General features: G+C 42.9%; 8 protein-coding genes across 26 annotated transcripts; 4 read left to right on the top strand and 4 right to left on the bottom strand.

Annotated features, from left to right (window-relative positions):
* Positions 1-3,665: 3,665 nt before the first annotated feature.
* On the bottom strand, positions 3,666-17,555 carry LOC109869169 (periphilin-1). 4 transcript variants are annotated; one of them, XM_020459103.2, is made up of 7 exons: positions 16,941-17,555; positions 16,431-16,514; positions 16,100-16,197; positions 15,729-15,952; positions 13,409-13,467; positions 10,138-10,269; positions 3,666-4,593 (listed from the first exon to the last, which is right to left on the bottom strand). In XM_020459103.2, the coding sequence occupies exons 1-7, from the start codon at positions 16,974-16,976 to the stop codon at positions 4,384-4,386; spliced, it is 843 nt and encodes a 280-aa protein (XP_020314692.1). In that variant the 5' UTR covers positions 16,977-17,555; the 3' UTR covers positions 3,666-4,383. The 4 variants fall into 4 exon arrangements, with proteins under 4 accessions (XP_020314692.1, XP_020314694.1, XP_031659265.1 ...); XM_020459105.2 differs by having other exon boundaries at positions 16,387-16,514; positions 16,941-17,439; XM_031803405.1 differs by having other exon boundaries at positions 16,387-16,514; positions 17,101-17,439.
* Positions 17,556-34,059: 16,504 nt separating this feature from the next.
* LOC109869558 (receptor-type tyrosine-protein phosphatase V) lies at positions 34,060-39,256 on the top strand. Of its 4 annotated transcripts, none has more exons than XM_031803403.1 (11): positions 34,060-34,128; positions 34,795-34,964; positions 35,242-35,341; positions 35,646-35,736; positions 35,920-35,996; positions 36,083-36,217; positions 36,493-36,615; positions 36,810-36,970; positions 37,386-37,521; positions 37,953-38,020; positions 38,166-39,256. In XM_031803403.1, the coding sequence occupies exons 2-11, from the start codon at positions 34,960-34,962 to the stop codon at positions 38,416-38,418; spliced, it is 1,149 nt and encodes a 382-aa protein (XP_031659263.1). In that variant the 5' UTR covers positions 34,060-34,128; positions 34,795-34,959; the 3' UTR covers positions 38,419-39,256. The 4 variants fall into 4 exon arrangements, 3 of the variants coding, with proteins under 3 accessions (XP_031659263.1, XP_020315368.1, XP_020315367.1); XM_020459779.2 differs by having other exon boundaries at positions 34,072-34,216; positions 38,169-39,256; XM_020459778.2 differs by having other exon boundaries at positions 34,073-34,216.
* Positions 39,257-41,405: 2,149 nt separating this feature from the next.
* On the bottom strand, positions 41,406-49,590 carry LOC109869111 (glutamine-rich protein 1). 5 transcript variants are annotated; one of them, XM_020458967.2, is made up of 12 exons: positions 49,312-49,590; positions 47,848-48,148; positions 47,640-47,741; positions 47,361-47,510; positions 46,567-47,289; positions 46,229-46,394; positions 45,976-46,130; positions 45,758-45,872; positions 45,516-45,630; positions 45,260-45,411; positions 45,061-45,151; positions 41,406-44,197 (listed from the first exon to the last, which is right to left on the bottom strand). In XM_020458967.2, the coding sequence occupies exons 2-12, from the start codon at positions 48,103-48,105 to the stop codon at positions 44,020-44,022; spliced, it is 2,205 nt and encodes a 734-aa protein (XP_020314556.1). In that variant the 5' UTR covers positions 48,106-48,148; positions 49,312-49,590; the 3' UTR covers positions 41,406-44,019. The 5 variants fall into 5 exon arrangements, with proteins under 5 accessions (XP_020314556.1, XP_020314559.1, XP_020314558.1 ...); XM_020458970.2 differs by having other exon boundaries at positions 45,516-45,624; XM_020458969.2 differs by having other exon boundaries at positions 47,848-48,125.
* A 685-nt stretch (positions 49,591-50,275) lies between these two features.
* On the bottom strand, positions 50,276-56,593 carry qars1 (glutaminyl-tRNA synthetase 1). Its single transcript, XM_020459138.2, has 23 exons — positions 56,431-56,593; positions 55,711-55,861; positions 55,459-55,568; positions 55,191-55,266; positions 55,007-55,071; positions 54,844-54,897; positions 54,635-54,689; positions 54,486-54,557; positions 54,320-54,405; positions 54,096-54,182; positions 53,810-53,909; positions 53,592-53,670; positions 53,266-53,505; positions 53,086-53,178; positions 52,847-52,984; positions 52,401-52,488; positions 52,182-52,328; positions 52,002-52,103; positions 51,795-51,887; positions 51,471-51,601; positions 51,283-51,349; positions 51,024-51,149; positions 50,276-50,852 (listed from the first exon to the last, which is right to left on the bottom strand). The coding sequence occupies exons 1-23, from the start codon at positions 56,539-56,541 to the stop codon at positions 50,802-50,804; spliced, it is 2,322 nt and encodes a 773-aa protein (XP_020314727.1). The 5' UTR covers positions 56,542-56,593; the 3' UTR covers positions 50,276-50,801.
* Positions 56,594-56,780: 187 nt separating this feature from the next.
* On the top strand, positions 56,781-65,992 carry ogg1 (8-oxoguanine DNA glycosylase). Of its 4 annotated transcripts, none has more exons than XM_020459100.2 (9): positions 56,781-57,059; positions 62,017-62,149; positions 62,327-62,688; positions 62,796-62,975; positions 63,102-63,283; positions 63,951-64,098; positions 64,195-64,244; positions 64,410-64,550; positions 64,713-65,992. In XM_020459100.2, exons 2-9 carry the CDS (start codon positions 62,040-62,042, stop codon positions 64,782-64,784), a joined length of 1,245 nt encoding a protein of 414 aa, XP_020314689.1. In that variant the 5' UTR covers positions 56,781-57,059; positions 62,017-62,039; the 3' UTR covers positions 64,785-65,992. The 4 variants fall into 4 exon arrangements, with proteins under 4 accessions (XP_020314689.1, XP_020314687.1, XP_020314688.1 ...); XM_020459098.2 differs by having other exon boundaries at positions 61,999-62,149; XM_020459099.2 differs by having other exon boundaries at positions 61,973-62,149.
* Positions 65,993-71,701: 5,709 nt separating this feature from the next.
* LOC109869037 (proline-rich transmembrane protein 3) lies at positions 71,702-101,431 on the top strand. Of its 3 annotated transcripts, none has more exons than XM_020458858.2 (4): positions 71,702-71,990; positions 90,260-91,151; positions 91,369-91,662; positions 96,845-101,431. In XM_020458858.2, exons 2-4 carry the CDS (start codon positions 90,335-90,337, stop codon positions 98,860-98,862), a joined length of 3,129 nt encoding a protein of 1,042 aa, XP_020314447.1. In that variant the 5' UTR covers positions 71,702-71,990; positions 90,260-90,334; the 3' UTR covers positions 98,863-101,431. The 3 variants fall into 3 exon arrangements, with proteins under 3 accessions (XP_020314447.1, XP_031659753.1, XP_020314448.1); XM_031803893.1 differs by lacking the exon at positions 71,702-71,990 and adding an exon at positions 72,298-73,156; XM_020458859.2 differs by lacking the exon at positions 71,702-71,990 and adding an exon at positions 88,938-89,277.
* A 2-nt stretch (positions 101,432-101,433) lies between these two features.
* LOC109869040 (cytosolic sulfotransferase 3-like) lies at positions 101,434-104,568 on the bottom strand. Of its 2 annotated transcripts, none has more exons than XM_020458866.2 (8): positions 104,411-104,568; positions 103,139-103,277; positions 102,922-103,044; positions 102,643-102,743; positions 102,432-102,558; positions 102,241-102,338; positions 101,918-102,092; positions 101,434-101,686 (listed from the first exon to the last, which is right to left on the bottom strand). In XM_020458866.2, exons 2-8 carry the CDS (start codon positions 103,275-103,277, stop codon positions 101,574-101,576), a joined length of 876 nt encoding a protein of 291 aa, XP_020314455.1. In that variant the 5' UTR covers positions 104,411-104,568; the 3' UTR covers positions 101,434-101,573. The 2 variants fall into 2 exon arrangements, with proteins under 2 accessions (XP_020314455.1, XP_020314456.1); XM_020458867.2 differs by lacking the exon at positions 104,411-104,568 and adding an exon at positions 103,518-104,305.
* A 13,201-nt stretch (positions 104,569-117,769) lies between these two features.
* Positions 117,770-124,447, top strand: LOC109869039 (cytosolic sulfotransferase 3-like). 3 transcript variants are annotated; one of them, XM_020458865.2, is made up of 10 exons: positions 117,771-117,945; positions 118,456-118,592; positions 119,224-119,284; positions 120,297-120,435; positions 120,570-120,698; positions 121,088-121,188; positions 121,547-121,673; positions 121,820-121,917; positions 122,081-122,255; positions 122,350-124,447. In XM_020458865.2, exons 4-10 carry the CDS (start codon positions 120,297-120,299, stop codon positions 122,457-122,459), a joined length of 879 nt encoding a protein of 292 aa, XP_020314454.1. In that variant the 5' UTR covers positions 117,771-117,945; positions 118,456-118,592; positions 119,224-119,284; the 3' UTR covers positions 122,460-124,447. The 3 variants fall into 3 exon arrangements, with proteins under 3 accessions (XP_020314450.1, XP_020314454.1, XP_020314453.1); XM_020458864.2 differs by lacking the exon at positions 118,456-118,592; XM_020458861.2 differs by lacking the exons at positions 118,456-118,592; positions 119,224-119,284 and having other exon boundaries at positions 117,770-117,945; positions 122,350-122,999.
* The last annotated feature ends 448 nt before the right edge of the window (positions 124,448-124,895 follow it).

The raw sequence follows: 124,895 nt of genomic DNA, 5'->3' as shown, positions 1-124,895 counted from the left end.
ATATGAGAAACATTTTAATACCATGGATAGACATATTTCTGAAAATATGGGCACAATCAGAATGTGGGGAAGATCAGGACAAAGGACGCATGTTATCGACAAGTATAAAATAGGCTTTGACTGACTAACTGGTTGGCTACTTAGTGATCAAACATCCATCAACATCAGGGTTCCCAAACTGGTGGCCGCTGGCTGAATTTAATGTATTTGGTCCACCAAGTGATAACATGTTTTTAGAGATTTTAGCAAATAAAAGTCTTATTGTATCTCTAAGAGCTTTGCACACCTGGATTGTACAATATGTGCCCATTATTATAAAAAATAAATAATTCAAGCCCTGTCAAGTTGATTGTTGATCATTGCTAGACAGCCATTTTCAAGTCTTGCTATAGATTTTCAAACCTATTTCTGTCAAAAGTGTAAGTAGGCCACTCAGGAACATTCAATGTTGTCTGGGGAAGCAACTCCAGTGTAGATTTGGCCTTGTGTTTTAGGTTATTGTTGAAAAGTGAATTCGTCTCCCCATGTCTGTTGGAAAGCACACTGAACCAGGTTAAGCTCTAGGATTTTGCCTGTGCTTATAGCTGTATTCTGTTTATTTTTATCCTAAGAAACTCCCTATTCTTTGCCAATAATAAGCATACCCATAACATGATGCAGCCACCAACATGCTTTAAATATGAAGAGTGGTACTCAGTGATGTGTTGTGTTGGATTTGCACTAAACACAACACTTCGTATTGAGGACAAAAATAACATTTATTTGCCTCAGTTTTTTGCCTTTTTTCAAACAAGATGCATGTTTTGGAATATTTGTATTCTGTACAGGCTTCCTTCTTTTCAGTCTGTCATTTAGATTAGAGATGTAACGACAATGTTGTTGATCCATCCTCAGTTTTATCATATCACAACCAAGCTGTAACTGTTTTAAAATCACAATTGGCTTCATGGTGAAATCCCCGAGTGGTTTCCTTCCTCTCCGGCAACTGTTAGGAAGGACGCCAGTATCTTTGTAGTGACTGCGTGTACTGATACACCATCTAAAGTCTAATAAATTCACCATGCTCAAAGGGATATTCAGGGACTGCTTTTATTATTATTGTTTTTTTCCTTATCTACCAATCGGTGCCCTTCTTTGCAACCTCCGTGGTCTTTGCGGTTCAATCTGTGTTTGAAATTCATTACTTAGTTGAGAGACCTTACAGATACAGTGGCTTGCGAAAGTATTCACCCCCTTGGCATTTTTCCTATTTTGTTACCTTACAGCCTGAAATTAAAATAGATTTTTTTTTGGGGGGGGGGGGGGTTGTATCATTTGATTTACACAACATGCCTACAACTTTGAAGATGCAAAATATTTTTTATAGTGAAACAAACAAACAATAAATATTTTTCTAAATGAAAACTTGAGCGTGCATAACTGTTCACCCCACATTTTGCAGCAATTACAGCTGCAAGTCTCTTGGGGAATGTCTCTATAAGCTTGGCAAATCTAGCCACTGGGATTTTTGCTCATTCCTCAAGGCAAAACTGCTCCAGCTCCTTCAAGTTGGATGGGTTCTGCTGGTGTACAGCAACCTTTAAGTCATACCATAGATTATGAATTGGATTGAGGTCTGGGCTTTGACTAGGCCATTCCAAGACATTTAAATGTTTCGCCTTAAACCACTCGAGTGTTTCTTTAGCAGTATGCTTAGGGTCATTGTCCTGCTGGAAGGTGAATCTCCGTCCCATTCTCAAATCTCTGGAAGAATTTAAACAAATTGATCCCTGATCTACATTTTCAACTCTATCAGCCTGAGCTGACTTCTGCACACATTGACCATCTTTACTGGGTAGTAAAGGGAATATTTGTACACCAGGGTGATTTGATGTTTAAACAGTGCCTTCAGAAAGTATTCAGACCCCTTGACTTTTTCCACATTTTGTTGCATTACAGCCTTATTCTAAAACTGATTAAATATTGTTTATTGAGCAGCAATCTACACACAATAGCCCATAACGAAGAAAATCATTTTTCTAGTTTTTATTTTAGCAAATGTATTTAAAACCAAAAAACAGAAATTCTTTATTTACACAAGTATTCAGACCCTTTGCTGTGAGACTCGAAATTGAGGTCAGGTGCATCCTGTGTCCATGAATCATCCTTGAGATGTTTCTACATCTTGATCCACCTGTGGTAAAATGCAATTGATTGGACATGATTTGGAAAGGCATACATCTGTATATATAAGGTCCCGACAGTTGGCACACCATGTCAGAACAAAAACCAAGCCATGAGGTTGAAGGAATTGTCCGTAGAGCTCCGAGACAGGATTGTGTCGTGGGACAGATATGGGGAAGGGTGCCAAAACATTTTTGAAGCATTGAAGGTTCCCAAGAACACAGTGGCCTCCATCATTCTTAAGTGGAAGAAGTTTGAACCACGAAGAATCTTCCTAGAGCTGACCGCCCAGCCAAACTGAACAATTAGTGGAGAAGGGCCTTGGTCAGGGAGGTGACCAAGAACCCAGTGGTCACTTTGACAGAGCTCAGAATTTATTTGTGGAGATGGGAGAACCTTCCAGAAGGACAACCATATCTGCAGCACTCCACCAATCAGGCATTTATGGTAGGGTGGCCAGACGGAAGCCACTCCTCAGTAAAAGGCACATGACAGCCCACCTTCCCAAAAGGCACCTAAAGACTCTCTGACCATCACAAACAAGATTCTCTGGTCTGATGAAACCCAGATTGAACTCTTTGGCTTGACCAAGCGTCACGTTTGGAGGAAACCTGATACCATCCTTACGGTCAAGCATGTTGGTGGTAGTATCATGCTATTGGGATGTTTTTCACCGGCAGGGACTGGGAGACTAGTCAGGATTGAGGGAAAGATTAACAGAGCAAAGTACAGAGAGATCCTTGATGAAAACCTGATCCAGAGCGCTCAGGACCTCAGACTGAGGCAAAGGTTAATATACCAACAAGACAACGACAGTAGTGGCTTCGGCACAAGTCTCTGAATGTCCTTGAGTGGCCCAGCCAGAGCCCGGACTTAAACCCGATCAAACATCTCTGGAGAGACCTGAAAATAGCTGTGCAGCAACGCTACCAATCCAACCTGACAGAGCTTGAGAGTATCTGCAGAGAAGAATGGGAGAAACTCCCCCAATACAGGTGTACCTAGCTTGTAGAGTCATACCCAAGAAAACTCAAGGCTGTAATCGCTGCCAAAGTTGCTTCAACAAAGTACTGCGTAAAGGGTCTGAATACTTATGTAAATGTCATATTTCAGTTTTTATTTTTAAATAAATTAGCAAATATTTCTAAAAAAATACTTTTGTTTTGTCATTATGGGGTATTGTGTGTAGATTGAGGAGGAAAATAATGTCACAGGAAGGCCAAAAAGATCAAGGACATCAATCACCCCAGCCACGGCCTGTTCACCCCGATATGTATCGCGTTGTAAATATAAAAACCCTTGAATGGGTCGGTGTGTCCTAACTTTTGACCGGTACTGCATATATGCACACATATTTTTATACTCCGGACTCCGACATTGTTCGTCCTAATATTTCTATATATCTTAATTCCATTTTTTTCTTTCAGATTTATGTATTTTTCTGAATTCTTAGATATCACTGCACTGCTGGAGCTAGGAACACACACAAAATAACATCTGCATAATATGTGTATGCGACCAATATTTGATTTGATCAGGGTGATTTGTAGATCAGGGTGTTAGTAGATTAGGGTGATTTGTGTAGAAGGGTGATTTGTAGATCAGGGTGTTTTGTAGGTCAGTGGGATTTGTGTATTAGGGTGTTTTGTAGATCAAGGTGATTTGTGTATACGGGTGATTTGTGTACAAGCGTGATTTGTAGATCAGGGAGTGTAGGGAGCAGCAGCATGAGACATTACAAGACTGAATCAAACACAGAGAGACCTAATTTTCAAGAACAGATTTTTATGCTGCGAGAATATCCAAAGGTTGTGTAAATAGAAACTGTATTGAAAGAAATCCCCCTTGTATATCAACATAGTATATAAAAAATATTCTAGCTCATGTATTAATCATGTCATAAATACATTTTCAATAAAAAGGACAACATTTCAATATAATACAGGGCTTGGAATTCATGAACTACACTTTGGTAGGAAGCACAAGTGCAATAGCTATATCTTACATCATCACGAGCAATATTGAAAGTTGACAAACATAAATTATTGAGTTTCAGCAGCAGACACAGAGCTTCCAGAAGGCTGAGCACCAGGAGTGACTTTGGCCTGACTGATCAAGGACAGACCAGCTCACAAGTTTACATACCCAATATTACATACCCAATCGGCATGAAAACACCACAATCGGTGTTTTGGTAGAGAAGCCAGCCACTTACACAGGTTAAGACAAAGGTGCATGTGTGCGTATCACTGTGGATGGTTCCCTGGTGTCATACTCCTCAATAAACTCTTGCATGGCCTCTACACAGCGCAGGCCAATCTCCCTGAGGTTCTCCTGTAGAGACAACTGGATGGGCCGCTCCAGGGAGGGGTCTTTGGCTATCAGCATCTTCACCACCACACCAAACGTGTCACAGTCCTGACGGTACACCTGTATAGCACACAGACAGTCAGCTTTTTCACCATCACATTTAAACTGTGCATCACAGTCCTAAAACACAAACCTGTACACGCATCTTCTAAACCACATTAAGCTGTGTCACAATCCTAATTGTACACCAGCACGACAAACACAAACATATTTTCATTGCACATGAGAGTTCTCTTTGCATTGTGGCTCCTGTTCCAGTGAGGAGCATAGCACAGATTGGTCTAAAGACACCTCAGCTCACTCTAATACCAGAGGAATGCTGCAGACATGAGCCTTCAGACACAGGAGGAGCAAGGCAAACAAAATATGGAGAGAGAGCGAAAGAGAGGGAGTGAAAGAGAGAGAGAGAGAGAAGCTGGGCTGAAGAGAAAGGAAAATCACAAGAGATAGAGGATGGAGAGAGAGCGGGTGTGAAGAGAGGATGAAAGAGAGGATGGAAAGACAGGGATTGAGAGAGTTCTGGGAGAGATGCTTGGGGCGAGAGGTCTCGTCATGTGTATGCCATTACCACTGAGTGGATTAGCAGTCCAGGGCAGCAGCACACACACACACACACACACACAGACAGCTGTTCACACGACAGTACACACCATGAAAGGGCACTGTGTGGATCTTTGAAGGATGGGTGTATCAGCTACCTGCTTTGAGACTACTCTCTCACGGAGCCTACCATCTCCAGTAACCATGGAGATGTGAAGAGCGAGAGATACCTTCTCATCAGTCGAGTGGATGGAGACAACACACCTCCCACTGGCAACGCTTCATGTGATGTTCTGTCACATTGACTGTGACGTATCTATTAAAGCACGTGTATTAAATGCTATTCAAAGAAAACAGCACCGTGCGCATGTGATGACTCATTATGATTTATGATTAAAAAACCTGGACAAACAACCTGACAATAACAGAAGTTCCATCTGCGAGTGATTGCAGGTAAACTACCCAGGGATGTACAAGCAGATTATAACCTCACCATGTATTGGCTCTAATCATGAATGATAACCGATTCAACTGATTCAGCTGCTACAATGAAGAAAAAAATTATAATAAATTAGACATGTCTCTGGCGCAATGTTACTCAATTAGTTTTGGCACTGCAGTTATCAAATCTCCCTTTCCACAACCCCCCGCTCTCTTTCTTTCTCTCTCTCTCTCTCTCTCTCTCCTTTCCCTCCCTCTCCATTTCCCCTCACTCTCATAATCCTACCTCCTCGTCTCTGTTCTTTCTTTCTTTCTCTCTCTCAAATTCAAATAGCTTTATTGGCATGAAATACAATTTGTAGCTATTGCCAAAGCGGTATAGTGGTACAGCATTTCAGTAAATACAGTACAATGCAATGAAGATAGTGAAATACAGTTAATTTCAGTAGTAATAATAGTACATATATAATCATGTGTACATGTACAACACTACTGCAGTTGTATTGTGTAATCTTCAGTCATAAATGTAATTAAATAACAATATGATTATAAAAATAAACAACGGCTAATAAATAAACAAACATGAATGATGGTTACACTATGTATTGCTGGTAAGTTATATACAATGTAAATACTTCAGGGAATGAATTGTTGTGGGATGTCCCTCAGGCCATGGCAATCATATAGGGCAGTAATATTTGTGGTTTCACCCTCACCCAGAATAATTCACAGCTTTATGTCATTAGTAAATGCAGAGAAGTTAGGATTTGATTGAGAATTTTCTTGAAAAAGATATTCTTATTTTGGAGTATTTCTTACAGAAGAGGAAAAAGTTTCTCTGTCTCTACCTCCCCTGTTGTGCAGTGACCACAGACACACCCACTTTGGGTAGCCATGTTTTTTGTGTCCCCTTCTCTATAGCCAATTGGTGGTTTTTGGTCAGGATCTGTCTCTGTTTTGTATTTCTGACAGAAGAGAGACAGTCTGCCAATTTCTATTCTCTTTTGAGGGCCAAATAGTGATTTTGTTTTTTCTGTTTGTTACATTTTTCCAATTTGTCAAATAGTTTTATTTCTGTAACAATTTGATAGATTTCCCTGTGTGTTTGGATAATAGGGTTGTTTGGTGTTTTTTAATAGCTGACACAGGGGTCTCTGTTCAGGGTTCCGCTCTTGGATTTTCAGTGCTTTGAATTATAAGGATGTTTTGGGGCTTAATTTCAAACGGTCATTTTCTTTATATTTACAATTAAAAAGGTAATCTGAGTTCCACTCTGCATGCATTATTTGTTATTTTTGATAATTCTGTATTAAGATTTTTTTCCCAATGCGTTTAATCGTAATTACAGGTTAGACCCCAAACCTCACATCCATATAGTGCAATTGGTAAAATTACCCTATTCAATATCTTGCACAAAAATTATATATACAGTTAAAGTCAGAAGTTTACATACACCTTAGCCAAATACATTTAAACTTAGTTTTTCACAATTCCCACCATTTAATCCTAGTAAAAATTCTGTCTTAGGATCACTACTTTATTTTAAGAATGTAAAATGTCAGAATAATAGTAGAGAGAATAGTTTATTTCAGCTTTTATTTCTTTCATCACATTCCCAGTGGGTCAGAAGTTTACATACACTCAATTAGTATTTGGTAGCATTGCCTTTAAATTGGTTAACTTGAGTCAAACATTTCGGTTAGCCTTCCACAAGCATCCCACAATAAGTTTGGCCCATTCTTCCTGACAGAGCTGGTGTAACTGAGTCAGGTTTGTAGGCCTCCTTGCTCACACACTCTTTTTCAGTTCTGCCCACAAATGTTCTATGGGATTGAGGTCAGGGCAATGTGATGTCCACTCCAATACCTTGACTTTGTTGTCCTTAAGCCATTTTACCATAACTTTGGAAGTATGCTTGGGGTCAATTTCAATTTGGAAGAGCCATTTGAGACCAAGCTTTAACTTCCTGACTGATGTCTTGAGATGTTACTTCAATATATCCACATAAATTTCCTATCTCATGATGCCATCTATTTCGTGAAGTGCACCAGTCCCTCCTGCAGCGAAGCACCCCCACAACATGATGCTGCCACCCCTGTGCTTCATGGTTGAGATGGTGTTCTTTGGCTTGCAAGCATCCCCCTTTTTCCTCACAACATAATGATGGTCATTATGCCAAACAGTCCTTTTTTTTTTTTTTTATCAGACCAGAAGACATTTCTCCAAAAAGTACGATCTTTGTCGCCATGTGCAGTTGAAAAAGGCCTTTCAGGTTATGTCGATATAGGACTCATTTTACTGTGGATATAGATACTTTTGTACCCTTTTCCTCCAGCATCTTCACAAGGTCCTTTTCTGTTGTTCTGGGATTGATTTGCACTTTCCGCACCAAAGTACGTTCATCTCGAAGAGACAGAACACGTCTCCTTCCTGAGCGGTATGACGGCTGCGTGTTCCCATGGTGTTTATACTCACGCACTATTGTTTGTACAGATGAATGTGGTACCTTCAGGCGTTTGAAAATTGCTCCCAAGGATGAACCAGACTTGTGGAGGACTTCGCTGATTTCTTTTGATTTTCCCATGATGTCAAGCAAAGAGGCACTGAGTTTGAAGGTAGGCCTTGAAATACATCCACAGGTACACCTCAAATGGACTCAAATTATGTCAATTAGCCTATCAAAATCTTCTTCAGCCATGACATAATTTTCTGGAATTTTCCAAGCTGTTTAAAGGCACAGTCAACTTAGTGTATGTAAACTTCTGACCCACTGGAATTGTGAAACAGTGAATTTAGTGAAATAATCTGTCTGTAAACAATGTTGGAAAAATTACGTGTCATGCACAAAGTAGATGTTCTAACCGACTTGCCAAAACTGTAGTTTGTTAACAAGAAATTTGTGGAGTGGTTGAAAAACAAGTTTTAATGACTCCAACCTAAGTGTATGTAAACCTCCGACTTCAACTGTATATATTAATATCAAATCTTGGGGTTGTCTTGTTTCCAGACATTTTAAGATGTTTGTTTGTCAAGTATTTGGATGTTCTGTGAAAAAAAGAAGCTCCACATTGATATCTTTGTAGCATAGAGTCTGCTCTCAGGGTGCTCTTTTAAAACCTTTGCTTTATATTTTTTTCCTCCCTCCTTCACTGGCAATACCTTCTGCATATTTGATGCAAGGTTGCTGAGCTGGGTAAATGTGACTGACCGACTCAATTAGGTCTTATGGGGCAACATTTGAAATTGTGTTTTTCACAATGGATAATAACATGGTACATCATACACTGCAGTTGAGTAACAAATGTGAAGTAATTCTGCTTTGAAAGTTGACAAACTTGTAACCCCACTTTTGAGAAAATTGTAATTGTGAAAAAGTATAAACACAAAAATGACAGGCTGCATGACATCAGTTACTACCCTGCATGAATCTAGAGGTAGCTAAAGCTAATAGCTAGGTTCAATGTTAGCTACCTAGCTAACACTATGCTATAACTAGCAATGCAAATGGCTCTGAGACACGAATAACATTACTACAAAGATCAGACACGTAACATTAGCTAGCGAGCCAATTAGAAACGTATAATATCTGAAAATGTAGCTAGCTAGACTCTCTTACATGAATGTTTGCTTCTGTCACTGATGCCATGGTTGCCCTTAGTTTGAAGATGTAATCCAGACAGGTGTTTTATACAACAGCCTTCTCTGTTCTCTCTTTAGTCAGACAGGACAGCCTAAGTAAAGCCGAAACAAAAGATCTACATACTCTGCTTCTCCCGGAGATTCCACTGATTTCATAACTCGGTCCTCCAGAAAGTGGAGAGCCGTAGCAACATTTGCGTGGTTCTCTATGATATCTTTCAAAAAAGCTGCTTTAGAAAGGATCACCTACACATACTAAGCTCATGTTATAGACAGAAGCGTGCTACATGGCAAGCGCAATCCGAACTCATCTCTTGGCATATCCAGCCCATCCATTATCCCAGCTAGTGAGAAGGTTCATGTTTTTATCCATGGCTAAACCAATTAGGCTCGTAATTTACCAATTTTATTTGTATTTACAGATGTCATACACTTTTGTATTTAAGGCACATGAAAGTTCACATTCCAGAAGGCATTTGTGCCAAAAGATGCATTCAAATGCCTCGCCTGTGGAGTAGTGACACACGACATACATCTAGTTTCCTGAAACGAGTCACAAATGTATCCATCTTAGTTAATTACAGCTGGATACAGTAGATGTTTTCACTTTGCTAGTTGTAGCTAGGCATTTCTCAATGTAAACAAAGCCCACCTTTCTTGTTTTATGTCTGAATTGTTTTCTCGTGCTTGTGTAAGTTTAGGTACTTATTTTGCTGTCTTTTGTCCTGTCCTTTGCGGTTTTTTATTGTCATTTTTGTTAGCTAACAGCAGGTAGCTAGTAGCTAGAAACTCTCTTAGCGTGTTAGTATCCAGTTGAGTAATCAGGATGAAAGTTGTTTTCTGATGTACTTTATTGTATTCTTCTGATGTTATATTCTTAGTCCTTCATCTTTCACTCATTTGTTTTTCTCAAATGTACTCTTCCTCCAAATCATTTGAAACATGATATACAATACTAGATATTAAGAGCTCACTGTACTATACCTGTTCTATTTCTTTCCTCTTCTGTTGGATGGTTCTGTTTCGTGCTGCGGCCCTGCTCACGGTGGAGGGGAGCTCTCTATCCCTCTCTCTTTCTCCCTCTCTGCTGTGGGATCTCTCCTTCTTTTGAGCCACCTACAGACACAGGGGAGAGAGAGTTACAAGCAGTTATAAGCAAAGCACTACTTCTGAACAGTAAAATTGTTTCAAATCAAAAAATTCTGCAATTGAGGTAATATTTACATGTAGGTAGAGTTAAAGTGACTATGCATAAATAATATTTACAGTTTAAAAGAGGGGGGGGTAATGCAAATAGTCTGGGTAGCCATTTTATTAGCAGTCCGGGGTAGAAGCTGTTGAGAAGCCTTTTGGACCTAGACTTGGGAGCTCTGGTACCACTTGCCATATGGTAGCAGAGAGAAAAGTCTATGACTAGGGTGGCGGGAGTCTTTGACAATTTTTAGGGCCTTCCTCTGACACCACCTGGAATAGAAGTCCTGGATGGCAGGAAGGTTGGTCCCAGTGATGTACTGGGTCGTATGCACTATCATCTGTAGTGCCATGCGGTCAGAGGCCGAGCAGTTGCCATACCAAGCAGTCATGCAACCAGTCAGGATGCTCTCGATGGTGCAGCTGTAGAACTTTGAGGATCTGAGAACCCATACCAAAAAAACAGCCATGTCTCTGACCTCCTCCCTATAGGCTTTCTTATTGTTGTCGGTGATCAGGCCTACCACTGTTGTGTCATCAGCAAACTTAATGATGGTGTTGGAGTTGTGCCTGGCCATATAGTCATGAGTGAACAGGGTGTACAGGAGGGGACTGAGCACACACCCGAGGGGCACCCGTGTCGCGTATCAGCATGGCGGATGTGTTGTTACCTACCCTTACCACCTGGGGGCGGCCCATCAGGAAGTCCATGTTCCCTTTGTATTCCTTAAGACCTTAGCACATTTGCCATTCAGAGCCCACCTGATTGTTGTTGAGTTCATTACAAGCCTCTCTCTCCCCCTCTACTGTATCTTCTCAAGGTTAGCAGGCAGCAAGCCTCCGTTTGAATCATCAGCATGGTAAAACGGAAGGAGACAACCTTGTGCTTCGCTCTGCTCCTTTCTCTCTAAGTCAGACCATCCAACTTTCAATTCCATTCTTTATGCTGCACCTGTGCTCTCTGTCCTTCCAATTCCCATCATAGCCAAGAGCGCAGAGGACACACACACACATATAAATAATCTTACCGAGCAGACTAGCCAAGATTACTCAAATGTTTGAGGTTTTCTTTTTTTATATCTTTGATTTGAAGGACCTTGAAAGACACTGTGTGTGTGTGTGTAATAAACATTTTGACAGCGAGCATCATGGGCAAAGAGATGCACTCAGACTTAAATTCAATATAAGTACATTTGTTGCAGTGCATACCTCCCAGTGTGGTACATGTGACTTCTGAGAAATTGAAGCAGCAGTCAAGCAAGGGGTGGAGGGGTCATGGATTATATGTAATCAGTTACATATAAGGGACTACTCAGTTTGATTCCGTTTATTTTTCAACTCGAAGAAATGAGCCCAATCAGTCCTCCATGACAAAATAAATTAAGCTAATTAGTCCTTAGTTTTTGGGATATGTGGTCTGGATATGTGATATGTGGTCTGTGGAATGTTGTTCCACTCCTCTTCAATGGCTGTAAGAAGTTACTGGATATTGGAACACGCTGTTGTACACGTCGATCTAGACCATCCCAAACATGCTCAATGGATGACATGTCTGTGAGAATGCAGACCATGGAAGAACAAGGACATATTCAGCTTCCAGGAATTGTGTATAGATCTTTGTGTCATGGGGCCGTGCATTATCATGCTGAAACGTGAGGTGACGGCGGCGGGTAAATGGTACAGCAATGGGCCTCAGGATCTCATCATGGTATCTCTGTGCATTCAAATTGCCATCAATAAAATGCAATTGTGTTTGTTGTCCGTAGCTTATGTCTGACCATACCATAACCCAACCACCACAATAGGGCACTCTGTTCACAACATTGACATCAGCAAACCGCTCACCTGCACGATGCCATACACATGGTCTGCGGTTTTGAGGCTGGTTGGAGGTACTGCCAAATTCTCTAAAACAATGTTGGAGGCAGTGTATGGTAGAGAAATGAACATTCAATTCTCTGGCAAGAGCTCTGGTGGACATTCCTGCAGTCAGCATGCCAATTGCATGGCATTGTGTTGTGTAACAAAGCTGCACATTTTAGAGTGGCCTTTTATTGTCCCCAGCACAAGGTGCACCTGTGTAATGATCATGCTGTTCAATCAGCTTCTTGATCTGCCACACCTGTCAGGTGGATGGATTATCTTGGCAGAGAAGTAATGGGGATGTAAACACATCTCCGCACATAAGCTTTATATGCACATGAAAGATCCCAGAAATGTTCTATTTCAGAGCATGAAACATGGGACCAACACTTTACATTTTGCATTTATATTTTTGATCAGTATACATTTCCAAGTCCTATTCTTGAGGATCAAGGAGTATTTAATGAATTGGAATGACTGGAAATGTACAGTTTTTTTAATGTGAAGATATAGCCTAATCGTATTATTATATGTAGTAAAAAGCAATGGGTTAGGGGAAACCTTCATAACCAACTCATAAAGTAAAATGCAACATCCATTTATGGCGAACTATGTAAACTATAAGATTGAATTAACCTGCTATTGATGTCGTTCAAATGGTAATTTTGTCTTCAAAATTGTAACGCCCAGGTTAGTGGCTGGCACAGCCACAAAGTTATTAAAATCTGTTTTTAAACATAACCTTAACTACACTGCTAACACTAATGCCTAACCATAACCTCAAAATTGACTATATTGTAAAAACTTATGAAAACAAAAAGTTAAGGTTAGGCATTAGGGTTAGCACTGTGCTTAAGGTTAGGTTTAAAATCAGATGTTATGACTTTGTGGCTGTGACAGCCACGAACCCGCACCTCTTAAGGGGAAAGTAATCAGATAACATTACTGAGTTTTGGTAATCCAAAAGCTACATTGTTGATTACAATTTGACAGGTAACTGTAACAGATTACATTTAGAAAGGAACCTACTCAAACCCTGCTGGCTAAACTTTTTTTATAAATTTTATGAAGGAGGCCTACCTACACGTAGTTTTGAAAGAGAAAGGGGATGATTTACAAGTTCAGTCACCGCAATACACTAGCGGAGCATGACAACAAATACAGAATGTGTGCCCTCCCTACTTTTGGAATGTGGACTTACTGTGAACGACACAAGCTGCTTCTCCTCTCTGCTGGCACCTGCAGAAGACCTGAGAGCACCTGCAACATCACACAGACAAATCACATCTTCAAACAACAATACAACACAAGCCCCCACTCAACATAACACACACCTACAACTCAGAACAGATGGGAGATAACTTAGAGCTAAACTACAGCAGCTGACATCTGTGATGAACTCTAATATCCTTGATTGGCCCAGTTGATATCTCTCAATTAACTCGAATATCTGTGATTGATGCTGGGACTACTCAATCTACCCAGTGTCCTCAGGGCCAAACTAACATCCCATTAGCGCCTCTAGCTGAAGGTATAATTCAGGACTAAGCATCCCCATCTCCATCTCTCTGGCTGCAATCTGCCATCAGCGGGAGAGTTATTGTTTATAGGCAGCACGCAGGGGCTAAAATTAATGTTTCGTTAAGCATTCTTTCAGCATTGGGTGTGATTTGCGAAGTCTGCCTCGCAACGTTTGACTGCAGTGTGGGTATGTGAGGCGATAGCTTTGTTATGGTTCATTACCTGTATACAGAGCTGGCTGTCTGCCTGGTACCTCACTCCCTCTTTCTCCTTGTTTTCTTTAGCTATATCTCTCTCCTTTTCCATCTCTAACACACACACTATAGAAATGAGTCACCATCATAGCAGATCTCTCAGGCACATAGAGCAACCTGTTCCTCACACACTCACACTCACCCACACCCACACACCTCCACAGTACTGCAGTCTGCACAGAGACATAGCAGCTGATTAAAATAGGAGAAAAAGCAAGCACCACCACTACCACGGTTGAGAATAGCGATACAGCTAATTTAAACAAAAGCAAGGAGATGAAATGATGGTTTCTATTGCAGATATGACCTGGGTCGTCTTCAGGCAATACAAAGTTATTCAAGAATACACTTTCAAACATGAGAGATTGAGGCTTAAGCATAAGAACTAATTGATGACTTACAGGCACACCGATTGCGGTCTTACTAAACCACTTTTATTCTTCATGATACTAATGCTAACGTGATGAGGCGAAATATTTACAGTACAGTACTTAAAGGGATACTTCGGGGTTTTGGCAATGAGGAAGTTAGATGTAGTTTCACGAGTCAATGCTAACTCACATTAGAACAATGACTGGAAGTCTATGTGTATCTACTACCATACTAGCAGATAGCGCATTGACAGGAAGTCTAACACTAGTTGGCATTAGCTCTCAAAACTTCCTCTAACTTCCTTCATACTGGACACAGAGAGATAAAAATGGTATCCACGAGTTTATCTGGCTCCTGGGAAGTAGATAAAGGGCCTCTTTGCCAAAACCCCAAAGTATTCCATTAAATATATGCCCAATAGAGTACTGTATTTAATAAATGATATTATAATTTGATGCTCAGCAGCTGTTATCTTATGTATTCTACATAAGAGGTGACATAAATACACTGGTGTTTAATGAAGGTTGGAATGATTGGCACTTTTTCAGTAGGATACTATTCTTTGCCATTTCATTGTATACATAATACTGTCATTATAATATCTACCAATGCTGTGTGCAGACAGTATTATACAACATTGTCAGGTTGTTGCTTGGTGACTATCAACCACCAGGAATACTGATGAGCAAAACACATTCCAAATGTAGCTAATATATTCACTGTCTGAGTTGACATGAACACTGTTTGCTCATACTGCACTCTAGTGTTCACACAAGTAAAGTGATAGAGGTATTTTAGGAATATATATATATTTTTGCATGTACTAGGGCTGCCCGATAAGGGTAAGATCTGATTTTTAAAAAACAAAATGTTAGATTTTTCATGCGATATAGATCAAAACACTTGGGTGAACTGTTGGAATCCTAGAAATAGGATGACATATTGAGAAGCTAAGTAGAAAGCAGCATCGTTCTTGTTTTGAACAATCGGTTGACTGCATTTGATCTAAGAGAACAGCACACAAACTTTTAATGATCTAACAGCGAGGAAGAGGAACTGCCCTGCTTGATTGACGGGGGCGGTCTTGGTGCGGGAAACAGCCACAAGAGAACCAAAAAATTGAAAAAAAAAAAAAAAGGGGCCATTACGCGGCTGAGATGCGTTTCAAAATATTTATTGCGATATGAATATTTCACATGTCAATATTGACATTTCGATGTGAATCTGATTAATTGTGCAGCCCTAGCCCCTACTATGAACTCTGCCAAGAGATCTGGTTCATGTTGGCATAGACGGTAATACACTTACCCTGTAGCCACAGGTTAATTAATTTGGTCAAAACTCCCCTCAAACACAACATGAGTGTAAACCTACTGGTGTGTCCTTTAGGTGAGGACTTGGCAGGGGAGTTCCTGTCCATGTTCCTCTGGTCACTGTACTGGCTGTTGGGGCCTGATGGGTCTTGTGGTGGGCCTAGGGGCCCAGGGGGGCCGGACTGGTCTCTCCAGTGAAACCGTGGGCGGGGGGTAAAGGAGTGGTATCTCTGGAACCCAAAACTGAAGCGGGGCTTCCGGAATGAATGATCGTCCCTTATGAATCTGTACAGTAAGGAAAACAGCAGAAAATAAAAAGCGTGAATGAGTGAGTGAGAGTATTGTGAGTCGGTGAATGTGTGGAAATGTTGAAATGACCAAGAACAAACCTTAGGCTACACAAGGTTGCTCTGAAATGTCCTTAAGTCTTACCGTGGTCTGTTGAATCTCCCTCCAAACCTCTGCCTAAACGAACCAGTTATTCTGTGTCTAGGCGGACTTCTCATTCTTCTCAAAGGTCGTTTCTCCTCCTGAAAATGTTAGAGTAAGCTAATTAGTGCTCATGATGAGAAATTGTATCCACTCGCTGTAGTCTGGTATCCAGATCTGTATGCAGCAAATGCCATAGAATGAATATGGCAGAAGTGTTGGCTAAAGCAAACAACTACAAATCTGGGACTGGGACCATGCTGAACCTGGCATTACACAAAATGACTCACATGTAACTTCAGTTAAATTGATTGAGTGATTATATATCTGATACCGCAGTGACATGTTTGATAGGTCCCTCGCGTGGCCTCTTGTCACGTGACTCTTCATTGCATTCTCTGTGTGGCATGGTGGAGCTCTGGAAAGTGAAAGTTGAATCATACTTCAGACTTTAGTGTTTTAGTGGAGGTTTAACTCATGCATTTGTGTCTGGATTGGGACTGCTAGTACAAAGAGAATGTGCAATGTTTGATTGTGCTATGATGACCAATTATTTAGTAATATGTCATATAGTTTTAGCCGAGCCACAACTATGCCTTTTTGTTTCAGTTGTAAACAACACAGTGCATTGGTTGGACACTTCCTTCACAATGAAACAATCAGGAAGTGGATTTGAGTAGGGGATTACATAATTACATGATCATGGTGCACTTCTTTGATAAAACACATCGTTGACAAAATAAGCTAGCTGACAGCTTGGCGGATGTTTTTCCTTCAATGAGACAAACCAGAGTAGGAATGATCACACAGGTCAGTCGGTCTTAAGAATAGCGGGTATATTTACCTTGCCCTGCGTTGTCTCGTATGGCCGTGTATCCATTTATTTTATTTAGAAGTTCCAGTGAAATTGTTGTTTTCATTCAGTCGTTACCAGCAACACACGTCTGATTAGGTGTGGGCTTCTTGTGTTGCTCTGTCAGGTTCGTTTCATTATCACCACCTACCTTATGTATTTCGTGACAGCGTCATTTAACTTTCGATTCCTATGCGAACAATGCAGAAAGCCGTCCGTCCGGGGCATTCAACTTCTTGTTGTAAAAGTCTATGTAGGAACACTTTCAAGAGAGACAGCACACAAAGGCCTATGTACAAATGAGCCTGTCCTATCACCAGGTTCCCTTAAAAACTCATTTGAAAAAAACAATAAACAAATGAATGCCCATAAAGGTCTGTCTCAGCCGCGTGGCGTTGTCACCTGTGACTTGCGTTGCCGTCAAACCTGCCTGCGACTTGTGAGGTTTCCGGTGTTGTGGCGAAAATCTCCCCCCTCCCTTCGCGTGAACGCGCACGCACTCAATACTTCATTGCTGCGACTTACTTGCTAGTTGAGATTTCTGATCACGTTAGACTGCATTTAATTTGTTCTATGTCGGTTTGGTGCAGGGGAGGCACTAGTAATGTCTGCAGTTTTCGGTTTGGCTATTTGTGTATTAGTCTATAAATAAATATATTTGCCCAAATTCGTCATCTCTCCCATGTCTTATTAGACTAGTAATTATTCTGAAATGTTTATTGCTTGCCTAAATTTGACTCCCTTCTCTATGTTTAATGTAACACACAGATTAATTATTAATGTTGAAGTTTGTTCTATAGAAAGTATTTGACTCTGATGTGTGCCACAGAAAGTATTTGACTTTAGCCACAGAATTAAGGAAATTAGAAAGAAGGGGGGTGGGGGATTTCGGCAAGGCCATTTTTTTGCCTGCCGAAATCCCCCCCCCCCCCCCCCCCCCCCTTCTAATTTCTTTAATACCTTAATACGTTCTATAGAACAAACTTCACTTCAGGATAGGCAACCGAAATTAATCATTAATGTATGTGTGTTATATTAAACATAGAGGGAGTCAAATGTAGGCAAGCAATAAACATTTCAGAACAACTACTAGATGAATAGGACATGGGAAAACTACAGATATTAGTGTTTCCCCCACGATCAAACCGAAAAAAGACAAAAAAATGAAACGCAGCCTAACGTGATCAGAAATCTCAACTAGCAAGCAAATCGCAGCAGTGAAGATTTGATTGCGTGCGCGTTCAAGCGAAGGGGGGAATTCTGTCGGGGGGAGATTTTTGGCACAACGCCTGTAAACGCGGTCACCACTAGTTACAACAGTCACAAAGTCATAAACCCTGTCTATTTCAAATTATCTTATTAATGTCTGATTTTAAACCTAACATTAACCACACTGCTATACTTATGCCTAACCCTAAACTTAAATTAAGACCTCCAAAAAATAAATCATACACTCATACTTTGTGGCTGTGGTAACTAGTGGAAACCAGCAAACACTGTCCAATGATGGACACAAGATGGCGATATTTGATTTCACACTCGTCTTCTGGACAAGACACGCCTCCGCTGAAGTGTTGCAATTGGCTGCTGGTCGTTAGGTTCGAGTCTTGTGAGCGGTTTTGACTACGGTGCCGAGCCATATTTTACCTCGAGCGCTTTGTTTTGACTAAGGTGAAGCGAAATAAAAGAGCAAAACTGCGACAGTTACGCCAGATTGTATCCCGGGCAGCTGTTGAAGATGGCGAACTCAGATAGGATCAAGAAAAGGTAATAATTGATGATGTATCCTCAGATATACAGTGCCAGTCAAACGTTTGCACACACCTACTCATTCAAGAGTTTTTCTTTATTTTTACTATTTCCTACATTGTAGAAAAATCGTGAATACATCAAAGCAATGAAATAACACATGGATTCGTGTAGTAGCCAAAAAAGTGTTAAACAAATCAAAATATATTTTATATTTGAAATTCTTCAAAGTAGCCACCCTTTGCATTGATGACAGCTTTGCACACTTGGCATTCTCTCAACCAGCTTTGAGGTAGTCACCTGGAATGTATTTCAATTAACAGGTGTGCCTTGGTTAAAAGTTCATTTGTGGAATTTCTTTCCTTCTTAATGTGTTTGAGCCAATCAGTTGTGTTGTGACAAGGTAGGAGTGGTATACAGAAGATATCCCTATTTGGTAAAAGACCAAGTCCATATTATGGCAAGAACAGCTCAAATAAGCAAAGAGAAACGACAGTCCATCATTACTTTAAGGCATGAAGCACAGTCAATCTAGAACATTTCAAGAACTTTGAAAGTTTCTTCATGTGCAGTCGAAAAAACCATCAAGCGCTATGATGAAACTGGCTCTCATGAGGACTGCCACAGGAAAGGTTGTACTACTGTTTTTTACTCATTGGACCACACGTGCACAGTACTTCAGTTTAGCATATGCCTTATGGGTTACAAAAGATGTTTGAATGCAAATACAATTCATTTAATTTTGGTTCATTTCCTGACAGGGGTTTGGGCATTATCTTGGTATGTGTATATTATAATAATAATAATAATAATTCATTATGTATTCATTTTATACATCAAATTATCCTTTAATTTAATCTTGTGTTCAACTTTGCAGGTATCAGCACCTCAAGAACGACCTGGAAAAGCTCTACTACCGCAGAGAATATTGTGCCCTGTGCTACTGAAAAACCATGCCAGTGAGAGGAAATGGCACTAACAACTTTGCAGAATCGGCCAAGAGGATCTAAAAGGATAAAATTCTGCCTGGAACAAATGCTTATAACGTCCCCCAGCTCTTTGACTTCTTGACCACTCGTCTGTCAGCTTACTATGAAGCCAAAGCGGCTTAGACATGCGTGCATACATTTTATGTATGGGTGGTCTATTCACAGATCAATGACATGCACTTTGAAGTGAAGCGCTCGTCCTCACCTGGCCAGATCTACATAGTGGACATGTATATGGAGATGTGCAATTGTCCAGTGGGATGAAAAGGTGATCCATGCAAGCACCAGACTGCCATTATCATCCATCACCAGTGCCAGAGCAGCAGCTTCTTGCCACTAACATCTGAAATGAGAGCAAAAATGTTGCATATAGGCACAAATTAAAATGTTGTAAATCGAAAATATATATATTTTTAATAAGTTTAGTTTTATTGTGTAAGACATCCCTTAAAAAATGTGATGCATGTTTGGCCGATGTGGCAGGGTGAACTGCGCTAAGAGATCCAGTGCCATCCAGTGAGCCTCCAGGCACACAGTGCCTCAAATCTCAGCGCAACCAAACATCGGTCGCACACAGGAAGGACAGGTTGGGTGGACGACAAATCCGGCTGCAGGACGAACCACAAAAACATCAGGGCCTGACCTGTTGAGATTACATACACTTTTTTAATGTAATCGTTGTTCAGGAGTTGTCTGTACTGTCAAACTTGTTTTCACAAGGTGAAAGACAACCCCGACTCCACAGAAAAGACCCGTTGCAACTGACCAATGCTACACATCTACCAGAAGCTCACAGAATGGTTTATTTAGGGACAGAAATGAGCCAGGGATTCCAGACCCTGGTGAAAGCAGAGTTTTGGTGTAAATATTTCACTTCACAGCCTTAAGTATTTATTTTATTATTAATGTAACATTGTACAGTTGATTGATCCAAATAATGAATGTACAGTATTTATTTAATTATTATTGTGTGATTACAGTTGATTGATCCAAATAATGAATGTACAGTATTTATTTAATTATTATTGTGTGATTACAGTTGATTGATCCAAATAATGAATGTACAGTATTTATTTAATTATTAATGTAACATTGTACAGTTGATTGATCCAAATAATGAATGTACAGTATTTATTTAATTATTATTGTGTGATTACAGTTGATTGATCCAATTACTATTTTGAATGTCAATATTTTGTCAGAGTTTGATGGAATAAAATAATTTATTTTAATGCTAAATCTGTTTGTTTCATGAGTGCCATTGATCTTTCAGATACGTCAATAAATGGCTATGGTATGCTTATTATAAGACGCAGACATTGAGTCTGTCGGTGGTGATAAAAATAAATTAGTCTGCCTGTCCCCTCAGTTCATTAGTAGTCTGTCTCTCTACTAGCTAGCAAGCTATCACGGTGTGCGTGGAACCCTGCCTGGTGCGCCCTTCAGCTGACAAATCAGGAGGATTCTTGAGACTAAGGACCTTAAGAAGCCAATCGCAGCACTTCAGTGTCTTTGCCCAGAAGATGAGTGTGAAATCAAATCACATCACGGCGTGGTGAAATCACATTTTGATGTTACCCCCTTGTTTTATAGTGGTGCACCCCAGATAAGCCACAAATCAGACAAATGGAAAAAACCAAAGCTTGTTTAAAACTTTATTTTTTCATCAATGAATGCATGTCAGTTTTAGCAGCAGCCATTGGCGAAACCTGTGATTTAAAATACAGTAAGTTACATAGTGTAGAAATCATTAGGAACACCTTCCTAATGTTGAGTCACACCCCCTTTTGCCCTCCATGGGGGGTGATAAGGGACATATATAAGCCTAGGCAACCGTACCACCTGACATGACATGATACCAACGCCTTACTAACGTCTGCGTGACGCCTGCATCGCGTGTTAATGAAAGTCATAATGTGCATAGTTTATATTTATATTAATTCAATCTCAACCATAAATGTTAGAAACGTACAATAGTTCCCGTGTAAGCAGACATTCCAACGTAGCCACCTTGAACTATAGTGTAGCGTACGGCTTGTGTATTTCCTGTTATCGCTAAAGGCCTAGAAAAGATTATGCCCAATCTATAGATAATCAGTCTTTCCCTCAACACCTCATGGCATGGTATGTTTATTTTATCTCGCTGTATACAGATCTAAATGTTGTTAGCCAATCACAGACTGTTTTATCAGTTCACATCAGACAACCAATAAGAGTTGTGTCCACGGCTTTCAGAGGAGTTCATAGGTGCTATTTCAGAATTCTTGGGATGTCCCTTAAGTCAATAGAGCAGTTCATAGACTTTCCCAGAGGGTATGTGCTATTTGGAATCCTTGGGATGTCCATACCTCTATCAAGTAGTGTTAGTTGGTTAAAGTTAGTGTTAGTTTAGGGTAAGGACGTCCCAAGGAATCCGGATTGGAGTGACCATTCATAGAGTGAGAGACTGGCACGGTATTTGAGAGCTCGGCAGCAAGACAGACATTCATTTGTTCTTTTTTTTAATTTTTTTTTACAAGTGGCAGAAGCAATTTTCGAGTGTCTGCCCCAGATAGTTTCATTAGAGACGATGAAAATAATTACCAAGATGTACTTGATCCAATTGAGGAGTAAGTAGGCTATATTTAAGTTGTGATATCGTTAGGAAATATTTAGGTATACCGTGTTAAGGCAAATGTGGTTTATTTGAAAATAATACTTTTTTGTTGATAACGTATTTTCAAAAGCACATAGGAAATCTTATTTACTGTGTCGATAGAGGAGTAGGCTAGTGTACAATAACGTAATTTGATGTGCTAGTATTATTTATTTAATGGATTAATTAAATTGTAAATGAAATAACTACTTTTCACTGAAGAAGAGAAACAAGGTATAACATGCTACTTCGATCGAAGTCTTAAAATCAGGCCTGACAATATCACAACGGTATCCTAATATAGTGTGGATACAGTAGTAGCCTATTTTACAACAATGTAACTGTGTGTGCTATGATTATTTATCTAATTGATCAATTCAATTGTAAATGTGGATGGGTACTCTATTTCATTCAATGATTACGTTATTGTACCAAGTAGATACAGGAGTAGTCTACATTAATAATTTAATTGAATGTGTTATAGTATCATTTATTTCACTGATGAATACAATTGTAAATGGGGATGGGTAGGCTACTTCATTCAGTGAATACTGAATGTCTTGCTATCTCTGGGAGTATGTTAATGATGGCTTTTCAGCTGTTGAAATATGGCAATGTCAAACTAATTTGTGAGAAATGTAAGCAAGATGCTATAGTATGTGTGTGTGTGTATGGATAGAGTTCCAAGTAAAGACTTGAGAAGATGGCAAAGGAGACAGTAATGAGAGTGAGAGCATACAGTATGAAAATAAAGACCCATTGGGATCTAAAATGAGTGTGTGGTGCCTCGTGTCTCCTTTTTGACCGTTTGAGGATACTACAGGATACTACCCTGGTGGAGGTTCTCGGAGCACTGTGATTTAAGTAGAGCAGAGGTTGACAAAAACCTTCAAAGGTGGTGGTGCTATGTTGCATGTTATCTTGAATACCAGGCAGATGTTTGAGTACAGAATCAAATGGTGTGAACTTTACAGTGCCTTGCGAAAGTATTCGGCCCCCTTGAACTTTGCGACCTTTTGCCACATTTCAGGCTTCAAACATAAAGATATAAAACTGTATTTTTTTGTGAAGAATCAACAACAAGTGGGACACAATCATGAAGTGGAACGACATTTATTAGATATTTCAAACTTTTTTAACAAATCAAAAACTGAAAAATTGGGCGTGCAAAATTATTCAGCCCCTTTACTTTCAGTGCAGCAAACTCTCTCCAGAAGTTCAGTGAGGATCTCTGAATGATCCAATGTTGACCTAAATGACTAATGATGATAAATACAATCCACCTGTGTGTAATCAAGTCTCAGTATAAATGCACCTGCACTGGGATAGTCTCAGAGGTCCGTTAAAAGCGCAGAGAGCATCATGAAGAACAAGGAACACACCAGTCAGGTCCGAGATACTGTTGTGAAGAAGTTTAAAGCCGGATTTGGATACAAAAAGATTTCCCAAGCTTTAAACATCCCAAGGAGCACTGTGCAAGCGATAATATTGAAATGGAAGGAGTATCAGACCACTGCAAATCTACCAAGACCTGGCCGTCCCTCTAAACTTTCAGCTCATACAAGGAGAAGACTGATCAGAGATGCAGCCAAGAGGCCCATGATCACTCTGGATGAACTGCAGAGATCTACAGCTGAGGTGGGAGACTCTGTCCATAGGACAACAATCAGTCGTATATTGCACAAATCTGGCCTTTATGGAAGTGGCAAGAAGAAAGACATTTCTTGAAGATATCCATAAAAAGTGTTGTTTAAAGTTTGCCACAAGCCACCTGGGAGACACACCAACATGTGGAAGAAGGTGCTCTGGTCAGATGAAACCAAAATTGAACTTTTTGGCAACAATGCAAAACGTTATGTTTGGCGTAAAAGCAACACAGCTCATCACCCTGAACACACCATCCCCACTGTCAAACATGGTGGAGGCAGCATCATGGTTTGGGCCTGCTTTTCTTCAGCAGGGACAGGGAAGATGGTTCAAATTGATGGGAAGATGGATGGAGCCAAATACAGGACCATTCTGGAAGAAAACCTGATGGAGTCTGCAAAAGACCTGAGACTGGGACGGAGATTTGTTTTTCCAACAAGACAATGATCCAAAATATAAAGCAAAATCTACAATGGAATGGTTCAAAATAAACATATCCAGGTGTTAGAATGGCCAAGTCAAAGTCCAGACCTGAATCCAATCGAGAATCTGTGGAAAGAACTGAAAACTGCTGTTCACAAATGCTCTCCATCCAACCTCACTGAGCTCAAGCTGTTTTGCAAGGAGGAATGGGAAAAAAATTCAGTCTCTCAATGTGCAAAACTGATAGAGACATACCCCAAGCGACTTACAGCTGTAATCGCAGCAAAAGGTGGCGCTACAAAGTATTAACTTAAGGGGGCTGAATAATTTTGCACGCCCAATTTTTCAGTTTTTGATTTGTTAAAAAAGTTTGAAATATCCAATAAATGTCGTTCCACTTCATGATTGTGTCCCACTTGTTGTTGATTCTTCACAAAAAAATACAGTTTTATATCTTTATGTTTGAAGCCTGAAATGTGGCAAAAGGTCGCAATGTTCAAGGGGGCCGAGGCACTGTAACAGGCTAAAATTGTTGAGTATACTCTTTGAGAAAAGGGTTCCAACAGGGTCCTTTGGCTGTCACCAAAGGAGAAAACTTTCTGGTTCCAGGTAGAACCTTCTGTGGAATGGAGCCCAAAAGGGTTCTACTTAGAGACAGAAGGGGTTCTACCAGGAACCAAAAAGGGTTCTCCCATGGGGACAGTGGAAGAATCCTGTTCGTTTGTAGATAGCACCTTTTTATCTGAGTGTAGGCCTATATTGCAGTCGTGGTTCCATGGATATCTGTGAAAAATAAAATTAATTGATGGTGGTGAGTTAAGATAATCAGAAATACTATGAAGCATCCCCACTTTTAGCACACATTTGCAAGCAGGCAAAGTAACCTATGCGTGCTGAGGCATGTGTGATCACTCAACATTGACAGGACCAACAAAAAATACATTTAACCCAACCTCTCTTAATTGAAATCCAATATTCGGCGCCTGGGGAATAGTTGGTTAACTGCCTTGCTCAGGCAAAATGACAAAAAAAAGTCTACCTTGTCAGCTTTGATCTTGTATTGATGCAAGAAATAGGCATATCTACACAGTAATGGTGGCTGCCATATCAACTAGCCTAATCATTTTAGCATTGCGGTGATAGGCCTATTTTAGCTAAATTGACAAATGAAATGTATGAACTAAACAGACACTTAAACTAACACGTAACACATGTAGACATAACATCATAATAAACTTACACGCAAACACACATTAGCAATGTGAACACCACATGAACACTACGTTTACATGACATGTACGTGTCGTGAACGAGTCGGCAGTTTGACTCCTTTGAAACAAACTTGTCTCCTTTGACAATCCATGTTAAGTCATGGCGTTATTTTATGGAGCTAGGAAGACGCTAGGTGACTAGGTGAGGTATCAGTAGCATCACGTGGCTTAATTCTGGCATGAATCACCCCCCATAGAGCCCTGAGATACTAGCCCATGTTGAAGCCATTGCCACCCTCAGATGTGTCAAGTTGGCTGGATGTCCTTTGTGTGGTGGACTATTCTTGATACACACGGTATGGCTGCGGGGAAATGTTCTAGGTTGGGCGTGCTGACGAGTATTTTTGTTTGCTCATACAGCTCCAAGGAGGGAAAAGAGAATATAGTGAAAAGAATATTGATTACTTGGCTAAGTTCATTTTTTGTTATGAGTCGCTAATGCCGCAGAGGATCATCGGAGTAAACGTGAATGAACGGTTGTCTTAGGGACAAAATTTCACCTACTCATTTGAGCAGCCACAAAGCAATTGCCTAAGCCTACTGTATGATTGCGGTAGAACTTCATTGCCCCTAGCAGTCATACCACGCAATATGATTTTCACATGGATTTTTATGATAAAAATGTTATACCGATAAATGGCAGTTTAAACACTAAAACATTTTTTTCAATTTGTCACATAATTACTAACCTCTCTTTCCTTCTCTCTCAGTCCACTGAGTGCTAAAAGTCGTAATGACGCCTTCTACCTGAACCCGTGGTGGCCCCCAACAGCCCCATTGTACTCCACCCAGCCAATCAACAGAGAGTAGATCCTCGCTCGCTACCTCATGGTGAGAGAGAGATCCAGGAAGTTGTTGCCAACCGCCAACGTACACTAGTAGGACTGGAAGAGGTGGGGAAAGACCATTAACTTAGACATCGTATCATTACGGCGTCGGTGAGAGCATGGGCAGGGCCATTGAGGCTATATCTATATTGAGGTAGTACATTTTCTATTTCTATGAATTGGCAAAAAACAGAAAGGGTTCACACTGGTGTTTGAACAGTATAAAGCCAAGGATGGCGATTTACTGCCACCTGCAGTTATGGAATGTTTATTCATGAGTAGGCCTATAATTCATTGGCCCATCTCTCCTGACAGCTAACCATTTTTTGAAATTTGACAAATTATCCAATGGATTATGAAAATTTGCTAGTAAAAACATTTGTTTGCTCCCCCTATTTTAATTTGCTCCATGGCCAGGTGTAGGGTTGTCACTAGTTAACACAGCCACAAAGTCAAACCTTTCTATTTCAACATGATCTTAAAATCTGTTGTAATCATTTAATAGAAAAGGCACGTAAGCCTCACGGAAACATCCAAAGTCATACAGTGCATTCGGAAAGTATTGAGACCACTTAACCTTTTCCACATTTCGTTACAGCCTTATTCTAAAATTGATAAATAAATACAAATCTCAGCAATCTACACACAATAACCCATAATGACAAAGCAAATACAGTTTTTTTGAAATGTTTGCAAATGTATTCAAAAATAAAAAAAACAGATACCTTATTTACATAATTATTCAGGCCCTTTGCTATGAGACTCAAAATTGAGCTCAGGTGCATCCTGTTTCCATTGATCATCCATGAGATGTTTCTACAACTTGAATCCACTTGTGGTAAATTCAATTGATTGGACATGATTTGGAAAGGCACACACCTTTGTATATAAGGTCTCGCAGCTGACAGTGCATGTCAGAGCAAAAACCATGCCATGAGGTCGAAGAAATTGTCCGTAGAGCTCTGAGACAGGATTTTGTCAAGGCACAGATCTGGGGAAGGGTACCAAAAAATGTCTGCAGGATTGAAGGTCCCCAAGAACACAGTGGCCTCCATCATTCTTAAATGGAAGAAGTTTGGAACCACCAAGACTCAACCTAGAGCTGGCTGCCCGTCCAAACTGAGCAATTGGGAAGAAGGGCCTTGGTCAGGGAGGTGACCCGATGGTCACTCTGACAGAGCTCCAGAGTTCCTCAGTGGAGACGGGAGAACCTTCCAGAAGGACAACCATCTCTGCAGCTTTCCACCATTCAGGACTTTATGGTAGACTGGCCAGACGGAAGCCACTCCTCAGAAAAAAAGCACATGACAGTCCGCTTGAAATTTGCCAAAAGGCACCTAAAGGACTCTCAGACCATGAGAAACAAGATTCTCTGGTCTGATAAAACCAAGTTGAACTCTTTGGTCTGAATGCCAAGCGTCACGTCTCGAGGAAACCTGGCACCATCCCTACGGTGAAAGCATGGTGGTGGGAGCATCATGCACAGTCAGGATCTGAGGAAAGATAAATGGAGCAAAGTACAGAGAGATCCTTGATGAAAACCTGCTCCAGAGCGCTCAGGACCTCAGACTGGGGTGAAGGTTCACCTTCCAAAAGGACAACCACCCTAAGCACACAGCCAAGACAACCCATGATGGGCTTCCGGACAAGTCTCAATGTCCTTGAACGTCCCAGACAGATGTCGGACTTGAACCCGATTGAACATCTCTGGAAAGAACTGAAAACAGCTGTGAAGCGACGCTAACCCAAGAATACTCAAGGCTGTAATCACTGCTATTTTTCAGATTCATCAGGGGGTCCTGCAGCACCCCTACGTCCCGTGGCTATGCACATGGGAAACTGTTGAGCATGAAAACCCCAGCAGCCTAGCAGATTAGCTGTTCAGGAGTCTTATGGATTGGGGGTAGAAGCTGTTAAGAAGCCGTTTGGACCTAGAGTTGGTGCTCCGGTATCGCTTGCTGTGCGGTAGCAGAGAATCTATGACTAGGGTGGCTGGAATCTTTGACCATTTTTAGGGCCTTCCTCTGACATCTCCTAGTATATAAGACCTGGATGGCAGGAAGGTTGGCCCCAGTGATGTACTGGGCTGTGTGCACTACCCTCTGTAGTGCCTTGTGGTCGGAGGCTGAGCAGTTGCCATACCAGGCGGTGATTCAGCTCGATGGTGCAGCTGTAGAACTTGAGGATCTGAGGAACAATGCCAAATCTCTTCAGTCTCCTGAGGGGGAATAGGCTTTGTCGTGCCATTTTCACAACTGTCTTGGTGTGTTTGGATCATGATAGTTCATTGGTGATGTGGACACCAAGGAACTTGAAGCTCTAAACCAGCTCCACTACAGCCCAGTCGATGTGAATGAGGGCGAGCTCGGCCCTCCTTTTCCTGTAGTCCACAATCATCTCCTTTGTCTTGATCACGTTGAGGGCGAGGTTGTTATCCTGGCACCACAGCTACAGAAGGAGGTGAAGATGCAGATGTGCTTGATGATGGCTGATATTGAGCGAGATATGAAGAACGACTTTGAGCAGAACAGGAATAGGGAAGCCCAGGACCAGAAGATGTTTAGGGCCTGCTTTAAGGCTTGGAGTTGGTCTATCAGAGACATATTGAGGAGATACTGGACAAGATAGGGATTCTGTGGGACATCATGATCAACAACATTCTCCAGGACCTCCATGGAAGGAGAACAGTCCAGATGTCACTGTCTGCCCGGACCGGCCTTTCTCCGCTGGTTAGTACAGCATCACAGCCAGAGTACCTCCATTTCCGCCACAGCTCCCGTCTGGCCCCCATCACCCACCTGACAGCAGCCGGCAGGAAGCTCCTCCAGGGAGAGGCAGGAGAGGCCCAACAGGTGGGTGATGATGCGGACTTGATGATAAATAGAGTTGAGTTATGTAAAGGGAATATGTTTGTGAAACTATAACTGAAACGTAGTTAGGAAACAAGATTATGTTTACAAGGCGGAAGTATAAGAGACCGTATGTACACCTTTAACAACCTGGACATCTAGATATCAGACACTACAATAATCAAGGGAAGGAGGAGAAAGACAGTGAGGTGCAGCAGAAGGAGGAAATGGTGGAAAGTAAGCCAGAAAACAATAAAAAGTCAGGGTAAGTGCGCAGTAATAAAAGAGGTTGTGTGTGTTCACAGATTGAGAGAACGATAACTACTTACAGTTGAAGTCGGAAGTTTACATACACCTTAGCCAATTACATTTCACAATTCCTGACATTTAATCCTAGTAAAAGTTCCCTGTTTTAGGTCAGTTAGGATCACCACTTTATTTTAAGAATGTGACATGTCAGAATAATAGTAGAGAGAATTATTGTTTTATTTCAGCTTTAATTTCTTTCATCACATTCCCAGTGGGTCAGAAGTTTACATACACTCAATTAGTATTTGGTAGCATTGCCTTTAAATTGTTTAACTTGGGTCAAACGTTTCGGGTAGCCTTCCACAAGCTTCCTACAATAAGTTGGGTGAATTTTGGCACATTCCTCCTGACAGAGCTGGTGTAACTGAGTCAGGTTTGTAGGCCTCCTTGCTCGAACATGCTTTTTCAGTTCTGCCCACAAATGTTCTATGGGATTGAGGTCAGGGCGTTGTGATGGCCACTCCAATACCTTGACTTTGTTGTCCTTAAACCATTTTGCCACAACTTTGGCAGTGTGCTTGGGGTCATTGTCCATATGGAAGAACCATTTGCGACCAAGCTTTAACTTCCTGACTGATGTCTTGAGATGTTGCTTCAATATATCTACATAATATTCCTATCTCATGATGCCATCTATTTTGTGAAGTGCACCAGTCCCTCTTGCAGCGAAGCACCCCCACAACATGATGCTGCCACCCCCGTGCATCACGGTTGGGATGGTGTTCTTCGGCTTGCAAGCCTCCCCCTTTTTCCTCCAAACATAACGATGGTCATTATGGCCAAACAGTTCTATATTTGTTTAATCAGAACAAAGGATATTTCTCCTAGAAGTACGATCTTCGTCCTCATGTGCATTTGCAAACCATAGTCTGGCTTTTTTATGGCGGTTTTGGAGTAGTGGCTTCTTCTTTGCTGATCGGCCTGTCAGGTTATGTCGATATAGGACTCGTTTTACTGTGGATATAGATACTTTGTACTTGTTTCCTCCAGCATCTTCACAAGGTCCTTTGTTGTTGTTCTGGGATTGATTTGCACTTTTCGCACCAAAGTACGTTCATCTCTAGGAGACAGAAAGCGTCTCCTTCCTGAGCGGTATGATGGCTGTGTGGTCCCATGGTGTTTATACTTGCGTACAATTGTTTGTACAGATGAATGTGATACCTTCAGGCGTTTGGAAATTGCTCCCAAGGATGAAGTAGACTTGTGGAGGTCTACACAATTTTTTCCGAAGTCTTGGCTGATTTCTTTTCATTTTCCCATGATGTCAAGCAAAGAGGCAGTTTGAAGGTAGGCCTTGAAATACATCCACAGGTACACCTCCAATTGACACAAATTATGTCAATTAGCCTATCAGAAGCTTCTAAAGCCATGACATAATTTTCTGTTTAAAGGCACAGTCAACTTTGTGTATGTACATTTCTGACCCACTGGAATTGTGAGACAGTGAAGTAATCTGTCTGTAAACAGTTGTTGGATTAATTACTAGTGTCATGCACAAAGTAGATGTCCTAACCGACTTGCCAAAACTATAGTTTGATATCTAGAAATGTGTGGAGTGGTTGAAAAACAAGTTGTAATGACTCCAACCTAAGTGTATGTAAACTTCCGGCTTCAACTGTATATGCATGCGTGACTGTAAATCGCTTTGGATAAAAACATCTGCAAAATTACATATATTATCTTCTGGGCAGGTTGGGAGGATGGCCCCTTCCCCAGGACCTCTACTTTTCCTCACTGCCCTTAATGCTCTCTAGGCAGTGGAACACAAGTGTTGTTATGAGTCAACCTGTTGCAACATGTAACACACTGTGAGCTCTTACTGTAGATCATTTGTCTGATGATGCAATGTTGAGTGTAATAAATGGTTATTAATCTGATTATTAATCAGTGTGTTTCTTTGACATTGTTGGCACTGTTGAATCTACCTATTTGACTTAATTTGTAACTGAGGCTGGAAGAACATAGGCATTCACAGGTCACAGTTGTAAATGAGAACTTGTTCACAACTGGCCTACCTGGTTAAATAAAGGTGAAGAAAAAAAAACACCTCACAAAGTCTAGATTTTTGTGCACAGCACTTACTATACTATGATGCAATAGGGGAGATACACTATATATACAAAAGTATGTGGACACCCCTTCAAATGAGTGGATTTGGCTATTTTAGCCACACCTAATGCTGACAGGTGTATATAAATCGAGGACACGGTCATGCAATCTCCATAGACAAACATTGGCAATGGAATGGCCTTACTGAAGAGCTCAGTGACTTTCAATGTGGCACCATCCTAGGATGCCACCTTTCCAACAAGTCAGTTTGTCACATTTCTGCACTGCTAGAGCTGCCCCGGTCAACTGTAAGTGCTGTTATTGTGAAGTGGAAAGTCTAGGAGCAACAACAGCTCAGCTGCGAAGTGATAGGCCAAGCTCACAGAACGGGACCGCCGAGTACTGAAGCACGTAACGCATAAAACTTGTCTGTCCTCGGTTGTAACACTCACTGCCGAGTTCCAAACTGCCTCTGGAGGCAAAATCAGCACAATAACTGTTCGTCAGGAGCTTCATTAAATGTGTTTCCATGGCCGAGCAGCTGCACACAAGCCTAAGATCACAATGCACAATGCCAAGTGTTGACTGGAGTGGTGTAAAGCTCGCTGCTATTGGACCCTGGAGCAGTGGAAACACGTTCTCTAGTGTGATGAACCACTCTTCACCATCTGGCAGTCTGACAGATGAATCTCGGTTTGGTGGATGCCAGGAGAACACTACCTGCCCCAATGCATAGTGCCAACTGTAAAGTTTGGTGGAGGAGGAATAATGGTATGGGGCTGTGTTTCATGGTTCGGGGCTAGGCCACTTAGTTCCAGTGAAAGGAAATCTTAACGCTACACCATACATTTTAGATGATTCTGTGTTTCCAACTTTGTGGCAATAGTTTGGGAAAGGACCTTTCCTGTTTAAGCATGATAATGCCCCTGTGAACAAAGCGAGGTCCAAACAGAAAAGGATTGTCAAAATCGGTGTGGAAGAACTTGACTGGCCTGCACAGAGCCCTGACCTCAACCTCATCGAACACCTTTGGGATAAATTGGAATGCCGACTGCGAGCCAGGCCTAATTGTCCAACATCAGTTCCCGACCTCACTAATGCTCTTGTGGTTGAATGGAAGCAAGTCCCCGCAGCAATGTTCCAATATCTAGTGGAAAGCCTTCCCAGAAGAGTGGAGGCTGTTATAGCAGCAAAGGGGGGACCAACTCCATATTAATGCCCATGATTTTGGAATGAGATGTTCGACAAGCAGTTGTTCCATATACTTTTGGTAATGCAGTGTACCTGCTGACATTCACCACTGACATTTTACCATCTTCAGTTTGTTCAATTTGCGACATTCAAGATTCCTGTTAACACTGGTAACTACTGACATATCAAACACAAATCAATAACATTTATCTTGAATGCTTTTGATTGTATTGGACATCCTTGTCAAACCATGAGGAAATAGGTCATTGCAATAATCCTAGGTATATCGGTAACTCAATACCTCCGCAAGGCTGTGGCTTGTATGACCTTTTGCTCTTTTTCTCGTGATCCATTATGAGCTCGAGGTTGGAAGAGCACGGGTTATAAGCAGAAACCACCAACAAACCTTGAGGAAATTATCATTAGGCACTCATTGGGGTGGCAGCGTAGCCTAGTGGTTAGAGTGTTGGACTAGTAATCGAAAGGTTGCACGATCGAATCCCTGAGCTGACAAGGTACAAATCTGTCCTTCTACCCCCTGTTCCTAGGCCGTCATTGTAAATAAGAATTTGTTCTTAACTGACTTGCCTAGTTAAATAAATATACAATTTTAAATGTCTTAATTGTATCTAGTCATGCCATGGTCACTTATCCTGCTAGAATGAGATGCACAATTGAAAATCATTGGGATGCTGTAACCTTGACTACCTAGAATTTGGATTTCTAGAATGAATGCTAATTCTATGGACTAATGACCCTCTCCTTCTATTCATGGTCTCAATAAACAATGTTCCCCATATGAAACTAAAATTAACTGCATTTCACAGCAGCAATACATAATGTATTTCTTGTAATAATTCTTAAAAGTTGTTTTAGTATTTGTATAAGTGATATAAGTATATAATTAATAAGAATATTGCTAAGACCAGTGGTATCTGTTTTTCAAGTCTACTGTGTAGGAGTGGTAAAGACAGGTTACCTAGCAGGATTTGAAGTATTATTACATTTTATAGGTATCATTCATGAGCAACGAGTGGGATTAAATGTGGCAGTATTACAATACATCGTCTTAAAGAATATCAAATAAACACATTATCCACAGCCACGTACCTTCCCTAAGTATTTGTTTCTTTCTCTCCGCCCCTTTAGTCTCTGTCTCAACCCAACCCTCTCTCCCTGCCACTTTCAGAGAGAGAGCGAGAGAGAAAGAAAATGTGGTGGTTTGGATAACTGGGGCAAGGTAAATTGACAAGATAGAACACATCGAAGGGAAGGGAGCCCCTGGTTGCTCTCTAAACTCTTTCTCACTTAAAGGAACACTTACAAAGGTAATAGTAAAATAAGAAATAATACGCTGGTGTTGCTCACCCCTTCTGGGTTGTACACTTGTTTTGTGTTGTAGACCTGTTGGTGTAGGTTTTTCTAGTGTTCTCAGGTTGGTGATGAATGCGTCTTTTGTTTGTGTCAGACAGTGGTCAACAGAAAATGTTTTGGGTGCTAGCAGTTGATTCTGCAACCTTATTCTGTAGGCTATATTTGACTTTGTTCTATAGTGTTAATTATATATATATATATAATATTTTTTTTAAATGGTGTAATATGAGACTTTCTTACTGCCTTTGAGCTCCTTGAACAAATTCAAACCATCTTGTGTAAGAATGTTAGGCTTCCGGTGCCGCCCAACATTTGTTTTCTATATTAATGCACATCTGTATATTTGTATGTTTTTATGAAAGTATTTGTTGTGTGTTTGTGTTTGGTGTGACATGGTCTTTTTGGTGAGCCAAATTCCTCTAACTAGCGAGGGAAGGGTCAGTAACTTCAGTTTAGTTCTACATTCAAGTTACACTTTTTTGACCAAGGCATAGTAATCACAGAGGCTTTGCTATTTCTTCCACATGATCAGTGATACAGAAGCCTCTCATCCAGGATTGGGCACTGCAATCATCTGGTCTGTTGTTCTACAACTACCCAACAAAACCCCACAAGTCTGAACCCCTCTACGCTACATACTCCTGTTATTGGTTACCAGAGGAAGCTTAAAGCCTAATCTCTGCACCTGTAACAAAACATGAGGTGAGGAAGTTTGAATGTCATTGAGCGACTGGATTGAATAACTTGAGTCTTTGTTGAAATGGATTAAAGAGAAAAGTAACTATTGATTGGTTGATTGAATGCTGTTAGAACTGTTTTAGCCTATTGTTGCTTCCTCAAGTCTAATGGAATGATGGCATTAAGAACATTCTGGGTGTAGTCAGTTGGAAAAATGCCACTGAGTAAAATTGGAGCTCAATTTAAAGAGTTGTTTAAAGAGTGTTGATTGACTGAGTATTGTTGCTATATTTCCATATAGGGTACGGGTGTTCTCACGGGCACATATACTACAGGAATTCCATCTGCACTGTCAATCACTCGCTGCCAAGGACAACAGTGGTTTCTGGCAGAAGTTTGAGGTAAACCAATCTCAACCACTCTTCTATTGAGTAATACCCTGGCTCTGTAATCCAGAAGTGTATCCCCAACACACATTTTTGTTGTAGCCCCAGACAAGCACACCTGATTCAACTTGTTAACTAATCATCAAGCCCTCAATGAGTTGAATCAGGTGAGTTTGTCCAAGGTTACAACAAAAATGTGTACTGTTGGGGCTCCTGGAGGACTGGAGTTGAGAAACATCAGACTTTGTGCAGTGTCTGCTGTGGCAGTAAAGTCCCACTTTCATAGTGTCCCTTCAGTTGCTGTTTTTTCATTGTTCAGGAGCTGAATGATGTTGGTAAAGAGTTCACTACCAGGGCTGGAAACCTGGAGGCCAACAGAGAGAAGAACAGATACCCCTACATACTGCCTTGTGAGTATTATGGTACATACCATATCAGGGCACCACCACATGCTACCTCTGAGTAATAGTTTATTACCATGATAATATGACCTGCAGTATCTAAGCACATAAACACTATCTTCACATCTATCCCATGTGTGGTAATGCTTCCCATTTTCTGATCACTTTGATTAATGGTCCCTGTGGTTTCAGATGACCACAGTCGAGTGAGGCTGTCCCTGCTAGACTCCCAGCTACACTCAGATTATATCAACGCTAGTTATGTCCCTGTGAGTACTCTGTCTGTCCATCTGTCGCTGTATGTCTGTCTGTCTATTCATTCATCAAGTCTGCGGTCTGTCTGTCTGCTCCTCAGGGTGGATGTACGGAGCGAGATTTCATTTGTACCCAGGGTCCTTTGCGCAGCACTATCGCTGACTTCTGGAGGATGGTATGGGAGCAGAACGTTAAGATCATCGTCATGGTGACCGCCCTGAAACAGAAGGACATGGTGAGTGAGGGATTTGATGGTGATGGGTTGTATTAAACGTTCATGTGTAACATGTTGACCACATTCACAGCATCAAGTTTGACCCGTAAACTTGCATAGTTCTTCTGGTTTTATATTGCCCTCGTTGCCACCCATGAAGTTATGGAAAAGTCTTCGTAAGCATATTCCTGCCCATTTGATGTGGGTGCTGCACAGAGTTGGTGTATTTACTATGAATTTGTCATAGTGTCTATACTTTTTATTAGTTAGACAATGTGTTGACCGTGTTTCTCCAGGTGCTGTGTGATGAGTACTGGCCAATGGAGCAAGGGACAGTGTCGTACGGAGCGGTCCAGGTTACCACAGTGTCTCGTAAACGGCGTCCAAATTATTTCATCACCACCATTCACTTACGACAGGTGAGGCCTAGGTCCTGTCATTTCCTAATTGTCCTATTTTATTGTAACAAAGACTATTAGTTTCAGCCACTGGTCAACAGATGTAGTCTATTTCCAAGATGAATTGTGTGTCTGAGTGGTACAGATAGTGAGTTTGTCTGGTGTGTGTGGTTGTTCTGGTAGTATGGTTGTGCTGATAGTGTGTGTCGTTTCAGCACGGTTTTCCCGTAGAGAGGACAGTAACACACTACTACTACGCTGCCTGGCCAGACCAGGGTGTACCCAACGACCTCTCCTCTCTCTGTGCTTTCACTGAGTATGTGAGGCAGCATCTGGACACTCTACCCCTTCTGGGGCCTGCAGTGGTGCACTGCAGGTATGACCTCTCACCTCTGACCCAAACTCACCTAGCTTGCAAACTGTCTCACACTTTTTGTTTTCTGTGTCATTATTTATTAACCTCTACTTAGATTTTTGGCCTTGAAATTTCTGTGACAGAAACATTAATAAAATGTTACATTTGCAAGTATACAGTGTGCAGCACTGTCTTTTTTTGTTTATTAACTGAAAATAGCTGAATGCCAGTCACATTTTCATCACTGTAAAACATTTAAATCATAGTCATTGTGTTGGTGGTGGTTCCTTAATATTTGCAGATATCTATGTGTATGAATCTCAGTTGAGACAATATCTCTATATAAAGTATGTCTGCCGATTACACCTCTTTTAAATGCTGTTTGTATCTCTCTGTGCCGATTACACCTCTTAAATGCTGCTGGCATCTCTCTCAGTGCAGGTGTGGGGCGGTCTGGGACGTTTGTCGCTCTGCTATGGCTGATGCAGCTGTGTGTGCGTGGCATCATGCCTGATGTTAGAGCCGCCGTGGAGGACCTGAGACGGCACAGAGTCACGATGGTCCAGAACCTGGTCAGTCCACAACTACTGAGAATATTGATGATTAGCTGAATCAGTTGTGTTGGGATATAAACACAAATGTGCACCCCCATAGATAGAAACCCTGCCCCAGGACAGTGATTCATTAGGATCCTAGTTACACATCATCATCAATAGATAACTGAAGGCCTGGAGACAAACTTCTTTTGATGCTGCATTGAAAGTAGTTTGTCTCTAGCCTCCCCATTTATTAAGTTGTGATAATGGTTCCTGATGACCTACTAGTACAATGTGAAGCTATATAACCCTTCAGAAAAGGATAGGGCAGCTGAAGGCTTCTCTCTGCTGGCAAGTTAGTCTAAGACCCCCCCCAGGTCAAGAGCTCAGCTTGTCACAATGTTCATGTCATCTTCATTAGCTGCAGAATGTTCTCAGTGTTGTGTTCCCTCACTGCATGTACCCAGGAGCAGTATATACTGGTTCATCAGTGTCTAATGCACTGGCTGAGTGGAGGGAGTGTGGGACCTCTAAGGTGAGAACACAAAGCAAACACTCAAGTATTATCTTTTTTGCAAATGTTAATGTTTCAGATGGTAACAATGTCTATTGAAACCGACAGTATCATATTACACTGTGCTATTTGATTCAGCTGGCTATCAAAACTCTCAATATCTCAGCAGAGTACAGAGTCATGCTGGCCCTGCTCATGTTGATCGGGGGAAGGATCACCCCCTTACCACCTCAGGGCGATCAGGTCAGGGAAACTCATCGAGGGGGAGGAGCAGGCGGCAACAGGAACAGCACACACCCCATCCAGTCCAAACCCAACCACAAACCCAGAGCTCCGTGCAACATCTGCTCAACCCTAGGAACTTGCTAAGAAGACTGCTGCCCCCCTCTATGCATATTAATCCACAAAAACACACTTGAGGACTAATCGCACAAATGCACACACCCAACACCTTAATCCGCATTTACACACCAATCTATAGCCACACCCTCATCTTCACTCAGTCACACACCTGGAGGGGCTAACTCCGTCTGAACAAACAATAGTACACACAAACATGTATCTACAAGTGAAACCACACATCCGAACTTTGCCAAGTGGGAATGGGCTGATTTATTCCTCTCCAACACACCTGGGGTTGAGGGAAGATGTCCCGACCTAGGGACTACTGTAACGTTGTGTGATTACATATAACAAGGCCTTTGACTGAGTGGGAAGGGGATTTGCCCTATGAGATGACTGTGTGTGTGTGTGTGTGTGTGTGAGACAAAACACACAAAGGAGGCAGCCGCAACAACGGATCCATCTACTTCCTGGATCAGTCCGACAGACATACGGAGGAACATGCCTCTCCGGTTGAACCTGTTCCTCAAGACTGGATTACCAACCATGAAGAACTAAGGCCTGAGGTAATGGGGGAGATATGTACTTGATCACAAATGGTGCTGAGACGCATCTATTCTCATGAATGCCTGACTGCAAAACCAAGATTGTCCCTATGTATAAGGTTGTAGCAATGTTGAAATGCATTTAAAAAGCATAGTAGTGTGCTGGAACAAGATTTGTACGTTGTATGACGTAGTACAACATTGTTACACGTGTCTCTCACTGCTTGTTTATCTTCTCGGTAAAAAACAACCTCTACCACAATTTAGACCCTTGATTTACAGTGCCTTGCGAAAGTATTCGGCCCCCTTGAACTTTGCGACCTTTTGCCACATTTCAGGCTTCAAACATAAAGATATAAAACTGTATTTTTTTGTGAAGAATCAACAACAAGTGGGACACAATCATGAAGTGGAACGACATTTATTGGATATTTCTAACTTTAACAAATCAAAAACTGAAAAATTGGGCGTGCAAAATTATTCAGCCCCCTTAAGTTAATACTTTGTAGCGCCACCTTTTGCTGCGATTACAGCTGTAAGTCGCTTGGGGTATGTCTCTATCAGTTTTGCACATCGAGAGACTGACATTTTTTCCCATTCCTCCTTGCAAAACAGCTCGAGCTCAGTGAGGTTGGATGGAGAGCATTTGTGAACAGCAGTTTTCAGTTCTTTCCACAGATTCTCGATTGGATTCAGGTCTGGACTTTGACTTGGCCATTCTAACACCTGGATATGTTTATTTTTGAACCATTCCATTGTAGATTTTGCTTTGTTTTGGATCACTGTCTTGTTGGAAAACAAATCTCCGTCCCAGTCTCAGGTCTTTTGCAGACTCCATCAGGTTTTCTTCCAGAATGGTCCTGTATTTGGCTCCATCTATCTTCCCATCAATTTTAACCATCTTCCCTGTCCCTGCTGAAGAAAAGCAGGCCCAAACCATGATGCTGCCACCACCATGTTTGACAGTGGGGATGGTGTGCAGGGTGATGAGCTGTGTTGCTTTCACACCAAACATAACGTTTTGCATTGTTGCCAAAAAGTTCAATTTTGGTTTCATCTGACCAGAGCACCTTCTTCCACATGTTTGGTGTGTCTCCCAGGTGGCTTGTGACAAACTTTAAATGACACTTTTTATTGATATCTTTAAGAAATGGCTTTCTTCTTGCCACTCTTCCATAAAGGCCAGATTTGTGCAATATACGACTGATTGTTGTCCTATGGACAGAGTCTCCCACCTCAGCTGTAGATCTCTGCAGTTCATCCAGAGTGATCATGGGCCTCTTGGCTGCATCTCTGATCAGTCTTCTCCTTGTATGAGCTGAAAGTTTAGAGGGACGGCCAGGTCTTGGTAGATTTGCAGTGGTCTGATACTCCTTCCATTTCAATATTATCGCTTGCACAGTGCTCCTTGGGATGTTTAAAGCTTGGGAAATCTTTTTGTATCCAAATCCGGCTTTAAACTTCTTCACAACAGTATCTCGGACCTGCCTGGTGTGTTCCTTGTTCTTCATGATGCTCTCTGCGCTTTTAACGGACCTCTGAGACTATCCCAGTGCAGGTGCATTTATACGGAGACTTGATTACACACAGGTGGATTGTATTTATCATCATTAGTCATTTCGGTCAACATTGGATCATTCAAAGATCCTCACTGAACTTCTGGAGAGAGTTTTCTGCACTGAAAGTACAGGGGCTGAATAATTTTGCACGCCCAATTTCAGTTTTTGATTTGTTAAAAAAGTTTGAAATATCCAATAAATGTCATTCCACTTCATGATTGTGTCCCACTTGTTGTTGATTCTTCACAAAAAAAATACAGTTTTATCTTTATGTTTGAAGATTGAAATGTGGCAAAAGGTCGCAAAGTTCAAGGGGGCCGAATACTTTCGCAAGGCACTGTATATTAGAAAAATTATATGAAAAACATTAAACTACTTTGTGCAGAAACTAAGCACTATTGTTCATGTTATCTCCAGAGAAAAACACAAACACGTGGTGAATCACTGCACAAAAGGTAATGTTTGACAATCGCAGAGGCACTGTCATAACATAAAGTAGACCTTGAAATATAGAAAATAAACAGAACAGTGGATGAAAACCCACATCTGTTTCATTCATCATGAACAGTACACCGGGGCCACTAATTAGAGCCAGGAGTTATCAGACCCTATATCCTGGCCAGGGAAAACTCCTGGTTCTATGATGCTACCAAGTGTACTACTTTATCAAGTACTATTAATGCTGTTAGACTCCCTCATACGGTAGCTGCAGGCTGTAATGCACTGTATTGAGGTCAGAGAATAACAAAGACCTCTAGGGGCTAACAGGCTGTATTAGCATAGGCAGAATCATTGAGAGCTTCCACCACTTTAATGTAGTCAACTGGGTGGGACCTCCAACTTCATTGGCTGTTGACTCTGTTAGAGTCATGTCCTAGCCAGTCATCAGGAGGGATCAGTAAAGAAGAAAATGAACTATTTCAAAATGGAGATTGTCATAATGGCACAGATGCAAAGAGGAGTCCTCCATCTTGCTCTATGGATGAGGTCCATATAAGAAAGTGTTTTAATAGTCAACAATGACTGTAAGCCTGGGTCGCATTCAGAAGCTCACAACGTAGCAAAACATTTAACAGAAAGAAAAAGTCTGTTCTTATGACAAGTTTATGTGGAACACTTTCATTCACTGCCTGCCATAATCCATTAGGGGCCACAACAGCCCGAGCACCATTCAGTCAGTTCACTGTGCCTCCAGACAGTTCAATAAGGTCATCACAGGTCTGTTCAGTCCAGTATCACACAGAGAAGGAGAGGAAAACAAAAGAGTAAAGGTTGTGAACTTGCAGGTGAGTCCATATATACACACACCTGTTCACAGCTGGGCAACAATGAGATCAGGAAAACTATTAAGAAAGAGGAAATGCAACAGAGGTGTACTCATGACAATGACAAAGAAGCAGCAGTGTCTATTTAACAGCAGCAACATAAAAAAACATGTATTTTACAGAATAAAACAGGAGAAATGCATATCCCTCAGTCTGTTGGTGAACAGAAAAGAATTACAACAGTAATGCTTAAATGGAGAAAAATAAAAATGGGGAAAAAATTCACAGGTTAGTTTTTCATAATGAATCTTGTTCTGGATGCAGCTCTGTAGTGGTTACTTGCTGGCACAACCACAAAGGCATAACATCTGATTTTAAACCTAACCAACACTCAAATTAGACCAAAAAAATTCTACAATTATGACAATATAGCCAATTTTGACTGTAGCTGGCATATCTAAGGGGAAAACAAAGTTAGCCTACAGGACAAGACTCATGACGCATTAACCTGCAACTACTTCCTTTGGCAAAACTATTTGATGGAAAGGTTGTATCTAAGGCTGAGTTTACAAAGGCAGCCCTATTCTGATGTTCTGCCCAATAATTGGCAAAAGAGCTACTTAAGGCTCGCAAGCGGTATTCTCTGTATGGATGAAAGTTAGGTATGCATCTTGGGATGTGCAGTGTACAAAACTTTAGGAACACCCGCCCTTTTCATGACAGAGTGACCAGGTGAATCCAGGTGACAGCTAGGATCCCTTATTGATGTCACCTGTTACGTCCACTTCAAATCAGTGTAGAAACAGACAGGTTAAAGAAGGATTTATAAGCCTTAAAACATGGATTGTGTGCCATTCAGAGGGTCATTGGGCAAAACAGATTTTAGTGCCTTTGAACAGTATAGGGCAGTATGGTGCCAGGCACATGAGTTTGAATATGTCAAGATCTGCAACGCTGCTGGGTTTTTCCATGCTCAACAGTTTCCCATGTGTATCAAGAAAATCTAGCCAACTTGACAAAATAATGGGAAGCATTGGAGTCAACATGGGCCAGCATCCCTGTGGAATGCCACTCAATATTAGGAAGGTGTTGCTAATGTTTTGTACACTGCATGCGCTATACACTAGTACTTCCCGACCCTCTTCTCAGGGACCACCAGAAGTTTCAACTTTTGATTTTAGCCAGAAACTTGTACAACTGATTCAATTAGTCAAGGAGTTGATGATTAGCAGACTAATTTAATCGGGTTGCCAGTTTAAGGCTACAACAAAAATCTGAAACATTTGTTCGTCCCCAAGGAGAGGGTTGGGAAATCCTGCTATACACAGACAATTAACATATACATACATTTAAAACGCCCACACCAATAGAAATCCCCTTTTTCGGGGTGAAAGACAATTACCAGAGCTTACCCATGACGTTGCACAACGATGTCAATCAATAAATCATCGTTTTAGTCAAAGTTTGATATTTGGGCTTGAAGTGACAAATCCAAATGTGTAACTTCGGACGTTTCCATGAGGCTTACATGCCCTTTTCTGCAAATTATTTTCACCCTGTTTCGTTCGGTTCTGGGCTTTATTTAAATGTTATCACCCACCAACATGGCAATATTTATTAAATCAGAAACACCTGCTGCAAAGTTCTTCCTAATCGAGTGTCATCTGAGAAACAAACCGCTTTTCTCTGTAGCCTACACTTGAGTTTCCACTAGATAAAAACAGTCACAAAGTCAACATTGGCTATATCATACATACAAATTCATGAAAACAAAAAGTAGCTTATTTATTTTACCGTAAGGATAGGCTAAGGTTAGCAGTGTGGTTAAGGTGAGAGTTGGGTTTAAAATCAGATTTTAAGATCATGTTGAAATAAACCCTTTCTATGACTTTGTGGCTGTGTTAACTAGTGACGACCCTACACTTGGCCACCTTGCCACGGAGCAAATTAAGATAAGGGGAGCAAACTAATGTTTTTACCAGAAAATTATCACAATCCCTTGGATAATGTGTGAAGTTATAATTATTTTTGAGCCGTCAGGAGGGATGGACCAATGAATTATAGGCCTACTCGTGAATAAACATTCCATAACTGCAGTTGGCAGTAAATCGCCAACCTTGGCTTTATACTGTTCAAACACCACACTCCGGGTGGCAGTAGGAACCCTTTCAGTTTGTTTGCCAACTCAGAAGTAGAAGAAGGAAATGTACTACTTCAAAATAGAGATGGTCTCAATGGCCCTGCCCATGCTCTCACCGACGCCATAATGATGCGATGTCTAAGTCAATGGTCATTCCCCTCCAGTCCTGCTAGTGCATGTTGGCAACAGCTTCCTGGATCTCTCTCACGATAAGGCAGCGAGCGAGGATGTGCTCCATCTGCTCTCTGTTGATTGGCTGGGTGGAGTACCACAGGGGGCTGTTGGGCGCCACCACGGGTTCAGGGTTCAGGTAGAAGGCGTCGTTGCGGCCTTTAGCACTCTGTGGACTGAGAGAAGGAAGGAGAGAGAGAGGTTAGTATTATGTGACAAATGGGAAAAAAAGTCCATGTTAACTGCCATTTATCAGTTTTCCATTATAAAATATAATGCGAAATCCTACTGCATGGTATGACTGCTAGGGGCAATGAAGTTCTACCGCAGTAGTCCGGGTAGCTATTTGGTTAACTATTTAGCAGTCTTATGGCTTGGGGATAGACGCTGTTCACTGTCCTGTTGCATCAGAATTGGTGCATCAAGCACTGTTTGCCGTGCGGTAGCAGAGAGAATAGTCTGACTTGCGTGGCTGGAATTTTGACAATTTTTAGGGCCTTCCATTTACTGATTAAAAGGAGAAGAATTTTAGCATTCTAATGCTGCTAAATGTATGCCCCAACTCCCATTATAAAGTAAATAACACCATGTTGAAATGGGAGTAAATGTCGAACAGTGATATTGATGAGAAAGAGGCACCTGTTTCAGCAGTGCGAGTCATGGCTCAAATGGTGCTTGCATTTAGCTAAATTACCTCAACTCAAATAGGTCATTGGCAATGGCTGCAATCATTTCTGTAATCAGCACTTTCTTTTCCAACTGTTAAGGACGATTACGTGCGGAGCACTTTATATCTGTCACAAATAATTTGAAAGACGCATATCCCCTTTTAACGTCACAGCATTGTTGCGTTAGGTAGGCCAATTTGTAAATTTCATTCGTTAGGGATTTTCTTAATGTTAATGATAAAATTGAGTTTAAAAAAAATGTAACGTTCACACCCCTAGTTGTATATTAGTGTTCTACAAATATCCGGCTAGATTCAGAGGCATTATGTACCCTTCAACTGTTTCCTTCACACCCTTACTCCTCAACTCACCATTTGAAGAGGTAGAAGTCGTAGAGTTTGATGGGGCAGCGCAGAGGGTTCTCTGGGTGCTCCAACTGCTCTGCATACATGTCATCTGTCACTACGGGAGAGGGGTTAGAGGTTACCACCAAGTTTCTGCATGTCACAAAGAGCCATGTACGGTATTTGACCCCTGGCTCTCCTGTCCTGGGGCTGGGTGACCGCTCACCTTTCTGTCCTATCTGGTGCTGGCCAACAGGCTTCAGGTAGCGGATGCTGGTGCACTTGTCTTTGGGGTTGTTGGGGCTCTTCCTGGTGTGTCTCAGGACCTTGGAGAAGGCCAGCTTCAGATGCTGCTCCACAGTCTTCAGCTGGAAGTACCTAGGGGGGACAAAGCGGTGTTAGATACACGCATTTTGTGTGTGTGTGTGTGTGTGTGTGTGTGTGTGTGTGTGTGTGTGTGTGTATGTGTGTAACTTACTCACTTGGTGTTGAAGAACATCAGCGTAGTCAGTAGCGTTGCAGGGGAATGGGCACCCAGCTGTTTACACTCCCACAGCATCTCCTCTGTCACCTGACTGGCGATGAGGTAACCTGGGCCAGGAAGTCATAAAACAGCAAAAAACATGAAACACCTGACATATTTTATTCATCACTAATTCATACAGGTGATATGTACAATGTGTATGGTTGGGCTCTAATGGACTATACCGATTTCTGTTCTTACCTAGTGGATGGACGCTTGGCCTCCAAGGCTCCAGTATCCGATGCAGACACTGGGAGAAGCGCCCGTAGTATGGGTCTGAAAACACGTCATCCACACGACCATTATCAACCAGATACTACAGAGAAAGACAGGAAAGACGAGAGTAAAAAGATAGTTAGAGAATATGCAGTAGCTTCCATTATAGTTACTATATTCCTGTGTGTGTGTGTGTGGGGCACCTTCTGTATGCAGAGGAAGACGTAATAGAGAACGTCAGCCCCATAAGTCTCTCCCTCCAGCCCTCGGGCCTCCTGGCACATGTGAGACAGCCCCACACTGAGCTCAGCAACCGCACACGACACCAGGTCCTCCTGGAACCTCAGTGCCTGCCGGCCTACACACACACACAAGTATAAACAGTCAATGGGGCGCTGGCTAGCGAGGGGGTAGACATACTGTCCGACAAAAAAAGGTGAGTGTGAGTGTACTTACGGCCAATGGGAGCTAGTTTGTTGATCTCGTCCTTGTCCAGCTCGGCGTTCTTCCTCTGGGCCCAGAGCTTCCACACGTCAAGCCCCTCCTCAGGCTTCAGAGAACAGGGAAGCATCATCTCTGTATGCCCCTGGCCCTCCATCTCTGCTACTGCCATGGTCTGACCCTGCGCAGACACACCAGGGCTATCAGTATGCAAAACAAATGCAGCAAGAGACCAGGCCATTCGAGTTAAGACCTCTAAACAGAAATTAAATCAGGATTATAAATTATATCAATCTTGATATAGATATTTGGGGTTTGTAGAATTATAATCTGTAGCTGCTGAATAAAGTGACCTGTAGTTGCTGTGTGTCCTGGACCTGCACCCCTCCCTGTGTGTGCAGCACCTGCTGCTGGGGGTCCCAGATGAGCGACTGCGTGGTGTTGCCGTACCCTTGCACCGCCACAGGGATGTGGATGTTCCCGTGCATGAACTGGGCCGGGAATAGAGAGTTGGCCGCCACTGTCTGGTATTGCACTTCTTCATGACCCACCGACGACCCGGTCATCGTGGAAACTGCATGACTCGAGCCGATCGTAACTTGCGTTGGCGTAGTGTGTGCCATTGTCGTTGTAGTCCCCCCACCAACCTGCACAGCGCTGTATGCTTCCTGGGGGATGGCGATGTGTGTGACACCACCCTGATCACGTGACCCTGGCGGGGCAGAGTAGACTGGGATGGTCCAGGTCTCTCCAGTGGGGCTGGTGATGGTACCTGTAGCACTGTACAGGTGGCTGCTATCTACAGTCAACACGTCTGGCCTCAGAGATACATAGCTCTGCTGCTGTCCCTGACCCTGGGGGATTGCTAGCACAGTGGCCAGCTGCTGACCAGGCAGGGCGTAGGACACTGTGATGGGCATGTCCACCTTACGCTTCTTGGCTGGCTGGAGGGGGGAGGTGGTCTGGATGGTGTTTCCCCGGGGAGAGCCCTGCTGCTGGGAGGGGGAGAGAGCTCCCACCGTCTGTATCTGGATCTGTTGACCACCCGCCACCGCTGCCATCAACTGGGCCTGCAGCTTTGAGGGAGAGATGTTAAAATACATTATCCGTAAAGTATATGTGTACACCAACTGGAATGTGTGTTTACCTGTTGGTGCTGTTCTTCTGTGAGGTCCCCGGACTGTATTAGCTGGGCTGTGGTGACCCCCTGTAGCTGTTGATTGGAGGAGGAGGGCAGCTGCAGCACCTGGCCCCCCACCCCAACCACCTGGCCCTGATTTTGCCCCCCGATCTGCACCTACAGGAGACATATACATTTCAGTTAACCAGGATAGTCATAGGCTCACAGCAATAATTGGCACTCATTTTTAGGAGAGTGGCAGGGACAGAGCGAGAGAGAAAGACAGAAAGGGGTAGATGATTATACCTGTATTATGTCTTGGCCTTGGTGCATGGCTGTGGTCAGATTTGGTGAGAGCTGCTGCTGTGCTGCCATCCCCTGTTGCTGGGACACCTGTACTTGCTGTTGCTGAAGGTAGAGCACAGGGTGGTTTTATTATAATATGGATCATGTCACCAAATCCATCTCGTTTTTCACAAACTAGACATTCTCTTTTCCTCACTCTGTCTCTTACCGGACAGGCCAGTTCCAGCAGTGACCCAGCCACCTCGGTGTTGTCTGTGTATATGCAGTTTGCTCCCTGCTGGTACACCGTAGTGGTGGTAGTGGTTGTGGCGGTAGCACCGCTCTGATGATTGAACTCCTGCAGTGCCTCGGGGCCCTTGTTGGCCAGGGACTCCAGGAACTCCTTCATCCGATGCTGGGGGACACTGCGGGCCTTCAGCCTCACCAGATCCTCAAACGAGCCCCCCGAACCCTCCATGTTATTCATCACAGCCCAACGCTACTCTTCTACAGGGGATAGAATGGGGTGCCTGTGTTTGTCATAGACAAGACATGTCAGTTATTTACCTTAAAACTGCAGTAATCTACTTACTGTCATGAAGGCTTAAAGGGCAACTCCAAAATATGCGAAAAGCACATTTCTACATATTATAGAAATAAATCAAGTTAAAAAGTTCTACCCGAAAACATCAAATGCCAAAACATTTTAAAAAACAACTGATTTTCAAACTGAGATATAAGGTGATGTGGGGATGTTTGAGTTTCTTACAGGGTAGGATTAAAAGTGATGTCAGAGAAGCATTTTTTAGGACCCTATGTTGGTATCACAGATCATAGAAACGTGCCGTTTTCACATATTTAGACAAAGGTTACAATGAATATGTAAATAGGGTTGTGGTACACTACAGTTGTCTGTCACAAAAAAAAAAAGCTTTAATTTTTGACGGAATTTAACGTTTTAGGACAAGAATATTTGCTGACAGACAAGGGGGTAACTTTTGTGGCCGTTCAATCACTACCAATCGGTATTAGGCGGCCTTACACTCCGTTCTGTCCGGACAGGACTATGACAGAGGTAAACATTCCTGCCTTCAACATCTGACAGAAGCTAAATGTTAATTCTGCTAGCATGGGGTATCGGGATTCGGGGGGTGCTGCAAAAGCGTTGTATCAACTCAGAGGAATTAAATAATCCACTCGGAAGTCGGAACAATGAAAACTGTTCAGTGACAGTCGAGGTCAGGGCGAGCGCTCACCAGGTAGGTCTTGTCCTGGTTCTTCGCTCGAGCAGGTCGGTTGCGAGAACACCGAACGAAGATGAAACAATCTCACATTTGACTGGGTGTGAATTAAGTAATTGTTCATATTGTCATTGATACTGAACAAATGCCAAGTGTACATTAGCTACTGTTGCTAAGGCGAAATGCGGGTGCTGTAAATCTACTCTAACTAGTTAACGTTACAAGCTAACTGACGTTAGCGGACTACGGTATTTTGCTCGTTCCCGTGGAGTCCCCTCCTCCCTACCCGCCTACTAAACAAACAGAATATGCAGGTCTTGAGCAAATCAAATACGCCATGTTAATGAAAGCACAAAATAGATAATGTGGCGAATAGAACGTCAGTATAAAACGTGTTAAATTCAGTAACAGTATAGCTCGCTCCTCTCCTCCCTGCCTGGCTTTACTGTTACCTCTCTTCTCCCAGGCCGACCAAATCCACTCTCTATCCGCCCAGAAATGCAGCTCCACAAGCCAGTAGCAGCGTTTTTCTTGTGCATAAGAAAGATGCAAATGGTCTCAGTGATCTTTTAGACTTGGATTTTTCACGTTTTCTTGCTATTTTGTATATTATTTTCCCTTTTATTTTGCAGTCAGATTTCACTGGGCGCCATCTTACAACTACACCCCTTTCGTCCAATCAGATGGCGTTCTACTGCGGCGTGTTGCTAACGCGAGATTACCCTTTTCAGATGCCGCGATAAATTTATGTGACGGTCATTTTAAAGGGAACATGCAGTGCAACATGCTACACGTATCACAACCTCGTGACAAAAACGCTTCCAGATGAAGCATAACTCAAGATTAAATAGCAATCTAATTGCTTTAAAGTGTGAATTAAATGTATTGTTCATACGGCTGTGTGCTGCTCATGAGGAACAACCTTACAATAAATATCTCACTTTCCATTTAAATCTTTTCCACATCCAAAAGCTTGAAAATAACCTTTGCTCAGCACTGTACATAGGTAACATTATTTTAGTGAAGAACCCTGGCAGCAGGGTAATAATGACTGTGGGTACTGTGTTTTAGAAACAGCATCTGTCCCAGTCCACCTTAAAGAGCTTCTAACTGGTATCTTGCCTAGTTCTCTTAAGGGAGACCACAGGAAATGTGCCAATTATTCTTGTGGAGCTGGGACAGCTCTGGGCAGGCAAGAGTTAATTCGCATGCACTCTACTTCCTCAAAAAGTGGTCTGTGTTCCTCCCACAATGCAAGTGTGCCTTTAAGTGGATTGTGTATGAGTGTGAGTAATGTCATCCCTTTCACTGCTTTTTAAAATAAATTTTTGTATTTAACTTTCACTGTTAAAGTTGATTAAGAAACACACCTACATTAACCCAAGGTAAACACTGACTCAGACACACATTGTAATATCTATTTTACAATTGTTTTTCATGGTTTTATTCATGGTTTCCTCTCAAATGTGTCACCAAATGTTGCATTTGTAAGCATCTATGTTGTGAGAGATCAGCAGAGCTAAGCTTGATGATAAGTTTGACTATGGACTCAGAGCTTGACAGGATGGGTTCATATCATACAAACTTACAGTAAGACCCTTATTACCCCAATTATAAATGAGTTGTGGTCCTCAAAAGGAGGTACCTTGCGACAGTTTCCAAGTCTGTGCAAATGCTAAACTGAAAGATGCCCGAAAACCACAATTCTGGATTTCAAATCGACTCCTAAGCACATCTGTAGATCTGGATTGGATAAGTCTATTCAATATGGCAAAAAGTCCAAGCCTATCAGAGGTCTATCAAGATGGAGCATTGCTTACACCCATTGATACTTTCAGATCTAAATCATGTCAGGTGTAGGGGACAGGGGTTGATTTGGGATTCAGACATGTTTGAGGGCTCATGGGAAGCAGGCAGTCCAGCTTGATCTCATTCCGCCCAATCACATCTTCCCGGGATCCTCTTTGAGGGTGACCGTTCTGTTGAAGACAAGCTGCAGGGAGAGGAAAGCTGCCGTTACACTCATGCTCTATGGAAATTTCTCTTAGGTCACCAACTTCATAAGATTACATTCTACATTTCAAAGTAAACTATTTAATAACACCCCAGTTCTCACTCCTTTTTGCCACCTGTGTCAATCAACTATTCAGTTTCTGGACCGTACCTTGTCTGCTGTGCTGTCTGGGTCCAGTGCAAAGTAGCCCACTCTCTCAAATTGGAACTTATCAAACACTTTTGCCTTGCTCACGGAGATGTCCACCAAGGCACTGTCAATCACTTGCAGGGAGTTCTGGGGGACAGAGAGGACATAGGAAACATTTTGACATGAGTGCAACTCAAGAATCCTCTCCTTGTCTCCTTTCCTTAATCACTATGTGCGGAGGTTGTGTGTGTCCATGACAGTAACACTTAGACACACTCACAGGGTTGATGTCACTTAGGAAGCCGCCGGGCACCTCAGACGGATCCTCAGGATTTTTGTGAAGGAATCTGTAACAGACGGAAAAAAAATTGACAGCGAGAGAGAAATCATTCCACACCTAGCAGACAGATATATTTATAGACGTGTCTCTCTCACAGACACACACGCAAAGCTTTTTCAGTGACTCACAGTCTTTCGTATAGACGGATTTCACACTTCTGGGGCTCGCTGACCCAGTGGATGAAGGCCTTAGGTTTCTCTGAAGCCTCATTGGAACTACAGCAATGCACCTCCAACTCCACCACCCTGCCCTGGGCATCCTGAGAGAGATGGAGAGCGAGGGAGAAACAGAGTAAGAAAGCAGAAGATAATAGCAAAGTGAGAAGACAGAAGGTGTGGGGGACAGAAAGAAGACTAACATCCTGCCAGGACAAACAGGCATGTTTGTAGGTTCATAGTCTTAACATGGTTCTTTGTTTTTTGTAGTATTTCAATCTGAGAGAAGCATTTCACCTTGATGACCTTCTGTACAGATATGACATAGCCAGCATGCCTCAGGCCTACTGGCTGATCTGGGGTCAGACGCTTGTAGCCCTTCTCCATCACCTGCAGAGGGAGATTGTGTGTGAGAGCAGCAGGGTTAACACACACACACTTACAAAGTACACAGATCTTGTATTGAGAGCATGGGCACTAAGACCCACACAACTTGTCACCTACCTCTCTAAAGTCACTCTGCTCGATGAAGATGGTGCGTGTAAATGGAACAACATGGCTGCCCATGAACTCATTGGCTGGGAAGTCAGGCACACGGACATCATTCTAGGAGAGGAGATAAATAAATGGTTCACATTCGCACTAATCCTTGAAGAAAAAGTGATTGTGTGAGTGTTTTCATACCCGTATGCCCTCAGGCAGGTTGGCGATGGTGACTTTGAGGGGCTCCAGGACGGCCATGGCTCGGGGGGCGTGGTCATTCAGCACATCCCTCACACATGACTCTAACATGTGGGGCTCCATCGTTGCCTGGGCAACAGTCACTCCAACCTGGCAAGATGGAATAAAACATTCAAACAATAGTATTGCTTACTCCACCATCTCCCTATCCCTCTCTCATACCTTCGCACAGAAGTTGTTGATGGCCTCAGATGGGAAGCCCCTCCTCCTCAGAGCAGTCAGAGTGAAGAGACGAGGGTCGTCCCAGTCCCTGCGAAACACAAACCATCAGTGGAAGTCTCTCTCACACACAGATAGTTACTTTGGCACAAATAATGTAGTTTGGCTCTGGAAACAAATAGTTTGGTTGGGAGAAATCCAGATTTTCATACCATCATACGCTATTACCGTATGTGCACGCAAGGTGCTATAACAACAAAAACAAAACAATTTAAGCAACAGGGATCTTGACAACTAGCCACTTAGCTAGCAAGTTAGCAAACCAAATGCATAGATGGAGCCCTGAGCTGGATCATACAGTTTCAAAATACCCTGGTATACGGTGTATTGCCTAAGACTACAGTTTGGCCATAGAAACAAATAGTTGTGTACATGTGTGTAATGCTGACCTGACAGTTCCTTCCTCCACCAGTTTGATGATCTTCCTCTTGGAGACCACGGTGTAGGTGAGGTTCAGACGGCCATATTCCCACTGCACAGGGCAGTACACGTCCAGAGCATTACACAGCCAGAAATACGATGACCGCCTGAAGGACACACACAAGCATATTAAGAGAATCAAAGGTTCTAAAGAACCAACAACTTAAAAGGAAAGTTGACCCAGAAACAACTACAACACACAGCATACCTGGCCTGGAACTCCTTGGTGCAGAGTGAGTGGGTGATGTTTTCAATGGAGTCACACAGACAGTGGGTGTAGTCATAGGTAGGATAGATACACCTGTGAAGAAAAAAGGCAGGAGGGGGTAGAACTGTGATGAGTATATTGAACTGTTAGAAGAAACACTGTGGTGTGTGTGTGTGTTACCATGCGTCCCCTGTGCGATGGTGGGCTGTGTATTTGATCCTGTAGGCCACGGGGTCCATCTTGCCGTCCTCCATCACTATCTTCATCCTGACTGTGGCCTCTCCCTCAGCGAACAGGCCCCGCCTCATCCTGTCAAACAGCACCAATGACTCCTCAGCAGGACGCTCTCGCCATGGCGACGGGGGCGGGTTGTGACCCTTCAGCTCCTCCCCCCGCTGGTGACACACGTAGGCATGGCCCCTAGAGAGGTGAGCAAACACAGACACACACATGCAAATTGTTCCACACATATGAGAATAAAGAGAAAAACAGACAGCGTCACCCACCTACGGATGAGGTCCACTGCCAGGTCGTAAAGTCTCTGGAAGTTGTCGGAGGCGTGAGTGATTTCATAAGGCTTATAACCTGAGACACACACATACAGATGTTGCAGTGTGTTATGGTTGACTATGGCATGGCATTACCAGTCAGTGCTAAACCATTCTCTGGATGCTTTGCCAGTGTTGTTGTGATGTTAGGGTAAAATTGTACAACGGACACTCACCCAGCCACTCCACCATGTCTTTGATGGCAGTGAAGTACTTCTCCTCTTCCTTTTCTGGGTTAGTGTCATCATACCTCAAGTAGCAGATCCCATCGTTAGCCTGAGGAGGGAGAGAGGACAAGGAGATATGAAAAGAGGGCAACACACAATTGGGTTCTGTCAAGTACCCCATATGAAATCAACCCTCAGCCTTTACCAATAAGCTAAACGTAGCCTAAGCTATACTTAGCCTTCTGGTAGTGGTTAAGAGTGGTGCTGGTGTGTGGAGTGTGTGTCAGGGCCATACCTTAGCGTAGCCAAAATTAAAGTTGATGGCTTTGGCATGACCAATGTGAAGAATACCATTGGGCTCTGGAGGGAAACGAGTTCGAATCTACAGTAATATAGACAGGCGAGAGAAAAACCAAGAGAGAGATCATTTAGTGAGTGATCAACAGTTCCACCTGCAGGCAGTATGAACCTTAAATGCATTCTGGTCATCCCACCTGTGACATTCCCTTATCTCCATACCTGTCCTCCAGTGAACTCCAGATGCTGCTTCAACAGGTCCATGGTTTTAGGAGTGACCACATAGCCCTCTGTTTTATAGTTCTCTCCTGGAGAAACAGGTCAGGGGCCAGGGGTTACAAGCTAGTATACTTAAATTGGTCATGGATGAAGTGTCTCTCCATCTCACCTGGTTTGTGGAAATTCAAGGCCACTCCTCTCAGCTCATCCATCAGCGATCTGCCCTCAATCTTTATCTCCCCTACACACACAAAAGTATGTCAACACCCCTGACCACTTAACCCAGAGCAGCTTTATGTGGAGTCCCCAGGTCATTACCATTCATTGTGAGCTCCTCCTTCACCTCACCAGCTGGAGCCTTAGCCTTCTGAGCCTGCACATAGGAGTTATTAATTTAGTCAATTCTATGTGATTATGCAGTCACATAATGGATTAATCCATTAGTAAAATGATCTGCGCTTTTGTGTGTGAAATATGATTGCACATTTCTTTTATAGACAGCTATGTTGAGCTGTGTGAAATGTTACCTTGGGTTTCTTCTCCAGGTCAGCCTCTGTCTTTGGGCCAAGGAGATGGAGGACCTGAGAGGGAACAGGGTCACAATATAAGCACACATCTGAGGTACAGTATATCTATGTTGATATATACAATGCCTTCAGAGGACAAACATAAATGGATTGTTACACACACCTGCATGTCCACCTCATTTTTGATCATCTTCCCATCAGCCCACATCAGGCCACCACGAGCCTCCCCTGTGAAGACAGAGGCATTCTCAATGAGACTGACATCCTCTCCTCCTTACCAACACAGATATTAATTTCCTCCAGTCCCAGAGGAGGTAATCAATATTCTATCAGGGCTGTATTCTTACCCATGAGCAGTCCCATGTTAAAACGGTACCTCTCCTGCAGTAGCTGGTCTTTGTGCTTCTTGATCACTTTTTCCACCTGTAACATACCACTGTTAGTCAAACCCCTCACACTACCTAGCAACTGTTAATAATCATCACTTGACAGAGACTATGTTTACAACATAACAACATTGCATGCAGAATTATGGGTAAACAGGAAATCTCTGAGCCCTCTAGTTAGGGCTAAAGCCAGATGTTTTTCCAGGTCAAAATAAGCTCATGTCCTCACCTTGTCTTCAATCTGCTCTGGTGTTATGACCACTCCCACTCCACACAAAGACTCAAACTCCTGCTGGTTGATAGGGTCCTGGGGATGGCTCTTCACAAACTCCAAAGCAGCTAGAGGCGAGAGGAGCCAAAATCAAAGTGTTGTGTGTGTGTGTGTCAGAGAGAGAGGGACAGAGGCAGAGAGACAGAGGCAGAGAGACAGACAGAAATGGCCACGAGACAAAATGCTGTCAGGAAACGTGTGTTTGTCTACCTGCCAGTTGCAGCTCTGTACAGATCTTGCGTTGAGCGATGTGATCTGTGAGGAAGCCCAGGCGTTTGGGGTCTCGAAGACGAGAAGTCATTGTGTACAGGAGGGTCCCTGTCGCTTTGTCCACTCCTGCCGCCCCAAGCACCCGCTGGGCCTGTGGAAATCAACCAGTTGGAATAAATAGTGTTATTTATGTCGACACCACTTAACACTATTGAAACCAGTGTTGGGCCAATACCAAGTCCCAGAGTCGACTAGACCTGGAGATGAACTGACAGGAAAGCTGTCAATTGAATAGTCTGGATTGCTACTTTCAAGAACAAGTGCAGTACAGTGGAGATCTGGGTTATTTTTAGCTGGTCAAGTCAGGGTAAGATGAGTTCTAATGACAGGGTACACTAGAAAGAGGACTCCAAAGAAAATTCAAAGGGGCAGGCCTATAACATGTGTATGTGAAAATTTACAGTGAACTCAGGTCTTTTCTTGTCACTATTATTCTTGATTTGTCAATAATACGTTTGAATGAATGTATTCACTCAGACTCATATCAAAGGATGAACTTGTCTGACTGAAATAAATGCCACAGCCAAAAAGAGTCAGTGAAATGACTAACGTTACTAAACTAGCTAACGTTAAAGGATTTATGATCCTGTCAATATAGTCATATACACCCACGCCCGAGCTGCCAAGATGTAATACTTTTTCCAATCTCTGAAGTCATACCTGTGCAATAGCATCCTTTAGGGCAGAACATAAGGCATCATTTTTCAAAGTCTCCTTCGCTTTCTGCTCACTTAGCCCGATAGAAGTGAATAGTGTCAACGGATCCGCCATCTTTTACAATTTACACCAGCCAAACACGTTGCAAAAAATCATTTGTCTGGAGGGGCGGGGGTACTTCATAATCACGGAAAGAATGAAAGGACAGTCATATGAACCAATCATGTCGCGTCTTTTGGACCAATCATGAATAGTGTTTGTTGCAGTCCTTATATTACGCTCTCTCAACGAGCCAATCGTTGGTTGTGTTGATATCAGGAGGCTCCTGAGGAGGGGAGGGGAGGGGAGTTTCACAAATGTGTTGGTTGGTTGCATCAGACAGTAGACGAATGAAATGAAAAGTTTGAGTAATTCCTGAAAAATCATTAATACGCAAAATAATGTTAGAAATATTAACTAGGAAGTCAAATTGGCTGTTAATGTAAGAACGTAGTGACAAATATAGTATGTTAGTCAAAGAGTCACTCCGCGTAATCTTTATTTTCCATTATCAAGAGTCAAACACCGGGAAAGTCATTATAGGCCCACACACATCCAGGGAGTGAAGATACGTGTAAACATCTGCTCTCAAAGTAAGAAGCTATAAATTCTTGTAATGACAAGCTGGTTTTAACATAGATTTGCGTAATATGTTAGCTACTCTACTATGATTTTGAGGTGACTCAGCATGTGGAGCTAACCTAATTAGTAGCCTGTAGACTAGCTAGCTAACTACTAACGTAACTAGTTATTACCAGAGCAAGAGCCGAAGTAATCAGTATACTGTAACGACCCTGGGTTTATAAGCGCAGATATCGACTCTGCCGCACGAGCATGCTTTTGGGGCACAGTCGATAGCGCGCTGGACTTCGGGCTAGAAGGTCGAGGGTTCAAGGCCTGCTCCCTGTCTGTTTCATTACAATACGTTATTCCACTAACGTTAGCTATCATTGTTATTACACAAGTTGCTAGACAGGTAACGTTAGGCAACGAAGCCTCCTCCCTAAGTTTATTTTATTCACTGCTTTAGCACACTCTGCCAAACCGGATGTCCTAGCCATGTCTGAAACCTGGTTTAGGAAGGCCACCAAAAATCCTGAAATTTTCGTCCCTACTATAACATTTCCCGACAAGATAGAACTGCCAAAGGGGCTGAGTTGCAATCTACTGCAGAGATAGCCTGCAGAGCTCTGTCATACTATCCAGGTCTGTGCCCAAACAATTCAAGCTTCTACTTCTAAAAATACACCTTTCCAGAAACAAGTCTCTCACCGTTGTACTTGTTATAGACCACCTTCAGCCCCAAGCTGTGCCCTGGACACCATATGTGAATTGATTGCCACCCATCTATCTTCAGAGCTCGTACTGTTAGGTGAACTAAACTGGGACATGCTTAACACCCCGGCCGTCCAACAATCTAAGCTAGACGCCCTCAATCTCACACAAATTATCAATGAACCTACCAGGTACAACCTCAAATCCGTAAACACAGACACCCTCATAGACATCATTCTGACCAACTTGCCCTCTAAATACACCTCTGCTGTCTTCAACCAGGATCTCAGCGATCACGGCCTAATTGCCTGTGTCCGTAATGGGTCTGCGGTCAAACTACCATTCCTCATCACTGTCAAACGCTCCCTAAAACACTTCAGCGAGCAGGCCTTTCTAATCGACCTGGCCCAGGTATCCTGGAAGGATATTGACCTCATTTCGTCAGTAGAGGATGCCTGGTTATTCTTTAAAAGGGCTTTCCTCATCTTAAATAAGCATGCCCCATTCAAAAAATGTTCACTCCAGACCTGACTGCCCTTGACCAGCACAAAAACATCCTGTGGCGTACCGCATAAGCATCGAATAGCCCCCGCGATACGCAACTTTTCATGGAAGTTAGGAACCAGTATACACAGGCAGTTAGGAAAGCAAAGGCTAGCTTTTTTCTAACAGAAATGTGCATCCTGTAGCACAAACTCCCAAAAGTTCTGGGATGTAAAGTCCATGGAGAATAAGAGCACCTCCTCCCAGCTGCCCACTGCACCGAGGCTAGGAAACACTGTCACCACCGATAAATCCATGATAATTAAGAATTTCAATAAGCATTTCTCTATGGCTGGCCATGCTTTCCACCTGGCTACCCCTACCCCAGTCAACAGCCCTGCACCCCCCACAGCAACTTGCCCAAGCTTCCCCCATTTCTCCTTCACCCAAATCCAGATAGCTGATGTTCTGAAAGAGTTGCAAAATCTGGACCCCTACAAATCAGCTGGGCTAGACAATCTGGACCCTCTCTTTCTAAAATTATCCGCTGCTATTGTTGCAACCCCTATTACTAGCCTGTTCAACCTCTTTCGTATCGTCTGAGATCCCCAAAGATTGGAAAGCTGCCGCGGTCATCCCCCTCTTCAAAGGTGGAGACACTCTATCCTACCCTGCCTTTCTAAGGTCTTCGAAAGCCAAGTTAACAAACAGATCACCGACCATTTCGAATCCCAACGTACCTTCTCCGCTATGCAATCTGGTTTCCGAGCTGCTCATGGGTGCACCTCAGCCACGCTCAAGGTCCTAAACAATATCTTAACTGCTATTGATAAGAGACAATACTGTGCAGCCGTCTTCATCGACCTGGCCAAGGCTTTCGACTCTGTCAATCACCACATTCTTATCGGCAGACTCAACAGCCTTGGTTTCTCAAATGACTGCCTCGCCTGGTTCACCAACTACTCAGAAGGAGTTCAGTGTGTCAAATTGGAGGGCCTGTTGTCTGGACCTCTTGCAGTCTCTATGGGGGTGCCACAGGGTTCAATTCTCGGGCCGACTCTTTTCTCTGTATTCATCAATGATGTCGCTCTTGCTGCTGGTGATTCTCTGATCCACCTCTACGAAGACGACACCATTCTGTATACTTCTGTCCCTTCCTTGGACACTGTGTTAACTAACCTCCAGACGAGCTTCAATGCCATACAACTTTATTGCCTTACCTACTTAATCTTGCCTCATTTGCACATACTGTATATAGATTTTTTCTATTGTATTATTGACGGTACGTTTATTTATTCCATGTGTAACACTGTGTTGTTGTTTGTGTCGCACTGCTTTTCTTTATCTTGGCCAGGTTGCAGTTGTAAATGAGAACTTGTTCTCAACTGGCTGAACTGGTGAAAATTTTTTTTTGCTGGCTAACGTTACTGACAGATTCATTCTTACACGGAACCCAAACTGGCTGCGTGGGTGCGCCATTGTGTATACATTTATTTTGTCCCCCCCACACCAAACGCGATCAATGACACGCAGGTTAAAATATCAAAACAAACTCTGAACCAATTACATTAGTTTGGGGACAGGTCGAAAAGCATCATACATGTATGTCAATTTAGCTAGCTAGCTTGCACATGCTAGTTCATTTGTCCTGGGATATAAACATTGAGTTGTTATTTTACCTGAAATGGTCCTCTACTCGACAATTAATCCACACATAAAACGGTCAACCAAATTGTTTCTAGTCATCTCTCCGCCTTCCAGGCTTTTTCATCTTTGAACTTATATGGTGATTGGCATCTAAACATTCATAGTATTACCACGACGACCGGTAAAACAGTTTGTCTTTCAATCACCCACGTGGGTATAACCAATGAGGAGATGGCAAGTGGGTACCTGCTTCTATAAACCAATGATGAGATGGGAGAGGCAGAACTTGCAGCGCAATCTGCGTCAGAAATGGGAAAGACTTATAGTTTAGCCCTTGGCAACACAGATGCTCGTTGGCGCGTGTGAGCAGTGTGGGTGCAGTAATTGACTAATTGACTAACAATCCAAGATTAATTCTGATCTTATCTCCACTGTTTTTATTGTATGAAAAACTGATGATGGTGGTGTGCACTTTGTATGCATTGAGTCAAAGATGGTTCTCTTGTGATTTCTCTTTGTGACAAGACTATGTCGGTGAGTAAATAATTAGCCTCTGCCATCCATTATATTGGCGAACGTAGCCACAATCACTAGAGCACCAACTGACGATCTCAGTTCAAGACTATCCTATTAACAAGACCTGAAGGACTGTAGGGAGTTGTGGCTGAATCAGGACATGGACACACCTAGCTGTTTTTTCTATGCATCGTCAAGACTGAATGGCAGCTTCAGTTAAGGGGGAGGTGTGTGTCCCTTTGTTAACAACAGCTGGTGCGCAATCTCTAATGTTATGGAAGTCTTGAGGTTTTACTCACTTTAGAATACCTCATGATAAGCTGCAAACCACACTATTTACCAAGAGTTTTCATCTATAGTTTTTGTAGCTTTCTATTTACCACCACAAACCAAAGCTGGCAGTAAGACCGCACTCAATGAGCTGTATAGGGCCATAAGCAAACAAGAAAATGTACATCCAGAGGCGGCGCCCCTAGTGGCCAGTGGTGATGGTAGGCAACACACATCCGCCATGCTAACCCTCAACATGGGGGCCCTGCAAGGGTGCATGCTTAGTCCCCTCCTGTACTCCCTGTTCACCCATGACTGCGTGGCCACGCACGTTCATTAAGTTTGCTGACAACAAACGTTGGTTGGCTTGATCACCACTGACAATGAGACAGCCTATAGGGAGGAGGTCAGTGACCTGGCAGTGTGGTGCCAGGACAACAACCTCTCCCTCACTGTCAGCAAGACAAAGGAGCTGATCGTGGACTACAGGAAACGGAGGGTTGAGCGGCTCCATCCACATCGACTCATCTGTAGTGGAGCGGGTTCGAGAGCTTCAAGTTCCTCGGTGTCCACATCACTAAGGAATTATCATGGTTCCACACACACCAACACAGTTGTAAAGAAGGCATGACAAATCCTCTTCCCCCTCAGGAGGCTAAAAAGATTCGGCATGGACTTTTAGATCCTCAAAGTTCTACAGCTGCACTATCGAGAGCATCTTGACTGGCTGCATCACCACTTGGTATTGCAGCTGCTTGGCATTGGACCACAAGGAGCTACAGAGAGTAGTGCGTATGGCCCAGTACATCACTGGGGCTGAGCTCCCTGCCATCCAGGACCTCTATACCAGGCGGTGTCAGAGGATGAGGAAGTCACAGACTGTTCTCTCTGCTACCGCACGACAACCGATACCGATGCACCAAGTCTAGAACCAACAGAACCCTGAACAACTTCTACCCCCAATCCATAAAACTGCTAAATATTTAGTCCAGGTAGCTATTGGTTAACTGTTTAACTATACTGATACCCCGTGTATATAGCCATATTATCCTTATCCTTATTCTATTATTTCTCCTTTTTCTCTGCATTGTTTGGAAGGGCCTGTGAGTAAGCCTTTCACTGTTAGTTTGTTGTTTACAAAGTGTGACAAATAACATTTTATTTTATTTTGTTGATACACTCTTAGAAAAAAAGGTGCCATCTATGACCTAAAGGGGTTCTTCAGCTGTCCCCATAGGAGAATTGTTCTCCTATGGGAACAGGCGAAGAACCCTTATTTCGAAGAGTTCATTGCCTCCACTATCCATCTCATCAGATATACTCCACTGTTCATCTCATCAGATATCTCTGATACTATAGTATGTGGTGAGTGATCCAGCACTATGTCTCAGCATTCATTGCTGTCGGCGGGGACCAAGTCATGGCGCTCCCTGGCCTGCTCACGATCAGAGCTCCGTTTGGACCTCACACTAGGCTGCGGACAGAGCTTCCGGTGAGTTCCTTTGACCACTGCTTCGCTGATTCTATAGAGCAATGGCAGGCCACGTCTTACATGACCCAGGGCTCTGCCAAAGGCATTAGCAAGTATTGAAATGATCTCTAATTCACTCACTACCTCTCAAACCATTTATCCTAACCCTCTGTCGTCCCTCCCCATTTTCCCTGCCAGCTGGCGAGAGACAGGGGATGGCCACTGGACCGGAGTGATGGGGGGACGAGTGTGGACTCTCACCCAGACAGACGACACACTATGGTACCACACATACAATAGCCCCAACACCATAGGAGGGGATGGGAGGAAGCGGAGGGCAGGTTCCTTGCTCCAGGGGTCAAAGGGGTCAGGGAAAAGATCCAAGGGAGTGATAGAGGTGAAGGAGGAAGAAGAGGGGGAGCCAGTGGCTGTGACCCCAGACAGGAATGAGGAAGAGCTGCTGAATGATTATTTCCAGCTGAAGGTGAAGCTGGGGGATCTGTACAGAGATTGGGGAGCAGCCGACCCACACTTTAACAGCATTGCCAAGATCTTCACAGGTAAGTTGGTTTGTGTTTGTAATACTGTGTATCTATTATGTCTCTTGTGTGTGTGCGTGCATGTGCGTTTCATACTTTACAGTGTGTGTGTTCTGTCTCTTCCCCAGGTGTGCGTATGCTGCGTCAGGACCCCACAGAGTGCCTGTTCTCCTTCATCTGCACCTCTAACAACCACATCTCTCGTATCCAGGGCATGGTGGAGAGGCTGTGCCAGTCCTTGGGCACCCCTCTGTGTCAGCTGGACCAGACCAGCTACCACGACTTCCCCTCCCTGCATGCACTCGCAGGTTCCACCTCCACTACCACCAACACTACTCTGTCTGATTGTCTGACATCTGTCTATCTCTCTCTTTCAAATCCTTTGTTTTTTCAAATGTTTTGGGCTCTGACATGTCCTATGATATGATTGACAGACAACAGTGTGGAGGCTTGTCTGAGGGACCTGGGGTTTGGGTACAGGGCCAGGTTCATGCAGCAGAGTGCAAGACAGATCCTGGACTCTCACGGTGGGCCCCATTGGCTCCAGGGGCTCCGCAGTGCCCCCTACCTGCAGGCACGTGACGCACTGCGCACCCTGCCCGGGGTAGGCCCCAAGGTATGCCTCAACCCTTCAGGACAATTAAGGGTGCATAACATAGTAAATGTAGGCATAACATAGTAAAACTAAATCCGGGACACTCAAATTTGTATGATATGTTACGTCTGGTATGGTTACATAAGACGGATAGTTACTTAGGGTGGTTGGTAGGGGTGGATGTATAGTGAACGTCTAGCAACCCAAAGATTTCAAGTTTGAATCTGATCACGGACAACTCTAGAATTTGATCTAATTAGCAACTTTTCAACAGCTTACTACTTTTTAGCTAATTTGCACCGACAGTACACAGCATGTTAGCTAAACCTTCCCCTAACCTTAACCCTAACTCTTAAACTTAACCATAACCCTTAGCCTAGCTAACTTTAGCCAGCTCGCTGACGCTAACCACCTAGCTAGAATTCGTAACATACCATACATTTTCCAAATTCACAACATATTGTCTGTTTTGCAAATTTGTAACATAATATTGTTTGTAATTTGTAACATATACGAAATGACTGATTCACATCCACAAATGAATACAATCCATACGAAACTTAACGTATCATACTAAATGAAGTGTCTCGGATTTACGTACAGAATAATACTAAATGCTCTGAGGCCAGGTTGACTACACATGTATTATTCACAAGCATAGAAAGTGTTACCTGGGTTCCCCTTGTAGGTGGCAGACTGTGTGTGTCTGATGTCTCTGGAAAAGGCTTGTGTTGTGCCTGTGGATACACACGTGTGGCAAATCGCAAAACGAGACTACAGTTGTGTGGCGGGCAACGGGCAGAAGAGCCTCACAGACAAGGTCCACCGTCAAATAGGTGAGGATTCACGGTACAAGGATGTGTTTAACAGGCTTTAACAGTGTCCTTCTGAATATTACCAATCACTAATTGACTGATTTTGTTTCTGCACAGGGGACTTCTTCAGGCAGCTGTGGGGTCCTTATGCTGGTTGGGCACACTCGGTGAGAAAAATAACTGGTGGTCAGAATCCATCCACTCATCTGTTCACTTCCTCTCTCTGCTCTCTCTCACTCTCTTTCTCTAATCTATCCATCCAACTTGAGACACCGGTAACTTTCAATAAATCATGCATTGATGTCAATGGAGCTTGACTGTCACTCTCTCAGGTGTTGTTCTGTTCCGACCTGAAGAAGTTCCAGAAGCTGAAAGAAACACACTCTCTGAAACAGGAGGAGGAGGAGAAGGTCAAGATAAAGGTGGAGGGAGAGGGAATAAACAAGAAAATTCACAAAATGTGTAATAGAGAGGTGAATATGTCTGTGAAGGAGGAGGTGGAGTGAGGTCAGTAGAAGTTATGTGTTGATGATTTATGTTATTTCAGGAAGCTAACCTGAATGTAATGTCATTCTTTGCACACTTCTCTGGAGCAACTAGGCTATGAGTCTGACTGTTTTACCTGTTCTCTTCAGGTTCATGACATGATTAACTGCAAACCAAGGTCGCTGTCAGTGGAGATTGTTCCTGATCACTTTGTAGAATGATGTAAGACAGAGCTATAAATGTGATACACATTATAAAAGAGAGTTCACTCTGAACCAGACTTCTCACATTATCTGTCATACATTTATGTTCAGCTCTAAACTGAAGGCTGGTGTTTAATTTGACTGCGATTTCTGTCTGAATGAAGCTCTATAGGTATGTGTCATTTCCCACTGCCGTCTCTACATATGAACTACAAACATAGAAACCGTGTGTTTATCTTATCTTTTCTAGATTAATGGACCACTACACAGACTCTGTAACAGTTCATTTTTATACTGAAATTAACAGGTTTTGGACTACTTTCCTTTGTCAGTGTTGTTTGGAGATTATGCACACATTTTGAATAAACCTATTTGTGGATAATCCCACTCCTTTGATCCCCTATATTTGTCTTTCCATCAGTGTAGTATGCTTAGACCATAGGGTTAGAGGACTCTAGTTGGATAAATTGGACATATATTATATCCCTATTATTCTCTATGACCCAGACAGAAAAGGTGCAGAGCGTCAGAGGTGGCCTCTAGATGGCAATAAGATATGGGAAGATTCTGCATCATAGTATCATGTGATTTTTCCAGGTCAGTCACTGTTAAAAGATGATTCTACTTCATACTTCATTGTTTGCTGAGCTGATATTAAGTAGTCAATGGCCCTCAGGGTAGCCTATGTGCCAATGCATTTAGCGGTGTTGACGTGTGCAGGTTCGTATGTCCAAAAATGTTGTCCATTACTGGTGCAATACACACTCCATCTCTCTTGACGATTCTATATGTTTACTGTGCATATCTGTGAGTCTGTCCAAAATAAGCAGTATATCCGGCCAGCTATGAAATGCCATGGTGTCTGTACATGTATCTATAGGCATTAGTCAGGTGCGTCAGCATGTCTGTTTATAGTTGGGATTGCAGTTATCTGCCCTCAGTGCTATGAGCTATAAGTGTGTATATGTCACTCTGGGCTGTCACTGGTGTCTAGGATAGTGGGCTATATGGGAGTCACTGGGAGAGTTTGACTGTAATATAACCTGTATGTAACGTAGATCTTTTTTTTAGCCAACTCCTCTGTCATGTTTGTTGTCAGACCATTTGCAGTTAGCTACAGCACAAACAGACCTGGCTAGAGTGTATGGATTTGAGTGTGTCACTCAAAAATCAAGACATTCATAGATCAAGACACTGTAATTAAAGTACATAACATTCGTCATCTATACTGAATGGATATGTGTGCTCATTAATGGGTAGCCTAAGCTACTTATGTAAGCATACATTCATGTATGTGTACTTGCATATGTATGTATGTCTGCATCCATAGGTTCTTTGTGTGTGTGTGTGTGTGTGTGTGTGTGTGTGTGTGTGTGTGTGTGTGTGTGTGTGTGTGTGTGTGTGTGTGTGTGTGTGTGTGTGTGTGTGTGTGTGTGTGTGTGTGTGTGTGTGTGTGCGTGCGTGCGTGCGTGTGTAAGCGATGTGTGTATTGGGGGTGTTTGTGGTGTGTGTGTGTGTGTGTAAAGGGTGTTTGTGGTGTGTGTGTATAAGCGGTGTTTGTGGTGTGTGTGTGTATAAAGGGTGTGTGTGTATATAAGGGGTGTGTGTGTGTGTGTGGTGTGTATGTGTGTATAAGGGGTGTGTGCAGCCATGTGTGTGTTAATGTGTGAGTGAGTCAGCTTTCATCTCCAGTCTAGTTGAGTTGGGCAGGAGCCGGGGTCCAGCTTTAGGGCACAGAGAGAGAGAGAGAGCACACAGATATAAATAGGAGTGGAAGAACGCGAGGGAAAAAACAGCGGGATGGATAGAGGAGAAAAGGGGGGATTGACGTAGGTCGACTAAATAGGCGATATCTGCAACGTGAACACAAACACATTTGCTCGCTATGACCAAAATAGCCCTACAACCCTGTATGTTGCGTAAGTGATATGTCCCAGTGTGTGTCTTGACTGTCTATAGTGTGTATGCTGAAAGGAGAAGATGCTGGTCCCCTGAAGCGGTTGTGTTACTCTCCTCAGCCACCAGGGGGCACACTCCCAGATCCCCAGCACAAAGAGGGGCTTGTGTCCCCTGCCAGATGTGCAGCAGTAGGGGTGTGTTTGCCTCCCTGCGCAGAAACATGTGAGGTTTGTGAGAGGAGGTTGTGTGTGTGGAGATGTGTTACAGAGAAAGAGTATGGCATGTGTGTGTGTGTGTGTGTGTGTGTGTCATAACAATGAGAGCAACATGGAGGCATACTCATACAGATAAATCAACACACATTTCTAGCATAACTAAGAGAGACCGAGTATCTTAGTTATGCTAGAAATGTGTGTTGATTTATCTGTATGAGTATGCCTCCATGAGGTCTCTCTCTCACGCATTCAAGTACATGCGTGTGTACACACACACACACACACACATGTACTTGAATGCGTGAGAGAGAGACCGAGTGTCTTAGTTATGCTAGAAATGTATGTGTGTTGATTTATCTGTATGAGTATGCCTCCATGTTGCTCTCATTGTTATGGCTTTGGTGTTCTTCTTAAATGGAAAGACAGCATGAAAGCCAATGGAACATCTGCCTCTTCACAACTTTCTCTCTCCGACACACATGTGCTCTGTTCTTCCCTCTCTCTCTTCCCTTCACATACACCAAACATGGTCTGTCTGTCTCCTACTGTTCCTCTCCCCTCTGTCTAATAATACAAGACACATGATAGTTATTCTATTAAACAATAACAGCTGCAATATTAGTTTTTTCCTCTGTTAAATAGACACTGAGATGTGTATAGTATCATACTGTACAGAGACTGGAATGGGGTACACCCCTCTTGTCCTTCCAGATCTGACGAAACCCAATGCTGGTGGAGGGAGAGGGGGAGACTGAGGGAGAGCGACCCCTATACAGAGCTCTCTTTTCGGGGCCCAGAGTGGGGGATTATCCCTGAGTGTCTAGACAACCAGAGAGAGGCCGGAGCCAGTGGAGGTATTTTGGTGCTAAGCTCCCCACTGACTCCTCTGTGGTTATACATTAGCATATGAGAAGCCTGAGCTAGGGCTAATAGGCAAGGATTTATCACGTCAATGAAATTAATATGGGTCTTAATCTGATTGCTTTTATCCTGCTACTGCAGTGTTATTTACGTGCCTTTTTTTTGGATGGAAAGATCTGTTCTGATTTAGAGGTAGATGTGTTTGGCTTCCTGGCAGGACAGCGTGTTTTCCATTGGGTTTCAGTCTAGAAGTCCTAATGGTATGCATCTACCTCATTGTTCCAGGAAGGTATGTGATCTACTGCCTGCCTGACTGTTTGTGTCTGACTACTGGTATGTTTGCTAACATGAGGCTGTGAATTTCTGTGTGACTGTTTGTCTCTGTGTTTTCAGACCGACAAACTCCCTCTCTCAGCTCAAGGACATTTCACAAAGAACACTTATGGCTTCAAGTGTGCTGGAAAGCAAACCATGTTTGTTTCTAGACCTCCTGAAGCATGTACTGTACCCCTCTAACTATCTGTCTGTCATGTTCTCTATCTCTCCCTGTGTCTATAATATGGCTTAGGTTATCCTTCTGTCTCTCCCAGTGGTCCTCTCGTTCTCTGTCAATCATTCTCCCTCTCTCTCTCTCTCTCTCTCCCTCTTTCTCTCTCTCTCTCTCTCTCTCTTTCTTTCTCTCTCTCTCTCTCTGATATACATTTCCATGTGAGACACATGGACACTTTGGGTGGTGGGCCATTCTTGATACACAAGGGAAACTGTTGAGCATGAAAAACCCAGCAGCTTTGCAGTTCTTGACACAAACCGGTGCGCCTGGCACCTACTGCCATACCTCATTCAAAGGCACTTAAATATTTTTGCCTTGCCCATTCACCCTCTGAATTGCGCACATACACAATCCATGTCTCAATTGTTTCAAGGCTTTAAAATCCTTCTTTAACCTGTCTCCTCCCCTTCATCTACACTGATTTGAAGTGGATTTAACATACGACATCAATAAGCGATCATAGCTTTCACCTGCATTCACCTGGTCAGTCTATGTAATGGAAAGCCCAGGTGTCCTTAAAATGTTTCACACTCAGTGTAGATATTCTCTCATATATCGCACAGGCAGGCAGATGGACTCCTGTGTTGGGCTGGTGACTCATTGGGGCCTTTTGGGTGATTTTAGGCTGTCAGCTGAAACAGGCCCAGTGATAGGACCAGATTACTGTAATCTTGTTAGCCAGGGAACGTAGCTGGGTAATTCCCCGGTCATATGCTAAACACACAGCAACACATTCTCCCATTCACACTATACACATTCCTGTGGTCATTCCTATAGCGTAGCCTTTATGTGCTGTGGTCATTCATATAGGGTTTCCTTTATGTGCTGTGGTCATTCCTATAGGGTTTCCTTTATGTGCTGTGGTCATTCCTATAGGGTTTCCTTTATGTGCTGTGGTCATTCCTATAGTGTAGCCTTTATGTGCTGTGGTCATTCCTATAGCGTAGCCTTTATGTGCTGTGGTCATTCCTATAGCGTAGCCTTTATGTGCTGTGGTCATTCCTAAAGGGTTTCCTTTATGTGCTGTGGCCATTCTTAAAGCGTAGCCTTTATGTGCTGTGGTCATTCCTATTGCGTAGCCTTTATGTGCTGTGGTCATTCCTATAGCGTAGCCTTTATGTGCTGTGGTCATTCCTAAAGGGTTTCCTTTATGTGCTGTGGTCATTCCTAAAGCGTAGCCTTTACGTGCTGTGGTCATTCCTAAAGCGTAGCCTTTTATGTGCTGTGGTCATTCCTATAGCGTAGCCTTTATGTGCTGTGGTCAGTCCTAAAGCGTAGCCTTTATGTGCTGTGGTCATTCCTATAGCGTAGCCTTTATGTGCTGTGGTCATTCCTATAGCGTAGCCTTTATGTGCTGTGGTCATTCCTATAGCGTAGCCTTTATGTGCTGTGGTCATTCCTATAGCATAGCCTTTATGTGCTGTGGTCATTCCTAAAGCGTAGCCTTTTATGTGCTGTGGTCATTCCTAAAGCGTAGCCTTTATGTGCTGTGGTCATTCCTATAGCGTAGCAAGCACATGCATTGCAGGCTGTAGGAGTCATTCAAATTAAATCATACATTAAAACACATACTGTACATGGTCACAAGTTTTCATACTACACATTTACAACCTGAAAAGACGTAAGCATCACTTTCAAGTAGCTTGCTTGCAGAAATCTTATCAGAAATTCAGTTCCATTGAACTTTTTCTGACTCTGTCTCTATCTTCCACACTGTCAACATAATTGAGGGTCAATGAAAGACAGAGACAAAGAGGCAGAAACACACACAGTCATTGTCTCACAGACACATTCATAAATGCAACTCTTGTGTTTGATTGGAGAGAAAAAATTCTGTGGATATAATAAATAGTAACTATTCCAAAGTATTTTATAACAGCCTAAATGATGCGTGCGATTGCCTTGTCTGTCCGGGCAGCTGTGAAGCTATGAGAAATCTTTTGTACCTGCTTGACTTGATGGAGGATTTGTCTGAGTTTGTTTGTTTCCTGTCTCTCTGCGTTTTGAATGTCATTTGCACTCTTCACCCCAAGCCTCTCTGTCTCTGTTGCTGGCTCAGTACTAATGTAATGGTCCTAGGAAAATCCTTAGAGCTAAACAGGGTATTTTAGGTCCTTGTTCTCGGAGCAGTAGTGTGTGAGAGAGAGAGAGAGAGAGAGAGAGAGAGAGAGAGAGAGAGAGAGAGAGAGAGAGAGCATCACTTAGACATGGGAGTCAATTGATTATCTGTGACTTCCTTCTGAAGTCTTCAGCATTGTGTGTATGGGTTGCTTGTTTACAGTCTATGTGGCAGTGGAACACTGCCTGGCATTGTGGATAATACATGTACACAGGCCTTGTATCCGGGTTGCAGCAGGACAGATAATGTAGTTCAGCCTGGAGGACTAGAGGAAGGGTGAGGGTCTACTCTTATCACTGTTAAAAAAACCTGCGCTGAATAGAACACTGTTGACACAGAGTCCATGGACAGCTTAGATAAACACTGATAAACACAGTGTGTGTGTGTGTGTCATCTGTAACTCCCCTGCTCCTTTAAGCAGTCCCTAGGCTCTCCCTGAATCACCTGGACACACCCATCCTCAGAAGGTTTGGGGGGTGGGGGGGGGGGGATAGGGTGGCATGGAGCCAGGGTGCAGAGCTTGGCACAGGGAAATACCAACAGCCCTGCCTGCCTCTCTCCCCTCCATGACTGAAAGAAAGGGGAGGAGGAGGGTAGAGTTTCACTATGAGAACGCAGTTTGTTCCAACCCCTTTGTCTCTCCTGGCCTGCACCATTCTGAACCTGCCTTAGTTGGAAGTTAGACATTACCTCAGGTTGGGGTTCTCTTCATATACAAACAAGCCTTTCTCCTTGTAGCTGGAACAGTTAGGTGTCAAGCCAGCTTTCACATGATGTTTTATGACTTCCTAACTACTGGGGTGGCAGCAGCAGCTCATAACTACTTCATTTACTGCAACAACCTCTCTGAACTGAAGGTCAGAATCTGACAATCCTAGAGGTTAAATAGCTGGCTTCAGAACTATTTTATCAGACCTTGTCAATATTATCACCCTCATCATGCAGTGTTACAGTCGCATTACCAGATGCTGATAGTATAAAATACGTAAAAACAGAATGTAATTATTAATAATAATAAAAAAAGGTTGAAAGATAACAAAAGAAAGACTTGACATTTTATCGTTTCTTTGAGAGAGAGCGCACAAGAAGAGAGCGCACAAGAAGGGGGGAGAGAGTGAAAATCAATATTCTGACTATGAGTGGAATAAAAACGTCCGTATTCATCCCATCATGTAAGGCTGGAATCTAAATCTCGGCTAATTTGTTGGTGGGCCCGGGGTCTCGGTGCTTGAGCAGATCAGTTGTGTAATAGTAACCGCTTCGGGCGGTTGGAGGTAATCGTGTTGATCGGCATGTGAGCCAGAGAGAGAGAGGGAAGGGAGGGAGATGGAGCAAGGGGCGTGAGTTCCCGTGCTTGCTCCTGCTGGTTTGGTTTATCGTAGAGAGAACTGGCTGAGGTAGTCTAAGTCAATATCGACAGAAGACTGACTTTCCGTATTTTAGCCGATAGTTTGAGGCTCACCAGAGGTGGAAGCGCTAGACCGGAGGCTGTGGATACGCATCCGTGCCCGCTGCTATATGCCCGAGTCATAATCGGATGCAGACGACGTCATATCTGAGGACAGGACATATGAGCGCAGGTAGGTTTTGAATGAAGAATGGCGAGTATGGGAATAGCCTACATTAAAACTGTATGAACGAAGACGATGCGATAGGCCTGCAGGCTATGAATGATCCATATGTGACCTGTGCGCTTAAATATACCATATTCATATAGCGTTTTTATTATAAATGTATTATACATTTTGGCCTATGGTGCGCTATGTATACCATATCCTGTCAATATGAATGAATAAGGTCGAACTTTAAATATTTATGTGGTTGCTGCATGCAGTCGTTTTTATATGGTTGGTAATCCGTGAAAGAGACAAAAAGCAGGCGGTGACCGTGGGGACACAGGCTGCTGCGGAAATTCTAAACCAGTTGCGAAGATTGGCAGCATCGTCAATTCTGTAGCCTGTCGTATGGAAAGAACGGGTAGGAAAGACGAGCCTCTCTTCCCAATGATGCGATGATACCAGATAGGCTACAACACCAGACTATTCTCCTCACGACGACCTACTCATGTTTAATTACATGGCATACCCAGATCCCCAATTTACAATCGGAAAGAGGAGAAGGGTTCAATTTGGACACACGCAATAAGAGGATTATTGAGATCTCGATTCTGGACGTTGACTACGATTATTCAAATAGTTTAGTGTACGTTGAAAGAACAAGCAACACGTTCATGGGCACACAACAAACCCCATTAGTGCTTCTGTGTGTTTAGCCTGCTCATTTGAAAGTGTGCCTGAGGTCTGTCCTCAAACTGGCACGCATGTTGTGTTTGTGAGTGTGTTTACAAAGGTTGCCCAACCAAGGCCCGAGGCAGATGGTAGGTGTATGGGGCCGTTGGAGAATCTAGATTCACCTGTTTCTCATCAGGACTTCAACAGCAGCCGCAGTTGAATCCAGCTGAGCGAGGGAGAGAGGGGGGCGTGCCACTGCGAATCTGGATCGTAACGGGCGGCAAACTGCTCCAAAGAGCTAATGGCTTGAACACAGAGCCCTGCCAGACCACTTGGATTGCAAAGAGAAACAAAAACACGTCGATCCACCGACTAGAATAACAGAATGTCAACCCCAAGAACAGCATTTTTCCCCCGGGAGGATTTACTGCCTGCTTTGATACCTACTCTTATCTTAGAGAAAGAGGCTTTTAGAAGGGACATGTGCAGACCATACACTCCAGACCACCTTGAAGGTATGGGATATCAAAGCAAACTTTTATGGTTTCATCTGTTAAGAGTTTATCGTTCTGTCATATGTTAGGCCAGAGTAGGGTGTGAAGCTGGCAGGATAGTGGGAGGGAAATCCTCTCCAGATAGTAAAGTGCACAGGGCAGACAGATCACCGATCAACAGCAGGACAGATAGTTCACATATGGGCAATTCCACGGTAAAATAATGATGTTGAGACTTTAAAATTGATGTCAAACAAAAACTAACGATTGAAAATTTAACCAAACCATACAACTGTTACTGTTGAATTGTCCATATCTGACTGACAAAACCTTCAAGAAAAAGAAGGCTACCCGACAGAAAACATCACTCACAACCAAAACCCCAAAACCTACTGACCAAGCACTATGACACACCACAGACAGAACAGAGCACAGACAGAACAGAGAGCAAAACCTAGAACCAAAAACAAAAGACTGCAAAATGTGTAGATCACAGAACTTGTGATCTGACATTATGCTGTGGATAGTGTAACATTCTACAGGGAAAGTGATCCATATGGATGACTCATCAATCAATCAAATTTATTTAGAAAGCCCTTTTTACATCAGCAGATGTCACCAAGTGCTTATATAGAAACCCAGCCTAAAACTCCAAAGAGCAGGCAGTGCAGATGTAGAAGCACAGTGGTTAGGAAAAACTCTAGAAAGGCAGGAATTTATGAAGAAACCTAGAGAAGAACCAGGCTCTGAGAGGTGGCCAGTCCTCTTCTGGCTGCACCGGTGGAGATTATAAGAGTACTTTGGATGGGCAGCCTCCTCACTATTCCACTACTCTCAGTTAAGAGTCTGCCAATCAGGGTGTGTTTTCTGTGTGTGTCTCTGCTCTGTCTGTATTTACATCTTTAACTATAGTGTTGGTATTCACAAATGTGTTTTTGGGGTTCCATGATCCTCTGTATGCTCTGCTCATTAGTGTTACAAAGGCAACCCATATTTGACCTTTGTGTGTCTGTACGTGTGTTCATGCGTGAGTGGGTGTCTAACTGCAGTTAAAATATCTCCCTGTCAGAGTCAATCTTGGCCTTTGAACTGTGGCCTGTCTCAGAAGAGGCAGAAGATCAGAGAAGATGTCTGCCTCTGATGTAGTTGGGTGTCCACCTCATCCAGAGGTCAAAACATGAAGGCAGGAGTCAGATGATTGGTTCTGGAGCCACAATAACAAGGCCAACCCAGTGGACCAATGGACACGTCTCTAAGGCTTTTCATGCGACCCTTCTGTGTGGTCCAAGTCACATTGGACAGGGTTATAGCCCCTGACAGAGGGTCAGGGTCAACGACCTTTAGTGCATGACTGAATAGAGGTTTCATGATGGTGTGTTTATAGGTTTAATGGAGTTCCTTTCACCAGGTATTTATGAACTCATTTTGGAGATAACTTATCATGACAGTTATCACAAATACTGCATGTTGTGCTTATCATTGGATCCTTTAAACACTTAATGTATTTATAACTATATGTTTTCTCATCAAGGTATTGAGACAGAGATAGTGCGCTACAGGTAATCAGAGTTGTTGGGAATAAATTAGTAAGTTAGTGTGTATGTGTGTGTGTCAGAGGAGGGATGGTCTGGTTTGATAGTGAGTGGTTTGTTTACATTCCTGCAAGATGGTGGAATCTTAAGGATCATATAGACCCCCTCTAACCTCTTTTACCCCATACATACATACATACATACATACATACATACATACATACATACATACATACATACATACATACATACATACATACATACATACATACATACATACATACATACATACATACATACATACATACATACATACATACATACATATATACATACCACAAACACACACACTCACCTCTCCCCTCTCCCCTACATGACATTCTTATAGGCCATACATAGGTACCTTAAGCTGAGGGTAATGCAGTAATACTTTAAAGGTCCACTGCATCCATTTTTATCTAAATATCAAATCATTTCTGGGTAACAATAAAGTACATTACTATGATTGTTTCAATTAAAATGGTCAAAAATAAACAAAAATAACTAAATGCAATTTATCATGCAAGAATTTTGCTAGGACTGTCTGGGAGTGGTCTGAGAAAGGGGTCTAATTGGAGGAGCCGAATGGGAGAGATGTGTAACTAGCTGTTATTGGCAGAGAGGAGGGCTAACTCTTTGTTATTGGTCTATTAACCTAAATCCAAAAACTCCACTGAGCCAAACAAGCTGAGTCTTTTAAAACCGATCTTACACTAAATGTGCATTATCATAATTTTCACAATTTCACAGTATTATTCCAACCTCATAATGTGGAATTATATATAAAACACAGGAAAAATCTAGTTTTTGACTGCACTGCCGCTTTAACTGTTCTGTTGGACTTTGGAACCGCTCAGTGTCCCTCCATGGCATATCTCTCTAGAGTCCTCTATTTCTGTCTCTCTTTCTCTATCTGTTTCTGAGCTATAAACCTCCCCTATTATTCTCACTCTCTCAACCTCTCTCTCTGCATGTATGCTATCAGTTCGTTGATCATTATTTCTCTCTTACCTCTCCTCTCTCTCTGCCCCTCTGTTTCCCACTCTCTCATTCTCCAGATTGAACTTTATTTTTCTGTCTCTTTCTTCCATTCTTTCTGTCATTCTCCACTTCCGGCCTTCCTGTTCTAAGGTTCTAACGTAATTCAGTCTGACTCATTAATCCTGTTTATTAGAGGGCCACCTTGACATTTGAGACCCCACAGTCACTCCCATTCACTCGCTCACTCACTCACTCACTCACTCACTCACTCACTCACTCACTCACTCACTCACTCACTCACTCACACACACGCTCACACAACGCTCACACACACACATGCAGACACACATGCATGAAGGCCAGTATGTCACCGTTCAGACTGGTGCTTGCTGGGGAGAACTCAGCGATCCTTCTGTCCACAAACAGGATAGTGTCTGTTTCTGGAAATATTCACTCAAATTAAGATGCTCAGACTCTCTGGAATCTGGCATAAATGTGTGTGTGTGTGCAAGAAATATAGAGAAAGAGTTTGTTTGTGTGAGTGTGTGTGCGCGTGTGTGCGTGTGCGTATGCATGTCAGTCTGGGCAATGTGTAGGTCAAAAGTGGCTATGAAATGTGGTCCTTTCAGTTGAATCTGGAACAGAGATTTCTTTCAGAATTGTAGAGGTATTTTGGCTTGCTATGATTATGTGGCTTGGTTGAGGTTCAGTTTAGTTTGAGCTTAAGGAATTAACTTTACAGTTCCTGATATTTGCCTGTGGTTTTTGGAAGCCATTCTATTTTCGAAATAAGGGTTTGCTTTGCACCTGTTTCATTTTTGCACCTGATATTAGTAGAATCAATAGTATTATCATTAGCAGTCCAGTTACGGTAATAGAAGTGTTTCAAACAGAGAGAAGTGTAACTTTACTTGTAGTAGTAGTAGTGGTGTCATGCAATACATATCTGTATATATGGCAATCCGCAGCTTGTTGCATGTTGTTCTACTATATTATATTGTCCTCAGGCCTTCCTGTAGATGGATAAAGACGTTATTGTGAGAGTGACGGCATACCCCCCTCCTCCATTCCATTGCCCCTCACTTAGTGTTCTTCTGCCTCAAGGGGCAGATCTCAGGATATAAATACCCTCCTCCTCCCTGCACCCATTTGCCCTCTACAGATATTCACAGAAAGACACAAGACACTCACAGATGCTGTAGTATTGTGTGTGTGTGAGTGAGAGACAGACAGAGAGAGAGAGAAAGAGACAGAGAGAGATAGACAGAGATTAATGTTGACAGTGATTCAGATAAAGCAGCAGGGTGTTTCTCCTCTCTATGTATCCCACTTGGCTAAGGGCCCTCAGTGTCTTAAATCAGGACCACCACCTACGCACACACACTCACACTGGATGAACTGTGATTGCAGTAGTAAGACTACCATCGAGGGGCAATGTTTTTTTGTAGGCCCATTTTTCACCTGTCAGGTTGCTAGTTTTACCCTGTGATAAGGTGAGATGGCTCAGTTCCACTGTGTTCCAGGCTGCCCAGAGTGACATCTTGACACACACCTCACCACAACTTTAGAGACTGTACACACTTCTAGCCCCCTCACAGTTTCTCTATCCCCTATCCTGTCTCTGTTACTTTATTTTTCACTCAATCACATACACACAGACTAATTTGCTATGGTCAAGACATACCAGCATCACTGAGTCAGTTTCCCCTGAAACCGTGTCTCTCTGCCGCCCACATTCTCTGCTTCATCATATCCCTAATGCTCACCTCACCCTCTCCCTCTCTCTGTCTATCGTTTATTTTATTTTCTTTCTCCATACTTTCCACTCCCCCTCCCTGTACCTTCCACTGTCTGCTTCGTTATATAGCTATCATCACCTTTTTCCATGCATCTCTCCCAACCCTCCTCCCCCTCTTATTTTCTTCTTCTGTTTATCTCTCTATCTTCACTGCCCTATATCTCCTCCCGCAGGAGTACAATACAACCATGTTGAAATAACACCGCCAGAACGAGGGAAGGGGGTGAAAGGGGGGGGGGGGGTAAAACAAAGTGGTTCATCGGAGGTGGATTGGCCAACAGAAGGCTGGAGTCTGGGAGAAAGAGATGGTTGAGTGGGAGAAAGAAAATAAACAGCAAAACTACTGTGACGAGGTGGAGATGGAGACTTATACCTCTTACTTACGCTCTCTTTCTCTGTGCTTCTCTCTTACTATCCTGCCCTAAATCCATCAATTTCTCTGTCTTTCTTAGTCTGTTTTCTCAGCTTTCTTTAACATCTATATGGGAGTATTTGAGCATCACAAGCTATTAGCAAGATCTCAGTTACAGTGACAATCTGTGATTGCTACATGTGTTTTGTGACTTTTCAATTCATTAAATATAGCCATTGATTTTATAACGTGTGCCCCGGGAGTTGGGAAGCAAGTTCAGGGAGTAAATCATTTAATAAATGAATGAAAAATAATATAAAACAAGAACACACGAACAACACACAGACATGAAACTGAAACAGAAACAATGACACCTGGGGAAGGAACCAAAGGGAGTGACATAAATAGGACAGGTATTCAAGGAGGTGATGGAGTCCAGGTGAGTGTCATGAGGCGCTGGTGCGCGGGAAGATGGTTACAGGTGTGCGCAATAATCAGCAGCCTGGTGACCTAGAGGCCGGAGTGGCAGCACACGTAACAGATTCTTGTAGAATATAACTTATAAATGCCTCATGAGCTTAGTTCAGCTGTCATACCCCATCAGAACCAGAATTATGAACTTGTTTTACTCTTTGTTAAATAATGTAATTGTAAACAAACACCATGTGGTCAAAATTATCATTTTGATATCATGAATGATTAGTCCTTGCATTTAAATGTTTTTATTTTAAAAAAGTAACCTTTAATTAACTAGGCAAGTCAGTTAAGAACAAATTATTATATACAATGACGGCCTACCCCAGCCAAACCCTAACCCGGACGACGCTGGGCCAATTGTGCGCTGCCCTATGGCCAGTTGTGATACAGCCTGGAATCGAACCAAAGTCTGTAGTGACGCCTCTAGCACTGACATGCAGTGCCTTAGACCGCTGCGCCACTCGGGAGCCCATAGCTCGGTCTTTGAATTTGAGAGTGGTTACATTTCTCCAACCCTATCCCTTAGCTGTTTACTGAAACAGTGATGGGATGCCTTTATTATTGTTTGAACTGCAGATTGCCCCTTTTAAGATTTAAATTCCTCACATATACCCATAGATTTTCTCACACATGCTCACTCTCCCATGATGGTGTACACACCGGCACACACACACATACACACGGTGTCCTTACACATACTTACTCACATATGTCACTCCGATAAGCACTTCACACACGTATTGTTCATGAGCAGAACACACACATGTCAGGATTAGCACACACATGTTTGTTCTTCTACATGTGATTTAAGAGAATGAGGCATTGGTATAGAAGGGGAATTAATGAGGAGTAGGAGTAGGATGAGGTTGCCCGAGATACTGATCCGTGTTTTGTTTTCTTTCCTAAGGGTTAACGTTAGGATTTAGTGAGGGTAAGCTGGTCCTAGATCTGTGCCATGGGTAGTTTATCCCTAGTCTGAGTTACAGTAACTGGTTGCGTGGGTAGGGGTTGGGATTTTGAGTTAGCGGATGCCAGAATGAAGGAAGGGGAGTGCTTTTGATAAGACCTGTGGGGTGAGCTATTCTGATCCAGGAGAGCAGCAGGGTGGGCATGCTTTTGTTTCAGCCCAGCTCTAATTTAATACACCTGCTTAAACCCAGCCATTAGTTTGATCAGGTGTGTTGGTGCTGTGTTCCACACCCAGATGCCCTTGGTACCAGAGAAGCTCACCCCTGGTCTTATGAAAAACATCCCCCTCAGTCACTACCTCATCCTCTGATTCAATAGCCCACACCTGGTTAAGACAGACAGACATGATGACTGTATGAGGATTAGACAGTCTGTTTTACTATGATTGATAGGATTGTGTGATCATGTACTGTAGGAGCATCCTGTTCACTGTCTTCTACTGCATCACCTTCAGCCAATGTTACTGCTGTTGATTCAGACCTGGAGTGAATGCACAGAGAAAATGAAAAAATAATACCTCAATTATAACACAAGGAATAAATACACAATGAGTAACGATAACTTGGCTGTATACATGGGGTGCCAGTACCGAGTTGATTTGTTATTTGGATGTGCAGGTAATTGAGACAGATATGTATATTATACAGTGCTGTGAAAAAGCATTTGCCACCTTTCTGATTTTCAATTTTTTGCATATTTGTGATACTGAATGTTATCAGATCTTAAACCAAAACCTTATATTAGATAAAGGGAACCTGAGTTTACAAATAACAAAATAAATGAATGCTTATTTTATTTATTTAATTAACACCCAATGTTAATGCAACACCCAATTCCCCTGTGTGAAAAAGTAATTCCCCCTTACACTCAATAACTTATTGTGCCACCTTTAGCTGCAATGACTGCAACCAAACACTTCCTGTAGTTGTTGATCGGTCTCTCACATCACTGTGGAGGAATTTTGGCCCACTCTTCAATGTGGAACTACTTTAACTCAGCGATATTTGTGGGTTTTCAAGCATGAACTGCTCGCTTCAAGTCCTGCCACAACATCTCAATTGGGATTAGGTCTGGACTTTGACTAGGCCATTCCAAAACTTCAAATGTTTTACTTTTTAACCATTTTCATGTAGACTTGATTGTGTGTTTTAGATCATTGTCTTGCTTCATGACCCTCCTGCACTTCAGCTTCAGCTCACAGACGGATGACCTGACATTCTCCTGTAGAATTCTGATACAGAGCAGAATTCATGGTTCCTTCTATTAAGGCAAGTCGTCCAGGTCCCGAGGCAGCAAAACATCCCCAAACCATCACACTACCACCGCCATGCTTGACCGTTGGTATAAGGTTCTTATTGTGGAATGCAGTGTTTGGTTTTTGCCTGGCATAATGGGACCCTTGTCGCCCACAAAGTCATATTTTTGACATCTGTCCATAGAACATTCTTCCAAGAGTCTTGATGATCATCAGGTGCTTCTATGTGCTTTTTGGCGAACTTGAGTCAACTTTTTGGATGAGATCGGTGCCATTTTGTCGGGTGAAAACCAAACACTGTATTCTGCAAGATGCTGTCAATGTTGCAGCTGTAGAACCTGTTGAGCATTTGAGGGCCCAAGGTGAATCTTTTCAGCCTCCTGAGGGGGAAGAGGCGTTGTCGTGCCTTCTTCACGACTGTGTTGGTGTTTGCAGACGATGACAATTCCTTAGTGATGTGGACACCGAGGAACTTGAAGCTCTCGACCCACTCGATTAGTCGATGTGGATGGGTGCATGCTCGGCCCTCCGTTTCCTCTAGTCCACGATCAGATCCTTTGTCTTGCTGACGTTGAGGGAGAGATTGTTGTCCTGGCAACACACTACCAGGTGACTGACCTCCTTCCTATAGGCTGTCTCATCGTCATCAGTGATCAGGCCAACCACCGTTGTGTTGTCAGCAAACCTAATGATGGTGTTGGAATCATGCGCGGCCACACAGTCGTGGGTGAACAGGGAGTACAGGAGGGGACTAAGCATGCACCCCTGAGGGGCCCCTGTGTTGAGCGTCAGTGTGTCGACCTGTCAGGAATTCCAGGATCCAGTTGCAGAGGGAGTTGTTCAGTCCCTTGGGTCCTGAGCTTAGTGATGAGCTTGGAGAGCACTATGGTGTTGAACGCTGAGCTATAGTCAATGAACAGCATTCTCACGTAGGAGTTCCTCTTGTCCAGGTGGTTCAGTTGAACAGAGGATGGTGTTAGTAATATAGGTATAGAGAAACTGTATAAAGAGGCTGGGAGAAATAAAAAGACATAGTCCACATAGAAGAAGAAGCCAATGAGAAATAGAAAAATAAAGATAGAGAGATAGTGCTCATCTGCCTTGGAGGAGTGAAACCATCTGTGCTCCTTTGCTCTGATCATTCTGCAGGCTTTCTGCATTATGCAGCTTAAGGTGTGGGCCTAATTCCGGTCTGTGTGTGTGTTTGTGTGTGTGTGTGTGTGTGTGCATGTGTGTGTGAATGAGTGTGTGCATATGTGTGTGTGCATATGTGTGTGTGCGTGCATATGTGTGTGTGTGTGTGTGTGTGTGTGTGTGTGTGCATGTACGTGTGGGTCAATGACTCACTGTAACTATACACGACACCACACCCCTCTGTGTGCGTGCTGCTGTCATGCCGCTTGGACCTCTGGGAGAATTCTGTGACATGCCCTCTGAGTCAGCACAGCAGAACAGCTATAAACCGTCTCTATATAGGCACACAAACACACACATACACACACACATGCTATACAAAAACTCCTCAATAAAGAAAGAGAGAGATTCACACAAAGACCATATCTATGAACCCAAGTACGCCAGAGAGATACAAACATATCCCTATACCTCTGATGCTGTATTGGCCTCTCTAGCTTTGCTCTACCAAGTTAATGTGTAAATGATATATGCAGAGGTAATCATGTGTGCTCTGCGGAAGTGACATTTTATTCCAAAGACAGTGATGTGTATGTTACCATGCCCTGAACATAATCACTAGCCGGCTACTCATCCCTGCATCTTAGAGGCTGCTGCCCTATGTACATAGACATGGAATACTGGTCACTTTAATAATGGAACACTGGTTACTTTAATAATGTTTACATACAGTTGAAGTCGGAAGTTTACATACACCTTAGTCAAATACATTTAAACTTAGTTTTTCACAATTCCTGACATTTAATCCTAGTAAAAAATTCCCTGTCTTAGGTCAGTTAGGATCACCACTTTATTTTAAGAATGTGAAATGTCAGAATAATAGTAGAGAGAATGATTTATTTCAGCTTTTATTTCTTTCGTGATGAAAGAAGAAAGAAGAAGAATTCCCAGTGGGTCAGAAGTTTACATACACATTTACATTAGTATTTTGTAGCATTGCCTTTAAATTGTTTAACTTGGGTCAAACATTTCGGGTAGCCTTCCACAAGGTTTTTGGAGAAAAAGTTGGGTGAATTTTGGCACATTCCTCCTGACAGAGCTGGTGTAACTGAGTCAGGTTTGTAGGCCTCCTTGCTCGCACACGCTTTTTCAGTTATTTTTTCAGGATTGAGGTCAGGGCTTTGTGATAGCCACTCCAATACCTTGACTTTGTTGTCCTTAAGCCATTTTGCCACAACTTTGGAAGTATGCTTAGGGTCATTGTCCATTTGGAAGACCCATTTGCGACCAAGCTTTAACTTCCTGACTGATGTCTTGAGATGTTGCTTCAATATATCCACATAATTCTCCTTCCTCATGAAGCCATCTACAATGCACAAAAAATAAAGGGAACACTTAAACAACACAATGTAACTCCAAGTCAATCACACTTCTGTGAAATCAAGCTGTCCACTTAGGAAGCAACACTGATTGATAATACATTTCACATGCTGTTGTGCAAATGGAATAGACAACAGGTGGAAATTATAGGCAATTAGCAAGACACCCCCAATAAAGGAGTGGTTCTGCAGGTGATAACCACAGACCACTTCTCAGTTCCTATGCTTCCTGGCTGATGTTTTGGTCACTTTTGAATGCTGGCGGTGCTTTCACTCTAGTGGTAGCATGAGACGGAGTGGCTCAGGTAGTGCAGCTCATCCAGGATGGCACATCAATGCGAGCTGTGGCAAGAAGGTTTGCTGTGTCTGTCAACGTAGTGTCCAGAGCATGGAGGCGCTACCAGGAGACAGGCCAGTACATCAGGAGACGTGGAGGAGGCCGTAGGAGGGCAACAACCCAGCAGCAGGACCGCTACCTCCGCCTTTGTGCAAGGAGGAGCACTGCCAGAGCCCTGCAAAATGACCTCCAGCAGGCCACAAATGTGCATGTGTCTGCTCAAATGGTCAGAAACAGACTCCATGAGGGTGTAATGAGGGCCCGACGTCCACAGCTGGGGGTTGTGCTTACAGCGCAACACCGTGCAGGATGTTTGGCATTTGCCAGAGAACACCAAGATTGGCAAATTCGCCACTGGCGCCCTGTGCTCTTCACAGATGAAAGCAGGTTCACACTGAGAACATGTGACAGACGTGACAGTCTGGAGACGCCGTGGAGAATGTTCTGCTGCCTGCAACATCCTCCAGCATGACCGGTTTAGCGTTGGGTCAGTCATGGTGTGGGGTGGCATTTCTTTGGGGGGCCGCACAACTCTCCATGTGCTCGCCAGAGGTTTCCTGACTGCCATTAGGTACAGAGATGAGATCCTCAGACCCCTTGTGATACCAGATGCTGATGCGGTTGGCCCTGGGTTCCTCCTAATGCAAGACAATGCTAGACCTCATGTGGCTGGAGTGTGTCAGCAGTTCCTGTAAGAGGAAGGCATTGATGATATGGACTGGCGGCCGTTCCCCAGACCTGAATCCAATTGAGCACATCTGGGACATCATGTCTCGCTCCAGCCACCAACGTTGCACCACAGACTGTCCAGGAGTTGGCGGATGCTTTAGTCCAGGTCTGGGAGACCATCCGCCACCTCATCAGGAGCATGCCCAGGCGTTGTAGGGAGGTCATACAGGCACGTGGAGGCCACACACACTACTGAGCCTCATTTTGACTTGTTTTAAGGACATTACATCAAAGTTGGATCATGCTGTAGTGTGGTTTTCCACTTTAATTTTGAGTGTGACTCCAAATCCAGACCTCCATGGGTAGATAAATTTGATTTCCATTGATAATTTGTGTGATTTTGTTGTCAGCACATTCAACTATGTAAAGAAAAAAAGATTTAATAAGAATATTTCATTCATTCAGATCTAGGATGTGTTATTTTAGTGTTCCCTTTATTTTTTTGAGCAGTGTATTTTGTGAAGTGCACCAGTCCCTCCTGCAGCCAAGCACCCCCACAACATGATGCTACCACCCCGTGCTTCACGGTTGGGATGGTGTTTTTCAGCATGCAAGCCTCCCCATTTTTCCTCCAAACATAACAATGGTCATTTTGGCCAAACAGTTCTATTTTTGTTTCATCACACCAGAGGACATTTCTCCAAAAAGTGCGATCTTTGTCCCCATGTGCAGTTGCAAACCGTAGTCTGGCTTTTTTGTGGCAGTTTTGGAGCGGTGGCTTCTTCCTTGCCGAGCGGCCTTTCAGGTTATGTCGATATAGGACTTGTTTTACTGTGGATATAGATACTTTTGCACCTGTTTCCTCCTGCATCTTCACAAGGTCCTTTGCTGTTGTTCTGGGATTGATTTGCACTTTTCACACCAAAGTATGTTAATCTCTAGAAGACAGAACGCGTCTCCTCCCTGAGCGGTATGACAGCTGCGTGGTCCCATAGTGTTTATACTTGCGTACTCTTGTTTGTACAGATGAACATTGTACCTACAGGTGTTTGGAAATTGGTCCCAAGGATGAACCAGAGGTCTTGGCTGATTTTTTTGTTGTTTTCCATGATGTCAAGCAAAGAGGCACTGAGTTTGGAGGTAGGCCTTGAAATACATCCACAGGTACACCTCCAATTGACTCAAATTATGTCAATTAGCCTATCAGAAGCTTCTAAAGACATAATTTTCTGAAATGTTCCAAGCTGTTTAAAGGCACAGTCAACTTAGTGTATGTAAGCTTCTGACCCACTGGAATTGTGATACGGTGAAATATAAGTGAAATAATCTGTCTGTAAACAATTGTTGGAAAAGTTACTTGTGTCATCCACAAAGTAGATGTCCTAACCGGCTTGCCAAAACTATAGTTTGTTAAGAAGAACTTTGTGGAGTGGTTGAAAAACGAGTTTTAATGACTCCAATCTATGTGTATGTAAACTTCCGACTTCAACTGTATATATATACCAGACTCAGACATTGCTCGCACTAATATTTATAAATTCCATTTTCTTACTTTTAGGTTTGTGTGTATTGTTGTGTGTTTATAATGCCAAAGAAGCCTTTGTTTGGAGGATATATTGTTGTTAGGCTTAAGACAAAGTCGAGTGGCGGCAAACCGTGCCAATATATCCTCCAAACACCAGCTTCGAGGGCATTATCACTTTTATACAATGGGCTACCAACATATTCAAATAATGATTTCAGCCTTCCACAAGATATAGTCCCGACACAAATCTAGGGTTGCTACCCAAGCCGGCTGGTCGTTCGTTCTACCAGTTTGGTTGCCAGAGACGCAGTCGTTCAGTCTTTTTGTTCTGTATCTATGGATGCAACCCAGTCGTTCATTCTAAATGTTCCATTGCCATACTGGCTGGCAATGTTCTTATTCCTTGCTTGCTAGCTAACCATCTACTGCTAACTTACAGTCACGTCAAAAGGTTTAGCCAGAATAACACTTAAGCAGCTGCATTTGCATTTGTTTAAGTTGTTTTCTAGAGAAATTTATTTGGATACATCCATAACAATGAGCTATCGAGTCGCGATTTGGACAGGTGGAGATCAAATTTGAATATTTAAACTGTTGCAAATGTCGGAGGGACAGACAGCAAGGTTTATACAAATCTTAGCTGTTGAAAACAAAATGTTAGTCTAAAAGAAATGTAAGATAATGTCTAGATCAAGTTTAGAAATTGCTTGGTTGGGCTGATGAGACAGTTGATTGCGCAGTCAGATTTTTTATATTTTTACATTTAAAATTGTTTTTTTATTAACAACAAATCAATACAGAATGTACATGAGGGAACATAAGTATATATAGATTATATACAATGGACAATCGAGCTGGGGGTACAGTATCACATTACAATTACACAAGGACCGTAAGGGACATACATATGCTTACAATTCTAACAGCTTTTTTGTTAGTAGAGTATTTAACTGTCTTAAAATACAGATAAATTTCTTTTTGTAGGGTAAGAAAATGTTTTTTGTTTGTAAATTTACATTTGTGTATATGAAATTTGGCCAAAGAATAATGACATTAATTACATAAAAATGTTTCAGCTTATTTCTATTGTATGTAAAGAATCCAAGCAGTACATCTCTCCACAATAGTGTAAGATCTTCATAAATGTGTTCAATTATAAATCTACTGATGTCTTGCCACAGTTTTCTTACATGAATACAATGCCACCAAAAAAGATGCAACACTATTTCTGGGTGGTCATTACAAACGGAGCTATTTGAGTTGATGTTTTCCTTAAACTTCTTCATATAGTGGTTGGCAGGATAATAATTATGAATAATTTTAAAGGAAACTTCCTTAATTTTGTTAACAAGTAGGTATGTGTGTGGCAACATCCAAACTTTTTTCCAACAGATATTATCAATAAATCTATTCCAATAAGGCATGACATAAGGTATAGATACAACATCCTGCTGAAACAACGTTCGTATCGCTCTGTTGTTGAAGGGACCAAAAGAGAAACAAATCTTTCCTACTGATTAGTCAACAGGGTCAATAGAAGGTAGGCTCTGAGGGTCAGGTCTTGACACGTTCCTGAATAACAGAGCAACACCTGAGGGAATGGCATCTAAAACAATTGCAAAATCTTTAGGTGTTACAGGGACCTTGTGAAGTGATAAGAATTCCTTATAACTGAGTAAAGACCCTCTGCATTTACCAGTTGGCTCACCAATAGGATATTATTTCGGAACCAATATTCTAAAAACAAATCATTATTTTTATACAATATATCCCGATTATTCCATATATAATATCTGTGTGGAGAATTTTTTTGTTTATAAATCCAGAAAATTAAGTCCACCATTCTCATAAGTGTTCATTACAACAGTTTTCCTAATGTAATGGGTACGGTTTCTCCAAAGAAAGTTGAAAAGCATCTGGTCTATCTCCTTGCTTATTTTACTGTCAAGATATAAAGATAAGAGCACCATATGTTAGTCTAGAGATACCGTCGGCCTTGGTTATTAGGACTCTAACTTTTAAAGTCCCTCTGTAGCCATTGATTTAGCTTCTTCTGGGTATTTTTAATAAGAGGGTTAAAATTTAGTAAGCCTCTAGACTTCTGATCCTTTGTAATGGTTATGCCAATATGTAAGTTCTTCTTTTACTGGAATACCATAATATGAAGGTGTCACACAATATTTGACAGCTATGAGTTCACATTTATTAATGTTAAGGTATAGACCAGACGCTTTGGGAAAGTATTGTATCACATTGATCGATATGGGAATTTGGTTAGCGTCTTTCAGAGAAAGTGTAGTATCATCAGCCAGCTGATTTATAATAATTTCTTTACCAGCTATGGAAATACCTTGTACAGGACTATTATTTAAATAATTTGCAAGAAGTTGGGTGATTAATAAAAACAGGTACGGAGAGATAGGACAACCTTGCCTGATTCCTCTCTTTAACTCAAATCTAGGTGAGGTGCCATATTTCCATTTGATAGAGCTGTTACCATTTGCATAGCGAGTCTTAATAGCCTTACAGAGAAAATCCCCAAAGCCAAGGCTCTTAAGGGAGTGGAAGAGAAACTGATGCTCTACTGTGTCAAATGCTTTATAAAAATCTAAAAATAATATGAAGCTATCCTCAGTTATTAGGTCTGAGTAGTCAAGTATGTCTAATACTAGTCTGACATTTTTATAAATATGTCTGTTCCTCATGAAGCCAGACTGTGTTTCATCAATGATTGCATCCAGGACCTCTTTAATTATTTTTGCAAGTAGTAAGTATAGTCATTATTAAGAAGACAAATTGGACACCAGTTATCGATGAGCAGCACTTCTTTTTTAGGCTTAGGTATCAGTGTTATTAACCCCTGACTCATTGTAGGAGGGAGAACATTGTTTATAATACTCTCTAAAAAGACTTCAAATAGGAAGGGAGCTACTTGTTCAGAAAATCATTGGTCAAATTATGATTCCATCAACACCTGGTGATTTATTGTTCTTTAGATGTTTGATAGACTCTATAATCTCTTCAACTTTGTTCATCACACTGTTTAGATTCTATATCACTGTTAGAGTGAACATTATTCAGTGAGTTAAAAAAACACATCTGTGGATTCCTGACAGAACGTAGAGCTATACAATGTTTTGTAAAAATTGCTACAGTATTTCATCTTTAATAACACCATCAATGTTTAACTTATGGATAGTGTTATTTTTAGAGTGAAATTTCTCAAGTCTAACGAAATAGGATGAATTCTGTTCTCCCTCCTCAATCAATTTTTTCCTAGATCTAATAAAGGCTCCTTCTGCTTTTAATCTATATATATTATCCCGTTTATTTTGTAACTCAATTAGTTCCATCTTCTCCTCCCCCGAGAAGTTGGCTGGTAGACATTGTTATTCTTTTCCACACTTTTTTCAACTTTTGCCACTCTCGTTTTCACATCCTTGATTTCACCACATGCAAACTCCAGTCTTTTTCAAGCCTTCGATAACCATGGTGTTCGCGCCAACCATTTTCTCAATGGCGTCAGACCTGGAGTTGATGAGTAAGGAGAGGGTAGCCACGCTGTCAGAGTTCATGTTGGGTTTTTTGGAGGGTGGAGGTTTGCGTCTGTTCAAGCCGCCATCTTGGCACCTTCGATTGCGCAGTCAGATGGAACAGAGTAAATAGGCATTTTAACGCCAAAGATTTAGCGGTTGGTAAGTTGTCAAATAGACACCGGCTGGAATGCGGTTTTAACCAATTCAGGATTAGAGCCACCCATTGTATAATGTTAGATATTACTGCACTGCTAGAGCTAGAAACACAAGCATTTCGCTACACCTGCAATAACATCTGCTAAATATGTGTATGCATCCAATACACATGTTTATTTGATTTGATATCATAAAACTGGTTGTTTGCTTCCTGGATTATGATTGATATGCGGAAGTTGTAGGACAACAAATCCCGCAAAATACCATCATGTGTTAATGTCATCAATCCACTGTCTCGCAGCCCAGGCAGGAAATTCATAAACTTCATCTCCCTCAGGAAAAAAGCATCTACACATTATTTTTCCATGCTACTATTTCGTTTGCAACAGTCTGGCTCTACAACCTGTGCAACAATGTATCATTTTACAAATGTAGCTAACCCAAGAAAAAAACGTAAACACTCTGAATTCCATTCATTCATTAAACAGCATGAGGTCAATGTAGGTCAATTGGATATTTATTAAATCGTTATTTATTGAGGTTCTTGTCTCTCACCATTATTGAATCTCTGCTAGCTAGCTACATGTCATTGATTTGTTTAGCATAGCAACGTCGAATGAATAGAATTATTCAAATTAAAAAAGGGGTCAAAACATAACTAACAACCAGTCTACTTGGATAGCACCTTCAGAAAAAACAAAAACAAATGTACTCATAATAATATTTGTTATAATTTTTTAAAATTCATATTTGTATACATATGTTGGCAACCATTTTATAGAAGCAATAATGCTTTCAAACCCATTAATTATCGTGTGACAACCCCCTCCAAGGGCTGTATCCCGGCCCTTGGCTTCGCCTCGGGCCTCAGAACAACCCTTGTCGGGGGTGGGCACAAGATAATTCCCAGGTTCTCAGAAATTATTGCTGAAATATTCACTGAGTGAACTTCATCCATATCTCTCTGTTCTCTCTGTGTCTACAGAGCTCAGTAAGAGGATGGTGTGACAGACGGACAAACAGACGGACCGTATAAATCACCACCCTCAACAGCCAGACCATGGCCAATGCATCCCTCCTCCTCACCCTCACATTCCTCCTCTCCTCTCTCCATCCCTCTACCAGCCAGGTGATTGTTAGCTCCTCCACCTCATCCTCTTCTCTTCCAGACCCTGTCATCAGTACACCCCTCAAACCCAGCTTTCCCTCCTCTCATCCCAGAGGCCAGAGTGATGTGCCAGTCAGAGTCAACAACAGAGATTGGCCCACAGAGAGAGCAGGTGGGGGGCAGGTGGGCTCTGACCTGGGGCAGGTTGGGGAGGAAATGGGCACTAGAACTACAGACCAAAGTCAACCCGTTTCACCCTCTCAGAAACTCAACAGTGGATCAACCCAAAGCCAGTCTACTTCTGTTGAGGCTTGGACAGGTACTATGGTAACCGCAGAGCCAAGTGGAGTTTCATCTGCAAAGGGACCAACGGCTCTCCCACCCACCAAATCCTCAGGTGATGAACGCTTAACATCAAGGGGCAGGACTTCTGATGGACCAATCATACCGGAGGATTTGGATGACTGGCCGGCAACTGGATCAGGAAGTGAACTTGTCCCTACAGTGATTGTGAAGGGGGAGTCACTGGTTGCGTTGACTACACTAGATGAGATGCCACAGTTCCGGCCACAGGCTCAGACAGAGTTCAGCAGAGGTCTGGTGTCCAAGATGGCCGAAGCTCAGACTACCCCGATGGTCAGCCTCACTGTTCAACCCCGCCTCTCTGGGCTGACAATAGCCAATAGGTTCCTCTCCACACAGTCACCTGACAGAGTGACAGCCGTACCTGTGGTGACACAGCCAACCTTCATTGGAGGAGTAGTTACAGGTGAGTAACTAAAGGGTAGCTAATATGATGTTTATGAGGAATATGTTTCAATCTATGAGTGGTGGAGTAATATGCCTTCATCTACAACTGAAGCTTGAGTACTATGCTATAACCACTGAGTTCTTTATCATGTTGTTATAACTCTTAAGTAGTATTCGAGTGACATTAGTGTTGTTGTCAGCAGAGGCTGCTTCATGTCTTTTGACTCTTTCTTCAGGTAATATATCAGATAATGCCACTACGCCAACAGACAGACCAATAGCAGGACAGACCCCCACTGTGACATCACCGTTACCCAGACCCATCACCCCTGCATCCACCAATCAACAGCCAAATTCTGTGACGCCTCAAGGAACCACAACACTAGGAGTGACCACCACAACTACAACCAATAAGACGGCAACAAAAGCAGAACCCAGAAGTACTTCCTCAAGTACAACCAATCAACCGAAAAAGGCAACTGAACCAGAAAGAACTACAACAAGTACCACCAAACAGTCGACCAAGACAGGTAGAGAGAGGAGGCTTTGGGATGTTGTAGTTTCCTGGGTGGAAAACAACGGCAGCTGAGACTGCGCCTAAGTTTCCTTTTCCTGTGAGGATTTAAAGTGGAATTATTTATGCAGCTGGAGTTTTTCCTGGAAGTCCCTGGAACAGGCTCAAAGGAGGGAAGAGGCAGAGACAGAGTGGGCGAGAGAGGGCGGGATGGAAAGTGGAGGAGAAGGTGTGCAGGGTAGACTCAGGCAGGAAAATATGCACAGGAGTAGAGAAAGTGAGAGAAGGACAGAGAGAATAGGATAGAGACAATGTAGAGTAGAGGAAAGAAGAAAAATAGATAAAAGATGAACGTTTGAACGATAGAAGGCAATAGGGAGGACAGAGAAGAGTAAGGAGGTAGTGAGTGAAAGAGAAAGTGAGGCAGGAGGAGAGGTGAGGCAGATAAAGTACACAGGGTGAATAATGTAAACCAGATGGATGGAGAGAGTGATGAAGGAAGGAGAGAAGTGGGAGAGAGGGAAAGCAGACAGAGAAGGAAAAGCGTCACATGGGGTATATGAATCGGTCACTTAGATCCCATCGGGAGTCGGTCTCTTAGATACCATCAGAAGTTGGTCACTTAGATACCATGGGGAGTCGGTCACTTAGATACCATCGGGAGTCGGTCTCTTATATGCCATCAGGAGTCGGTCTCTTAGATACCATCGGGAGTCAGTCTCTTAGATATCATCAGCAGTCAGTCTCTTAGATACCATGGGGAGTCGGTCACTTAGATACCATCGGGAGTCGGTCTCTTATATGCCATCAGGAGTCGGTCTCTTAGATACCATCGGGACAAACATTTGAGGCACGTTGAAACAACCCTCCATTTGGTCTGCCAGGAGTGTACTGAAACGGAACGATTTTGTGTGTATTGGCAAGTGTGTTGATCTCGTTAGTATGTCAGAACACGTGTGTGCGTGTGTGTGTGTGCAACACTTGGGGTTTGTGTGCTACAGGGTGGGGACGTCCAAGTGCCTCCAGCTGTGAAATGTGATCAGCACATCTGGGACGTTCTGAGTCCTGCTGCTTAGGGAGTGTAGTTTGGAGAAGGAAGTTACACACATGTGAGAGGGTGTGTGAGTGTGTGTTTGCGCATGTGTGACCATTTGTGTGTGTGGTTTTTCCTGAGTAGGTGTGAGAGTTAGCGTATGTACGTGCCTCAAATATTGTGTTTGATAGACGAGAGAGAGAGAGAGAGAGACTGTATTTGGCAATGTTAACATATGTTTTCCCGTGCCAATAAAGCTTTTAAATTTTAATTGAATTGAAAGAGAGTGAGACAGAGACAGAGAGAGAGAGCCAGGACGTGTAACACATGTTGGAGTCAGCCTTCAGTCAGTCAGTGCATCAGGTTTATGGTGTGTTCTTCAGGGTGAGTTAGGAGTGTTTTCTGTCAAACTTTTACTTCAGATGATCCTGTTCCACTATTGATCACCATTCATTTCTTTCTCCAAGTGTGTGTGTGTGTGTGTGTGTGTGTGTGTGTGTGTGTGTGTGTGTGTGTGTGTGTGTGTGTGTGTGTGTGTTTGTTTGCGTGTGTGCGTGCGTGTGTGCTAGTCTTTAAAGAGGTTTGGGGAGACAGAGAATGTACGGTTACAAATTGTCTGGGATTAATGTTTAACCAAACCCAATACATTTCCAGTTTGGACAGTATAAGTTGTGGTATTTATAGTAGTTCACCCTCTCAGTGTTATCTTAGTGCTAAAGCTCTGGCTGTTGGAGGTGATGAATGGGATTGTGATTTGAGTGTTGTTGGCTTTAAGGTGGAGCGCTCTGGGATCTTTGTTCATTTGATTGTTTTGCCTTGAAATGCAGAGTGTGTGTGTGTGTGCGTGTGCGTGCGTGTGCGTGTGTGAGAGAGTGAGCGAGATTGATTGACAGAGAAGGGAGGGGAAACAGTCATATGTAGATAACTGATTTATTCCACGTGACAGGTCTTTGATGGTCTCAGTATGTGTCACGTGCTTCATGCAGTTTTCCATTCCCACAGATATATTAATGCACTATATGTTTTTTATATTATGTAAAGAGATGTTCTCATCAATTACATCATCTAGTAGTGAGCAGTAAGCTCCAATTAAAATACATTATATAAATGGCTGATGACTCAGCCCTCCCTACCAGCTTAATGTCACTCTGAGTTTGTATTGTGTGTGTGTGTCTTTACCTCAAGATACCTCCAATTAATTGTGCGGTGTGTGTGTGTGCGTCTGACATGCTAGTGTGTGTGATGCGCGCACCACTTTGATGCGTGTTATCTAATCTGTGCTCCAGACTCTACCTGTGGAGAGGAGAAGACACTCTGTATCCAGGTTAGGTTGGTAGGCGCCTTATGTAAGAGCTGACGACTGTCAACAAACACCTACTATCTACTAGAGGTCGACCGATTAATCGGAATGGCCGATTAATTAGGGCCGATTTCAAATTTTCATAACAATCGGATGTCGGTATTTTTGGGCGCCGATGTATTTTTATTATTATTTTACACCTTTATTTAACAAGGCAAGTCAGTTAAGAACACATTCTTATTTTCAATGACAGCCTAGGAACAGTGGGTTAACTGCCTCGTCCAGAGGCAGAAAGACAGATTTTCACCTTGTCAACTCGGGGGAACCAATCTTGCAACCTTACAGTTAACTAGTCCAACCCAATAACGACCTGCCTCTCTCTAGTTGCACTCCACAAGGAGACTGCCTGTTACGCAAATGCAGTAAGCCAAGGTAAGTTGCTAGCTAGCATTAATATATTGATATTACTAGATATTATCTAGCGTGTCCTGTGTTGCATATAATCTGACAGAGCATACAAGTATCTAAGTATCTGACTGAGCAGTGGTAGGCAGAAGCAGGCGCGTAAACATGAATTCAAACAGCACTTTTGTGCGTTTTGCCAGCAGCTCTTCCTTGTGCGTCAAGCATTGCGCTGTTTATGACTTCAAACCTATCAACTCCCGAGATGAGGCTGGTGTGACCGAAATGAAATGGCTGGCTAGTTAGCGCGCGCTAATAGCGTTTCCAACTTCACTCGCTCTGAGCCTTGGGGTGGTTGTTCCCCTTGCACTGCATGGGTAACGCTGCTTCGATGTGGTGGCTGTTGTCGTTGTGTTGCTGGTTTGATCCCAGGGAGGAGCGAGGAGAGGGACGGAAGCTATACTGTTACACTGGCAATACTAAAGTGCCTATAAGAACATCCAATAGTCAAAGGTTAATGAAATACAAATGGTATAGAGGGAAATAGTCCTATAATAACTACAACCTAAAACTTCTTACCTGGGAATATTGAAGACTCATGTTAAAAGGAACCACCAGCTTTCATATGTTCTCATGTTCTGAGCAAGGAACTGAAACGTTAGCTTTCTTGCATAGTACATATTGCACTTTTATGTTCTTCTCCAACACTTTGTTTTTGCATTATTTAAACCAGATTGAACATGTTTCATTATCTACTTGAGGCTAAATTGAATTTATTGATGTATTATATTAAGTTAAAATAAGTGTTAATTCAGTATTGTAGTAATTGTCATTATTACAAATACATATTTTTATTTTTATTTTTAATCGGCCGATCGGTGTCGGCTTTAAATCGGTGGCTGCTTTTTTTTGGTCCTCCAATAATCGGTATCGGTATCGGTGTTGAAAAATCACAATCGGTCAACCTCTACTATCTACCCTCCACACACATACACTACATGACCAAACGTATGTGGGCTTAGAACATCTTATTCCAAAATCATGAGCATTAATATGGAGTTTGTCCCCCCTTTGCTGCTATAACAGCCTTCACTATTCTGGGAAGGCTTTCCACTAGATTTTGGAACATTGCTACGGGGACGCATTTGGCATTCAAATTTATACCAAAGGTGTTCAAAGTCAGGGCTCTGCTCAGGCCAGTCAAGTTCTTCCATACCGATTTCGACAAACCATTTCTTTATGGACCTTGCTTTGTGCACAGGAAGCATTGTCATTCTGAAACAGGCTTCCCAAACTGTTGTCACAAAGTTGGAAGAAAAGAATTGTCTAGATTCCTCCTCCACCAAACTTTACTTTCAGTACCGTACATTGGGGTATCCACTAAACCCAGATTTGTCTGTTGGATTGCCAGATGGTGAAGCGTGATTCATCCCTCCAGAGAACGCGTTTCCACTGCTCCAGAGTCCAATGGCGGCGAGGTTTACACCACTCCAGCCGACGCTTGGCATTGCGAATGATGATCTTAGGCTTGTGGGCAGCTGCTTGGCCATGAAGCTCCTGACTAACAGTTATTGTGCTGAACTTGCTTTCAGAGGCAGTTTGGAACTCGGTAGTGAGTGCTGCAACCCAGGACAGAGGATTTTTAAGCTCTATGCCCTTCAGCGCTTGTTCTATGAGCTTGTGTGGCCTACCACTTCGCGGCTGAGCCGTTGTTGCTCCTATCCGTTTCTACTTCACAATAACACAATTTAAAGTTGACCAGGGCAGCTCTAGCAGGGCAGAAATTTGACGAACTGACTTGTTGGAAAGGTGGCATCCTATGACTGTGCCATGTTGAAAGTCACTGAGCTCTTCAGTAAGGCCATTCTACTATCAATGTTTGTCTATGGAGATCGCTGGAGATTGCATCGCTGTGTGCTCGATTTATTTTATACACCTGTCAGCAACAAGTGTGGCTGAAATAGCCGAATCCACTCATTTGAAGGGGTGTTCACATACTTTTGTATATGAAGTGTATATCGACATACTATCTACCTGCCACACACACTCGGGTGAAGGGGAGGAGCAGAGGGGGTGAATACAATAGAGAGAGACATACTTTACTATTTGGAATGTAGGTGAGACTTGTGTGGGGTTGAGAGAGGTAAACTATTTCACTATTGCTCTATGTGATTTTTGCCCTCATTGGAGAAAAACAACTGTTGAGTTGTCCTTTGGTCTGGTATGTGAATAGAAGGTCAAAATAATCAACTCCTTTTGGGTTATTTGCTGCCTGCTGTGCTCTCAATACACTTTTCATAGGAAATTAGCCTCCTCTAGTGGGGTAGATTTTCCACTTGTTATAGCTAGGTTCTGCTCTGTTAAAGAAAATGTTTTTTTTATTATTATTGTCAATCATTTCAGTCAGATGTTTTGGGTAAGTTCAATATGATTCATTAACATCATTTCTCTCTCTGCCTCCAGGGACGACCCCTCTCCTCATCACTCCTACTCTACAGATTGTCAGAGGGCGGTACGTCCCCAAAAATGACAGCCGCCTAGCACAGAGGAACCACTCCATCCCCGTGGGCCGCCCTCGCCTCCCCCCATCCTCCACTCCCTCCCTCTCTCCCAGCTCCTTCCCCTCCCCCAACGGCACCTCTTTGCTGTGGGATGACCTGAGCAGGACGCTGTCCTTCGCCTGGGAGCTCCATGTCTATGGCTCTGCTGGCCTCTTCCTGCTCCTCCTGGCTGGTGCCGCCCTGGGCCTGGCCCTATCCCCCAGCATGCACTGCCCTCACCGCGGTGCCCTGACCCTGGCTAATGCCCTCCTACTCCTGGTGGGCGCAGCAAGAGCAGCCCTGTTCATGATTGACCCCTACGGAACAAGGAAGATTCTTCCCCGGCCTGCGGTGACTGCTCTCTATAACCTCCCTCTGCCGTTACTGGTGTGGACGCAGGCTGCCCTGGCACTGCTGGCCATGAAGGGGACAGGAGTGAGTCTGTTGCCCTCTGCTCTGGAGCGCCCTCCTCTGGTAGCTGTATTGGCTGTGTTACAGTGCACCCTGCTTCTGGCTGCTGACCTGCTCTCCCCAGCCCTGTCCCCAGCCGTGCCTGTCACCCTGCAGTCCCTGTCTCTCTGCTGGGGCCTGGCTCTCTGTCTGGGCTACCTGTGCTACATCTTCCCCCGCCTCCGCCATCCCACTGCCCAGCCACCTGTCCTAGAGGAGGGGAGGGCCGTTAAAGCCTGGCCGGGGCGTAGGAGGGCAGGGTTGGTGCTGGGTCGTGTGCTGGCAGTGTGTGCCCTCTTGGGGGTGCTGTGCTGTGGCCTCCATGTCCACTCCACCCTGTGGCTATACGGGATGTTGGGGGACTGGAGGCGCTTCTGCTGGGGCTGGTGGCTGGTGCACTTCTGGGCCCGACTGTTGGAGCTGGCCTGGGCCTTTTCTCTCCTCCTATTGGGATCCTGGGTGTTCTGGAGGCCCCGGGGGGCCCGAGACAGAGGAGATGGAGGAGCAGGGGAGGGCAGGGCGGGAGTAGATCTCCCCTCCCCTGGACAGTCCTCTGGGTCGACACACAAACACACCTGCTGGGCCAAGATAGTCCAGAGCCTGACAGGAAAGCCCTGTGGGAAGTCAGAAAGTAACGGAGTGGGAGGATCAGTAGGAGGAGGGGCAGGGGAGCTGCCTAATAACTGGGCAGGGCAGGAACGCTCGGGGGCAGACATCAGTAAGAGCCTGATCAGAAACCGTGAGGCTCCACCCTCACAGCCGCGCTGTGTCAAGGACAGCAACCGAGGCCGCAACCAGAGGGGCAGGTCTGCAGAAAGGGGTATGTCTGACGGGTCCACAGGGTCACTGCTGCAGCTGCAGCCGTTAGGTCGGCCACTACAGCACTCTCAGAGCGGCAGTCTGGAGCAGGAGAAAGAGTCAGGGGTGTCTCTGTATGATTTTGACCTGCGACCCCCCTCCCCCATCGATCTGGGCCGCAGCATCGATGAGGCCCTGCACCGTGAGCACCTCCTCCATGGGGGCAGCTTGTTCCAGCCCCTGTGTGCCCCCTCACCCACTCCTTCACCAGGCTCAGCTGTCAGCCAGGGGGGGCCCTGGCTCCGCAGGAACAGCGACCCCCAGATCTCTGACAGCAGCGAGGACCGCTCAGCCCGTACAGAGTTCTCTGTGCCACTGGGGGGTAGTGTGCTCAGCAGTGTTCCCAGCAGGCAGGTCACTGCTCCTCCAACGCCCTCTAACCAGGGGCATCGCTGGGCCGGGGATGGGGGCGTCAGTGTCCCTTCCTCAGTGTCCTGTCCCGTTTCCCTGCGGCCCTCTAGAACCTCCACGGGACATCTCGGGAACGAGGGAGGAGACGACACGAGGCCGTTCCTCACCCCAGACTCTGAGACACAGAGTGGGAGGGCAGGCAGGGAGGATGGGAAGAGCTACTTGGAGGTCAGCAGGCAGGATGACTCTGCCAGCGTCAGCAGTGAGATTATTAACCTCTGAACCCTCAACTCCAACCCAGGACATCTGGACCAATGACCAAGCCCCAAACAAAACCATCAAGAACCAAACTTACGTAATACCTTAACTCTTAGGTGATAACTTTAACTATATCTTGTCAACTAGATAGACTTTATCATAAACATTGACTCAACTACATTCAAACTGCCATGTGAATCATGGACAGAGGACTTATTTTAAGAAACCGAGGGAGAATACAGAAAAGCTTACCCTGACTAAAATAGTTGTCTTATATGGGACATTATCCAGTGTTTGCTCTAAATCAGAGTGGTTCAAAGGCTGCTAACCGGAATCCGATTCTGCGGCATAGAGCACGGGTTCAAACAACAGAACACACACACACTCATGCCTACAGATACACACCTGTGTACCTTTGATGCACTCGCTACATGTCAAGCCTCACATACTGCAGCGCATACATTCACTCTTTGTAACACTTCTGTTTAAGGTGGTCTTGAGAGAACAGAGGAATGGGCACAGGATTCATATTGATGACAACCCAGGGATTCCTTAAAATATCTATTGGTCATCCCTACAATTCCCTCTGAGGATCCATTTCTTAGATACCATGTTTTATGGATGTATGTCAAATATGAACGTGGTAGCTCCTACTTTTATGAAAGCCATGGTGCTCCCTGTGAAAATGTCTTTATATCAATTTATTGACTTTGTTTGCGTTGATAGTATTAATCTGCTGTCCTTGATATGTCAACTTGATGCATACATACGTTAATGTGTTTTTAGGATATGTGCCATAAACATTGATAATGTCGGTGGTTGTTTTGATGTTATGCTTCAAAATACATTAATAACGCATTACCTGACTGACAATGGTGTCTTTCCGTAGTTCCTCTAGCAGGAAAGTAGCGTAGAAGTCCACACTCCAAAAACATAGGATTGCTAGGTATCGGCTCATAATTGAGTTGCTATTTCAGTGCAGTCTGCCTTGTATGTAAATGTGATGTTTATTACATAAGGAAAGCAACCGCCTAGAGATACTACTGCAGAAAGAAAGTTGACCTGTGTAGCTGTGGCTGATGCCTGGAGCTCTAGCTAAAATAGTTCCTGCTAAAACTAGACATTCTAAGACATTTTTGTTTGAACGTGACGCTGGTACATTTCGCCTGCTGATTCTGGTACATTCTATCATCATGGCCCGTCAAAGGATAAGACTGCATTTTAACATTCAATAATCCTGGCAACAGTGTAAACATATCCACAACATTTGATCAGTTGCAGCATATCAGTGTATACCGTGGACGTGAGTTATTTTTAGCTGTACTCATTGCATCACACAGTTAAGCTGTGTTGCATTACACAACGCTGACCTACTGTGAAGCACAACGCTCCTGTACTATAGTAGTACTTTACAGATGTCTATAAGCCTAGACCTGAGCACTCTAGACTGAAGTATTTTTATTACAGAAAAAAATCATAAGTATATTATGTGACATAAGAAGGTATGTAAATGCGGTTCTTTTTTTCTGTTTGTAAATAAAGGTATTTACTGTGAGGACAATCGAAAGTGGTCTTGCTGAAGTATAGTTGTCTACTAAGAGAGTGATAAATGGTGCTGGCTTGGGGAGGAATATTGGAAACAGTGACTGTCCAGCCCTAATTTAGGATGTTCACGGATAGAAGTGTTGAAAAAGGTTTCACAACTGTACCTGGAACTGCTACAATGGTTAGTGTTTAATGTTTAGTGGTTAAAGAGCAGTGGCAATGGCATGTCCTCATTTGGAGCTGCATCATTTCAAAACTGTTCAGTGATCTTGAACGGAGCTCAGAAGTCAATCCCATATTTCCACTTGAGACCCGGGTTGAGTAAAATAGGCACAAAATGAGAGAACATGTTTTGAAACAGTGTGAAATGGGGAGGTACTACCGGAAGCCGTCCAATAAGAAACTCATGCATTTTTTTCTGTTTCAAAATCCTTCCAAACGTGTCCTACTGAACACAACCCGGGTCCTTGTGTGAATGGATCTCGTGTTTCCTGTTTCCTGCCTTCCTCAGGGTCAGTGCAGTCTCTCCCTGTGATGTGAAATGGTTGACTTGTGTGGTATTTACAGTACAGTCCAGTGGGATTCTGTTGTTGTCTACATTTCATTGACCCCGTCTGATTTCAGTGTACTTTGCTGTTTCTCTCGAGGTACTGTAGAAATCATCCTTATAACCACAGGTCCAGGATCAGATTACCCTACCTCCAATTCTATCCTTAACCATTAGGGTGGGTGAAGAATATTTGACCCTGTATCAGTGATCTGGGGCAACTTCTGCCTCCTTTATTTCATTATGGGTTTGAGGAGAACCTTCATCAGTGACTGACAGTTGTGGGGATGTTTGTGGTGTTTCCTCCACCAATGCGGTATGTGCCATACTACAGTAAACCAATCCGTTCTCCTCTCCATACAGTAGTGACAGTGCAGAGGTACAGTAGTAGAGATATTAAAACATTCATTTGCTCATTGACTCGGTTTATATATGAAGTTGTATTATTTTTGTGCTGCTGCCTCTTATCTGGTTTCAAATAAACATGAGAAATAAAATAAACATTGAAATCAGGTGTTGTTTATTTACAGTAGTTAGACAGTATGTCTTTGCTGCTCATACTTACAGTATTATGTGTTATTACATTTTTACATGCAGTCACGTTCTTAAGACCTGCAGAGTGCTTTAGATAATGAAGACAGTCCTAAATTGTTGTGTGAAACCGCAGCTGAGTGTTTTCCATCTTCTTCTTATAGTCTTCATCAAACTGTTCACTCTGGGCCACAGTGAAATGGTTCTTCCAGTCACCAACCTTTCCTGGAGACAGACAGGCAGACAGACAGACAGATATATTGATAGTTTGATCATTCAGTAGATCCAGGATAAAGTATTCCAATGTCTCCACACCAGGTACCAGCACATATGTGTTGGTGTCTGTGACGACGTTGTGATAGCTGGAAGAGCTGAGCTCCAGCAGTTTAATGTTTATTTCTCTCTCTCATTCTCTCTCTCATTCTCTCTCTCATTCTCTCTCTCTCACACACACACCTTTGCGCATAAAGGGGGATATCTTAAAGTCCATGACTGGGTTGGTGGAGTAGTTGGCCATGCTGTTCTTCTTCATTATATCAAACTGCACTCCTCCTCTCACCCTCTCCTTCTCCTCTGCTGAAGGAGACAAACCCAGGAAGGAGCACAGCCTGTCCAGCTCTCTCCCCGTATCCTGTAGGAACGCATATACACTGGATGTAGAAACAGCTAACCTCCTAGAGCAGCAGTTAGAATGGCTCTTGAGCATATGTGTGCACTGAGCTCATTAGATGCATCTTAATACTACTGTAACACATAGCTAGCATCAGCATTCGACTCACCTCAACCATGTCCTCATAGAAGAGGTAGAGGATTTTGGAGTGAGTCTGTTTCTTCTCCCACCAGCCAGTCACATGGTCGTACCATGAACCAAACACCACTGAGGAAGTGCAGAGTAGACAAATTCATAGTGTGAATGGGGACTATTATCACTTGCTCATTCATTCACTAGTTCATTCTCTCCTTCACTCACTCTTTCCATCCATGAATCTCTGTAAGAAGTTGTTCCAGTCTCCTGGCTCTGGCTCGGCCTGGTTCATACGGTCAAAGTGGAAATAAGACACTGCATTGTCCTTGGCATTACGGGCCACATACACTATCTGCAGAGAGAGAGAGAGAAATTGCAATTATAAATAGGGATTATATAGTGGAGAAACATAGAGGACAAGTTACAAATACTGCACCCTGCAGTTCTGCTCCCAGAAGGACTTGGGCAGCAACTGGACTGGGAGGTGAGTCTTGATGAGGCGAGGAGAGGTGGTTAAGTTGTTCAGCACCTCCACTCCTAGGACAAACAATATAATAATGCAAAATAATGTTTGATGGATATTATCACTGTTCGGCAGATTCTGTCATGATATTAAATACTTTAGTTACTGCTTTGAAGACATCAGCAACATTTTTTACAGAGAAATGACAAAATAGTAGAGGCATGATTAAGTTTTCCAATGCTTTATTCTAACCTGGAGGGTAAAGAGGAATGAGCAACTCCAGAAAAGGAACTTTTTCAAAGATGGGTCTCTGATGCTCAGGGGCTGTCTGGCCAAAATACAGCAGGTCTAGAATGTAGGAGACCCATGTGGTTCCTAAGAGAGGAATACAGATAGGGGAAACGTACACAGTCATTCACAAACCCAAACACAATCTTTAATGAAACATCAACCTCAGACTGAGAGAGACCTGCTTTGGGGTAGGTAGCGATGAGAATGTCATCTGGTCTGGCCTGGAAGTTCTGTACATTGTCCCAGTTGTCAGTGAAGTAGTTGATCATGGAGACTCCATGGAAGTCAAAGAGTTTTGGTCGAGGTGGCAGCTCCATCTGTAAAAGTGGGACATGTATTCGATCAAGGATCACCACAGTATTGTTTATGTTTGGATATATTAAGTGATCTGAATGGTTGTATTATTCAAACATAGAGAGGAATATTGCTCCATTGATATGATTGCCTACAAATATTAACAAAGACTAATAAGTCTTAATATTTCTCAAATTATGACAGTTAAAACTACACGTACTACACGTGAAAGCAATTCCTACAAACCAAAATAATTTACTTACCCTGTTCTCTCTGAGTAAGTTACCTCAGGCTGAATGCACTGCTTACAAAATGACTCCTCTTTTATTCTCTGTGCTCCTCCTTTCCTGTCTCCTCCCCCATTCTCTCTTCATTCTTTTGCTCTTCAGGGTCGGGTTTGTTCTGGATCTACTCCAGAATTGAGGGGCTTTTCTGCTCTCCCTCACAGTATTTCATGTCAATACTAAATCACCAGGGGGCACTGACACTACCAGAAATACACCACTGAGTGGCAGCTGACCATTGCAATGGCTGCTGGACACAGGATTGAGCAAACAAACTTTACCTAAAGTTTACCATATGCTTCCCAGTCGAAACAGTCCACGCATATATTATGACAACATTTTGTGACGTTTTTGTACGTTTTGGTGTTCAACACCGTACGGTCAGATTTTTTTCACGGCTATTCAAGCATTCAAACATTTTTTCTTGAGGTTAGATGTTTTTCTGTGATTGGTCAACAGTTGGGATTTTTTTTATTTAGTGCTTGTTGTCATTCAATGTCAGAAGACTAGTTTTCATGCAAATTTTCACTTGAGAAATTCTGCACCAAATCTCTTAGTTAGATTACTCAACTAAGACCTCCTTGGCAAAAACTTCCAAATTAATTACAGATTTCTTCAATGAGCTTAGATCAATTCTCACTATTTTGAGGAAATGCACTGGCTATGTTGTTGACAAGCCGCCTCAAGAGATACAAATGGTAAATATGCCACGTTTTTCTTGTTTTTCGTGTGAATGGCGTTTGCTTCACCTTGCCAAGTTCTGCTAGGAACAAACCCAACCTGTGTATGCGGATGCCTTTACACACCTGACCGGACCCCAAACATACTCAATCACCCACCTTCCATCAAAGCACACACATACACTTACTCACCTGATAGGCTACTGAGTGGGCAGTGTCCTGGGGTAGATAGTGTCTTTGTCTTTTCTTTGACCTCAAACTTCTTGCACAGTCTTCAACACACTGTCTAAATCACTTTTCAACAGTGTGGGTGTGTCTAACTCTTACCTGACCAAAGACTAGGCTGCAGAGTGTGTGCCCGTGCAATGTGTGAGGCGTGTACACATCTTTCACCTACTGCACCAACCTTTGGTCACCCAGTTGCTTGTTAGACGACCACAATCAATACAAAAATATCCTCTGTAATGTTACTTGGTTAGGAGGTTTGGTGAGGAGGTCAGATGTCCCAGGTAAATGTTCATACAGTAGTTGAGGAGATCCAGAGTAAATCCACCTTTAGTAAGGTATGTGTTAAGGTTCTCACAGGCATAATGAACAACTTGTGTGTGTGTGTGTGTGTGTGTGTGTGTGTGTGTGTGTGTGTGTGTGTGTGTGTGTGTGTGTGTGTGTGTGTGTGTGTGTGTGTGTGTGTGTGTGTGTGTGTGTGTGTGTGTGTGTGACATGGGACATTTTGTTAGTCCCCACAAGATCAAATGTTAGTTCTATGGGGTTTAAAATTAATGTTAGGGTTAGAATTACGTTAAGGTTTAGGGTCAGGAGCTACGGTTAGTTTTAGGGTTAGGTTTAGGGTTAGGCTTTTGGGTTAAGGTTAGGGTTAAGGTTAGTGTCCCCACAAGGTTAGCTGTATAATACTGTGTGTGTGTGTGTGTGTGTGTGTGTGTGTGTGTGTGTGTGTGTGTGTGTGTGTGTGTGTGTGTGTGTGTGTGTGTGTGTGTGTGTGTGTGTGTGTGTGTGTGTGTGTGTGTGTGTGTGTGTGTGTGTGTCGGTGTGTGTGGGTGTGTGTGTGTGTGTGACACCATCATTCACAACGTTCTTTTGGAGAGAATGGAAACCCTAATACGGCTACACGGACAAGTTATTGCCTGGTTTAGATCTTATCTGTCTGAAAGAGAGAGATATTCTATACATTCTACATATTCCACCCCTTGGTGATGTCATTCGGGAACACAATGTCAACTTTCACTGCTAAGTGGACGACACACAGCTGTACATTTCGATGAAATACTGTGAAGCCACAAAATTGTCTACCCTGGAATCCTGTGTTTCAGACAAAAGGAAGTGGATGGCAGCAAATGTTTAACTTTTACACTCAGACAAAACAGAGATGCTATTTCTAGATCCCAAGAAACAAATGGATCTGCTGTTGGATCTGACAATCTTGATGGTTGTACAGTCGTCTCAAATAAAACTGTGAAGGACCTCAGCGTTAATCTGAACCCCGATCGCTCTTTTGATGAACCTATCAAGGGCAGATTTCTTCCGTCTTTGTAACATTGCAAAAATCTATAACTTTTTGCCCCAAAAGGATGCAGAAAAGCTAATCCATGCTTTTGTCACTTCTAGATTAGACTACTCTAACGCTATACTCTCTGGCTACCTGGAGAAAAGCACTACATAAACTTCAGTTATTGCTAAATACTGTATGTCTGCTAGAATCTTGACTAGACCCCCAAAATGTTATCATATTACTTCAGTGCTAGACTCTCTATGCAGGCTTCCAGTTTAAGCTAGGGCTGATTAAGGATTTACTGCTAACCTACAAAACATTTCATGGACTTGCTCCTACCTATCTCCGATTTGGTTCTGCCATACAGTGCATTTGGAAAGTATTCAGACTCCTTAACTCTTTCCACATTTTGTTACGTTACAGCCTTATTCTAAAATTGATTAAATCGTCCGTCCCCCCCCCCCCCATCAATCCACACACAATACCCCATAATGACGAAGCAAAAACAGTGTGCTTAGGTTCGTTGTCCTATTGAAAGGTGAACCTTTGCCCCAGTGTCGTGGAAATTCCTACTGAGAGAGACTGTGTCATTTCTTCAAACAATCATCTTTATTTAAATGCCAGAGATGTTATCATCAAATGCCCAGACTGAGTTTGATATAAATTGTCTTACGCTGGCTCATAGCACTCATATATGTTAACGCCATGGATCTGTTCATTGTCACTGTTCATTGTCACTCTTCTTATGCTTCTCAAGGATAAGGACTCAGGATATGACCCAGTTGCAGCCACAGGAGGCGGATAGTACAGTTCTCATAATATGTATTATACAAGGGGACAGGCCAGGGCAGGTCGAGGTCAGGCAGGTCATTAATCCAGGGCAGAGTCAAAGAGGCACACAACAGCAGGCAGGCTCATTGCAGGCAGAATGGTCAGTAGTCCAGGGCAGAGTCAATGAGGTACAGAACGGCAGGCAGGCTCAGGGCAGGCGGAATGGTCAGAACCGGGAAGACTAGAAAACAGTAACTAGACAGACTCGAAAACGGGAAAACACACTGGTAGGACTTGATGGGACAAGACGAACTGACAACAGACAAACAGTTAACACTGGTATAAATACACAGGGGATAATGGGGACAAATGGGAGACAGCCATTGGGGGGTGGAGACAAGCACAATACAGATGCAATAGATCAAGGCGTGACAGGTCCTCACCCCCTTGGCCGCTCCAACGGTGGGCTTCATGAGTGTCGCACAAAGCTGGACAAACAGTTATTGGAGGTGATTTACATGGGACGGGTGATGAATTTCACCTAATCACAGAGTCCACTGACCAAGTATCCAAGTATCCATTGACAACCAACACATTAAGCTTAACCAGGTTGAAAACAACTGCACCAAAATTTGTATTAAGGGAATTTGCACTAACCTTGGAAAAAGGTGAATACAACTTTATCACCTGAATGCTAAGTATATTGGTTGATACATTGTTTTGATAATAATTACAATGCATGTAGCAAGTGTAAAGAAGGCTTATTGTGAAGTAAGATTTAACAAGTGGCACAAGCGTTATGCAAAAATATATTAACAAAATTACATTTCGGTCTTTTGTTGTTGTCCCTAGGTACATAATCATCTGTGAGGACTGACTTCCCTCTTGACTCTGGTTTTGCTCGCCAGGCACAGAAAATGGCAAATGCACTGGAAAACAATCAGCTTGAGTTAGCAAACTATTTGTCAGAGAAGCTGGTCCTAGACTATTGCACCCATGTGATAACAAGTGGTGATTTAGGTGCCACTCTGGTGAAAGAGGACTTTATTCTGAACTCATTTGTAAAAAATAATAAATAAATAATTGTGACAAAGCTAAATTCAATGGATTTACAGCTTTCTCATTTTTTTGATATGGTTAACTAGGTATTTCTTGGCAGAACTTGACCACATGGCTGGTGTGGTGTCTTATTTCTGCTTTACCAAATGAGGAGAGTTACACTTATGTTACAAATCCCTTTTGGCCCGACAGTCTAGGGGGGGATGGTAATGAGACCCGTAACATAACTCATGCAAATTACAATTGTGACAAAGTAAAAGTGTGAACGAAATAACCACGACAACTGAAATTATACCGTCAAACTCAGGGTTTATTGGAAAACACACGGTAATGGGGGGAGCAGGAAAAGGGGCTGAGCTGGACCCAAGGAAAGAAACAATAAATATACAAAAACACCCCTAAGCTAGACTAGCCTACTTTAACAGCTAACTAACTAACCAAAAATACAGTGGGTGGTCCGCCCAGTTCTAACTAGTGTATTTAACAAAGTTCACCTACGGGTAGTGTATGCCCATGGGCGACTTGTCATTTTGATTATGGTGTTTGTTTGTTGCTGGTGGGAAAAGGGGGAAACCAAGACAAGTCGCCCATGGGCATACACTACCCGTAGGTGAACTTTGTTAAATACACTAGTTAGAACTGGGCGGACCACCCACTGTATTTTTGGTTAGTTAGTTAGCTGTTGTTAAAGTAGGCTAGTCTAGCTTAGGGGTGTTTTTGTATATTTATTGTTTCCAGCTCAGCCCCTTTTCCTGCTCCCCCCCATTACCGTGTGTTTATAAATAAACCTGGGGTTTGACGGTAGATTTCTGTTGTCGTGGTTATTTCGTTCACACTTTTACTTTGTCACAATTATAATTTGCATGAGTTATGTTACGGGTCTCATTACCATCCCCCCTAGACTGTCGGGCCAAAAGGGATTCGTAACAGGAGAGTTACACACTTCACACACCAGTCAGAGTTATACTTAAACTACATCTTTAGTAATAACAAGAGCTTTGCAATAGCAATTTGACTTTCAATGATGCACCATCTCTAATGAACCATTGAAAGTACCAACAGAAAAGTACAAAGATTTTTTATAGCCAAGTTACACCCCTCTCAACTTACATGACGAACCACAGATCTTAGGAACAATTTACAAAGGGACTTTATAATTGAGAAAGGAGTATCCCTTAGCCATATAACATTCGCTATAAATTATCGTTCAGTTTGGTCCCTAAAACGAGGTTCTAATCTCGTTCCTGGTACTTCATAGCACAGAACCATTACTTCATGTTATCTGGAATGCTCTTTAGGTTTTATCACCTAAAGACATCGTAAATCTCCTCTGTCAGTGCTATCTCATAGAGGCCCATACTCAGTGGAACACACACACAATAGTTAACAGAATACTCTATTCTGTCAAATAAAACAATCATTATAATGCAATACAAGCATTATAACATAATCTTGCAATTTTCCACGACACAATTTTCGACTGTCAATCACCATATTCTTATCGGCAGACTCAGTAGCCTCGGTTTTTCTAATGACTGCCTTGCCTGGTTCTCCAACTACTTTGCAGACAGAGTTCAGTGTGTCAAATCGGAGGGCATGTTGTCCGGTCCACTGCCAGTCTCTATGGGGGTGCCACAGGGTTTAATTCTCAGGCCGACTCTTTTCTCTGTATATACAGTGGGGCAAAAAAGTATTTAGTCAGCCACCAATTGTGCAAGTTCTCCCACTTAAAAAGATGAGAGAGGCCTGTAATTTTCGTCATAGGTACACTTCAACTATGACGGACAAAATTAGAAAATTGTAGGATTTGTAATGAATTTATGGCTGCAGTTTTATGGGCGTCCAACCAATTGTGCTATTATGTGGGGGGTTTTCTCACTTTATTTGTAACTTATTTTGTACATAATGTTTCTGCAACCGTATCTTATGGCAAAAAAGAGCTTCTGGATATCAGGACAGCGATCACTCACCTCGGATTAGACAAAGATTAACAGGACGCACAGGACATTCTCCAAACACCCAAACAGGGCCAACAATCCTGTTATTTGCAAGAGGAAGCGACGCAGGTACAGAGGACAAAGAGCCGGATGCCTGGTCAGGACATGGAAAAGGCGAGTGGAAAAGCTGCCGTTACCGTCAATACTACTTGCCCATGTGGAATCATTGGACAATAAACTAGACGAAGTACAATCACGAATATCCTACCAACGGGACATCAAAAACTGTAATATCCTATGTTTCACGGAATCGTGGCTGAATGACAACATGAATATTCAGCTAGCGGGATATACACTGCACAGGCAAGATAGAACAGCACACTCCGGTAAGACGAGGGGGGGGGCGGTCTGTGCATATTTGTAACTAACGTCTGGTGCACGAAATCTAAGGAAGTCTCTAGATTTTGCTCGCCTGAAGTAGAGTATATTGTGATAAATTGCAGGCCACTCTACTTACCTAGAGTTTTCAGCTATACTGTTCGTGGCTGTTAATTTACCACCACAGACAGAGGCTGGCACTAAGACCGCACTCAGTCAGCTGTATAAGGAAATAAGCAAACAGGAAACCACTCACCCAGAGGTGGCGCTCCTAGTGGCCGGAGACTTTAATGCAGGGAAACTTAAATTAGTTTGGCATTGAGGAGTACACCACATCAGTCACTGGCTTTATCAATAAGTGCATCGAGGACGTCATCCCCACAGTGACTGTACGTACATACCCCAACCAGAAGCCATGGATTACAGGCAACATTCACACTGAACTAAAGGGTAGAGCTTCCGCTTTCAAGGTGCGGGACTCTAACCTGGAAGCTTACAAGAAATCCTGCTATGCCCTGCGACGAACCATCAAACAAGCAAAGCGTCAAAACAGGGCTAAGATTGAATCATACTACACCGGCTCCGACACTCGTCTTATGTGGCAGGGCTTGCAAACTATTACAGACTACAAAGGGAAGCACAGCTGCGAGCTGCCCAGTGACACGAGTCTACCAGATGAGCTAAATCACTTCTATGCTCGAGGCAAGCAACACTGAGGCATGCATGAGAGCATCAGCTGTTCCGGGACGACTGTGTGATCACGCTCTCCTTAGCCGACGTGAGTAAGAACTTTAACCTCTCTGGGATATGTGGGAAGCGAGCGTCCCACCTGGCCAAAAGTCAGTGAAAATGCAGAGCGCCAAATTCAAATAAATTACTATAAAAATCTAACTTTCATGAAATCACACATGTAAGATACCAATTTAAAGCTACACGTGTTGTGAATCCAGCCAACCTGTCAGATTTCAGAAAGGATTTTCGGCGAAAGCAAACGATGCAATTATCTGAGGATGGCACCTCAGGAAACAAAGAGAGAGAATCATATTTCAACCCTGCGGGCGCGACACAAAACGCAGAAATAAAAATATAAATCATGCCTTACCTTTGACGAGCTTCTTCTGTTGGCACTCCAATATGTCCCATCAACATCACAAATGTCCCTTTGTTTGATCAATTCCGTCGATATATATCCAAAATGTCTATTTATTTGGCGCGTTTGATCCAGAAAAACACTGGTTCCAACTTGCGCAACGTGACTACAAAATATCTCAAAAGTTACCTGTACACTTTGCCAAAACATTTCAACCTACTTTTGTAATACAACTTTAGGTACTTTTTAAAGTAAATAATCGATAAAATTGAAGACGGGATGATCTGTGTTCAATACAGGAAGAAAACAAACTGACGCTACCTTTCTGGTCACGCGCCTCTAACAAACAGTACACTTGAAGTGACCCTCGTTTTGAACAGGGCTACTTCTTCATTACACAAAGGAAAAACCTCAACCAATTTCTAAAGACCGGTGACATCCAGTGGAAGCGTTAGGAACTGCAAGAAGGTCCCTCAGAAATCTGGAATCCCAATGAAAACCCATTGAAAAGAGAGTGACCTCGAAAAAAAATCTGAATGTCTTTTCCTCTGGGTTTTGCCTGCTACATAAATTCTGTTATACTCACAGACATGATTCAAACAGTTTTAGAAACGTCAGAGTGTTTTCTATCAAAATATACTAATAATATGCATATCTTATCTTCTGGGGATGAGTAGCAGGCAGTTGAATTTGGACATGCATTTCATCCGGATGGGAAAATACTGCCCCCTGTCACCAAGAAGTTAAACAGGTCAATATACACAAGGCTGTGGGGCCAGACGGATTACCAGGACGTGTGCTCCGGGCATGTGCTGACCAACTGGCAGGTGACTTCACTGACATTTTCAACATGTCTCTGGTTAAGTCTGTCATACCAACATGTTTCAAGCAGACCACCATAGTCCCTGTGCCCAAGAACACAAAGGCAACCTGCCTAAATGACTGCAGACCTGTAGCACCCATGCCTGTATCCATGAAGTGCTTTGAAAGGTTGATAAAGCTCACATCAACACCATTATCCCAGAACCATAGACCCATTCCAATTTGCATACCGCCCAAATAGATCCACAGATGATGCAATCTCTATTGCACTCCACACCGCCCTTTCCCACCTGGACAAAAGGAACACTTATGTGTCAATGCTATTCATTGACTACAGCTCAGCGTTCAACACCGTAGTACCCTCAAAGCTAATCACTAAGCTAAGAATCCTGGGACTAAACATCTCCCTCTGCAACTGGATCCTGGACTTCCTGACGGGCCGCCTCCAGGTGTTGAGGGTAGATAGCAACACATCTGCTACACTGATCCTCAACACTGGAGCTCTCCAGGAGTGCATGCTCAGTCCCCTCCTGTACTCCCTGTTCACCCACGACTGCATGGTTAAGCACGACTCCAACACCACTATTAAGTTTGCAGACGATACAACAGTGGTAGGCCTGATCACCGACAATGACGAGACAGCCTATAGGGAGGAGGTCAGAGACCATTGCCCGGGTGGTGCCAGAATAACAACCTATCCCTCAACGCAACCAAGACTAAGGAGATGATTGTGGACAACAGGAAAAGGAGGACCGAGCACGCCCCCATTCTCATCGACGGGGCTGTAGTGAAGCAGATTGAGAGCACCACATCAACAACAAACTAGAATGGTCCAAACACACCATGACAGTCGTGAAGTGGGCACAACAAAGCCTATTCCCATCAGGAGACTAAAAAGATTTGGCATGGGTCCTGAGATCCTCAAAAGGTTCTACAGCTGCACCATCGAGAGCATCACTGCCTGGTAGGGCAATTGCTCGGCCTCTGACCACAAGGCGCTACAGAGGGTAATGCGTATGGCCCAGTACATCACTGGGGCTAAGCTGCCCCAGTCCAGGACCTCTACACCAGGCGGTGTCAGAGGAAGGTCCTAAAAATTGTCAAAGACCCTAGCCACCTCAGTCATAGACTGTTCTCTCTACTACAGCATGGCAAGCCGTACCGGAGTGCCATGTCTAGGACAAAAAGGCTTCTCAACAGTTTTTACCTCCAAGCCATAAGACTCCTTAACAGATAATCAAATGGCTACCCAGAGCATTTGCATTATGTGCCCCCCCAACCCCTCTTTTTACGCTGCTGCTACTCTCTGTTTATCATATATTCATAGTCACTTTAACTATACATTCATGTACATACTACCTTAATTGGGCCGACCAACCAGTGCTCCCGCACATTGCCCAACCGCGCTATCTGCATTGTGTCCCACCCACTACCCCCTCTTTTACGCTACTGCTACTCTCTGTTCATCAAATATGCATAGTCACTTTAACCATATCTCCATGCACATACTACCTCAATTAGCCTGACTAACCGGTGTCTGTATGTAGCCTCGTTACTGTATATAGCCTGTCTTTTTACTGTTGTTTTATTTCTTTACTTACCTATTTTTCACATAATACCTTTTTTGCACTATTGGTTGGAGAATGTAAGTAAGCATTTCACTGTTGTATTCGGCGCATGTGACAAATAAACTTTAATTTGATTTTATGTACATATTATGAAAACTCTTCAAGTTACAATGTTTTTGTTTTAATTCCGTCATTTAACTTTTAATAACATAACAAAAACTACATACATTTTCAGATTCCATCTATCATTGCTACCACCATTTGGCTGATGAAATATAATGTCCCAAAGTCAGTTTTTTGTATGTTGCAGGTAGATTCTCCATAGGCCCACCATACATTCCAATCCTCCACACTGAGAAGACAAAGGATTTGTTTTCTGCCTTAAGATTTACAATGGGCGTGAGGTGTCATAAATCCCCCCCATCAATCCCTCTATACCTCTCCCCCTCTCTCACCCCTCAGGTGAGAGATGTCTCTGTAGGACTGTGATCCATGGAAATCTGACCTGAACAGGTTAGTCATGACAGTCCCCCTCTGGTGGGTTGAACTTGGAAGGATTCTGCATTTTGCAACCAACCATAAGAATGACCATCGGATGTCCTGGTTTGTGGACCATCGTAGCAGTCCCCCCCTGGTGCTTTACCCTGGTAGGATTTCAGCAAGCTGCAGACCACCACCAGAATGGACATGGGAGGCCTGGCTGTGGCTCTGCATTCCGGCCAGTTGTCCGGTTGTGCCGGCTAGTGGATCTAGGCAGTAACTTAGGCAGACGTTAAAAACGCACAACACTCAGGCAACACATCATAAGGTATGGCTTGTTTGAGTTGGTTTTTCTTGTCATATCCCCAACAAAGTGGAGTGGATTGGAAGAATGGAGCGGTTTGTTATCTGTGTTGATTTTCAAGACAGGTAACCCACCTTCGTGACCAAGTGGGTCCTCCATCGGAATGGGAGAGGAATCATCTGTTGCAAAGCTGCTTATCTTGTGCGTCTCCACAGCTGTATCAAAGTGTGTAGACAAAACCTGCAGGCATGTGTCTAGAACGAGCGGTTCCTGGACAGTGATTTGAGTGTGGGTGAGGGTAATGGGAATGTTGACACAATGGTGTGAATTTCAGCGGACTCCGGCAATTGTACACCTAGTCACAATGACTTATCCATGTCCTCTTTCTCAAATGTATTCCGCTGCAGTACATCTCTTATCAGAGCTTCTATATTGTTTCGGGTTAACGTTTAGATCATTGCTGAACACTTTGTGGCTCTTGTTACACTTGTTACCCTTGTCTCCTGACCCTTTGTGAGGGTTAGGTGCAGGGACGTAGCGGCCAGGTTGATCTCTACGGGACCTTCTAGCTATCTTTACTGCGGTGGTTATCGGTGTGGTGGTTACTTGGTAGCCACCACTTTTGTGCGTCATCTTTTACCGCACTTGTCCCTGATGCCGCACCTTCCAATTGGAGGGCACGGCACCAAGCTCGAAAACCGAGCTGTCTGGGCTCTTAGCCCAGCTTGCTTTTGATGCTTCAAAAGCTGTGCTCGCAAGTTCTTGGACTGTCGAGATCGGCAAACCAACGTGAGCAGTAGGGCCCAAGAAGTTTATGAAGTTGGGAGACATGTTTGACAGAAACAGTTGTTTGAATGGTAATAGCTCTTCCATTCCTGTTTCAGTGAGCATGCCAAAGTGATCTGAACAAAGCCTATGATAGTAGGCTTGTGGGTGTTCATTTCGAGCTTGTTTGATATTGTTAGCCAGAGTCGCAGAACCACTGAATTCTATTTTCACAATCGTTGCAAGTTTAGGCTATTTGTTTTGCACATGTTTCTCTTGTAGATGGATGAACCTTGTCATGTGTCTGTTGGACGTTGTCACAGGAATTTCATAATTCCTATATGTGTACATTAATTAAATCACTTAGTCTATTTATAAGAATTTGTAAGATTATTTTTGCATAAAATAGACAGCGACCAGTCTTATCAAAATTAGACAATAGTATTTATTCTCGGAGCTCGCTGCCATGGAACCACAAACAACAGTTTATATACAAAATATGACATCATAGGTTATAACATATCCTTCCTCCTATCGACCAAGACAAAACTGGTTCAAAAGTTTATTCCAACCCCCTAGCACGCTCACTCCAGACACACACTATATCAAGATTAACTTCTGAAGTCTCACCTTCATCTATCACTATTCAGAAGACAGCTCCAGATAATGGAAAACCTAGGGAGGCACTCGCTGCCTTATCTAAACATCCCAGAGCTAAGTTGAGTCGGTTCAACCATAGGTTAACAATCCTTTTTGCCTACTTAATAACCCACAACCCATTCCTCCCCAACCTAGTTGGAATGGTGTTTATTATGTTTAATTAATTAATTAATTACCTCCTGTTTCATGCTACATAATCCCTTCCTTATGAATTAACAGTATTACTCAGATATAATACAACAGGGTAGAGTTCAATTAATTCTAGTTATATTTAAATGTAGATATTGTTTAGTCATTATTCATAAAATTCCTAACAATCCACCCGACAATCGTTTCAATGGGTAGAGCCTGTCGGCATTCGTAGCATTTGGGTAACAATCCAAGGCGTCCTCAATGTCTGCTAAGAATGTCTCTGTGTTGTTTAGCTTAACTGGGATAGGGTCAAAGATGCGGAAGCTTTTGACGATTTTGTCAAGACGTTCCACGTCAAGTGCGCGGGGAGCATCTGCACCCTCCTGTGGGGACTTGTGGGCCGAAAGGCCAAAAGGAAAAGCCAAGCTATGGTTGTGTTGGCGAGGAGGCGTCATGTCACTGTGGGCTGAATAGCCAAGAGGAAGAGACTGAGGGACCCCTAAGAGAGGTGAAATCTCCTGTCGTCTACATTCCCTCATTCCCTGAAATCCGGTTGTGAGCTACAGTGCCTTGCAAAAGTATTCATCCCCCTTAGCGATTGTCCTATTTTGTTGCACTACAACCTGTAATTTAAAATAATTTGATTTGGATTTCATGTAATGGATATACACAAAATAGTCCAAATTGGTGAAGTGAAATGAAAATAATTACTTGTTTCAGAAAATTTTAAAAAACAACAATGATCTCAAAGATAATATCCGAAACTTTGAGCATCCCACAGAGCACCATTAAATCATTATTAAATCATTATTGTTGCACCACAACAAACCTGCCAAGAGAGGGCCGCCCACCAAAACTCACAGAACAGGCAAGGAGGGCATTAATCAGAGAGGCGACAAAGAGACCAAAGATAACCCTGAAGGAGCTGCAAAGCTCCACAGTGGAGATTGGAGTATCTGTCCATAGGACCACTTTAAGCCATACACTCCACAGAGCTGGGCTTTACGGAAGAATGTCCAGAAAACAGCCATTGCTGAAGAACAAAAATAAGCAAACACGTTCGGTGTTCACCAAAAGGCATGTGGGAGACTCCCCAAACATGTGGAAGAAGGTCTCTGGTCAGGAAAATGCTATGTCTGGCACAAACCCAACACCCATCATCACCCGAGAACAACATCCCCACAGTGAAGGACGGTGGTGGCAGCATCATGCTGTGGGGATGTTTTTCATCGGCAGGGACTAGGAAACTGGTCAGAATTGAATGAATTATGGATGGTGCTAAATACAGGGAAATTCTTCAGGGAAACCTGTTTCAGTCTTCCAGAGATTTGAGACTGGGACGTTGGTTCACCTTCCAGCAGGACAATAACCCTAAGCATACAGCTAAAGCAACACTCGAGTGGTTTAAGACATGTAAATGTCTTGGAATGGCCTAGTAAAGGCCAAACCTCAATCCAATTGAGAATCTGTGGTATGACTTAAAGATTGCTGTACAGCAGCAGAACCCAGCGAACTTGAAAGAGCTGGAGCAGTTTTGCCTTGAAGAATGGACAAAAAATCCCAGTGGCTAGATGTGCCAAGCTTATAGAGACATACCCCAAGAGACTTGCAGCTGCAATTGCAGCAAAATGTTGGGTGAATAGTTAAGCACACTCAAGTTTTCTGTTTTTTTGTCTTATTTCTTGTTTGTTTCAAAATAAAAAATATTTTGCCTCTTCAAAGTGGTAGGCATGCTGACCAATCAGAGCCGGCATGGAATAAATCAAGGACTGAGAATATGGCTAATTCTTCAGTGTCTTTGACAACATATTGCTCTGTTTCTAGGGAGCTTTGAAAGAGCAGAAACCCTCATGTGAAAACCAGTTTTCAGGGTCATGTGGGTTTATTGAAGTGAGTTGCTTTACCCCTTTCATGATATAAATCGTGAGAGTGCTAATACACACATACATGTGTTCACAAAAGACATGTGTTCACATGTGGTCACTAACAGGGGAATAAAAGGATATGGAGGGGGTGGCTTGACACAATACATCTGTGATGTCACTATGATTGTAGTAACCAGAGAGAGAGAGATAGAGGGAGAGTTCTGAACTTATGTAACAAGAAGTGGAGGTAGGATACGAATGTGAAGCTGGGTTGGAAACTCTAAACCAAAGCAGGAGAGAAAAAACATTGCCTGCTTGGACAGAGACAAGAAGAGACTGAGAAGACTGGCCAAACAGGACACAACTGAATTCCATTCAACATGGAAATTGTGAGTCTCTAGGTTTTTTTTGTTGTCAAATGTTCTGTGCCAGTAGCTGATATATCTTATGATTTTATTTACATCTTTCAACATTTTGAGTGTAATGTGACATTTTTTATTTTCTCTGCTCACAAATTGGTTTGTCTTACTGCAGATTGATTTCTATTGTTTATTTGTGCATGATGGGTCTGTAATTTAACATGAATAAATGTGACTGTGGTGAACATCAAGTTCATTAAGGGTCAAAAGGAAGTTGTTATAAAGCAGAAAGTTGTTTGTTATTCAAAGTTTTTACTGACACCAATGCAAATATTATGAAATGTATTCAAATGTACATTTTACTATTCGATAGAATCGAAGAGATTGTTGCCTGACCTATTCCAACTATTCAATGAGACTGACAAAAGTTTTGCATGCCTAAGTCTGAATGGAGGGAATTAAGTTAAGCGCCTGTAAATGGAACCTAATTCCCTTTTTATCGACTTTTCGCTCTACGTGCATTCTGACCTTGAATTTAAGCACGAGAGTTGTGTTTCCGAGGACGTACTGCTCTCGACCTTCGCCTCTCAGGAGTCCGTACCCGTACGGGAGTTGCAGCGATGAGACAAGACTGTAACTTCCGCTATTGGTTTGCGGTGGAGATCAGAGAAATTAAGGTGTGGCTGAGGTGTGTTTACACACAACCCGAATTCTGACCTTGACTTAATTCCCTCATAATTCCACCACCTTTACGCGATGAAACCATTAATAAGTAGAACAACATCTGCTTTCCTTTTTTCCCGATAGAAATAACACCATTCCCCATGCACTGTAATTTACAAATTGGTATGAGCTACTGATAAGAGCTAGGTAAATGGGTAAGCCGTTTGGGAAAGGAGATTATAAATAACAAATGTTTAAAATCTATTTTACCATATGATTGCTGGAGACAAACGTGAAACTAGTTTTATGGCAGCAAACTGAAGCATATCAACACATCCCCTTTTCCACAGTGAAGTTTATGAAATGCTGGCTTTATTAACTTGCAAGGATGACATTTGGAGACCCAACCTATAGGCTTCTGTAGACATACACAAATGATAGTATATTGCCAACCCTACCGAGTTGATTTTTGATTTCTAAAATGTTTTCATTATATGCTAGGACCTTTCATTGTATTGTGAGCAATTTGTATCATGTTAAATATTAGCCACTCGGTAGCCAAAGTCCAATGTCCATAAGCCTACATTTATAGCTGTCACTTTAGTGTTAGTTTTCTTATATTTTGCATCATTCCATTACATACAGAAGTTTATTCAGCGTGCACAAAGTAACCAGGCCTGCAAAGCCCGTTAAGCACCTGCATAAGGTAAGTCTGAATACCAACTACTGAGAAATGTGTCGGAAAGGTTTGTGTAAGAAATGCCTAATTTCCCAAGTCTAAATAGGCCCCATAGCGCTTGTGCTCGTTTTGACGTGTGTACAGATAAATTCTTTACCCCAAAAAGATCTACCTGTGAAGACAATATGCTATGCCAGGAAACCGGCCTTTTCCCCTTAATGTAACATAACCAGCTTCTTACTTTTGCAGAGACAGGATAAAATTGCCTGTTTTAAACCTATTTTTATGGACCACGTGTCAGGAACATTATGTTTGAGAATGTGAGAACTTGGGACTATGAGTTTCTATCTGCAAAAGGATGATTCTGAAATAATTGACTTTAAAGTTCCAAATAGTGTCAGCGTCAAGTCTGTTCCTGATCCACCTCTCCGGTGCTAGAGATCACCAGTTCACTCCTGACTATGCACACCTGCCACCATCATTACGTGAGCTTTATTATGGGACTCACCTGGACTCCTACACGTCATTTACCTCCCCTATATCTGTCACTTCCTCAGATTCTTTCCCGAGTCAGCATTGATGTTATGTTTCTCCTGGCCAGATGCTATTCTTGCTTTGTTCATGTCTATTTATTAAATCCACACCCTGTTTCTCGTCTGTCGGTACAGTCAGCTATTTTTATCTAGTACTCTTTTCAACAGAACAACATGAATTGGCGTATTTAGAGCAATATTTTGGTAGAGAACATTGAACAAAGCAAAGCTATGGCAACAACTTAATTTTAACAAATGCAGATAGAACCTTATGGTCATAGTCAGCTAGTTGTACTTTACAAAGTCATCATGACTGTATGCAGTCTATAATTTTCTGTACTTTGTCTTTTGACAAGGGAACTGGCAAGGAATTATATGTTGAAAATGGGATCTCTTGTCACCTGGAGAATATGCTTGAATGAAGCAAGAATATTAGTGAATAGTTGATTATTGTAACTCTCCCTGATAATATCTCTGATCAGAGGTGGACTGTGTTGTTGTAACAGATGGAGCTGCCACCTCGACCAAAACTCTTTGACTTCCATGGAGTCTCCATGATCCACCATTTCACTGACAACTGGGAGAACATACGAAACTTCCAGGCCAGGCCAGATGATATCCTCATCGCCACTTACCCCAAAGCAGGTCTGTGTTTGTGTGTTGCCGACATTTTGTAGGGATAAATGGATGACCAGAGACGCAGCTCTTTGACATGCCTCTCTCTCCCTCTTTCTCTCTCCCATTTCTCCATCTTCTCTCCCCCTCTTTCTCTCTCCCAGGTACCACATGGGTGTCCTACATTCTAGACCTGCTGTATTTTGGTCAGACAGCCCCTGAGCGTCAGACTTCACTGCCTATCTATGAGAGGGTGCCTTTCCTGGAATGTGACTTCCATATTCTCCCTCCAGGTTAGAATACAACCCTGATATAACTCCACACTGAAGCCTTTTTCTTGATTATACATCAATAAAGTGTGAAGGACACTGTACTCCAAATAAATAACTGATCAGATCATAATGACTGCACTTACAAGACACATCCGAGTCTGTGTAGATCAAATCTTTGACATACTTGAATACAGAATCTGGAAAACACCATGCACTATACCAAAGTCCTTATCAACAGGCTTTTTACTGTCACAAAGTTGAAGGCTCATTTTCATGGCTTGAAATCTTATACTGTGAGAAGTTGTGCCAATCACATATTCCAGCTACATGACAATAAGCAGTTTTACTGTAAAGTCATCCTTAACTCCAAAAAATTACCGAACCAGATCCTCACCCCTCTGTACACACAGGAACAGAGCTGGCAGACAAGTTATCCACCTCTCCTCGCCTCATCAAGACTCACCTCCCAGTCCAGTTGGTACCCAAGTCCTTCTGGGAGCAGAACTGCAGGGTACATTATATGTAACTCTCTGCTTGTTGTCTGTGAATCTGACTCTGCTCATGTCTGCTGGTATAGCATATGGTTAACATTTATGCATCCTCAAACCTCCTGTGCTGCTTTTTGACCAGTAAGTGGACTTAATTAATGACCCAATGGAGGGCAGCATAGCATTACACGGTACACTAACGATCTCAAACATTTCCAGAACCAGCTTGGGACTCCTTGTGGACTGTGAAGACTCTTTAGAGAAACAGTCTTTGTAAAAAGTTATTGTCCTAAATTTTTGCTTTTCCATTTCATTCTGATTGTTTTAAATATACACTTACATCAATTCATGTTGTAACTGCAATGATTTCTCTCTCTGCAGATAGTGTATGTGGCCCGTAATGCCAAGGACAATGCAGTGTCTTATTTCCACTTTGACCGTATGAACCAGGCCCATCCAGAGCCAGGCGACTGGAACAACTACTTACAGAGATTCATGGATGGAAAGAGTGAGTGAAGGAGAGAATGAACTAGGGAATGAATAAGTGAACAAATACATTATAATGAGTAAGAGGGAGAGTACTGATGCTGTGATTCTTTCCTGACTATGTATATCTCTCTAACATCCTCATGTCCACATGGCTTTTTCCCTCAGTGGTGTTTGGTTCCTGGTACGACCATGTAACTGGCTGGTGGGAGAGGAAACAGACTCACTCAAAACTCCACTACATTTTCTATGAGGATATGGTTGAGGTGAGTAGAACTACCTCCTGTGCCATAAAGGTTCTGACCTCTTTGCAGATTATGTAGCTCATTAACGTACATAAAGGCAGTGTGTATATCAGTGTTATATTGATAATCTCTAGCATTAGCTTTCAGTGAGGAAGAGTACAGTGTCCAGTGTGTTTTCCTGCAGGATACGAGGAGAGAGCTGGACAGGCTGTGCTCCTTCCTAGGTTTGTCTCCTTCAGCAGAAGAGAAGGAGAGGGTGAGCGGCAGAGTGCAGTTTGATACTATGAAGAAGAACAGCATGGCCAACTATTCCACCCTCTCAATCATGGATATCAAGATCTCTCCATTCATGCGAAAAGGTAGACCTCTCTATTTCTCCCCATACGCCTTTCTCTGTCAGTCTTTCTCTCTGCCTCAAACTTTTCTCTGCTCACACCCTCTGTCACACTCCAGGAAAGGTTGGTGACTGGAAGAACCATTTCACTGTGGCCCAGAGTGAACAGTTTGATGAAGACTATAAGAAGAAGATGAACACCACCGTACAGTTCCGCACTGTAGTCTAGGGGTTGTGATCAGGTTGACTGGTGCATATGCATCTCAGCTCTGCTGGAGTCATGGTGCTGAAATGTACAATATGCTGACACTATCTCTACTGTATAAATAAGAGCTAATGATGTGTTAGTGTTAAAAGTTGTGGATGTTTTTTATATGCTTTTGTATGTGTGCATGTCACAGAATATTGTGGAATTCAACTAAAGAAAAATAGCAGTGCAAATATCACATCTTTTAAAGCTGCCTTCAAATTCATACAGGTGATTACATGAAGAAATTAGAAACGCCTACTAATCACAAAGCTATAATTCTGATTTAAAGTGTGACACATAACCTAGAGACCTTTTGGTTATAACCAGCATGTTAGACATTGTCAAGCTCTCCAGCTACTCTAAGCCTTTTGTTCCTGGAGGCTGTTGCCATAGTGATTACCAAAACAATTACAAGTGCAATGAGGAATACAAAGGCTTCGCCCACTGACATTGTAGATGATTCAGGATCATTTGGCATCTTAGATGATGCTGGATTAAATTCTGTTAGATTCTCAGGCATCATCCATGGTCCAGCTCTTTCACTCATCACTGCCACAATTTGTGTCCATCATGCTCACTGATGGGTGTGGCAATTGGATTGACAACTGTGACCCTGAGAACCCAACCGATTGAGTACAACACAGAACCTGGCACCCATTGCTAATAGCAGCGAGGTGCTGGCTGAACTGTGGGGTACAGCGCTTTTGTCCCTCTGCAAATTGACTGACTTGCAGCTGAAAAATCTCCCAAATGGTACTGAAAATGTAACAGTCTTATTACTGCTTTGGCAAATCTTCAGGCCGTTGGACAGCAACTTCAGAGGGGACACGTTTGGGGGCAGCAAACCTGGCTTTGGTTTGGGGATTTGGAAGAGATGGGCTGAAAAGCCCTCTAAAGAGGGTTGTAAGAGGGCTGATAAATACTATACATGCCAGGCTCTCTTGGCTAAGAGTTTAGGAGAGACTGACTGCATCACTTATCTTCATAAAGTCCAAATTCCAAATTGTTTGCATAGTCGAATTACATACAGAGCTGACACACACACTTTTCACAGTCCACAGATCCAGAACAAATTCAAGAAAGCGTACAGTATTACATAGAGCCTTTATTGCATGGAACTACATTCCATCTCATATTGCTCAAATAATCCACAAACCTGGTTTCAAAAAACAGATAAAGCAACACCTCACAGCACAATGCCTCACCACTCTTTGACCTAGATCAGGGCTGCCCAACCCTCTTCCTGGAAATCTTATAACGGATCTCATCCTCCTCTTCTGAGGAGGAGTAGCGAGAAGGATCGGAGGACCAATGCGCAGCGTGGTAAGTGTCCATAATGTTTATTCAAAACACAAAAGAACATTGGAACAAAACAATAAACGTGAATAAATGAAACAGTCCTGTGTGGCAACAAGCACTGACACGGAAGACAAACACCCACAACTCAAAAGTGAAACCAGGCTACCTAAGTATGATTCTCAATCAGGGACAACGATTGACAGCTGCCTCTGATTGAGAACCATACTAGGTCCGAACACAGAAATCCCAAATGATAGAAAAACGAACATAGACAACCCACCCAACTCACGCCCTGACCATACTAAAACAAAGACATAACAAAGGAACTAAGGTCAGAACGTGACAGAACTACTGTCCAACCCTAATTTAGCAATTCTGATTCAGTTAGCTAAGGTCTTGTTGAGCAGCTAATTAGTAGAATCAAGTGTGTTAAATTAGGGTTGGACTGAAAACCCACAGAACGGTAGATCTCCAGGAAGAGGGTTGGGCAGCCCTGACTTAGATAGTTTGTGCGTATGCATTGATATGTAGGCTGTGTGATTTTAATAATGTTTTACATAGTTCTGTCCTCTGTATTATATCATGTTTTCTGTGGACCCCAGGAAGAGTAGCTGCTGCTTTTCCAACAGCTAATGGGGATCCGAATAAAATACCAAATAATACACTCATTTTGATTGGAGCCCTCATTTCGTACCTCAGACCATAAAAGAGTTGAGTTGTACGGGTGACGGCATGTGTAAGAATCCCTGTCTGGGTACTCCTGGGCCAGGGATTTTACAGACTGGCTCTGCATCATCAGAGAGTTCAGGGCAAATTTGGTAATTGCCACCTGCCATGACTGACATGTGCGGGTCAGGTTACTGTGGATCACAGTCCTACAGAGAGATCTCTCACCACCGCAGAGGGAGAGAGGTATAGAGGGATTGATGGGGGGGTTATGACACCACACTCCCATTTTAAATCGTAAGACAGCAGACACATCTTTTGTCCTCTCAGTGTGGAGGATTGGAATGTGCCCCAGAGAATTTGCCATAAAGACAGAAACACACCTTTGTGGCCCAGGGGTATAAAACATGTGAGTTAAGAATTTACATATCACACTAAAACAGACCACAG

The sequence above is a fragment of the Oncorhynchus kisutch genome, linkage group LG24 (genome assembly GCF_002021735.2).
Source record: "Oncorhynchus kisutch isolate 150728-3 linkage group LG24, Okis_V2, whole genome shotgun sequence".
NCBI lineage: Eukaryota > Metazoa > Chordata > Actinopteri > Salmoniformes > Salmonidae > Oncorhynchus > Oncorhynchus kisutch.
Note: the sequence above shows the minus strand (reverse complement) of the source record. Positions and strands in the feature narration are given on the sequence as shown.

Bases quoted from the DNA above. Each gene is read 5' to 3' on its own strand.
- LOC109869111 (XM_020458967.2), bottom strand. From the start codon at position 48,105: ATGAATAACATGGAGGGTTCGGGGGGCTCGTTTGAGGATCTGGTGAGG. The intron at 47,511-47,639 runs GTATAATCATCT...TGTCTCCTGTAG, and splicing joins AAGGCCAAGACATAATACAG to GTGCAGATCGGGGGGCAAAA. The intron at 45,873-45,975 runs GTGCCCCACACA...CTTTCTCTGTAG, and splicing joins TCTTCCTCTGCATACAGAAG to TATCTGGTTGATAATGGTCG.
- qars1 (XM_020459138.2), bottom strand. From the start codon at position 56,541: ATGGCGGATCCGTTGACACTATTCACTTCTATCGGGCTAAGTGAGCAG. The intron at 54,183-54,319 runs GTATGGAGATAA...ATATTACTGTAG, and splicing joins TGGAGTTCACTGGAGGACAG to ATTCGAACTCGTTTCCCTCC. The intron at 53,671-53,809 runs GTGAGTGTCCGT...TGTGTGTCTCAG, and splicing joins AGACATGGTGGAGTGGCTGG to GTTATAAGCCTTATGAAATC.
- LOC109869039 (XM_020458861.2), top strand. The intron at 121,189-121,546 runs GTACATTATATG...CTCTCTCTGCAG, and splicing joins TCTGGGAGCAGAACTGCAGG to ATAGTGTATGTGGCCCGTAA. The intron at 122,256-122,349 runs GTAGACCTCTCT...GTCACACTCCAG, and splicing joins CTCTCCATTCATGCGAAAAG to GAAAGGTTGGTGACTGGAAG.
- ogg1 (XM_020459100.2), top strand. From the start codon at position 62,040: ATGTCTCAGCATTCATTGCTGTCGGCGGGGACCAAGTCATGGCGCTCC. The intron at 63,284-63,950 runs GTATGCCTCAAC...TTCCCCTTGTAG, and splicing joins TGCCCGGGGTAGGCCCCAAG to GTGGCAGACTGTGTGTGTCT. The intron at 64,551-64,712 runs GTGAATATGTCT...TGTTCTCTTCAG, and splicing joins ACAAAATGTGTAATAGAGAG to GTTCATGACATGATTAACTG.
- LOC109869037 (XM_020458858.2), top strand. From the start codon at position 90,335: ATGGCCAATGCATCCCTCCTCCTCACCCTCACATTCCTCCTCTCCTCT. The intron at 91,152-91,368 runs GTGAGTAACTAA...CTCTTTCTTCAG, and splicing joins CATTGGAGGAGTAGTTACAG to GTAATATATCAGATAATGCC. The intron at 91,663-96,844 runs GTAGAGAGAGGA...CTCTGCCTCCAG, and splicing joins CAAACAGTCGACCAAGACAG to GGACGACCCCTCTCCTCATC.
- LOC109869040 (XM_020458866.2), bottom strand. From the start codon at position 103,277: ATGGAGCTGCCACCTCGACCAAAACTCTTTGACTTCCATGGAGTCTCC. The intron at 103,045-103,138 runs GTCTCTCTCAGT...TTCCTCTCTTAG, and splicing joins CGCTACCTACCCCAAAGCAG to GAACCACATGGGTCTCCTAC. The intron at 102,744-102,921 runs GTTAGAATAAAG...TGTTTGTCCTAG, and splicing joins CATTCCTCTTTACCCTCCAG to GAGTGGAGGTGCTGAACAAC.
- LOC109869169 (XM_020459103.2), bottom strand. From the start codon at position 16,976: ATGGATACACGGCCATACGAGACAACGCAGGGCAAG. The intron at 10,270-13,408 runs GTAAGTCCACAT...CTGTGTCTGTAG, and splicing joins AGCAGCTTGTGTCGTTCACA to GTGGCTCAAAAGAAGGAGAG. The intron at 4,594-10,137 runs GTATAGTACAGT...TGTGCTATACAG, and splicing joins AGAGGAAAGAAATAGAACAG to GTGTACCGTCAGGACTGTGA.
- LOC109869558 (XM_031803403.1), top strand. The intron at 36,616-36,809 runs GTGAGGCCTAGG...GTGTCGTTTCAG, and splicing joins CCACCATTCACTTACGACAG to CACGGTTTTCCCGTAGAGAG. The intron at 36,971-37,385 runs GTATGACCTCTC...CATCTCTCTCAG, and splicing joins CCTGCAGTGGTGCACTGCAG to TGCAGGTGTGGGGCGGTCTG.